Source organism: Hyla sarda, chromosome 9, assembly GCF_029499605.1.
Source record: "Hyla sarda isolate aHylSar1 chromosome 9, aHylSar1.hap1, whole genome shotgun sequence".
NCBI classification, from domain to species: domain Eukaryota; kingdom Metazoa; phylum Chordata; class Amphibia; order Anura; family Hylidae; genus Hyla; species Hyla sarda.
In genome coordinates this window covers 43,104,851-43,249,029 of record NC_079197.1, presented here as the reverse complement: position 1 = coordinate 43,249,029, position 144,179 = coordinate 43,104,851, and the positions used below count along the sequence as shown (strand labels likewise).

Genomic DNA, 144,179 nt, shown 5'->3' with positions numbered 1-144,179 from the left:
AAGGGAAGGAGGGCCTATCTCAGGCTCATGTAAGCAGCCAGGACTGGAAAAGCACAGGAAACACTCATTATAAAATGGGGTGGGGAGTAGTGCTTAGTCTTATTGGCCCACAACTTGAGCTGGGTACCCTATTTACTGAACTAGAAAATATAGGAGAGGAGGGGGGGAGGGAACACAATGTGGGAGGTGAAAAGGTTAGCAGCAGGGGCCGGGGGAAGATATCAGTTAATTCCTGTACACCCCAGTCTGTGGCCCCTTCCTAAGACAGTACAGGGCCCACTAGAGTGAACGCTGCAATCTCACTTCTAGCACTCACAGACAAACTGTACTGGAAGAAAAAAAAACTGATATAGTATGTGGACAGGGCTTCTATGAAGGTGTAGCCTGCACATGGGTGGGCACAATGGGGCCCCATAATCTTCTATTTCCTGGGGGCCCTATGAGTGGTCAGTTCACCCCTGACTGGAACTTATGAATTGATCATCTACATCAGACTTTTTCACACCAGTTTTATGTGACTAATTTGCATGATGAATTTTACTGGATTTATTTAGCATGAATTGCTTTATTTTATATAAATTGCTTTATTCATAGGCAGATGTATTGCATATTTATCTGCTTATGGCTATGTCAATTAATTGATTTCTTTCTTTCTTTACCTTTTAACCCATAGAGGACACAAGGCGTACAGATATGACCTGGACACCTGGTACAGGATCTACCTGTATGCCCTGAGTCCCGCTGCAGTTATGAAGCGAGCGGAGGAGCTGCACTCGTATCATAGATCACGGGTTCCGACTGCTACCAGCAGCCAGGGGCCTGCTGGTAATGGCGGACAACAGTGACCGCGCAGATGTCTGCCATGATGAATACTTATGCCGTGATGAATACAGATGCCGTGATGAATACTTATTATGACATCTGCGATATTTTCTGTGGCTGATCTGATCGCCCATGAAACGGCCGCAGGGTTTCAGATCAGCCAAGATGGTGGCCGGAGGTCTTCTTACCTGCCGTCATCATGAGGTCTTCTTCTCTGGTCTGACTTTAAACAGACTTTTAGTATTTTTCTTTACCTGCTCTGGCCGACCCCCGCAACGGGAGCCGACCAGAGCAGATAATCGCATGTTTTCCTGGGGGCCGCATCGCTATATCGCACTGCTTTTGCGATATTTCGTGCAGCCCGGCCGGGAACTCTGCAATTCTACCCCGAGCGTGACTCGGGGTTACCGATCCTGGCAGGGAAAATTAACCCAGAGTCACGCTCGGGAATACCGCTCAGGAGGTTAAACAAGTCAAAATGAGGCTCAGTAGTGTGTGTGGCCTCCACGTGCCCGTATGACCTCCCTGCAACACGCTGCACAGTCTGTGGTGGATGGAGCGAGACATGATGTCCCAGATGTGCTCAATCGGATTCAGGTCTGGGGAATGGGCGGGCCAGTCCATAGCATCAATCCCTTCCTCTTGCAGGAACTGCTGACACACTCCAGCCACATGAGCTCTAGCATTGTCTTGCATTAGGAGGAACCCAAGGCCAACCGCACCAGCATATGATTTCACAAGGGGTCTGAGGATCTCATCTTGATACCTAAAGGCAGTCAGGCTACCTCTGGCAAGCACATGGAGGGCTATGCGGCCTCCCAAAGAAATGCCACCCCACACCATTACTGACTCACCGCCAAACCGGTCATGCTGAAGGATGTTGCAGGCAGCAGAACCTTCTCCACAGCATCTCCAGACTCTGTCACGGCTGTCACATGTGCTCAGTGAGAACCTGCTTTCATCCTTGAAGAGCACAGGGCACCAGTGGCAAATTTGCCAATCTTGGTGTTCTCTGGCAAATGCCAAACGTCCTGCATCCCTGGATCAACGTTCTGTCCCTATAAATCTAGTATACATAACCAGCAATGTTATTATTCTCCAAAAATGCATCCAGACCCATTTTAAACTCTTTTACAGAGTTCACCATGACCACCTCCTCAGGCAGAGAATTCCACAGTCTCACTGCTCTTACAGTAAAGAATCCCCGTCTGTGCTGGTGTAGAAACCTTCTTTCCTCTAAAGTTAGAGTATTTCCCCTTGTTATAGATACAGTCCTGGGTATAAATAGATCATGGGAGAGATCTCTGTAGTGCCCCTGATATATTTATATATAGTTATTAGGTCTCCCTTAAGCCTTCTTTTTTCTAAACTAAATAACCCTAATTCTGATAATCTTTCTGGGTACTGTAGTCCTCCCATTCCCCGTATTACTCTGGTTGGCCATCTTTGAACCCTCTCCAGCTCCACTATATCTTTCTTGTACACTGGTGCCCAGTACTGTACACAGTATTCCATGTGTGGTCTGACTAGTCATTTGTACAGAGGTAGAATTATTTCCTTGTCGTGGGCATCTATGCCCCTATTGATGCACCTCATGATTTTATTAGCCTTGGCAGCAGCTTCCCGACACTGGTCACTACAGCTAAATTTACTGTTAACTAATACTCCTAAGTCCTATTCCATGTCAGTCGTCCCAAGCGTTCTCCCATTTAATATATAACCCCAGCCCAGATTTTTCCTCCCCATGTGCATTACCTTACATTTATCAGTGTTGAACCTCATTTGCCACTTCCCAGCCCAAACCTCCAACCTATCCAGATCCATTTGTAACAGTGCACTGTCCTCTATAGTGTTTACCGCTTTACAGAGTTTAGTATCATCTGCAAAGATTGTTACTTTACTATTCAACCCCTCTACAAGGTCATTAATAAATATATTAAAAAGAACAGGACCCAAGACGGACCCCTGTGGTCCCCACTAGTAACAGTCATCCAATCAGAATAAGTACCATTAATAACCACCCTCTGTTTCCTATCACTGAGCCAGTTACTTATCCACTTACACACATTGACTCCCAGCCCAATCCTTCTCATTTTATGCACCAACCTTTTATGAGGCACTGTATCACATGCTTTGGAAAAATCCAGATACATGACATCCAGCGATTGCCCCTGGTCCAGTCTGGAGCTCACCTTCTCATAAAAGCTGATCAGGTTCGTTTGACAGGACCGATCCCTCATAAAGCCATGCTGATATGGAGTCATACATGTATTTTTATCAAGATATTCCAAAATAGCATCTCTTAGAAAACCCTCAAACAACTTACATACAACGGAGGTTAAACTAACAGGCCTATAATTCCCTGCCATATTGGAGTCGGGAAGGAATTTTTACCTCTAGTATGAGGGTTTTTTGCCTTCCTCTGGATAAACTCAGTAGGGACTCATTAGGGATATAGGTTGAACTTGATGGACTCTGGTCTTTTTTCAACCTCATGAACTATGTTACTATGTATGTTACTATGCACAGTGTTGGGCTGTAAGCACAACCCCACCTATGGCCTTCGAGCCCTCATACCACCCTCATGGAGTCTGTTTCTGACCATTTGAGTGGACAAATGCCCATTTGTGTCCTGCTGGAGGTCATTTTGCTGGGCTCTGGCAGTGTTCCTCCTGCTCCTCCTTGCACAAAGGCAGAGGTACCGGTGCTGCTGCTGGGTTGTTGCCCTCCTATGGCCTCATCCACGTCTCCTGATGTACTGGCCTGTCTCTTGGTAGTGTCTGGACACTACGCTGACAGACACAGCAAACCTTCTTGCCACAGCTCGCATTGATGTGCCATCCTGGATGAACTGCACTACCTGAGCCACTTGTGTGGATTGTAGACTCCGTCTCATGATACCACTAGAGTGAAAGCACCGCCAGCATTCAAAAGTGACTGAAACATCAGCCAGGAAGCATAGAAACTGAGAAGTGGTCTGTGGTTACCACCTGCAGAACCACTCCTTTATTGGGGTGTCTTGCTAATAGCCTATAATTTCCACCTGTTGTCTGTTCCATTTGCACAACAGCATGTGAAATTGATTGTCAATCAGTGTTCTTCCTGAGTGGACAGTGTGATTTCACAGAAGTGTGATTGACTTGGAGTTACATTGTGTTGTTTAAGTGTTCCCTTCATTTTTTTGAGCAGTGTACATTTTTATTTTTTTTTATTTTGCCCCACAAAGTTTATTTTTTTTTCCGTTTTTTTCTCATTTCCCTGTATATATTGTGGTGAAATGATTTCTGTCATTACAAAAAAAAAAAAAAAAAAAATTGGTGACGCAAAAAACAAGCCCTCATATGGGTCTGAAGGTGGAAAATTGTTTAGATTTTTCGAAGGCGAGGTGGAAAAGACGAAAGTGCAAAAATGAAAAAAAAAAACTGTGGTCCTTCAGGGGTTAAACGGGCACTGTCACTTTAAAAAAAAACATTTGACTTGTTGTAGGGACATTTCAAAAGTTTTGATCTCTAAAACAAGCAGGAGAGGAGTGATCTTGGCGTAACCACTAGAGATGAGTGAATTTACAGTAAATTCAATTCTTCACGAACTTCTCGGCTCGGCAGTTGATGACTTATCCTGCATAAATGAGTTCAACTTTCAGATGCTCCGGTGGGCTGGAAAAGGTGGATACAGTCCTAGGAGACTCTTTCCTAGGAATGTATCCACCTTTTCCAGCCCACGGGAGCATCTGAAAGCTGAACTCATTTATGCAGGATAAGCCATCAACTGCCGAGCCGAGAAGTTTGTGACGAATCGAATTTACTGTAAATTCGCTCATCTCTAGTAACCACTGTACAACCAATATGGCCCCAGTATTGTCCTAAATAGAACACTGATCTAGGGGGAGATTTATGAAAACCTGTCTCCAGGAAAAGTTGCCCAGTTGCCCATATCAACCAATCAGATCGCTTCTTTCATTTTGCAGCGGCCTTAAAAATGAAAGAAGTGAGCTGATTGGTTGCTATGGGCAACTTTTCCTTTGCACAGGTTTTGATAAATCTCCCCCTAGTTGGCCAGTGGTACGGCTGCTGAAGACCAGTGTTTCCCAATCAATATGCCTCCAGTCCAGTGTTTCCCAACCAGTGTGCCTCCAGCTGTTGCAAAACAGCAGCAGGAGGCACACTGGTTGGGAAACACTGCTCCAGTCCATAGCAACTGATCTGTTCTAACTTTGTAAGCAGAAATCTGATGGGTTGCTATAGGCAACTGCTCTACTTTTGCACCACTTTAGATACAGCCCACATAATATAAAAATTCCCATGACACACCTCTGCCTACCACCAAGACTGGCTGTTAGTCATATGGTAGTAATAGCTGTTATCTGATTGGCTGCTGATAAGCAGTAATGAGATTCGTTAATTTCTAACGATAATTTGTTTTCCCTTAGTCCTAGCAGTAGCACAGATAGGGGTATTCCACCCCCCGCGAACTGGTTAGGAAAGATGGAAGTTTTATTGAACTTAATTAAATAATCAGTGAAAACACACCCACAACACCCTGTATAAGTAAGAGGGTCACCCTCTGTCCCATTGTGTAGTAAAAAGAAGAACTAAAAACAAAGAATAGAAAAAAAATAACTTAACTAGGGAGGGAAAGTTGTGCTACTGTTAGGACTAAGGGAAAACAAATTATTGTTAGAAATTAACGATTCCCTTACGTCCTAACCAGTAGCACAGATGGGGAAATGGCAAGCAGAAACCCTATAAGGGAGGGCTCTCATGCCTGACGGCAGATAATACTGTCCGTCCAAATGAGGAGAAATCGGCCAATCTACTGTCAAGTCTGTAGTGGGTGATAAATGTGGAGAGTGAACTCCAGGATGCAGCTTTGCATATATGTTCCAAGGGAACAAGACTCCTTTCCGCAAAGGAGGTAGATACAGACCTGGTGGAATGAGCTTTTACAAACTCAGGAGGCTCCTTACCTTGGGATACCATGGAAATACGAATGGCATCCTTTACCCATCTACTGATGGAGGGCTTTGAAGCTTTAAGACCTCTCTTGGGTCCTGCAAAGAGAATTAGCAGATTTTCATCCTTCCTAAACTCCAAAGATCTTCTTATATAGATCTGGAGGCATCTCGAGATATCTAGGCAATGAAGAGCCCTATCTTCATTAGAGGATGGAGGAGGAGAAAATACTGGCAGGGATATAACTTGATTTATATTTTGGAATGATGGAACCTTAGGTATAAAGGATGGCATAAATCTGAGTAACACTCGGTCTGGCAAAAATGTAGTATATGGTTCAAGTGCCGAGAGCGCTTGAAGTTCCCCAATCCTCTTGGCTGATGTGATTGCCAGTAAAAAAGTTATTTTAATGGTAACAAATTTCATGTCCACCTCCTCCAATGGCTCAAGGGGGGGAGATGCCAACCCCTTGAGCACCACCGATAAGTCCCATGCTGGGACAGGTTGTATAATTGTAGGTTTTAACTTTGAGGATCCCCTCAAGAATGTTTTGACTAGTGGGTCTTGAGACAATGGTTTATTGAGAAAGGCAGAGATGGCTGATACCTGAACTCTTAGTGTGAAAGGGGATAGATTCTTGTCTAATCCATCCTGAAGAAAGTTGAGGATTGTGGCAACGGCTGGATTCTGTCCAGGAAGTTGTTTCTTGGAGCACCAAGACTGAAAGATTGTCCAGATTCTTTTATAGGCTTTGTTAGTGGACTCCGCTCTGGAATGCGAGAGAGTATTCAAGACCGCACTAGAAAGCCCTTCTAGATGTGGAAGGGACTGGTCAACCTCCAGGCTGTCAGGTTGAACATTTGAAGATTTGAGCAGCTGTGAGTGTCCCCCGACACTAGTGCTTGCTCTGGGGGAAGCCTCCAGAATTGTCCCCGACTCATTTGCAAGAGTTGGGTAAACCAAGCTCTCTTGGGCCAAAATGGAATTATGGCTATGACAGAGGCTTGGTCCTGCCTGATTTTCATCAATACCCTTGGGATCAAGGAAATTGGAGGGAAGATGTAGGCCAGCCTGAACCTCCATGGGATTGAGAGAGCATCAATTGCTACTGGGTTGCCTTCCCTGTACAGGGAGCAAAATCTCACCACTTTGGTGTTGAACCTCGTTGCCATAAGATCTATTTCTGGCATACCCCACCTGAGTGTTATTTGTTTGAATATTTTTGGATGGAGAGACCATTCTCCAGTTGAAAGTCCTCTGCTCAGGTGGTCGGCGATCACATTGAGAGATCCCCGAATGTGAACTGCCGACAGATGGGTTAGGTTCCTCTCTGCCCAATCCAAGATCAGACCCACCTCTCTGCTTCCCTGCTTGTTGGTGTACAATACAGCCGTCATGCTGTCAGATTGGATCTTTACTGCTTTCCCTTGAAGAAGAGAAGCAAAATGGAGGAGTGCTAATCTGATGGCTCGAATCTCGAGGAGATTGGAGGTTAACCCTCTCTCCTGTGGACACCAAGATCCACGCACTGTCAGATCCAAGAGATGCGCTCCCCAACCTACAAGGGACGCGTCGGTGGTAAGTATGATCCAAGAGGGTTGGATCATTGACTAGCCGTCCTCGAGGTGAGACCACCATCTGAGAGAGGATCGGACTAGATAAGACAGGGAGTGGCACTTGTTTAGGCCCGAGGGCCTGAGATTCCATGTGGGGAGCACCTCTGATTGAAGAGGGCGTAGATGCCAAAGAGCCCAAGGAACCGCATCCACGGTAGCGGACATAAGTCCCAACATCCGCATGAGAGTGCGAATGGATACTCTCCGGGGTACAGAGAGAAAAAGGGCCGATTCTTGAACCCGAGATTTCCTCTCGGGAGAGAGGTAAAGTGTCATGGAGATTGAGCCGACTATGAAGCCGAGGAACCTCACTGAGGTCGTTGGGAGGAAATTGGATTTGGCCCAATTGACTATCCACCCTAACTGGTGAAGGAAGGATACTGCTAGTTGCAGATGTTGGGACAGGATCGCAGAAGAAGAAGCTCTGAGGAGCCAATCGTCTAGGTAGGGAACAATGCTGAGCCCCTGGAGCCTTAGAGCAGCAACTATCGCTACCACCACTTTGGTAAATGTGTGTGGGGCCGAAGAAATTCCAAACGGGAGGGCTACAAACTGGAGGTGTTTTAGAACTCCCCCTACCTGAACTGCGATCCTTAGATACTTTCTGGATACCGGATGAATAGGAATATGAAGGTAAGCATACTTTAGATCCAGAGTAGCCAGGTAATCCCCTGGCAAGATGAGGTTGACCACAGATTGAATAGTTTCCATACGAAAGCGTTTGTGCTTTACGTACTGATTGAGATATCTCAGATCTATAATCATCCGCCAGTCTCCTGTTACCTTGGGAACTAGGAAGACTGGAGAATAAATTCCTGACCAAGCTCCGCAAGAGGAACTTCCTCTAAGGCAATCTTCTGGATGTATTCCAGAATGTAAGTTTCTAGCGCCACCTGTTTGATTGGTGAAAGAACTCTTGTCTCCACATATTTGGATGGGGGAATTGATTCGAAGTCTATCGAATAACCATCCGAGATTAATCTCAGGACCCAAGGGTCCTGAATGTGGAGGGACCAGGCGCTTAAAAAATGGTGAAGACGACCACCAACCGGAATCTGGGGGGCAGGATGAGAAAGTGGAAAGGTCACCTCGGCAGGGAACCCAGAGCTTCGTAGAAGCCCGTAGTCAGAGCTTTCTGTTGTCTTTGGGGCCATGGGAGCGTTTTCCGCCCCGGCGTTGATTACCCCAGTCTCTCTGAGGCTTAGGCTGGGGGGCTGATCCGCCCCCAGAACGCCGCCCCCGACCACGAAAGGAGGAATAAGGAAGGGATTTGCCTTTCTTGTCCGAAAGTCCCTCCATAATGCGGACCAACTCAGCTCCGAAAAGAATGCCGGGTTCGTAAGGCATAACACATAAGGTGTTCTTGGAAGAGTTGTCGACCTTCCAAGGTTTTAACCACAGAGGACGTCGTCCAACAGAAGCCAGGGCCATGGACTTGGAGGCCAACTTAAGATGCTGGGTGGAAGCATCGCACAAAAAATCAACGGCCAGATTGGCCGTCTTGAATGATGAAAGAATTTCATCCCTAGGAACCCCTTGGTCCAAATCCGACTAGATGTTAGAAAGGCGGGTCTTTAAAAAGTTTGCTACCTCTGAGCAAGCTATCGCCACTGATGCAGACGCAGAAGCAGTGGAGTAGGAGCGCCTCATGGCACAGTCAGCCTTCCGATCCATTGGATCCTGCAAGGAAGACCCATCCTCAGCAGGGACCACTGTACTCTTGGACAGTTTGGCAACTGCCATGTCAACCTTAGGGACAGGGCCCCAGGAAGAAAGCTGAGTTTCCTGTATAGGAAACATGGTCTTAAATCTTTTGGTTAAGACCGGACCCTTTTCTGTTTTTTTCCATTCCGTTCTAAGTACGGACAGAAGGGTATCATCCGCTTTAAAGACCCTAGGTCCCTTAGAGGTCTTGGAGGTAGAGGCTTCCCCGGGATCAACATCCTGGTCCCCCGACCGGATGGATCTCAGAAGACGCTGGGTCTTTTCCAGCGGAAAAAAATAGGAGGCAGCAACCTCCTCATCCGAAGAAGAGGACTTGGAATCTTCTCTCTCTTAATCCACAGACGTCTCCATTCTGGGAGGTGAAGAAGGTCTGGCGCGTTTCTGAGAGACAACGTGTTTCAGCTCCTCAATAGAGGCTTGCATGGCCGACATGTTAGAGGAGACCCACACATACATATCTTGGACTGTAGGCTCAGTCTGGTGGGAAGGTAGAGATTTAGCCCTACAAGGAGGGCACCTGGAAAATTCATAATTATCCTCAAGGGGAATATTGCAGTCATGGCAAGAAAGGTGCTTGCGCTTGGCGGACTTTTTTTCCAAGCCTTCACGATCCCCTGAGCCCTCGGTCGACATATCTAGATAAATATGAGAGAAGGATTAGATAATGTAGCGGCAAGAAAAAAATTGCGGCTAGATAAAATATAATTTTAAATACCCAGGTTTTCAGCAAGAAAACAGGTAAGCAATAGAAATAGGGAAACAGTAGTATTCGCAAGGATGCACTACTAGACTCAAAAGGACAGGACTGTAGAAGTACCAACAGCTCTGCGCTCTAGGAGGCTGAATGACAGCCTAGGGGGAGTTTAAATATCCCCCTAGATGGCGCCAAACCAAGACTCCGCCCCCAAGGCGGGGTTACAGGAGAAATAAAGGAATTCTGCTCAAAGCAGGATTAAAAGGAAGCCTAAGCTAGAGGGCTATAAGAAGAAGCTCCCCGCTCGGTTTCGCCGCATTATGCATAATAAAACGGCGCAAAAACCGAGCCGGGGACTAAAGAGAGAACCAGGAAGTTACATCAGACGCCGCTGACGCACTTCCGGCCGGGGCCGCGGTGGAGTCGCGGCTCCGGGAGTCACAGGCGCAGATAGGCGCAAAGAATGCCCAATGCAAGTAAGAAAGAAACCCCCCCCCCTACTCATATAACAGGAGTAAGAGGGTCACCATCTGTCCCACTGTCCGGGAGGACAGAAAATAACACAATGGGACAGAAGGTGACCCTCTTACTTATACAGGGTGTTGTGGGTGTGTTTTCACTGATTATTTAATTAAGTTTAATAAAACTTCCATCTGTCCTAACCAGTTCGCGGGGGGGGTGGAATACCCCATCTGTGCTACTGGTTAGGACATAAGGGAATGTGGCTGTTAGTCACATGGCAGTAATAGCTGTTATCTGATTGGCTGCTGCTAAGCAGTAATGAGATTGTGGCTGTTAGTCACATGGCAGTAACAGCTGCTATCTGATTGGCTGTTGGTAAGCAGTAATGAGATTGTGTCTGTTTGTCACATGGCAGCTGATTGGCTGCTGCTAAGCAGTAATGTTATCGTGGCTGTTAGTCACATGGCAGTAATAGCTGTTATCCGATTGGCTGCTGATAAGCAGTAATGTGATTGGTAGCGGCGGGCTGTCATCTGATTGGCTGCTCTTGTCTCCGCCTTCCACAGTACAGGACTCCGTTGCCCTGGAGATTGGAAACAGCCCAGAACGGAATAACAATAGTGAAGCCGAGAAGTAACGTGATCCGGGGCCGAGCGCGGTGATGTGACCGGAGGAGGACGGGACACTGCGGAGGCGCAGGCTACAGGTATGACCGGGGGAGACATCCTGTATACCGAGCACGGTGCACATCGCTGACGTTACCAGGCCCGGAGGAGTTGTGTAGTATTCGGGGACGGGGCGGGGCTTGTGTGACGGCTGCTCTGCTCTCCGGTAAGTGTCACCGCGTCAATGACGTCACCATTCATGTAAACACCGACAGTACAAACCCTGAAAGCAGTGCAATAGATAAACAGCGCCCCTACATGAGGCAGTGTGCCCTGACCTGTGGCTTCCTAGCTGTTATAGAACTACAACTCCCATCATGCCTTCTGCTGTCAGGATTTGGAAGCTGGAACTCTGTCGCTATTTTTCTTTTCTTTTGCTTTTTCATTATTTGGTTACATAAAGTGGCCAAAGTCTGTCTGGCCATGCTGGGAGTTGTAGTTCTGCAACAGCTAGAAACACACTGTTTGGAAAACACTGCCCTAAGGGTGGATTAAAGGACAAGTATCATGTAAAAAACATATCCCCTCTCCGAAGGATAAGGTATTAGTTTTAGATCGCGGGGGGTCCAAGCGCTGGGGGCCCCCCTGCAATCTCCTATACAGCGGTGCGTCACGACCCCCGCCTGGAGCAGGGGCCGCCACACTCCCTCCATACAGCTCTATGGGAGAGTCGTTCCCCAATCTTCAGCTTTCCCATAGACCTATATAGAAGGGGCGTGGCAGCCCCCGCTTTGGGCAGGGGTCGTGACGCACCGCTGTATAAGCCCCAGCACTCGGACCCCTTGTCCTTTTACCCCTACAGAGATATTCCAGGAGGAGATTACATCTCCATCGGAGCCATGGCCATGCAGACGTCACCGTTGACAGCAATGCAGTCCGAGTAGGAATTACGCCAAAAGAATAAACACGTTTAGGAATTTCGACGGCAGAAATTTGGCAGCGTTAATGTGTCAGCGGAAAATTCACACCAATTACATATTCTGGGCGGAGATTCTTTGGTGGGAAAGCACCTTTAGGGTCTACTCGCACGGCAGAATTTCCGCATGCGGATTTCCGCCTCAAATCAAAGCCCATAGACTTCTATGGGATTCCGCACTCCCATTCACACTTCTAAATTAGCCCAGACATATCAAAAGTTTTGATTGCATTGGGTCTCACTCCTGAGACCACCTGGGAAAGTGTACGGCATTGAGCTCCACTCCTTTGACGGCAGACAGGTCCGATCCTAGACTTATGCAGAGGATAGGTCGGATTTGATTGACAGATGAGGAGAGAGCCACGCACTGTTGACTGTTGTAAACTTCCTTGGCTTAGGGTGTGTTCACATGGGCGGATTACCTGCTGAATTTCTGCAGAGTTTATGCTGCGGAAAATCTGCAGCGGATTTTGCTACCATTGACTTCAATGGGTCAGCAGAAAATCCACTGCAGAGGCAGATTTGCAGATTTTCCTTCGGACTCATTGAAGCCAATGGTATCAAAATGCACTGCAGATTTTCTGCAGCAGATACACTGCGGAAATTCTGCAGGTAATCCGCCTGTGTGAATGTACCCTTATAACTAGCGATCACAGTAGGTCTCAAGAGTGAGACCCCATGCAATCAAAACTTTTGACAAGTCTGGGCAACATGTTTAGATGTTTTTTTACACACTAGTAACCTTTTACTTATTCATGGCATATTGTTACATTAATACATTAAAGGCCAATTGTTACCAAAAACAACTTATCCCCTATACACAGGATAGGGGATAAGTGTTTGTTTGATCGTGGGGGGGTCCGATAACTGGGACCCCCCGCGATCTCCTGCACAGGGCCATGGCTCTCCCCTGCAGGAAACGTGCCGGCCACAGCATGACATGCGACCGACACGCCTCCTCCATGTAGTTCTATGGGAGAGGCAGCGTTCATGCCTCCCCGCCTCTCCCATAGACCTGTATGGGGAGGGGGCGTACTGTTGACCTCTCTAGGTTGACGCTACTTGCATTACGCTTTCACTGAGTGCTAATGCGGGGGCCCCGTTCAGGAGATCCTGTGGATAGGCGATAAGTGTTCTAATGCTTCAGATGTCCTTTAAAGAAGAATGGGGCAGTTTTCCAGCTATTAAATACAGTGAACACCGTCCATCTGCATCCGAGACCTGAGATAACTCTGATCCCAGTTTCCTAACCATCAAGAGGCCACTTGTAAAGGGATACTCCGGCATTTACCTTTTTTCAATATCATGCCATTTAAAAAAAAAGAAATAATAATAATATAATAATAATAATAAAACAAAATACACTACTTATCTTATGCTGCTTCCCTGTAGCCTCTGGTATTGCTGCCCCAGCCTCCACTAAGATCCTCTTCCTGGTTGCTGAGGGGTCAATGCATCAAACTGCAACTCAGTTAATCACTGGCTGCAGTGGTGGGCTCTGTGCTGGCACATGGCTTGTCAGTTAGCCTGCTGTGTGAGTCAGGGACGTGTCACAGAGCCCTGCTTGTCCTCGGTGCACAGTGTCCTGCTTGTTACTGAAAAATTTACAAACTTTTAACCAATGTATAATACAAATATACATATAATGGTATTACAGTATTTACATTGCATAAAAAGTTATTGCAAACAACAGGTACACTTTAAGGACTCGGCAAGTTTCAGTTTAACATTTTCGTTTATTTCCCTCTGCGCTCATTTTCCCTCTTAAGGATTATTTTGTGTTAAAATAAAACTGAAATTTTGCTACTTTTTAAGGGTTTTGTTTTTATGTAGCGCACTATACAGTAAAACTGGCATGTGCTCTTTATTCTGTAAGTTAGTAGGATTAAAATTCTATTCATCTTTTAAATGCTTTACCACTATAGAACTACTGTTAAAAACATATACTCTGTAAAAAAAAAAAAAAAAAAAAAAATGTACTCACCTGCTGCCAATACCCTGCTGGTGGCATTCTGCCAGTGCCATTCCTGCTGCTCAGCACTTCCTGCTCACTTTTTGCCACATCAGTTATTGGGGACTTCCTATTTGCTGGGGCATAGAACAGAACAGGTAAGTACCCTTTTTTTTTTACGCCTTACATTCTTGTACTGTTAGGGTCTATTCACACGTACAGTATTCTGTGAAGATTTGACGCACAGGATTTGAAACTGTGTTCAGTCATTTAGTTTACATTGAAATCTGCAGCAGAAAATCCTGCGCATCAAATCTGCGCAGAATACTGTACGTGTGAATGGACCATTAAAGGGGTTATCGGGAGGAGAAAAAAAAACGTATCCTTCATTGTCGCTCTATTCACCAGTCCCCCGAGTGCTCGAGCCCCCACCTTCAGAGATGAGCAAGAGTGACAGCCCCTTTAGCCAATTACCAGCTGAGACGGGTCCTCTCCCATCGGTTGGACCACCTGCGACTAGACACTTATTCCCTGTCCTGTCTATAGGGGGCACATTTAACTATATAAATAATGATGTGGACAAACCCTTTGGGGATGTTTACACAGGCAAAAGGCATACTGTTTTTGAAGCTAAAAACATGCAAATCTTCACTTAAAAAACAGCACAAAGGCCGCCATTTATCATTGTAGGTGTAAGTGAAGCATTTTTCTACATCTTTTTTTGTGTGCTGATAATGTGTAGGAGCAACAAATTTATTAAATGGTCACAGAGCATTTGATACATTTTGTGCAGGTCACATTTTCTGAAATTTCTCTCTTCACATACACCAAAAAGCTAAGCTAAGTCTGGGCTGGTGTCGTTTTAGAGACTTTTCAGTAGCTTTGCGCCTTTTTTGAGCCTTTTCACAAAAAGGCTCAGTTCATAAAACCCTTCCATATCATGTGTATTGCCAAAATCAGTGGATTGCAACTCAAAATCAGCAGAAAAGTATAAACCAAAAGGCGCAAATAAACCCTGTTTGGGCCTTTTTTGCACTAAAGACAATGATAAATGTCGCCAATGTCGCCTTGATAAACCCAGCTCCAATTTGACTCAGTGGAAGACAGAAAGATGCTAAATAAAGAAGTGACTTGTCAAATCATAATAATAATTATATTGTGATAATTAGTTCTCATACCGAAGTCTCTGAAAAAAGAAAAAAAAAATATCCTATACCCTATAATATTAAAGAATATTATCAGCCCTCTAGGTAAAATAGAAACAAAAAAATACAACTGTGAAAAAATCCAATTTATTAAAAAATAAAAATATGTAATAAATAAGGCCTCGTTCACAATGCAAGCTCTATTTTTATTTTTTTTTCTCCACTAAATTCCTGTAAAATTACCAGATCAGCGATGGACCCCATGCAAGTGAATGGGTCCGTTGGGTCCCAATAGTAGCCATTTGCATCCGAACCATTTTAGGGTCTGATCGGCTTAACCAAAAAAAAAAAAAGTGCCGATCAGACCCTTAACGGGTCGGATGCGAACTGTAATGTGAACGAGGCCTAGGACAGGAAAAACATTAGCAGAAATAAACCTAACCACTGGCCCCTTGCGGATACAGAAATCTAAGTAATGAATACCTGTTAATGTTAAAAGTACGGATCGACCGATATCGTTTTTTTAGGGCCGATACCGATAATCGGTGGAGGTTAGGGCCGATAACTTATACCGATATTCCGGTATAAGTTATCGGCTATTTATCCCCCCGCGACACCGCTGCAGATCATTGATTTAAAGCGGGCGCTTTAAATCAATGCACTGCAGTGGCTTTTGCGATGCCATAGGCCAAAATCGTGATTATCGGCCATACCGATAATCGGTCGATCCCTAGTTAAAAGTATAGAGTATATAAAATTAGAGAATAAATAAAAAATTATATAAGAGACATTGATCCTAAAGTGAAAAAGGCAGGCACGTCACTGGTAAAAAAATGAGTAAGCGTAAAAGTGAAAAAAACGTGCAATCTTGGTAACGTACGAGAAGTGAGAACATATATGGCTCGAAGTATGTATGTAAAAAGTTCCTGTTACTCTTTAAAGTTTACAGAGTAACAGAAGGCTATTCTTCATGAAAAAAGGATGAAAGCTGTAGAGGTGATGAATCAGGAGGTGGGACGAGAGCTCAGAAAGAGGGAGGAGCTAGGGAACTGCTGAGACAACACCACATTGACAATTAAAGGACTACACAAATTCCTGGCAGGGTATTTCAAGCAAAATAATGGTGAAACCAGTACAATTAGTGATAACACTATATTAGTAAGTTATATATCTAGGGATGATAAAAGTTTTATTTAAATACAATTTTTTGATTTTGGAATACCACTTTAATGTTCTACCCTACTGGTTATTTCAGACATGTACATACTTTGCTTAGTATTAAAATAGACACAAGACCATTTTAGCTTTGGTGTAGTATCATGTATTAGGGAGAGGATACATTTTATATTCAGACATTAGCTCGGGCAGACTTTTCATTCTAGGTTCCATATGTCCAGATCTTACCATAATGTTTCGATTGTAGGTAGGTGTGGACTCATCATGGAGAACTATGAGAAGATTTTGACAATTGGGCGAGGTGCCACAGCTGAAGTGTTCCTAATGAGAAATATGGAGACCAAGAAGACGTATGCTGTGAAGAAGATTAAAGTAGATGCCTCCAAGCGAATGAGGACCAAGGAGTGTGTTTTACAGGAAGCAACTATCTTACGTAAACTTATACACCCAAATGTTGTAGTGTGCCACGAATACTTCTGTGACCCAGAGGATGAACATGTTTTTATTGTCCAGGACTATTGTGATGGAGGGACATTGGATGATCACATCAAACTGAGGAAAGGCGTTTTCTTCTCCGAAGACGTTGTCATGGACTGGTTTATTCAGTTGACTATGGCCATTCAGTACATCCATTCCATGAAAATCCTCCACAGAGATATCAAGACTTCAAATGTCTTCTTAACTAAAAAGGGCATGATTCGACTTGGAGATTTTGGTATATCCAAGGTAATGAACAGCACCTTTGATATGGCAAGTACTTGTGTGGGAACACCGTATTACCTCAGTCCAGAGCTGTGTCAGGATATTCCATACAGCTCCAAATCAGACATTTGGGCCCTGGGGTGTGTGCTGTATGAAATTTGCGCCCTGAAGCCCGCCTTCGATGCAACCAATTTAATAAGTCTGTTTTACAAAATTGTCACAGGGAACCATCAGCCACTGCCAGACTGCTACTCTGCCGATTTACACTTGTTGGTTAAAACTGTTTTAGACAAGTGTCCAGAATCAAGACCTAGTGCAAACAGCATACTCAGCTTAGGTTTTGTTCAGGAACATTTAAAACAGTTTATCAAAAAACATGAATCTCACCTTTACAAACAGAACTTGGAAAAGAAGGATAATAGAGAGGTCTGTCCTAAGGAAAGTCGGAGTAAAACTTCTATGGCTTGTTATGGAATGAACAAAGAGGAGTCTCGCTGTAAATCTGCGCCACCAACGTCCTATAAACCAGATGTTGGCTCTTGTGAATTGTGGGATCCTGATGAATTTTCAAGTACCGGTGATAGATCGGATTACTCTGAGGACTTTGACAAAGACAGTATTTCTTCTATAGAAGAGGATCTTGAGGGAGATACAAGTCTGCTGCACCAGAATGATGACATTCCAGAAGAGATTGGTAAGATGCCAAACAAAGTCAATGTATTATTCCCAATCCAAGCCTTCCATGTGTGATCTGCTTGAAACTACAATTTCTTGCATCCCTGTGGAGAATGATCTCCCTCCCACCCAGCGGTTGCTCCACCCATTAAAGCACAGGCATGCTCTCTTTCAACACCTAACTAGTGATGTTATTTCTCGGTCCACACTGTAACCTGGGAAAAGCCTGAGATACAAAAAATTTACATCATGGCACAGGTACAGACATTATATTATAAACTACACTAACTTTACAGCCCCTGTAGAATAGTCAAATAAAAAACTAAAATACCCCTTTAATACAAAACTAGCTTTGTGATTGTACAAATTGGATGCCCTTTTATATCGTATTTACCAGCTTGTTAAAAGGCCTCCCATATCTAAAGGAATATACTGTGACATACTCATAAGTGTCTATGGGCCAAATGTATGTCAAACAAGTGTTTCTATGGAACTATTTTTTTTTTTTTTTTTTTTTTTTTTTTTTTTTTCTTTTGCTGCATAGAGTAACAAGTCTATAATATAATGTAGGAAATGCTGCAATAAACCATTTATTTTTTATTTATTTACAATGCACATGATTGACAGATTGTGGCATACTGTAGCATAAGTTTTTGCATTCAGTAGAGTATTCATTCTTTCTAGGTAAAAAAAAATAAAAGTATACCTCAACTATATAATTAAATATACTTATTTGAATATGCTACAGGGGCTGAAAATTTTGTGTAGTTCATAATATATTGTCTGTACCTGTGCTTCATGGTGGTTTCGCAATTTCTTCTGTGATTTTTGCTTCAAGATTTATTTTTTACATACAAAATAACTGTCGGTTTTCCCAGTTTGCAGTGTGGCCCGAGACATTACATCACTAGGCAGGTGATCAGAGAGAGCCTCTCTTTGCTTCAATGGGTGGATCGACCGCTGGGTGGGAGAAAGATTATTCGTTTTTTTTACAACAGCTGGAGGCACCCTGGTCAGAAAACAATGGTCTATGGCATTGAAGAGATCACAGGTGTACTTCAATGGGTGGGGTGGCTGCTGTGTGGAAGGGAGAAAAGTGACTTCACACAAACAAGGAATTATGGTATTTGTAGTTTAAGGGAACAAACTCCAAAAGGAAACAGGCAGTTCATAAAAAGATAGCCTTGTCTTTATGGTAATCTCACAACATAGCCATTTAGCCCCAAGACAAGCGTGTATCCTTCCTAAGTATGTCCCTTACTGTCTGGCAGGTATGTACTAAAATTACCCTATGGTGGAAAACCCCTTTAAAGGGGTACTCCACTGGAAAACATTTATTTTATTTTTTTAAATCAGCTGGTGCCAGAAAGATGAACAGATTTGTAAATGACTTCTATTTAAACATCTTAATCCTTCCAGTACTTGTCAGCTGCTGTATGCTCCTGACTAAGTTCTTTTCTTTTTTTATTTCTTTTCGGTCTGACCACATTGCTCTCTGCTGACACCTCTGTCCATTTTAGGAATTTTCCAGAGTAGGCGCAAATCCCCATAGCAAACCTATCCTGCTATGGACAGTTCCTGACACGGACGTGTCAGCAGAGAGCACTGTGCTCAGACAGAAAATAAATTCAAAAATAAAATAAAATTCTGTTGAGCATACAGCAGCTGATAAGTACTGGAAGGATTAAGATTTTTAAATAGAAGTAATTTACAAATCTGTTTAACTTTCTTGCACCAGTTAATTTGAAGAAAAAAAAAATGTTTTCCACTGGAGTACCCTTTTAACCACTTAGGGACCACGGACTTACAGGTACGCCCTCGCTCCCTGGTACTTAAGGACCTAGGGCGTACCTGTACGCCTGTGGGAATTTCGTTCCCCACCGTGTGCCGAGCGGGGACAGAACCGGGATAATATCTATCAGCAGGCATCCTGTGCCAATGCCCAGGGGGGTCTTGAGACCCCCCCATGTCGGCGATCGCCACAAATCGCCGGTGAATTCACACCGGCAATTTGCGGCGATTCCAGGTCATACGAGTCTCCGGTGACCTGGAAAATAAGGGGGATTGGGGTTGTCCAAGGCACTCACGATCCCCCTGAAGGGATAGGAGTGAGGTGACAGGGGTGCCACCCCTCCTATCCCTGCTATTGGTCAGTCAGAAGCGACCGACCAATAGCAGATTGGGGGGGGGGGGGGTTAAAGTTCGGTTCTCCCGTTCTTCTCACCCACAGTAGTCTGACGTAACTAGGGGTATAGTGAGCCTTAACACCCCACAGGTGTTTGACAAATTTTTTTTAAAGTTGGATGGGAAAATGAAAAAAAATTTAAAGGGGTACTCCGGTGCTTTGACATCTTATCCCCTATCCAAAGGTCACGCCCCCTCCAATAGACTTGCATTGAGGGGGGCGGAGTGTGATGTCACACGGGGCGGAGCCTTGACGTCACAATGCTCCTGCCCAGTGATCGACAGCGAAGACGATCCAGGGACTGATTTTAAACGGGGTGCGGCGTGCAAGATCACGGGGTTCCCCAGCAGCGGGACCCCCGGGATCAGGCATCTTATCCCCTATCCTTTGGATAGGAGATAAGATGTCTAAGCGCCGGAGTACCCCATTACAAAAAACATTTTCACTAAAATGCTGGTGCTCCCTAAATTTTTCATTTTCACAAGGGAAAATAGGAAAAAAGCCCCCCCAAAATTTGTAACCCCATTTCTTCTGAGTAAGAACATACCCCAAATGTGGATGTAAAGTGCTCTGCGGGCGAACTTCAATGCTCAGAAGAGAGGAGCGCCATTGGGCTTTCGGAGAGAAAATTTGTCCGGAATTGAAGGACACGTGTGTTTACAAAGCCCCCATAGTGCCAGAACAATGGACCCCCACCCCCCCCCCATGTGACCCCATTTTGGAAAATACACCCATCACAGAATGTAATAGGGGGTGCAGTGAGCATTTATGCCCCACAGGTGTCGGACAGATTTTTGGAACAATGGTCCATGAAAAATGTAATTTTTCATTTGCACAGCCCACTGTTCCAAAGATCTGTCAAACGCCAGTGGAGTGTAAATACTCAATGCACCCCTTATTAAATGTGAGGGGTGTAGTTTCCAAAATGGGGTCACATGTGGGGGTGTCCACTGGTCTGGCACCACGGGCCGCGAGCATCGTACACAGGAGGTCCGCCATTAACCCCTCAGATGCTGTGATCAGTACAGATCACGGCATCTGCGGCAATGCGCATGTTAAAATAGATGATCGGATCGGCAGCAGCGCTGCCGCGGCAATCCGATCGTCTGTAATGACGGACGGAGGTCCCCTCACCTGCCTCCGTCTCCTCGGGTCTTCTGCAGAGCAGAAGATAACCGATAATACTGACTAGTGCTATGCTCTATACATAGCACTGAACAGTATTAGCAATCAACTGACTGCTATAGATAGTCCCCTATAGGGACATAAAGAGTGTAAAAATCCGCTCCCCCCCAAAAAAAATGAAAATTGTCAGTTTTTCCCATTTTACCCCCAAAAAGCGTAAACAATTTTTTTTATAAACATATTTGGTATCGCCACATGCGTAAATGTCCGAACTATCAAAATATAATGTTAATGATCCCGTACGGTGAATGGCGTAAACGTAAAAAATAAAGTCCAAAAATGCAGCTTTTTTGTCACATTTTATTCCCCAAAAAATGATCTAAAAGTTTTATATATGCAAATGTGGTATCAATAAAAAGTACAGATGATGGCACAAAAAATGAGCCCTCATACCGCCCTATATACGGAAAAATGAAAAAGTTATAGGTGGTCAAAATAGGGCGATTTTAGATTACTGATTTTTGTACAAAAAGTTTTAGATTGTTTTTTAAGTGGTACAAAAATATAAAAGTATCTAGCCTTGGGTATTTTAATCGTATTGAGCCACATAATAAAGAACACAGTCATTTTTACCATAAATTGTACAGTGTGAAAACTAAACCCTCCAAAATGTGCAAATTTTCGGTTTTCATTTAAACTTCCTCCCAAAAAAAATATTTTTTTGGGTTCACCGTACATTTATGGTAAAATGAGAGGTTTCATTACAAAGTACAATTGGTCTCGAAAAAAAAACAAGCCCTTATATGGGTCTGTAGATGGAAATATAAAAAAGTTATGGATTTTAGAAGACGAGGAGGAAAAAACGAAAACGCTAAAATAAAATTGGCCTGGTCCTTAAGGTTAAAATGGGCTTGGTCCTTAAGGGGTTAAATCAACTGGTGCCAGAATGTTAAACAAACAGATTAATAGATGACTTCTATTAAAAAATCTTAATCCTTCCAGTACTTATTAGCTGCTGAATACTACAGAGGAAATTCTTTTCTTTGTAGGAACTGTCCAGAGCAGCATATGTTTGCTATGGGGATTTTCTTCTACTCCGGACAGTTCTTCAAATGGACAGAGATGTCAGCAGAGAGCACTGTGGTCGTGATATCAGCAGAGAGCTCTGTGTTCCAAAAAGAAAAGAAATTCCTCTTTTAGTATTCAGCAGCTAATAAGTACTGGAAGGATTAAGATTTTTTTTAATAGAAGTCATTTACAAATCTGTTTAACTTTCTGGCACAGGTTGATTAAAAAAAAAAAAAGTTTTCAACCATCGTACTCCTTTAAGGTAAAAATGGGCTTGGACCTTTAAGGGGTTAAAGTGGGGTGTGAGAGAAACATTACTGCTTAGTTAGGCGCGTGTGTCGTTTTTAGGACATCAATAGGGGGAGATTTATCAGGGTGCAAAGGAAAAGTAGAGTACAGTGCTCCCTCAACTTACAATGGCCTCAACATACAATAGTTTCAACATACAATGATCTTTTCTGGACCATTGTAAGTTGAAACCAGACTCAACATACAATGTACGGACAGTTTAGATCTGCATAACCTGTCAATGGCTGGAAGAACCGACCAATCAGAATGGGCATTCACTGGTAAAACACCTGTATTACTGAAACATGTGCACTGACTGATGTCTGGTAGTGCCCCCTACAGTACAAGGAGGTATTACATGTTCTGTACACTTCACCTGTTCCAGGGTTACCTGCTCCTTTGGACCCCAAGTGAGGGCGGCTCCATGTTACTTTTTTAGGACATTGTGTATACTGTGCCGGACCCTGAAGAAGCTCCTGTCCTCAACATAGACCAGTGTTTCCCAATTAGGGTGCCTCCAGCTGTTGCAAAACTACAACTCCCAGCATGCCCGGACAGCCTTCGGCTGTCCGAGCATGCTGGGAGTTGTAGTTTTGCAACAGCTGGAGGCTCCCTGCTTGGGAAACACTGACATAGACAGTTATTTACAGCTCCCAGCAGATCTTTCTTACTTTTATATGTAAGGATTTGCTTTATCTATATTAGTTATCTACTTATTTTTCTTTCATCCTCACTTTTTCCTATTTTTTTTATGACATTTTGGAGCCTTTAGAACCAATTACCAGGTTTCCATAGAGTTCTGGTCTCAACATACAATGGTTTCAACATACAATGGTTGTCCTGGAACCAATTAATATTGTAACTTGAGGGACCACTGTAACTGCCCAGTCAGGTCACTGCTTTCATCTTTAGATTACAAGTTACTTTGTCCTTTTCTTCCTGATGTGAAGCAAGAGAAGAATAGCGGCTTTTAACAATCCGAAAATTAAAGCAAAATAATGAATAATAGTATTGAAACAAAATGTGGTATATGTCTTATTTTTAAATCTTTTTATTTGCTTGGTTCAGGGTCACCCTAGAACAGTGTTTTCCAACCAGGGTGCTTTTAGCTGTTGCAAAACTACAACTCCCAGCATGCCCGGACAGCCTTTGGCTGTCCGGGCATGCTGGGAATTGTGGTTTTGCAACAGCTGGAGGCTCCCTGGCTGGGAAACCCTGCTCTAGAACCTTAAAAAGATCACCGACTTTTATTAAGTTGGTTATGTACATGTTCCTTATACTCTCTAAGGTTCCGGTGATGAAGAAGCGCCAGATTACCCTGATGATTTTGAGGAGGTGGAAGGAAACACTCTAGAGATGGTTGTCAGTCATGCCAGGTCTGCTATGGATGTCTCTGCCGATAATGAAACCTTCCAAGATGGAGATGCACACTCATTGACAGAAACACTCAAAACACTACGTCAGCAGTACATAGGTACGAAAGAACCTTTTAGCGTCTGACCCTCAGAAAGATGTGTGAGAGCTTTATAAATAAAAATCTGGTTTCATCTAAAATGCTACTTGGTTTTAAAGCGATACTTTTACTTATATATAAAAACTATATGTAGAGACTCACCCCTCCATCTGACTTGTTGCAGGAGACGGGCTCCACAGTCACTCTCAATAGTCAGATAGAGCAGCAAGCTGGGGAGTGAAGTGCTATATCTAATGAGCAGTGGCGCCATGACCCTGACCGATCAGAACTTTTGTTTTAAGTGTCATTTAATGCTTGTTTACACATATATTTTATATATACATACATATATATATATATATATATATATATATATATATATATATATATTAGGGCTGCACGATATGGGGAAAATGTGCAATTGTGATTTTGGGCCTAAATATTGCGATATGCGATGCAATATAATAAAAAAAAAATGGTGAAATCCCCCCATTTCATGTCCAATCGCCTCCATTTCACATCTATCCCCCCATTTTATGCCCACCGCCTATTTCATATCTTCCCCCCCAGTCTCATTCCCCCCCCCCTTATCACATTCCTCCCCCCCCTGTCTCATTCTCCCCCCCCCCTTATCACATTCCTCCCCCCCCCTTATCACATTCCTCCCCCCCTTGTCACATTCCTCCCCCCCTTGTCACATTCTCCTCCCCCTTGTCACATTCTCCTCCCCCTTGTCACATTCTCCTCCCCCTTGTCACATTCTCCTCCCCCTTGTCACATTCCCCCCCCTTGTCACATTCCCCCCCCCCTTGTCACATTCCCCCCCCCCTTGTCACATTTCCCCCCCTTGTCACATTTCCCCCCCCCTTGTCACATTTCCCCCCCCCTTGTCACATTTCCCCCCCCCTTGTCACATTTCCCCCCCCTTGTCACATTCCCCCCCCCCTTGTCACATTCCCCCCCCCCCTTGTCACATTCCCCCCCCCTTGTCACATTCCCCCCCCCTTGTCACATTCCCCCCCCCCCCTTGTCACATTTCCCCCCCCCCCCTTGTCACATTCCCCCCCCCTTGTCACATTTCCCCTACCATGTCACATTCCCCCCCATCTGTCACATTCTCTTCCCCCCCCCCCCCCCCCTCCGGTCACTTTCTTGTACTGCAGCAATACACTTTCCCGGGCGTATTTTAAATCTTCCGCGGGATCCGGGAAACCTGGTGTATTGCTGCAGTACAAGACCTTTCCCCATCAGCCAATCACTGGCTTGACACGTGACACCACTGCGGCCAGTGATTGGCTGAAAAGGGAAAGGTCCTACTGTACTAAGAAGAGAGGAAACTCCGTAACGAACGGAGACGAATCTGCAAGGACTGGGACTAGGTGAGCAGAAGGTTTTTTTATTTTTCTCCCTGCGCCATGTGTATATATGCATATTAATTATTTAACTTTTATTTATTTTTTTTATAATTTTTTTTTTTTTTTAATGTAATTGCCTTGTGTTGTTTTTTGCCTAGGGGACGTTGGGCAGACTCTATACAATGAAATCTCCAACCATTTCCTGAAGGGCTTAACACCAGAAGACCTCCAGCCGCAGTTTGAGCATAGAATCGGCCCAGAAAGACTTGAAACGTGCTATATTCTCTTCAATATGAACCAGGATTCCTCTAAAGAGACATCGGAAAGTTAACCACAGATTCACTGTGAGGATATCAGAACCCAGAAAGCTCCATTCTAAGGAGCCATCATAACGGACCCTGTCTGCTTATTACATTGGGTCTTCAGTTTTCAGTATGCAGAGTCCTTCCTGAAGATTGAGGTTATACATATCCTTGAACACTATATGGTTATTTCATCAATTAACATGTTCTGCATAATTGCCTTAAAGGGGTTATCCAGTAAAAAACTTTTTTTAATATTTCAACTGGCTCCAGAAAGTTAAACAGATTTGTAAATGATTTCTATTAAAAAATCTTAATCCTTTCAGTACTTATGAGCTGCTGAAGTTGAGTTGTTCTTTTCTGTCTAAGTGCTCTCTGATGACACGTGTCTCGGGAACTGTCCAGAGTAGAAGCAAATCCCCATAGCAAACCTCTTCTACTCTGTGCAGTTCCCGAGACAAGCAGAGATGTCAGCAGAGAGCATTGTTGCCAGACAGAAAAGAACAACTCAACTTCAGCAGCTGATAATTATTGGAAGGATTAAGATTTTTTAATAGAAGTCATTTACAAATCTGTATAACTTTCATGAGCCAGTTGATATAAAAAAAAAGCTTTTTCCTGGAATACCCCTTTAGGGTCTATTCACACGTACAGTATTCTGTGCAGATTTGATGCACAGTATTTCAAGCTGTGTTCGGTTTACATTGAAATCTGCAGCAGAAAATCCTGCACATCAAATCTGCACAGAATACTGTACGTGTGAATAGACCATTAAAGGGGATTCCCTCAATCCTGAGCATGGCACATTGTTTTTCCTGGCTAAAATAAAAATAAATGTCAAATACACATAATTTTCAGAAATGAACACTGCTTTTGATTTCCCACACCCCAACTCAAAATTGCCCATGGCTATGCACGCTTGTTCAATATAGAAGCTGCCACTCATCTGCGACAACACTAACGTATTACCCAAACAACCACCGATGAAATTCATATTGTATCAAAAAAGAAATATATATATAATATATATATATATATATATATATGAAAGATATATATATTTTATGTCCATATTTGATAAGACATGTCCCACCTGTAAATAAAATATGTTGAGGTTTATTTCTTCTCTCCGGTTTTTCAGAAGTAGAGTTCAGCGAACTTACAGTAAATTGGCTCGTAGCAAACCTCGCGGCTCGGCTGTTGATTACTTTAGTCTGCATAAATTAGTTCAGCTTTCCAAGGGCTCCAGTTGCCTGGAAAAGGTGTATACGGACCTAGGAGACCTAAGACTGTCAGCCCAGACTTTTCCAGGCAACCAGAGCCCTTGGAAAGCTGAACTAATTTATGCAGACTAAAGTAATCAACAGCCGAGCCGTGAGGTTTGCTACGAGCCAATTTACTGTAAGTTCGCTCAACTCTATTCAGAAGTGAATGAAACGTTTCTTATTTATTTGTAAGTTGTGATTGCTCTTTTTTTTATTATAACCATTTCTTTATCAGAGCTTCTTAATGATATTATATACATGAAGTTCATGTTTCTATGGTACGATACTTCTTCCTGGGATCGCTGCTCCCATTGCCACCAGACAGTACAGTAGCTAACATGGGTGGTGCACAAGGATGGGGCCTGGAGAATAGGCAAGGTGGCTGTAGGAAATTGGATTTCAGCGGATAACCTTCTGTGACACGTGGGTTGGCAAATCCTTACAGGGAACACCCTTACATCATAAAGAGTGTGGTACTACTTCTATTCAGTAGTCACTGAAGGATCGCCCACATCACATTGAGGTGAGAAACACAGTCATGGAGGAACTGGGGCCAGAAAGAATAGGAGGAATTAAAGGGGTACTCCGGCGCTAAGACATCTTATCCCCGATCCAAAGGATAGGGGATAAGATGCCTGATCGCAGTGGTCCCGCCGCTGGGGACCCCCGTGATCTTGCATGCAGCACCCCGTTACAATCAGTCCCCGGAGCATGTTCGCTCTGGGTCTGATTACTGGCGATCACAGGGGCCAGAGCATTGTGACATCACAGCCCCACCCCCGTGTGACGTCACGCTCCGCCCCCTCAATAAAAGGCTATGTGAGGGGGCGTGACGTGACGTCACAATGCTCCGACCCCCGTGATCGTCAGTAATCAGACCCGGAGCGAACATGCTCCGGGGACTGATTCTGATGGGGTGCTGCGTGCACGATCACGGGGGTCCCCAGCGGCGGATAGGGGATAAGATGTCTTAGCGCTGGAGTACCCCTTTAAGCAAGTCTTTGTGCTTGGGTGGGTTAGTTAACCAGTTATGCTATTAGGGTTACAGGGCTTATGAGAAAATTTAGGTTTTGGAACAACCTTTTAAAATGTTTTCCGGTTGTTTAAATGGGTACTCCAACGGCCAGTGTTCCGACTGTGTTCGGAACATTTAGTTCCGAATGCTGTGCACACGCTGCGAGGGTCGGCCATGCACCCTTAATGCAAGTCTATGGGAGGGCGTGGTGGCCACCACGCCCCTCCCATAGACTTGCATTGAGGGGGCGTGGCCGACCCCCGCAGTGCGTGCACAGCATTCAGAAGTAAATTTTGCTTATTTAGTTGGCCAGTGGAGTACCCCTTTAAAGGGGTACTCCGGTGGAAAACTTTATTTATTTATTTTTAAATCAACTGGTGCCAGAAAGTTAAACAGATTTGTAAATTACTTCTATTAAAAAATCTTAATCCTTCCAGTACTTATTAGCGACTGTATACTACAGAGGAAATGCTTTTCTTTTTGGATTTCTCTTCTGTCACGACCACTGTGCCCTCTGCTGTCCATTTTAGGAACTGTCCAGAGCAGGAGAAAATCCCCATAGCAAACATATGCTGATCTGGACAGTTCCTAAAATGGACAGCAGAGAGCACTGTGGTCGTGACAGAAGAGAAATCCAAAAATAAAAGCATTTCCTCTTTAGTATACAGCCGCTAATAAGTACTGGAAGGATTAAGATTTTTTAATTAGTAAGTAATTTACAAATCTGTTTAACAATCTGGCACCAGTTGATTTAAAAAAAATCTAAAAGTACCCCTTTAACGTTGATGCCCTATCCACAGGATAGGCCATCATAGTCTGATCGACATGGTGCCGCCTCTGATCAGCTGTTTGGCCAAGCCACGACTTCAGCACATACACAATGAACTTCCGTTTGAGCTGTGCTGCAGTTTCCTGCCACCACCAGTATGCAATGAATGGAGCCAACTGCTTCTGGCCCTATTCATAGTATACATTTTGGACATGAGTACTAGGTGTGGGCTCCATGCCCAACAGACATTGGTGGCCTATCCTGTGGACAGGACATCAATAAGAAATGATAACCCCTTTAACGCTCACAAAGTGTAATCTGTATATACAACTAGTAGCAGGACTGCTGTTTTTTATATGGGTTTTATTTTATATGGTGGAGGTGTGAAATTTATTGGAGTTTGTATATCAATTGTGATATAAGTTTAATGTGAAGATGTTTTGTTGAAATGTTTTATATTCTGCTAAACATATGAATGTTTGAAGATTTATGTTACTAACATAAAAAAAGTGAAATGTTACCATTTTGTTTTATATTTATACTGTTTGGGATCCTTGCATCCTTTTCTGTTCTTCTCGTACCATTGTAAGCATGGACCCACCTAAAAGATTGCTCTAATGTACAATGAGGTATATTCCAACAAAGCTGAGTAATGTTTTCTTTACCTCTCCACTTTAAAATGAAAGGCCACATTTGTGTGTGTGTATATGGTTTTTGTAGTGGGTCTAAAAACATAATACTTGATTTCATAAAACATCATACAGTTCTATATTCCCATTACGACTATTGTAAAAAATATTTTTTTGTTACAACCTTTTGTATTGAAAAGTGTAGTTAACAGATACCTTATATACTGTATAATTGACAGATACCTTATATACTCGAGTATAAGCTGACCCAAATATAAGCCGAGGCCCCTAATTTCACCCCAAAAACCCAGGAAAAGTTATTGACTTGACTATAAGCCTAGGGTGGGAAATAAATCACCCCCCCCCCTCTCATGATCCAGACCCACGTCATTAACACCCTGTCATCATCACCCCCCCCCCCCCCTTCATCATCACCACCTGTCAATCCCTTCATCAGTGGTCTTCAACCTGCGGACCTCCAGATGTTGCAAAACTACAAGGAGTTGAAGTTTTGAAACATCTGGAGGTCCGCAGGTTTAAGACCACTGTAGCCTTTGTCGTCATCCAGACCCCTCTTTAGTTTTCTACTCATCTCCCCTCGGTGGGAAGGAAGGGTGAGCTGGTCCGGGCCATCTATGCTGCAGGGACCGTCCGGTGGGGAGGGCTAGTCATTCCAGGCTGTCCATCTTCACCGGGAGGCCCTCTTCTCCGCTTCGGGCCGGCCCTGGACTAGTGATGTTGCCCTGATGACGACGCACAGGGACGTTCATGCGCGTAATCATCAAGGCAACGTCACTAGTGTGGGGCCGGCCCGGAGAAGAGGGCCTCCCGGTGAAGATGGACAGCCCGGAACGACTAACCCTCCCCACCGGACGGTCCCTGCAGCCTAGATGGCCCGGACCAGCTCACCCTTCCTTCCCACCGAGGGGAGGAGAGTAGAAAACTAAAGGGGGGGTCTTGATGACGACGAAGGCCGCAGTGGTCTTCAACCTGCGGACCTCCAGATGTTTCAAAACTACAACTCTCAGCATGCCCGGACAGCTGATGGCTGTCCGGGCATGCTGGGAGTTGTAGTTTTGAAACATCTGGAGGTCTGCAGGTTGAAGACCACTGAGAAGGGACTGACAGGCGGAGAGTTCACTCGAGTATAAGCCTCGGGGGGTGTTTTCAGCACGAAAAATCGGGCTGGAAAACTCGGCTTATACTCGAGTATATACGGTATATCCATCATGGAGCTGTTAATAGTGTATGGAGAGACAGCCACTGCTAATAGCCGGCACAGAGTGACCTCCATTGCTGGCTATTAACTGTTTAAATAAGTTATGGGTGACAGAATGAGAGCAGGTAGGCATGGAAATATTCTCTCTGTTTTTTTCTTTCTGCTCTCCTGGTGATGTTCTGAATGTCATCATCTGAAGAAAACAGAAGCAACTGGGCAGATCGAAGTGGTGGCGCTGGACTATACAGAAAAGTATAGTGTATTTTGTTACATTCAACCATAGCAGGCTGTCATTTTTATCTTGTTAAACCCCTTTACACAAGCACAGACCCCTGAGTCCCAGCCCCATTATTCAGCTTTTTCATCTTTTGTAACAAAGCTCCACAATGCTGATGTGAACCCAGCCTTGACAATTACAGCTGTAAAATTAAACTGTCGGAACAAATAGGCGTTTTCCTATTAAACTCAACCTGATTCAATATGGAAAAATTAGCAATTTTGTAGCTGTAAAACAGCTGTTTTTGTGCTCTGTGTGGCCATAAAAACGGTATGAACATAATGTTACAGTGGGTTATGTGTGCAGTAGAAGTCACTTTCTCTATTCATTGGAGTGAAGGCATTAATGTGAAAACGACTTTCAGCAGAAATTAAAGGGGTACTCCACTGCTCAGCGTTTGGAACAAACTGTACCGAGCGCTAGAGATGGCGCCGGGAGCTCATGCCGTCATAGCCCCTCAATGCAAGTCTATGGGAGGGGGCGTGACGGCTGTCATTATAGTGTTATTTGACAGGAACCTGTCACTGGTTTTAGGAAGTGTGGACCACAGGCAAAATAAAAATGATATATGACTCGCTCCATGAGGAATCATCCTTATAACTTTAAAGGGGTACTCCGCTGCTCAGAGTTTGGAACAAAACGTTCCGAACGCTTAGAGCCAGCTCTGGGAGCTCGTGACCTCATAGCCCCGCCCCTCATGACGTCACACCCCGCCCCTCAATGCAAGTCTATGGGAGTGGCCGTGACAGCCGTCACGCTTCCTCCCATAGACTTGCATTCAGGGGGCAGGGCTATGACGTCACGAGCTCCTGGCGCCGGGTCTAAGCATTCGGAACATTTTATTCCAAACGCTAAGCAGCGGAGTACCCCTTTAAGGATAAGTAGGGTTTAAAGTAATCTGGATGGCCCAGGCAGCTTAATTGAGATAGATATCCCTAGTTGCATATAGGGAGGGATCTCTCATTTAACCTCTTCAGGACCCATGACGTATGCATACGTCATCACACCCTGGGTCTTAAGGACCCATGACGTATGCATACGTCATGTCTTTTCCTGGTCTCCGCTGCTCACCCGGCGGAGATCGGAAGCGGATCCCTGCTGAAATCCTTCAGCAGGGATCCAGGGCAAACGCCGCAAATCGCAAGGGAAATCGCCCTTGCGATCTGCGGCGATACCGGGCTGATCGGGTCTCTGGGACCCGACCACCCGGTAATTTTGCATGATCCCGGCTGTCACAGACAGCCAGGACCATGCTGAAGACTAGGAGCGAGGTGGCAAACCTGCCACCTCCTCCTATTCCCTGCGATCTGTCGGTTAGTTAACCGACCAATCGCAGGAGGGGGGGGGGGGGGGGGGGCGGTTACTTCCTCCCGTCCTGCCCGGCCCCTTGAAGTCCGGAGAGGACGGGAGGAAGACCGGAGGACGCGACAGGGGAGTGCTGGGGACCGGCCCCGGTACTTACCTCGTCCCTGAAGACCCGGATCCCGGCGAGGAAGATGGCGGCGGCGACAGGTGAGTAGATCTTCAGCCGCGGTCGGGCCCTTTACAGCAATGCACGTCGCCGTAAAGCGACATGCATTGCTGTATTGGGACCCTATATACTACAACTCCCAGCATGCCCAGACAGCCCTTGGCGTCTGGGCATGCTGGGAGTTGCAGTTTTGCAACATCTGGAGGTCCACAGTTTGGAGACCACTGTGCCCTTCCAGATGTTGCAAAACTACACATTCTCAGCATGCCCTTACTGTCCAGGCATGCTGGGAGTTGTAGTTCTGTAACATCTGGCCCTTCAGATGTTGCAGAACTACAACTCCCAGCATGCCTGGACAGTTTTGGCATACTGGGAGTTGTAGTTTTGCAACATCTGGAAGGGAACAAATTGGGAACCACTGTATTAGTGGTCTGCAAACTAGTCCTCCAGATGTTGCAAACTACAACTCCAAGCATGCTGGGAGTTGTAATTCGGCAACATCTGGCTCTAAAGATGTTGCCGAACTACTACTCCCATCATGCCTGAGAATGTTTGGGAGTTGTGGTTTTGCAACAACAGGAGGCACACTGGTTGGGAAACATTGTCTGTTTCCTAACTCAGTGTTTCCCAACCCGTCTGCCTCCAGCTGTTGCAAAACTATAACTACCAGCATGCACTGATAGACTGTGCATGCTGGGAGTTGTAGTTTTGCAACAGCTGGAGGTCCCCCCTTGTGAATGTACAGGGTACATTCACATGGGCAGGGGGCTTACAGTGAGTATCAGGCTGCAAGTTTGCGATGCAGCAAATTTTGCGCGGCAGCTCAAACTCGCAGCGGGAAAATCGCTGTAACCCCCCACCCGTGTGACTGTACCCTAAAAACACTACACTATACTAATACAAAATAAAATAAAAAGTAAAAAACACTACATATACACATACCCCTACACAGCCCCCCTCCCCTCCCCAATAAAAATTAAAAACGTCTGGTACCCCACTGTTTTCAAAATGGAGCCTCCAGCTGTTGCAAAACAACAACTCCCAGTATTGCCGGACAGCCGTTGACTGTCCAAGCATGCTGGGAGTTTTGCAACAGCTGGAGGCACCCTGTTTGGGAATCACTGGCCTAGAATACCCCTATGTCCACCCCAATGCAAATCCCTAATTCAGGCCTCAAATGCGCATGGCGCTCTCACTTCGGAGCCCTGTCGTATTTCAAGGCAACAGTTTAGGGTCACATATGGGGTATCGCCGTACTCGGGAGAAATTGCCTTACAAATTTTGGGGGGCTTTTTCTCCTTTCACCCCTTATGAAAAGGTGAAATTGGGGTCTACACCAGCATGTTAGTGTAAAAAAATAAATTTTTTACACTAACATGCTGGTGTTGCCCTATACTTTTCATTTTGACAAGAGGTAAAAGGGAAAAAAGCCCCCCAAAATTTGTAATGCAACTTCTCCCGACTACGGAGATACCCCATATGTGGGCGCAAAGTGCTCTGGGGGCGCACAACAAGGCTCAGAAGGGAGAGTGCACCATGTACATTTGTGGTGATTTGCACAGGGGTGGCTGATTGTTACAGCGGTTTTGACAAACGCAAAAAAAAAAAAAAAAACACATGTGACCCCATTTCGGAAACTACACCCCTCACGGAATGTAATGAGGGGTGCAGTGAGAATGTACACCCCACAGGTGTCTGACGGATCTTTGGAACAGTGGGCTGCGCAAATTAAAAATTTTGTACAGCCCACTGTTCCAAAGATCTGACAGACACCAGTGGGGGGTAAATGCTCACTGTACCCCTTGTTACGTTCCTCAAGGGGTCTAGTTTCCAAAATGGTATGCCATGTGGGGGTTATTTTGCTGTTCTGGCACCATTGGGGCTTCCTAAATGCGACAAGCCCTCCGAGCAAAATTTGCTCTCAAAAAGCCAAATATGACTCCTTCTCTTCTGAGCATTGTAGTTCGCCCGTAGTGCGCTTCAGGTCAACTTATGGGGTACCTCCATACTCAGAAGAGATGGGGTTATAAATTTTGGGGGCTATTTTCTGCTATTAACCCTTGCAAAAATGTGAAATTTGGGGGGGGAAACACACATTTTATTGAAATTTTTTTAAATTTTTTTTACATATGCAAAAGTCGTGAAACACCTGTGGGGTATTAAGGCTCACTTTATTCCTTGTTACATTCCTCAAGGGGTCTAGTTTCCAAAATGGTATACCATGTGTTTTTTTTTCCTGTTCTGGCACCATAGGGGCTTCCTAAATGCAACATGCCCCCCAAAAACCATTTCAGAAAAATGTACGCTCCAAAATCCCCTTGTCGCTCCTTCCCTTGTGAGCCCTCTACTGCTCCCGCCGAACACTTTACATAGACATATGAGGTATGTGCTTAGTCGAGAGAAATTGGGCTACAAATAGAATTATACATTTTCTCCTTTTACCCCTTGTAAAAATTCAAAAATTGGGTCTACAAGAACATGCGAGTGTAAAAAATGGAAATTGTGAATTTTCTCCTTCACTTTGCTGCTATTCCTGTGAAACACCTAAAGGGTTAAAATGCTGACTGAATGTCATTTTGAATATTTTGGGGGGGGGGGTGCAGTTTTTATAATGGGGTCATTTGTGGGGTATTTCTAAGATGAAGACCCTTCAAATCCACTTCAAACCTGAACTGGTCCCTGAAAAATTGTGATTTTGGAAATTTTGTGAAAAATTGGAAAATTGCTGCTGAACTTTGAAGCCCTCTGATGTCTTCCAAAAGTAAAAACTCGTCAATTTTATGATGCAAATATAAAGTAGACATATTGTATATGTGAATAAAATAAAATAATATTTGGAATATCCATTTTCATTACAAGCAGAGAGCTTCAAAGTTAGAAAAATGCAAAATTTTCAAATTTTTCATCAAATTTTGGGATTTTTCACCAAGAAAGGATGCAAGTTACCAAAAAATTTTACCACTAAGTTAAAGTAGAATATGTCACGAAAAAACAATCTCGGAATCAGAATGATAACTAAAAGCATTCCAGAGTTATTAATGTTTAAAGTGACAGTGATCACATGTGCAAAAAATGGCCGGGTCCTAAGGTGTAAAATGGCTGGGTCCTTAAGGGGTTAAGGCAGCGGACCCATCACGATGATTTAAATGGGCTCTGTCACTTAAAAAATAATAATTTGATATGTTGTAGAGAGGTGTCAAAAGTTTTGATCAGTGAGAGTGTGAGTGTTCAGACCATGAACTATAGCTAGAGCTAGCTGAGAGAAGAGTGCTCTAGCAAGACTGACATGGGGAGGTTTATCAAAACTGGTGCAGAGGAAATGTTGCCCATGGCAACCAATCAGATCGCTTCTTTCAATTTTAAAACTGTTTCTTAAAAATGAAAGAAGTGATCTGATTGGTTGCTATGGGCAACTGGTCAGCTTTTCCTCTGTACAAGTTTTGATAAATCTCCCTCATAGAATGGAAGTTTATGGGCTTTTCTAGGTCAGCCGTATGCTTCTCTCCCCACCCATTCTAGTGATCGGTCAGGGTCTGACTACTCAGACCCTGACTGGTCAAAAATTTTGTCTTGTCTCTAGTACATGTGAAAAGTCTTTTTTTTAAATGACAGGCACCCATTAAAGCCCATTCCCATGAATTTAATATTACTGTTGTACTGACCATCAGTATAAAGTACATGCCATTGTTACCGCACTGTAGCTAATCTCCCTTGGCGTGGACAGAAGAGAAAAATTGATTAAAGGCGTCAATGCAGGATAGTCCGGATGGTGGATAAGCAGCCCCAAACAAGTTCCAAAGATATTCAAGCTGTCCTGCAGGTTTAGGGAGCATTAGTGTCAGCGTCAACATTTAAATTAAATGAAACGCTATGGCAGGAGACCCAGGAGGACTACACTTGAATTGAACTTGAGTAAGCCAAAATCCTTCTGGGAAAACGTCTTGTGGACAGATGAGACCAAGATAGAGCTTTTTGGTAAAGCACATCATTCTACTGTTTACCAAAAAAACGGAATGAGGGCTACAAAGAAAAGAACACAGTACCTACAGTGAACTATGGTGGAGGTTCAATTATGTTTTGGGGTTGTTTTGCTGCCTCTGGCACTGGGTGCCTTGAATGTGTACGAGGCATCATGAAATCTGAGGATTACCAAAGCATTTTGGGTCGCACTGTACAGCCCAGTGTCAGAAAGCTGGGTCTGCGTCCGAGATTTTGGGTCTTCCAGCAGGACAATGACCCCAAACATACATCAAAAATCCCCCAGAAATGGATGGCAACAAAGCGCTGGAGAGTTCTGAAGTGGCAGCAATGAGTCCAGATCTAAATCCCATTGAACACCTGTGGAGAGATCTTAAAATTGCTGTTGGGAAAAGGCGCCCTTCCAATAAGAGAGACCTGGAGCAGTTTGCAGAGGAAGAGTGGTCCAACATTCCGGCTGAGAGGTGTAAGAAGCTTATTGATGGTTATAAGAAGCGACTGATTTCAGTTATTTTTTCCAAAGGGTGTGCAACCAAATATTAAGTTAAGGGTGCCAATAATTTTGTCCAGCCCATTTTTGGAGTTTGATGTGACATTATGTCCAATTTGCTTTTTTTCCTCCCTTTTTTGGTTTATTTCCAATACACACAAAGGTAATAAACATGTGTATAGCAAAACATGTGTTACTGCAATCCTTTTCTGTGAGAAATTCTTTATTTTCTTGAAAATTTCAGGGGTGCCAACATTTACGGCCATGACTAGATGCCTATAGGGATATTAGGGCCGGAGCCTCAACCAGTCAAATAGAGCACTGTTCAAAATTGCACTATTCCCTATCTCAAATGCATAATGCATGCCATACACTGCAAAAAACTCACCCATCTTTGGATCCTGCCACCACCGCCCCAAAGAACATTTTGTCTGCTTGATAGGACTTTTTCAAGGGACGTCCCTAGCTAGCACCCTATACCTATGATAAGGAGGACACATATAGATATTAAAGTGTGGTGCTCTATATGCTTGTATTTAACCACTTCAAATCTGCAGCTTCAAATCCTGTACAGGATAGAATAGACCCTTAAGGGGTTAATTCACAACTAGCCTCCCTTTCATGCTTTGCAGAGACTGGCATCATCAGAATGAGGATCATTCCCAAGATGAGGTCAGTTGCTGCCCGACCTTCGACTGTCCCCATCCATATGCCCTATTATGTCTCTGATAAGAAAAAATAAAAAACAAAAAAAGACACATTAGAAATTATAAAGCGACGATAAAGGAGTACTCCGAGGAACTGAACTTATCAGACATCGATCCCCCATCAATCTCTTGTACTCAGTGTGCTCCAGCCCCCACTGTCCTGGATGTGGGCAAGTGACGGCCCGCTCAGTCAATCACCTGCCTCAGCCCATGATTGGCTACATGGGCCGTTACTTGCCAAAATCTAGGAAGGTAGGAGCCAGAGTGCGCAAAAGACGGGCGGGTAGGACGTACCCCACACAGGTGATTGCAGGGGTCCCAGCGATCAGACCCTTTCCGATCAGACACTTATCCACTATCCTATGCAAAGGCAGGGGCGTAGCTATAGAGGGGGGCCCCAAAGCACATCTGACCCATAAGAGACCAGTATCATAATTGGCATATGGGGCTCTGTTGCAGATTTTGAATCGGGGCCCAGACGCTAAAAACTGCGCCTCTGTATGTAGCTGATAAGTGTCTGATAAGTTCAGTTCCCTGGAATACCCCTTTAAAGGGGTACTCCTGTGGAAACCTTTTTTTTTTAATCAACTGGTGCCGGAAAGTTAAACAGATTTGTAAATGACTTCTATTAAAAAATATTAATCCTTCCAGTACATTTTATGGGCTATATACTACAGAGGAAATGCTTTTCTTTTTGGGTTTCTCTTATGTCACGACCACAGTGCTCTCTACTCACCTCTGCTGTCCATTTTAGGAACTGTCCAGAGGAGGAGAAAATCCCTATAGTAAACATATGCTGCTCAGGACAGTTCCTAAAATAGACAGCAGAGGGCAGCAGAGAGTACTGTGGTCATGACATAAGAGAAAGCCAAAAAGAAAAACATTTCCTCTGTAGTATACAGCCCCTAAAAAGTACTGGAAGGATCAAGATTTTTTTAATAGAAGTAATTTAAAAATCAGTTTAACTTTCTGGCACCAGTTGATTTAAAAAACGGGAGTACCCCTTTAACATCAAAAACTTGCTACCTTTTGTCCTTTAAATGTTTTGCCAAAGATCACCATATATCTGAAATATCATCGTATAAATGAAAAATAAGCATAATGACAAATACAATTGAAATTCTTCATGTTGCTCCATGTCACTGAAAGGTAACATAAAAAAAAACAAGTGTCAAGTATCTACTACAAATAAAAATGTTAGATAAAGTCCAAATCATCCTAGGTAAAAACAATGCAATTCACAAATAGCTTTTAAAACAGTGTTTTCCAAACAGGGTGCCCCCAGCTCTTGCAAAACTACAGAGAAAATTGTGGAGTTCTTTTCTGTCTGACCACAGTGCTCTCTGCTGACACCTCTGTCCATGTCAGGAACTGTCCACAGTAGAAGCAAATACCTATAGAAAACCTCTCCTGCTGGTTTTCAGCAGGAGAGGTGTCAGCTGAGAGCACTGTGGTCAGACAGAAAAGAACTACCCAATTTTCTCTGTAACATACAGCAGCTGATAAGTACTGGAAGGATTAAGATGTTGAAATAGAAGTCATTTACAAATCTGTTTAAAGGGTACCTCTCATCAAAAAAACTTTTGATATATTATAGATTAATGTATGCAGAATAATTTTACAATTGCATGTTATTAAAAAATATGCTTCTTTCTATTTAATTTTCCACTTTGAAGAAATGACCACTAGGGGTCTCCCTTCCAGTCCTGGCAGCAAGCATTTCAGACTCATGCTGGAGTCCTAAACACTACGAGCTGCCAGTCTGCTTTGTTCACAAAGGAGAACACTCAGAGCGGCCAGCCTGCTTTGTTCACAGCCTGTTTGGCTGTGAACAAAGCAGGCTGGCAGCTCTGAGTGTTTAGGACTCCAGCATGAGTCAGAAATGCTTGCTGACAGGACTGATTGGGAAAAATACAATAGAAAGAAGCATATTTTTCATTAACATGCTATTGGAAAGTTATTCAACATTCATTAATCTAAAATATATCTAAAGTTTATTTGATGAGAGGTACCCTTTAACTTTCTGGCACAAGTTGATTTGAAAACATTTGTTTTCCACTTGTTTCCACCGGAGTTCCCCTCAGTGTGTCTCCAGCTGTTGCAAAACTACAACTCCCAGCATGCCCAGACAGCCAAAGGCTTAAAATATAAATGTTAGATAAAGAAAGTCCAAACCAGCATAGGTAAAACAATGCAAATCACAAATGTCTGTTAAACCAGTGTTTAATAAACAGTGTGCCTCCAGCTGTTGCAAAACTACAACTCCCAGAATGCCTGGACAGCCATAGGCTGTCCAGGCATTCTGGGAGTTGTAGTTTTTGCAACAGCTGGAGGCACACTGTTTGGAGCACAGAAAGGTGCAGAATGAAGACTTTTGTATATAGATTCATTTTAATCCATGTTGTGAGGATCAGTGGTAGAAGAACTCAAGCAGGGAACTCTGAAGGGTTAACCTTGCCTAAACTGTGTGGCACGATGGCTCCTCCCAGCCCGTAGCATGATGGTAGTTGTAGTTTAATTGACGCTCAATGAAACGACATGGATGGAATCCTAACTACAACTACCAGCATGCCCCGGGGTTCCATTCTTTCTCTCGGTGGTTAGCCGAGGCTCCGGTCAGAGGCCGGCTGACACATAAAGGCCCATCTGCAGCAGGTAGGAAAAGGCTGATGTGATGCAGAAGTGTCACCATTTATTGTCAGCGTATGCCGGTGTCCAGTCCAATGATAAACAAGATGTATGCAATAGGCATGTGTCCTCTAGCATGCATTTCATTACATCTATTCTGTGTTATATGATTCTGTGATTTATGACTGTTTTATGGATTTTATAGAGCCAACATATTCTGCGGTGCTGTACAAGGATCTCTCGTATAGGTCCCTCACATTACTCCCTGTCCTCAGTGATGCTCACCGTCTCATTTTCTATTTGTGACACATACAAAGGGGTTAATTCATAGGAAGCCAAATTACAAATGATGGTAGGATAAAACCTTTATCTGTCCGCTATTTGTAGAACGGCATTGACAATGAATCTGATACCTCTTGGAGCATCGATACAACAGGTGTATGGCGACAACATATACTGCAGCGTACTCCCTGCGGGCTATTGCGTTAATAGGAGTTATCCAGGATTAGAAAAACAGCACCACACCTGTCCTCACACTGTATTTAGCAGTGTCCATCGGATATACATGTCGCAGGAAGTCCCCAACGTATACTGGACACTTAGTGTAAATACAGCACCACACCTGTCTCTAGGTTGTGTGTGGCATTGCAGCTCTGTACCGTTAAAGTGAATGGAAACAAGCTGTAATACCACACAAAACCTGAGGACAGGTGTGGTGCTGTTTTTGGAAAGAAATTAAGTTATCTTCTTCTATCCTGGATAATCCATTAAAGTGTACCTGTCGTTTGCAAAAACCTTTTAGATATTGTAGATAATACTGTTATATGTATATTTCTTATATACATTTGTGATAAAATGGGTATATTTTTGGGTTAAAAATGCTGTCCCCTGCAGCTATTGCCTGTGTGTCACAAAATACAGCAGGTGTGGGTGGGATAAGCAGGGCTCTGTGCAGGCTCCTGGCTTGTCAATCATCCTGCTGTGTGAGCCTGGGATGTGTCACAGAGCCTCATTGTACAGAGCCCTGCTTGTCCTCAGTGTACAGAGCCCTGCTTGTCCTCAGTGTACAGAGCCCTGCTTGTCCTCAGTGTACAGAGTCCTGCTTGTCCTCAGTGTACAGAGTCCTGCTACTCCTCAGTGTACAGAGTCCTGCTTGTCCTCAGTGCACAGAGCCCTGCTTATCCTCAGTGCACAGAGTCCTGCTTATCCTCAGTGTACAGAGCCCTGCTTGTCCTCAATGTACAGAGCCCTGCTTGTCCTCAATGTGCAGAGCCCCGCTTGTGCTCATGGTACAGAGCCCGGCTTGTCCTCAGTGTACAGAGCCCTGCTTGTCCTCAGTGTACAGAGCCCTGCTTGTCCTCAGTGTACAGAGCCATGCTTGTCCTCAGTGTACAGAGCCCTGCTTGTCCTCAGTGTACAGAGCCCTGCTTGTCCACCCATACTTCTTGTATTTTGTCTCTGCACATAGATGCAGGGACAAAACAGGATTTTGTCATCCAAACATAAAAACATTTTTAACCAAGGTATATTACAAATGCACATATAATGTTATTATCTACATTATATAAAAAGTTTTGGCAAATAACTTTAAATGGGCACTCTCATTTTTGCTATTGCACTCCTTATGGTAAATAAAAAATATTTCTAATATACTTTTTTTTTTTTTTTAAAGGAAGTTTTCTATGTTTTATTTGTGCTTAAAAAAGTCCAAGAGCATATTTTCCCCCATCTCATACACAGACTTAGGACCGAAGCCCAAACACAGGAAGTGCAGCCTGGAGTGCTGAGGGGGGGGGGGGTGTATCCAACCAATAGCATATGGCAGTTAAGTGTGAGAGAAGCTATGATTGTATGAGGCTGGACACACACCCCTCAGCACTCCAGGCTGCACTTCCTATGTTTGGGCTTCGGTCCTAAGTCTGTGTATGAGTTGAGGGAAAATGTGCTCTTGAACTTTTTTAAGCACAAATGAAACCATAGAAAACTTCATGTTTCTTTTTTAAATAAAGTATATTAGAAATATTTTTTATTTACCATAAGGAGTGCAATAGCAAAAATTAGTTTTAATGAGTGTCATGATTCGGCTAGCTGGTTGTGGATCCTCTGTGTCAGCGAGGGATTGGCGTGGACCGTGTCGGTGGACCGGTTCTAAGATGCTACTGGTATTCACCAGAGCCCGCCGCAAAGCGGGATGGTCTTGCTGCGGCGATAGCAACCAGGTCATATCCACTGGCAACAGCTCAACCTCGCTGACTGCTGAGAAGGCGTGGGACAGAAGGACTAGGCAGAGGCAAGGTCAGACGTAGCAGAAGGTCGGGGCAGGCGGCAAGGTTCGTAGTCAATATGGATAGCAGGAGATCAGGTAACACAGGCTTTGGACAACACTAAACGCTTTCACTGGCACAAGGCAACAAGATCCGGCAAGGAAGTGCAGGGGAAGTGAGGTATTATAGCCAGGGAGCAGGTGGAAGCTAATTAGGCTAATTGGGCCAGGCACCAATCATTGGTGCACTGGCCCTTTAAATCTTAGAGAGCTGGCGCGCGCCCTAAGGAGCGGAGCCGCGCGCGCCAGGACATGACAGCCAGGGGCTGGGACAGGTAAGTGACTTGGGATGCGATTCGCGAGCGGGCGCGTCCCGCTATGCGAATCGCATCCCCGCCGGCAATGTCAGTGCAGCGCTCCCAGTCAGCGGGTCTGACCGGGGCGCTGCAGGGAGAGAGACGCCGTGAGCGCTCCGGGGAGGAGCAGGGACCCGGAGCGCTCGGCGTAACAATGAGAGTTACCCTTTAATGGAATAGAGCACGATTAAATCCAGCAAACCCTGACACATACATCCTGAATGGAAGCTAAAATGACGCGATTAGGCCTCAGTCAGGGTCTATGGATCAGTTTAACCTGGAGCTTATGTTAAATGGAGCCTGAAGGACATTGCTTAACACAATGTTAAGATCTTGTTAGAGGATAGAGGATAAGATGTCTGATCACGGGGGGTCCCACTGCTGGGGCCCCCCTGCGATCTCCAGCATCACCTGGCATTCTAAACAAACGTTGGGTTCCGGTGGCAGTGGTCTTGACCTCAGGCCACGCCCCTTCGTGATGTCATACCAATCATGTCTATGGTAGGGCTGTGATGGCTGACACGCACCCTCCCATAGACATGAATGGAGGGGGTGTGGTGTGACATCACGGGGGCTGTGTCACGATCACAGCCGCCAGCTCCAAGCATTCTGAACAAAATGTTCAGAACGCTGGGGCACAGGAGTACCCCTTTACACACCCTTACACTTGGGGCCTGTTAACAGTACATTTAGCTATCCTGTTGAAATCATATTTTTTCTTCAGACTGATCTGTTAGATTCCTAGGTTTTCAAAGGGGAGTTCATCATAGATAAAAGTATCGATTTGACAAGTTTCCACCAGGATCTGTTTTTTTAAACAGGATAGGCAAATGCAGACTTTTTTTTTTGGTCCTGTTAGGCTGAGTTCACATTGCATTTTTCTCTCGGTTTTACCATTTTCGTTAACTGCGCTATAGTGTACAGAACAAAAAAGTATACAATGTAATCAGTTTTTTATATCATGTAACTTAATTGGAAGAGGATTCTGCTGTGTGACCTATAGCAGCAGCTGTTTTTAGCATATGTGAGCATATATATTTTTACACATTTTTTAAGTTATTTTTATATTTAAGTGTATAAAATATATTTATGGGGGTGGAATTGAAAAGAAAATAGCCACTTTGCTACTTTTGGGGGGTTCTGTTTTTACACAATGCACTTAAAGGAGTGTTGTTTTAAACCTAGTGACCTACAGAACAAAGATAACATGTTAGTTTTACTGTTAAAGGGGTACTCCGCTGCACAGCGTTTGGAACAAACTGTTCTGAACGCTGGAGCCGATGCCGGGAGCTCGTGACATCATAGCCACACCCCCTCCTGATGTCACACCCCGCCCCCTCAATGCAAGTCTATGGGAGGGGTTGTGACGACTGTCACGCCCCCATCCATAGAGTTGCATTGAGGGGGTGGGGCGTGACATCATGAGGGGGCGGGGCTATGATGTCACGAGCTTCCGGCACCGGCTCCAGCGTTCGGAACTGTTTTTTCCAAACGCTGAACAGCAGACTACCCCTTTAACAGTGAAACCGACATGTAATCCGTTCCGTGGGTCACTAGGTTTAAAACAACACCCATCACTTTTGCAAATATATGACTTTTTGAGCCAGGAGGCTGGGATCACGCAATCGTAGCGTATAACAGCTTGTGTTTTCCGTGCGGTTTAGCACGCTTGTGTTCTCCTTGTGGGATATCACGGTTGTGTTTTCCATACGGTATAACAGGCTCACATTTTCCATACAATATTACACACTCACGTCTTTTCATACGGTATTTCACACTCACGTTTTCCATATGGTATTGCACGCTCACATTTTTCCATATGGTATTATACGATTAGGTTTTCCATACAGTATAACACGATTAGGTTTTCCATACAGTATAACACGATTAGGTTTTCCAGACAGTATAACACGATTAGGTTTTCCATACAGTATAACACGATTAGGTTTTCCAGACAGTATAACACGATTAGGTTTTCCATACAGTATAACACGATTAGGTTTTCCATACGGTATAACACGATTAGGTTTTCCATACGGTATAATACGATTTGGTTTTACATACAGTATAACATGATTAGGTTTCCATACGGTATCATACGTTTATGTTTTCGATACGGCAGTAGACACTAGGTTTCCATACGGTATTATAAGCTTAAAGGACATGTCCGGTGCTCGTTTTTCTTATTGTATCCGTAGAAAAGAAAAGTGAGCACCGGACATGTCCTTTAATGCAAATGTGAGCACCGCTCACAACCTCCGCAATTCACTGCAACAGCTGTGCAGAGACGCGCTGGTCCCGCCCTCGGCTAGGCATAAAAACTAGAGGAAAGAAGTTTGAACAGCACTCTAGGTATGCAGATAAAATCAAGTCTTGCTTTATTAAATCTTCGAACAGAAGTCACAAACAGAGAATATGTCTGACGCGTTTCGCACCTAGGTGCTTAATCGTAGACTAACATGAATTACAAACCATACAAGTTAAAATACATGTAAAGGGGTTACATGACCCCTTACGTCACTAATCATAAAACACACACAAAGCAGATATGAAAACCCGGGATGGATGTGTCCGTTGCGTCCTCCAGGATGGCCACAGCTTTATGGGAAAACTTGGTGAATACCTTGTTAGAAACCCACGAAACGGCAATACATTTGTAGACTATTTATTTTTGGACGCCGGTAAAGCAGCAGGTACCCCTTCAAATTTATTTGTATCCCTGTGATTCATTCATCCTTCCATATCTTCTCATTTTGTTGCTATGGACTACCACCTGTAGGACGCAATGCTCTCCTCTTTCTTCACATAAATAACTGCAAATATAAAAAGAATAAAGAAAAACAAAATCATGAACCCAAGAAAACCATATCTTTGATAATGATTACATAAAAAAGTTACGGACATGTTATCATTAAATCCAAACTTTTATTCAGTCCTTTAGGATGTCTCGTTTCCAAGAGAAACATCCAAAATGTTTCCCTGTTATATAGTTTTCTCCTAAGATCTCCTCCTCTCGGACCCAGTTTAACCTTCTCTATCCCAGATACTTTCAGGGATCTAACGTCCCCTGCATGTACGTCCCTGAAGTGCCTGGATAACATAGAGATGCCCACTCCATTATTATTGGCATCAGATACATGTTTCCTAAACCGTGTTTTCAAAGAATTACTTGTACACCCCACGTACTGTAAATTACATGTGACACAGGTGGCCACATCTACCACAAATTTGGAATTACAATGAATGTAATTCCGTATGGTGTGTACGCCACCTGTGTGACATGAAGTCACGCTCTTGGTAATGTCCATGTGGTTACACGTCAAGCATCTTGTGTGCCCACATCTCCAGTAGCCTGTATCATCTAACCAAATACGATGTTGGTCCCTGTTCACATTTCTATCACTTGAAAAAAGACTTGGAGATACCGTGGATCCTATAAAAGGACCTCGCCTAGACACAGTAACTATATCATCAGATACTATTTCTTTCAAGATGGGGTCTGACTCCGACACAGGGGTGTATTTCCTTACGATTTGTTTTATTTGATTAAACTGAACACTATGGGGGAGATTTATCAAAACCTGTGCAGAGGAAGAGTGGTGCAGTTGCCCATAGCAACCAATCAGATTGCTTCTTTCATTTTCCACAGGCCTCTAAAGAGGCCTGTGGAAAATGAAAGAAGCAATCTGATTGGTTGCTATGGGCAACTGCACCACTCTTCCTCTGCACAGGTTTTGATATATCTCCCCCTATATGAGGTGACAAAAAAGGGTCTTTTATTTCTCCCCCGCTATAGTTCTCCCCCTTTGTGATTGAACACTGCCTTTGTGTCTCCTGGAGTACGACATGAGTTCCGTTCTGTCTATACTCTCTTCTATTGCAGGCACTGGTTAGAACTTCCTCTGAGTAACCCCTATTCTTGAACCTATTAATAAGGTCACTAGTTGCTTTTTTCAGATTCTCAGCATTTGTGCAATTCCTTTTTAAACGGCAAATTTCACCAAACGGGATGTTATGTAAAACATGTCTGGGGTGACATGAGGAAGCCAACAAGACAGAATTGGTTGCTGTCTCTTTCCTGAATGGGGCAATCTCAATCTGGGTTCCATTGTTATATAACGTGATGTCCAAACAGTTGACTATAGATCCACCGAAGTGGTATATGGTATTATAAGCTTATGTTGCCTTATAGTATCTCACGTTTATGTTTTCGTATAGTACTGAGCACATGTTCCTATGGCATTGTTACTACACATGTATTACCATAGTGTTTCAACTGCGCATATGTTACGGTGGTTGTTGCTATGCTTGTGTTACAGTAGCTTTTTTACAGCGCATTTGCTGTTATTGCATTGTTACTACGCATATGTTTCTCATGGCATTGGTACTACGCATACGTTACGACACTCCTCTTGTGTAACTGTAGCATTGTTATCGCGCGTAGCGTACTATAGCATTTGATACTATGGCATTATTGCTATAGCGTTGTTACTTCGCATACTTTACCATGGCTTTGTTACTTCACTCTGGTTACTTCAGCATTGTTATTATGCAGGTCCTATACCATTGTTGCTGTGCATTCTTACTACGCATTGTTGCTTTAGTATTTGTTACTATGCATTTCTTAATATTAGTATTTGTTACTATGGCAGGCGTTACTTTGGCGTTATTATGGCATTACTATGGCTGTTTTACTAGAGGGTCATTGCTACGCATATGGGACTATAGTGTTTGGTGCTATAACGTTTGGTGCTATAGCGTTCCTTACTATGTTGTTGTTACTATGGTGCTGTTACTATGACATGTTGTGATAATTGTTTTTTTTATTATAGCGTTTTGATAGTACACATGCTACTATAGCATGACAAGGTTACAGTAGTGAGGTTACATGGCATTATTAACATGCATATGTTAGCATAGTTTTCTTACTGTAGCTTGCGTTACTTTGAGCGTGGTCACTACGTTCACATTCTTGTAGCTTTCTTACTTTAGCTTTCGTCAGAAATATCTGGTGATGCATACTTTATGTTAGCTTTGTTGATATGCATATCTTACTGTAGCAGTTATTCACACATTACAAATTTTAGTGCTGATTTTGCAATTTTTTTACTTGAACATGATTACCTAGTAATTGACCTTAATTTCTATACACACGTTTACGTAGCTTTGTTTATGTGCATGTTAGGTCAAGCGTTATTACTACGCTTAAGTTTTTCGGTTGTGTAATAGCATTGTCCACTACATGTTTTCCACTCACAGGTTACTGCACTTATGTTATTTTAGCGTTGTTACTACATATATGCGATTATTAGTAGCATTATTACATTGTCGTTAATATAGTTTGTTTTTACGCATACCTACATTAGTGTTCTTACCTAGCATAAGTCATTATAGCTTTCATCAGGCGCATACGTTACTAGATTTTATTCTATACATTAGTTGATTAGTGTTGGTACTCTACACACGTTCTGGTGATCAAGCATTTTATTCATTTATATAGTATATATGTTACGCCAAGCGCTCCGGGTCCCTGCTCCTCCCCGGAGCGCTCGCGGCGTCTCTCTCTCTGCAGCACCCCGGTCAGACCCACTGACCAGGAGCGCTGCACCGACACTGCCGGCGGGGATGCGATTCGCATAGCGGGACGCGCCCGCTCGCGAGTCGCATCCCAAGTCACTCACCTGTCCCGGCCCCCGGCTGTCATGTCCTGGCGCGCGCGGCTCCGCTCCTTAGGGCGTGCGCGCGCCAGCTCTCTAAGATTTAAAGGGCCAGTGCACCAATGATTGGTGCCTGGCCCAATCAGCCTAATTAGCTTCCACCTGCTCCCTGTCCATATTACCTCACTTCCCCTGCACTTCCTTGCCGGATCTTGTTGCCTTGTGCCAGTGAAAGCGTTTAGTGTTGTCCAAAGCCTGTGTTCCAGACCTTCTGCTATTCCTATTTGACTACGAACCTTGCCGCCTGCCCCGACCTTCTGCTACGTCTGACCTTGCCTCTGTCTAGTCCTTCTGTCCCACGCCTTCTCAGCAGTCAGGGAGGTTGAGCCGTTGCCGGTGGATACAGCCTGGTTGCTACCGCCGCAGCAAGACCATCCTGCTTTGCGGCGGGCTCTGGTGAATACCAGTAGCAATTTAGAACCGGTCCACCGTCACGGTCCACGCCAATCCCTCGCTGACACAGAGGATCCACATCCAGCCTGCCGAATCGTAACAATATATAGTATAGTATTGACATTAGGTGTCCCTTCTATCTTTTAGCCTACGCAGACTTCACTACCACACACATGGACACACATCAATAATGTTTTATACCATCTGCACATCACCATAGCAGATACCAGATTACTCATACACAGTGTTTGTTCTCGTGGTCTCAGGTCATTTATGGTAAGTTGTTTTTCTGCTTTAAGGTTGTCGTGCTTTAAGCAGTTGCATAGCTTTGCTGTTTGTCTCATGTATGTTTAGCCATTGTTAGCTCACTGTTCCTGGTATTCAGGTCTATCTTGGGAGGGTTGTTCATTCAGTGTTACTGTTCTTTCCCTCGGGTAATATACTTGCGGGACATCCTTATGTCCACCATGGCGTACCTGTCTTACCTGCAACTCATGCAGAGGGTGCTCGAATTATTGTTTCTGACTCGGTTTCAGAGCAATGGTAGCGCGACACGTAGGCAGTTGGATACCTGTTATGCCTGTCATGTTTTTCAGGTGGGATATACTGCTCAGCTATTGTTACACATTTCAGAGCAATAGTATCACAACACATAGGCGGTTATATACCTGTCATGCATGTCACGGTTTCAGGTGGGATACACTGCTGAGTTATTGTTTTGGGACTAACAGGTAAGTTTCAAAGTTACTGTATGTAAGGGTTGAAGCGGAGCGCTGCCACAAAATGATTGTACAGTAATGAACAAAAACATAGCATTATATTTCATGTAACGCGTTTCAGGATCGATCTGACCCTTTCTTCAGACATGATCAAATGACAAACAATAGGCACATTAAATAGGGAAAAAAGGGAAGTGAGGTAACAGGTCAAACGAAAATTACATCACTCAATACAATACAGTGCATAGTGAACTTTTTGACCTTTTGCCACATTTCAGGCTTCAAACATAGAGAAATAAAACTGTAATTTTTTGTGAAGAATTGTGGGACACAATCATGAAGTGGAACTAAATTTATTGGATATTTTAAACTTTTTTAACAAATAAAAAACTGAAAAATTGGGCGTGCAAAATTATTCAGCCCCCTTAAGTTAATAATTTGTAGCGCCACCTTTTGCTGCGATTACAGTCGCTTGGGGTATGTCTCTATGAGTTTTGCACATTGAGAGACTGAAATATTTGCCCATTCCTCCTTGCAAAACAGCTCGAGCTCAGTGAGGTTGGATGGAGAGCATTTGTGAACAACAGTTTTCAGTTCTTTCCACAGATTCTCGATTGGATTCAGGTCTGGACTTTGACTTGGCCATTCTAACACCTGGATATGTTGATTTGTGAACCATTCCATTGTAGATTTTGCTTTATGTTTTGGATCTTATTGGAAGACAAATCTCCGTCCCAGTCTCAGGTCTTTTGCAGAATGGTCCTGTATTTGGCTCCATCCATCTTCCCATCAATTTTAACCATCTTCCCTGTCCCTGCTGAAGAAAAGCAGGCCCAAACCATGATGCTGCCACCACCATGTTTGACAGTCGGGATGGTGTGTTCAGGGTGATGAGCTGTGTTGCTTTTACGCCAAACATAACGTTTTGAATTGTTGCCAAAAAGTTTGATTTTAGTTTCATCTGACCAGAGCACCTTCTTCCACATGTTTGGGGTGTCTCCCAGGTGGCTTGTGGCAAACTTTAAACAACACTTTTTATGGATATCTTTAAGAAATGGCTTTCTTCTTGCCACTCTTCCATAAAGGCCAGATTTGTGCAGTATACGACTGTTGTCCTATGGACAGAGTTTCCCACCTCAGCTGTAGATCTCTGCAGTTCATCCAGAGTGATCCTGGGCCTCTTGGCTGCATTTCTGATCAGTCTTCTCCTTGTATGAGCTGAAAGTTTAGAGGGACAGCCAGGTCTTCGTAGATTTGCAGTGGTCTGATACTCCTTCCATTTCAATATTATCGTTTGCACAGTGCTCCTTGGGATGTTTAAAGCTTGGGAAATCTTTTTGTATCCAAATCCAGCTGTAAACTTCTCCACAACAGTATCTCGGACCTGCCTAGTGTGTTCCTTGTTCTTCATGATGCTCTCTGCACTTTAAACGGACCTCTGAGACTATCACAGTGCAGGTGCATTTATACGGAGACTTGATTACACACAGGTGGATTCTATTTATCATCATTAGTCATTTAGGTCAACATTGGATCATTCAGAGATCCTCACTGAACTTCTGGAGAGAGTTTGCTGCACTGAAAGTAAAGGGGCTGAATAATTTTGCTCGCCCAATTTTTCAGTTTTTTTATTTGTTAAAAAAGTTTGAAATATCCAATACATTTCATCCCACTTCATGATTGTGTCCCACTTGTTGTTGACTCTTCACAAAAAATTACAGTTTTATATCTTTGTGTTTGAAGCCTGAAATGTGGAAAAAGGTCAAAAAGTTCAAGGGGGCCGAATACTTTCACTATGCAATGTACCTGTTATGCCAGTCGAGTTTTCAGGTGAGATACACTGCTCAGTTATTGTTTTTGACACATTTTAGAAGCAATAGTATCACAATACATAGGCGGTGTATACCTGTTATGCCTGTTAGGTTTTCAGGTGGGATACACTGCTTAGCTATTGTTTCTGACACATTCTTCAGAGCAATAGTATTACAACACATAGGCAATTGTATATCTGTCATGCCTGTCACGTTTTTCAGAATCAGTTTCTTTTCAGTATCAGTTTCCTTTCAGTAGGACTGGTTAGTTCTACAGACCCAACGTACTTCTGTAATGTCCTTTTCGTAAGGCTGTTGGATTATTTTATGCTCCAAACTTGTTCCTACGGATATCAGGTTTTGCCCCTTTAATGTTGAAATGGCGTAGGGGGGGTTATGTAATAGTGGGTGTGTACGTTGTCTAGTGGGGAAGGGGACATGTTTTCATCAGTTCTTACGACAGGCTTAATAAGGTGGATGTGCACACATTATTTAGGGAGTAGTAGTGGCTTCTGGTGAGCAAAGGGTTTGGCAGGGGTGACCTCAGTTCCGCTGGTATTGCTCTAAGGGCTGTTGAGTGGGCCATGATCGGTGTGCTACCCCTTTAAGCGCTCAGCAGTCCCATAGAGAATGAATAACACACTGGGCACACATGCACACTGCCACTGAATTGTTGGAATTGTTGGGGATCATTTGGGGGGTCCAAGGGGTCAGACCCTCACAAATCAGCTAGTTATCCTCTAACAATTTTGCATCTTGGGATAACCCTTTAACTGGCATTGTTCAAATTCACAGGTTCCTTGGTGAGTGAACTAAGTATAGTATCTGCAGTGCAAATACGATAAAATATTAACGGAGGTTAGCTTGAGGTGATCATGAAATGAACAACCATAAAAAAAATCCCCAAAATAACATCCTTAAAGGGGTACTCCCGTGGAAACCTTTTTTTTTTAATCAACTGGTGCGTGAAAGTTAAACAGATTTGTAAATCACTTCTATTAAAAATCTTAATCCTTCCAGTACTTTTTAGGGGCTGTATACTAAAGAGAAATCCAAAAAAAGAAATGCATTTCCTCTGATGTAATAACCACAGTGCTCTCTGCTGACCTCTGCTGTTCCTAAAATGGACAGCAGAGGTCAGCAGAGAGCACTGTGGTCATGACATCAGAGAAAATGCATTTCTTTTTTGGATTTCTCTTTATTATACAGCTCCTAAAATGTACCGGAAGGATTAAGATTTTAATAGAAGTGATTTACAAATCTGTTTAACTTTCTGGCACCAGTTGATTTAAAAAAAAAAAAAAAAAAAAAAAAAGTTATCCACGGGAGTACCCCTTTAATCCTCAACATGTTTCCTTATTTTACAATATGGCTCGCTATTACTGAAAGCAGTGTTACAGATTAGATGGGTGTTACGGGCTAATGCATATTACCCAGAATAGAAGCTCATAGTTGCATCCACCCATGCCTTAACTCCTTACGGCCATAACAATCTTTGTATTAATGTGCATTGCATTTGTGCTATTCATAGTATTTATACAGATAAGATTGTTCAGATTACTTTCTGGTTTTTCAAGAATGCCACATTCCTGTTCAAGGCTGGTAATACTAGTAGGTTGGTAAGATGGTGTTAGCTTCATGGCCTCTGATACTGAGATAGGGTGAGACTTCTTGAGGGAAAAATAGCAGAAGTATACTGGTGGATTGGTAAGAGCATGGGGTGCATTTAGGGATTAAATAGGTCTGTAAATTGTTGGGCTTTGGGTTACAACATTGTACCCCCAATAGCCCAAGAAAAGTTTCCATGACCACCAAGCTACGTGGCAGGGCACATTGCTAATGGGTGGTACAAGCAATGCAACTGAAATGTGGGACAGCGTTCTAGCGTAGGCATCCACAGTGTTCAGTCAAAGGATTGGCAGGTGCTGGTTGCATTTTGACTGCCAAAATGTTTTGCCATGAAAATCTGTATGATGCTTTTATTCAAGTAGTTAGGGGTGATTAAGTCTTTAGGGTAGACTTTTCCAACTAGGATCCCTCCGGCTGTTGCAATGCCCAGACAGCCAAGGCTGGAGACACCCTAGTTGAAAAACACTGCTCCAGGGTTTATCAAAAAGAGAGAATATAGTCTGAGGCACATGATAAGTGCCCCTTCAGGAGGGACAACACGGTCTGAGGCACACAATGAATGGAGGGATACAGCAGTGCACTGGGTATACTACGGGTTAACAGTACATATGTGTAGTACCGATGCAACATATGTCCATATCCAATAAACATTTCATGTAAAAGGTTTAAACTAATATATTTTTTTTGTAAAGCAATGAGTAACCTAATTTTCAACCATCTTTGTTAGGTCAAGCAAACCTTAGGACCTGATATTCCATGGACATTTCAAGTCATTCGGAAGTATGGAGGAGCATACATGCCAGGCTGATCCTGACAAGAATTTGTTTACTACATGTTTTCAATCTCATGAATGGGAAAACTCTGCTTTAGATTTATTAAAAAGCCACAGCCAAGATGGGATGTGTAATGCCAAGATGTCCCCACCAGGAGAAAGATATGGGACACCTCATAACAGCAGCACAAATATAGACATTGATAAATACTTAGTTGCTGATGTTCTTCCCGCTAAGTATAAATGCAATACTAAGAAACCAGGTCAAAGAATGTGCAGAACTTGGTCAGGACATAGGCAATATGTGTGTCTGGACTGTGGAAAGAGTTTTACCCATAGTTCAACTCTTGCAACACACCAGAGAACTCACACAGGAGAGAAACCCTATGTATGTACGGAATGTGGCAAAAGCTTTACTCGGAGTTCTACTTTAGCTACTCACCAAAGGATCCATACTGGTGAAAGGCCATATGCATGTTTAGATTGTGGAAAGAATTTTATCCAGAGCTCACATCTTGTATTACACAAAAGGATCCACACTGGACACAAGCCCTACTCCTGCCCAGAGTGTGGCAAATGTTTCAGTGATAGGTCCCACTTTGTCATTCATCAGAGGATTCACACTGGAGAAAAGCCATATGCATGCACCCAGTGTGGGAAAAGCTTCAGTAGCAACTCAAACCTTGTAGCCCACCATAAACTTCATACCGAAAACACAATCTATATCTGTAACCAATGTGGAAAAAGCTTGAGTAACCGGCTGACGTTCGCCAGTCATCAAAAAACCCACTTAGCAGATAAGCCTTTTGTGTGTATTGAATGTGGGAAAGGATTCACTCGAAAGCTGCAGCTGGTGTTACACAAAAGAATACACACAGGAGAGAGGCCATTTGCATGTAATGAGTGCGGGAAGAGGTACACTCGCAAATCCTACCTTATTATACATCAAAAAATTCACACGCGGGAAATCCTATGTGTGTGTAGTGACTGTGGAGAGACCTTCTCTGGACACAGTCATCTTAAAAAACACCAGACGTTGCATACTGAGGGCAATCCTGAGTCCAAACTTACTGCTGAGAAAAAACAGAACGGTTAAATGCAACATGTAGCTGAACACAGAACTAAAGACGATTTATACTTGAAATCTTCAGCTAAATTTATATGAAAGTTTTATGTAATGTCTTATAAGTGGGAAAATGCAGAACATTTGGCATAAATGTTAAAGGGAATCTATTAACTACAATTCATGTTCCAAACTATTGACGCTGTTAGGGCAAGGAGACACATGAAATTATAGAACAATATAAATCATAAATGTGCTCAGGGTGTGCTAAAATATAACCTTTAATGATTAAATCTAAAAGTCACCAAAATTATAGTGTGCCTGTGCACCCCAAAGTCTGACGATCAGACGCCGGCACCTCGCCATACTAGGCGGTAAGAGCCGTAGCTAGCGGCTCCCTGCGCTACATGCAGGTCGGTGCATCGCCCGCTGTCCACGCTACAGAACCGTCCAATGACGGCACTCCTGAAAAATAGAGAACTGGTTACAACACATTAGTATTTGTCATTTGTGCATATTTTTCCTCTACAGGTTGGGGAATTAAATTCCCTTATGCCAAATTACTATCTATGAAGTGTTACCATGCTTTTCTCAACAGGTCGTAGCTAATTAATTATTTTAAACTTATGCCCATGAAGGGCTGTTTATCTATTTGTGGTATAAATTATCATAAATGCAAATAACCCCCCTGATGACGCCTGGCTATACAGTGAGGCAGAAACGCGTTGGTGGTTGTAATCATTTGTTTACTGACCCATAATTTGTCCCTGCTGGGGCAATGGGCCGGTGCTGACAATTGTAAAGACTAGTACCTGTGATAGTTGGGATATATCACTACCCGACTATCTAATGAACTAGTACCTATACCGCAATTTGAATCATTAGTAGTGTTGAGCGGCATAGGCCATATTCGAATTCGCGAATATTCGCGAATATATGGACGAATATTCGTCATATTTTCGCGAATATTCGCATATTCGTTATATCCTCGTTTTATTTTCGCATATGCGAAACTTCGCATACGCGAAAATTAACTTATGTGAAAATTTGCACATACAAAATTAGCATACGCGGAAATTCGCATATGCGAAGATTAGCATATGCTAATTTTCGCATATGCGAATTTCCGCACGGCAGTCTCACACAGTAGTATTACAGCCTTCTTTACACCACACAAGCTGGAAGCAGAGAGGGATGATCACTGTGATGTGTACTGTGAAGAAAAAAAAAAAAAAAAAACGAATATTCGTAATTACGAATATATAGCGCTATATTCGCGAAATTCGCAAATTCGCGAATATGCGATATTCGCGAATAATATTCGAATTGCGAATATTCGCGAGCAACACTAATCATTAGTTCGAATTTTGGGGTGCAAAGGCACACTATAATTTTGGTGACTTTTAGATTTAATCATTAAAGGTTATATTTTAGCACACCCTGAGCACATTTAGGATTTATGTTGTTCTATAATTTGATTTCTCAATGCTGGGTGACTTTGACTGCTTAGCAGGGGTCCATACAGAACGCATCATCTAATGCTGTAAGATTCTAATCAAGGAGACACATGGTAACTTTCATATAGCTGTGTGTGCTCTCATAATGTAGAAAGATACAGTGACCCCCAACGTACGATGGCCCCGACATATGATCATTTCAAGATACGATGGCCTCTCAGAGGCCATTGCATGTTGAAGGCAGCATCAACGGCTATCCGGCAGCGCAGACTGCTTCAGCTGCCACCGCATAGCAGTTTACGGTGCCCCGTGTGGTCCGCTGACGATCACTTACCTGTCCTCGGGGCTCTGGCGCATCCTCTTCGGGATCCCCTGCATCATCGGCGCTCTCCATCATCGTCATCACGTTTCTGCGCACTCCGTCCCGTCATCCAATAGGAGCAGCGTGCGTAGCAACGTAATGGCGCGACAGAGAGCGAGGATGCCGGGGAAGCAGAGGCCTTGCCGGAGCGTCAAGGACACCCCGGGGACACGGTGACAGCGATGGAGGGCGACATCCAGGGCAGCGGTGACGAGCGGTGACGGTCCGGAGCGGCGGGGAGTATAACATCCATTACCAGTGGTCTTCAACCTGCGGACCTCCAGATGTTGCAAAACTACAACTCCCAGCATGCCCGGACAGCCGTTGGCTGTCCGGGCATGCTGGGTGTTGTAGTTTTGCACCATCTGGAGGTCCGCAGGTTGTAGACCACTGTCCTATACTTTACATTGCACGGATCCCTCAACATACGATGGTTTCAACAAATGATGGTCCATTTGGAACGGATTACCACCGTATGTTGAGGGACCACTGTACTTTTATTCTCAGGTGGAAAAGTCGAAGAGGCATTCCCAAGTCTCTGAAGTGCCTGGAATGCCTCCCCTCCCCTCCATCCCTTATTGACAGTCAGCTAGAAGCCGAGCCCTGTTTCCATATCTTACACCTTTGCATAATTTGTATGGACAACAGTTAAAATAATGACCTCAATTACCAATGGGGAAAAACATAACTTTTATTGTGATTATTGAAATTTATGAAAAACTAAAATGAATAAATAGTTGTAAAAAGTTTGGGGGCTTTTTTCCTTTTTTTTTTTATCCCAGTGGGACAGATGTAAACTGTATCGCACTGACAATGTAAATTTGATGTCTGTGTACAGAACTTGTGTCAATCACTGTTACTATCTACTGGTATAAGAGTAAACATATTGCTGATCCAGTGACACAGCTGAATCTGGTTGTCTCATTAATAAAGTCTCTACAGATAATTCGGTACTCTTAGGAAGAAGACATTAGGAGACACATATTAAGGGCCAAATCCATTTTGACTTTAAGGACCAGGCCAATTTTATTTTAGCGTTTTCGTTTTATCCCCCTTCTAAAAATCATAACTCTTTTATATTTTCATCCACAGACTAGTATGAGGGCTTGTTTTTTTTCGCGACAAGTTGTCCATTGTAATGCCATCACTCACTTTACCATAAAATGTATGGCGCAACCAAAATAATACTATTTGTGTGGGGAAATTAAAAAGAAAACCACAATTTTGCTAATTTTTGAAGGTTTTGTTTTCACGCCGTACAATTTACGGTAAAAGTTACATGTTTTCTTTATTCTGCGGGTCAATACGATTAAAATGATACCCATGATTACATAATTTTCTATTATTGTACCGCTTTAAAAAAATCTCAAACTTATTAACCAAATTAGTACGTTTAAATTCCTTCTATTTTGATGACCTATAACTTTTTCAATTTTTCGTCTTAGCAGCGGTATGAGGGCTCATTTTTTGCGCCATGATCTGTACTTTTTATTGATACCATATTTGTGTATATAAAAGTTTTAATAATTTTTTAATAAATATTTTTGAATTTTTGGGAATGTTTTTTTTTACATTCACGCCATTAACCGTATGGTATCATTAACATTATAGCTTAATAGTTCTGACATTTAAGTACGCTGTAATACCAAATATGTTTATTCATTCTTTTTTTTTTTTTTACACTTTTTGGGGGTAAAATGGCGAAAAAGGGACAATTTACATTTTTATTGGGGGAGGGGATTTTTCAAATTTGTTTACTTTTTATTTTTAAATTTTTATAGCAATCACTTGATTGCTAATAATTTTCAGTGCTATGCATAGGGCATAGCACTGATCAGTATTATTGACGATCTTCTGCTCTGGTCTGCTGGAAGGCAGATTAGTGCAGAAGATGGCGGAGGAGGCAGGTGAGGGGACCTCCGTCCGCCATGTTAGCTGGTCTGATCCCCGATCAGCCGGGCAATCAGATCAGCTGAAACTGTAGCCGCACTGCCGCAGATGCCGTGATCTGTATTGATCGTGTCGTTAAGGGGTTAAACTCTATTTGTTTCAGTTTTTCAAAAAATTTTATATTCACAACAAACAAAAGTTACATTTCATTTTTTTGTCACCATTGGTAATTGAGGTAATTGTTTCACCTATTTTATTATGACCATCCAATGGTACTGTATAGATCTCCCTTTAGTAGTTTATAATTTGTATGGACAGTGCAGGAACAAGATTTGGAAACAGGGCTTGGTTTCCAGCTGCCTATCAATCACAGATGGGAGGGAAAGCAAGGAGGCATTCCAGTCCACAGTACTTAAGGGGCTTGGGAATACCTCTTTTGGGATACTATGCACCAGAAAATAAAAGCATTTTTTTACATTATGGAAGCACAGACATATATATGAAAGGTACCCCGTGTCTCTTTGTCCTAACAGTTATCTAACAGTGTCCGCAGTTTACTACGTAATTTCCCTTTAAAGATCCCTATATTTCTAAATAAAACAACCATAAAAGTGTTATTCTTTGTGAAGATTATCTAATATATTGAATACAATCCATTTTATGTGTGGTGAGAGTTTATTGAATTTGGGTCGCCCTTTACTGCTCCAGATACACTCCATGTACCACCATATGGTATCAGAGGCATAGAGGAGCACAATACAGCCCCCTTTCTCCCTGGCTTTTTAAAATATATTTTATTTTACCTCACTTGGCCACGCTCCGGTGCCTGTAAAGCATTGAAAGCATGCCGAGTGACGATCCCTGCCGGCTCCTCTTCTGCGCGGCGTAAGGGATGTCACCGGCGCTACGACCCCTTTCACTCACTGTGGCTGCAGGGAATGACGTCCCTTACACCACACAGAAGAGGAGCTGGCAGGGATAGTCACTCGGCATGCTTTCAATGCTTTACAGGCACCGCAGTCCTAGAAGACACGCATTTAAAAAAGAGCCGTGGAGAAAGGGGGTGAAAAGCCGGGGAGAAAGAGGATGAGCTATGGTCATCCCACACTGCCGCAAAGTGTTTTAATCCCCTACTGTAATATCAAAGTTCCCACCGGGTCCCGTGATAGGCTGTTCGGACCCGGCCAATCACATGACCCTGCGGGAAATGTGAAATTACGGTAGGGGATAGAAAAACTCTGCAGCGCTGTGGTATATTAAAAGGAGCCCGGGTTGGCATCACTCTGCAGCCGCCCCGACTCCGTCATATTTTCTCCCTGCTACCCTCACTTCTAATGATGGGGACACTGCTCTACATGCCCCTACCCCCCCCCCCCCCCCGCTTGTCTCCTTCCTACCCGCCCACGCTGCACATTTCCTGCCTGCTACAAGACTACATCTCCCAGCATGCCCTCACTGTATGGGCATGCTGGGAGTTGTAGTCTTGCAACAGGTAGCAGACAGATGGGATATGTACAGCGTGGGCGGGTGGGAGACAAGGGGGATGTAAAGCCTTCATCATTAGAAGCGAGGGTAGCGGGGAGAAAATATGAAGGAGCCAGCCTGGGCTCCATTGTAGGGTTGTAATATCATATTGGCTGGATGTGATCTCGGCTGCCAGCGGGAAATATAAAAAAATTTTTGCAAGCCAGGTCTGGGCTGGCTTACATTTATGCTGTTTTGGAGGGGTTGTGACTTTTTGTGCAACTTTCGCACTTGATTAATCCCTGACTACTGCAAAGTGAAAAATGAAATTCACTTTTGTAAGCTCTTTTGTAGCTTTCTGCCTACAGCCAAAAGTCGCACAAAAATTTCCCCCATGGTGTTTGAAAGCTATTAAAAATAAAAATAAAATAAAAAAAGCACATTGGCATATCATGGCCTTTCCCCCTTCATTATTCAGGTCTACACTCCGCAATTACACTAGGATCATTTTTTCAATTTCTTTGGTTTTATTGTCATCAGAAAACTGTAGTATACCTTGGTTTTCTGCCTGTAAACAAAGTGTATACTGGGCATGAATGAGCAGAACGGAGTCAACAGTGGAGTTTGAATGGCTCATAGCAATGAATGGCACATGGCCTGTATGTGGTAGCAGTTGTCTTTCAGATTTCCCCCACCATAAACGTCAATCTTATTCATCCCAAAAAAATGTGGATGCACTCTTTCACCTTCAATGAGATTCAGAAGTCCCTTTTACTAAGCACTAAAGGGAGCAGCCCTGACAGGTCACAAATACTGCATAACATGTTGTTAAATCATGAACTGTTGGGAAGTGCATAAACTTCGCATTAAAGGGGTTGGGCGCTGCCCTGATTTTCGGAGCTCCGCTCACAGCGTCCGGAAGTTCATTACTCCGAATGCTGTGTGCGGGCTTGACGTCATGCCCGGCCCCTCGCGATGTCTCACCCGCCCCCTCGTGACGTCTCGCCCGCCCCCTCAACGAAAGTCTATGGGAAGGGGCGTGAATTCCACTGAGGCTTTTTTTCCACCAGCAAAAATTCCTGGCGTTTTTCCTGGTGTGTGGAAATAGCCAGTTTTCTCACTGTCTTTAGGTACCACTCTGTGGGTCGGATGCTGAGTGTAAAGAGATGAGGAGTGATGTATAGCATCTCTACTCACCTCCCCCGGCCGTATAGTATACAGGGGTGCATAGTGTACCGTGTATACTATACAGGAGCCGGGAATCCTGTCACCAGACTGACAGGACTCCCTGCTCCTATAGCCCCTTTGGGCGATATACACTATATACAGCTATGTATAGATAACTGTATATAGTGTATACAGAACACAAGGTCCACTTACCTTCCTCGCTCCCTGTCCCCACTGGGTCCCTGTAGCTCCGCCCCTAGTAATGATGTAATTAGGAGGTGGAGCTACAGACGGGAGACAGGCTAGTAAGTCTGAAGCTCTGTTCACTTTTGCTAAACTAGAACTCCCAACATGCTCAGGGAGGGTCTGTGTAGCTCCACCCCCAGTGATGACATCATTAGGGGGGGGCAGAGCTACAGACGGGAGCCAGACTAGTAAGTCTGAAGCTCTGTTCACATTGTCCGTTTTGTATAATGTAAACAGACCCCTCTGGCAGTGTCAACCGAGACAGGGAGCCTCCAGCTGTTGCTAAACTACAACTCCCAGTATGCCCAGACAGCCGAAGGCTGTCTGGGCATGCCGGGAGTTGTAGTTTTGCACCAATTGGAGGCTTTAAAATACGGGAACCCTATGTGTTTTTTTTATTTATTTATTTTTTTTAAAACGCATAGGTATCCCCGTATTTTCATTCTCAGCCAGATACCAACCAAATAGCAACAGCCTGACGTTACCAGGGTGGGCGAGGACCATTGATACTGGCTCCCCTCAGCCTAAATAACACCAGCCTGTTACCGACTAGGCCCAGGAGCGCCATTTTTGACACTCTGGGCCTGTTGGTACCGGCTCTTCCCGGCACCCCTGTGGTGGTGGGTACAGGGGTAATAATTGGGGGTTAGCGCTAGCTGTTTTGGGGGCTAACGCTAAGCCCTGGCTTAGTAATGGATTCCATCAATAAGACCGGCTTCCACTACTAAGCCTGAAAATTCAATAAAAAAAAAAAACATAACACATTGGAAAAATTATTTGCTTTTAAAAAGCACTCCCCCACAGCCCTCGTTAACCATTTTATTAAAATAAAAAAAAATTTCCATCCTCCATAATCCTCTGCATACACGGATCTGAAATGAGAAGAAAAAAAAAATTGGTTAGTACATTTTTGGCACTGTCCGCTGGGGAGAGCACCCATAATGCAATGTCTTCCCAAACAAAGAGCCTCCAATTGGTGCAATACTACAACTCCCAGCCTTCGGCTGTCTGGGCATACTGGGAGTTGTAGTTTAGCAACAGCTGGAGTCTCCCTGTCTCGGTTGACACTGCCAGAAGGGTCTGTTTACATTATACAAAACGGACAATGTGAACAGAGCTTCAGACTTACTAGTCTGGCTCCCGTCTGTAGCTCTGCCCCCCCCCCCTAATGATGTCATCACTAGGGGCGGAGCTACACAGACTCTCTCGGGACTGGAGGGAGGAAGGGGATTTCTTCATCTTCTGTATACGCTATATACAGCTATCTATAGATAGCTTTATATACTGTATACTAGGGATCGACCGATTATCGGTATGGCTGATATTATCGGCCGATAATAACGATTTTGGGCATTATCGGTATCGGCAATTATCTTGCCGATAAGCCGATAATGCCCCGCCCCCCCACCGCACCGTGACCGCCACCCCCTCGACCCGCCGCACAGCGTCACACCCCCCACCGTGATGCTAGGCGGTATACCGGTATGGATTTTTTTCCATACCGCTATACCGGTCGGGCCCCTCCCCCACCCTCCGAGTCAATAAAAAAATTAAACTTACCCGTAATGGGGTGGTCCGGGCCATCCTCCCTTCCAGTAGTGTCCGGGGGCGTTCCGGGTGAAGAGTGAACCGGTCCGGGCTGTCCTTCTTCTCCCACGGTCTTCTTCTCCACTCCGGGCAGGCTCCGGCCTAGTACGCTGCATAGACGCCGCTACGCCGTGACGTCAGGTGCGTCGCTGCGCACGGGCGTCACTGCGCAGCGGCGTCTATGCAGCGTACTAGGCCGGAGCCTGCCTGGAGTGGAGAAGATGACCGCCGGAGAAGAAGGACAGCCCGGACCGGACCACCCTCCACCCGGAACGCCCCCGGACACTACATGAACGATGGATGGATGGCCTGGACCACCCTGACAGGTAGGGGAGAGAAGCGGGTGGTGGCGGTGGCGGCGGCGGCCTATGGCCCCGCAAAAGCCACTGCAGATCATTGATTTAAAGCGCCCGCTTTAAATCAATGATCTGCAGCGGTGTCGCAGGGGTTAAATAGCCGATAACTTATACCGGAATATCGGTATAAGTTATCGGCTATCGGTCCTAACCTGCACCGATTATCGGTATCGGCCCTAAAAAAACGATATCGGTCGATCCCTACTGTATACCGCCCAAAGGGTTAACCTACACTGTCCAGCAGTGTAAGTTAACTCTTTCCCTGCCGTGCTTGCGCATAACGCACAGCTCAGCAAGGGGTTAAGTGAGCCAGCAATGTGTATACTGTATACAATGTGTATACAGTTCTTGCTGGGCAGTAGATATACGATGTATATCTACTGCTCAGCATCAGCGGTTCTCCCGCCTCTGTAGCTTGGGTACAGCTGATCCCAACATTCACATCAGGAGGATCGCAGCAGGTGTCCGGGAGCTGTGGTACCTCCATTAATAAACAGATCACAGCGAGTGTAACTTCTGACACCTGCTGTGATCCTCCTGTATAATGTATAGATGCGGCTGCTCTTCTATGGTCCCCTGCACTGACATATTTATACACCTATTCATATTTCCTGCAGAGAGTTGTGATTTGCTGGAACCATCTGGCCAATCACAGCTCCCTGCGGGAAATATGAATAGGTGTATAAATATGTCAGTGCAGGGGACCATAGAAGAGCGGCTGGCCACATCTATACATTATACAGGAGGATCGCAAAGGGGCGATCTGTCAATTAATACAGGTACTACTACTCCCATCATGGAACAGTGTGTTCCATGCTGTGAGTAGTAGTACTACCTAAAAATGTAAAAAAAAAATGTAAAAAACACGCACACACTACATTTATATTATTGTCAGCTACATTTTTAGTGCTCTGCCCGTCCACATAAATTGATCCCTGTTTAAAAATGAATAAAAATTTTGTTCTAAAAAAGATAAATTTCGTTAAATACTATTTTTTAATCCCTTAAGGACGGGGCATTTTTCAGTTTTTGCACTTTCGTTTTTTCTTCCTTACCTTTTAAAAATCATAACCCTTTAAATTTTGCACCTAAAAATCCATATTATGGCTTATTTTTTGAGACACCAATTCTACTTTGCAGTGACAGTCATTTTACCCAAAAATCTACAGCGAAACGGAAAAAATAATCACTGTGCGACAAAATGGAAGAAAAAATGCTTTTGGGGGCTTCCGTTTCTACGCAGTACATTTTTCGGTAAAAATTACACCTCTTTATTCTGTCGGTCCTTACGGTTAAAATAATACCCTACTTATATAGGTTTGATTTTGTCGTACTTCTGAAAAAAATCATAACTACATGCAAGAAAATGTATACGTTTAAAATTGTCCTGTTACTGACCCCTATAACTTTTTATTTTTCCACGTACAGGGTGGTATTAGGGCTCATTTTTTGCGCTGTGATCTGAAGTTTTTATCGGTACCACTTTTGTTTTGATCTGAATTTTTTATCTCTTTTTATTCATTTTTTTATGGTATAAAAAGTGACCAAAAATACGCTATTTTGGACTTTAGATTTTTTTTTTTGCGTGTGCGCCATTGACTGTGCGGTTTAATTAACAGCAATAGTTCGGACATTTATGCATGCAGCGATACCACATATGTTTATTTTTATTTACACAGTTTTTTTTATGGGAAAGGGGCGGGTAATTTAAACTTTTATTAGGGAAGGGGTTAAATGATCTTTATTAACTTTTTCTTTTTTTACTTTTTTTTTTGCAATGTTATAGCTCCCATAGGGGACTATAACATGCAGTACATTGATTCAATACACTGATCACTGCCATTGCGTTCAATGGCAGGGATCAGTGTTATCGGCGGTTGATTGCTCAAGCCTAAATTTCAGGCTTGGAGCAATCAATCAACGATCAGACGCGCAGGAGACTGGTGAGGGGACCTCCTGCTGCATCCTAGCTGATCGGGACATCGAAATTTTATCGCAATGGTCCCGATCGGCCCAACTGAGCAGCCGGGATGCTTTTACTTTCACTTTTAGATGCGGCAATCAACTTTGATCGTCGAGTCTAAAGAGTTAATGCCGGACATCAGCCCGATCAGCGATGTCCGGCATTAGCGTGGGGACCGGGGGCGACCGGGGACTGACACCCGGGGCAATATGTCTAATAGTACAGGTACTACTACTCCCATCATGGAACAGTCTGTTCCATGCTGAGAGTAGTAGTACTACCTAAAAAAATTTTACAAATTTGGGAAAAAAGTGAAACACACACACTTTATAAAAAATTAATTACAATTCGATCGTCCATAATATAGCAGAGATGCAGAGCGGCTCTATACAGTGCTTGCATCTCTGCACTATACGCCGGCCAGTGATGTGAATTGAACATCGCTCATTCATGGTGATTGGCCGGATGGTTGCAGCCAATCACAGCTCTCTGAGGGAAACATGTATGAGTGAGTGGCCGTCCGGAGTACAGAGCAGAGATGCGGGTGCAGGAGAAAGCTGCTCCATCTCTGCAATAGACAGGACGATCACATAGGGTGTCAGTAGTGATACCCAGAGGCGTAGCGTGGGGGGTGCAGGGGGGGGCGGCCGCACTGGGCGCAACATCTGGGGGGGCGCGCTCGCACTCGTAGCTCTCTGCCCCTGCCTGGCTCACTCACTCTCTCTGCAGTGCTGGCTGTGCGAATCCGATCCAAGCCGCCGCCCACTGTGAAGGCAGTGGCGGATCCAGGGGGGGGGGGGCAACGGGGCAATTGCACCCCCCCACCCCCTTTCTAACGCCTGTCACCTTGCTATCACACGCCGTGGCAGCTCCATTCCTGCAGTCAGTGAGAGCCAATCACGGAGGGCCGGCGTGATGACATCACATCATCGCGCCGGCGCCCGGAGATCACGTCCCCGCGGCTCTCACTGACTGCAGGAATGGAGCAGCCGCAGCATGAGAGAAAGGTGACGGGCGTGAGAAAGGGGAGGGGGAGCAAATTATAAGTGAGAGGGGCAAATGATGAATAAGGGGCACATGTCAGGGGGGCATTATATGTGGGGGCACATGACAGGACCCCCCCCTGTCATGTGCCCCTCATATATAATGCCTCATGTCCTGTGCCCCTCACATATAATGACCCCCCTGACATGTGCCCTTCACATATAATGCACCCTCAGGGGGCATTATATGTGAGGGTCACATGTCAGGGGGCATTATATGTGAGGGGTACAGGACATGGGGCATTATATGTGAAAGGCACAGGACAGGGGACATTATAAGTCAGGGTCACATGTCAGGGGGGCATTATATGTGGAAGCACATGACAGGGGGGCATTATATGTGGGGGGCACATGTCAGGGGGCAATATATGTGGCGACACATGACAGGGGCCCCCTGTCATGTGCCCATATAATGCACATATAATGCCCCCCTGACATTTGCCGCTTACTTATAATACCCAAAGTCATGTGCCTTGGATCATCTCCAGGGTATGGTTCCATTTTGATGTTTAGTTTTTGTTCTTGATCATTTTTGTCGTTTACGATGGTTGTGAGATGACATATAATAGCTAGTGTTGAGCGGCATAGGCCATATTCGAATTCGCGAATATTCGCGAATATATGGACGAATATTCGTCATATATTCGCGAATATTCGCGATTTATTTTCGCATATGCATAAATTTGCACATGCGAAAATTGACATATGCGTAAATTAGCATATACATTAACACAAGCAAAAATTCACATATGCGAAAATTAACATATGCACCGGTCTCACACAGTAGTATTAGAGCCTTCTTTACACCACACAAGCTGAAAGCAGGAAGGGATGATCACTGTCATGTGAACTGTAAAAAAAAAAATTAAGTATAAAAAAAAAAACAAAAAAAAAAACAAAAACGAATATTCGTAATTACGAATATATAGTGCTATATTCGCGAATATGCGATATTCGCAAATAAAATTCGCATTGCGAATATTCGCGAGCAACACTAATAATAGCATGGCCCATGCTAGGTTACTACATTTGTAGATTTGCATTCATAGACTTGCTGAAAATGTGGAGAATGTGTAATGCATGTTCGCACTCAATAAAGTGTTTAAAGTAAAATGCATCTAAATACAAGTTTATTTTCAATTACATCAGTATTTTCATAACAAACAATACATGTGCTTAGGGGGTAAGAGTTTCTTTAACTAATCTAGTGGAAGAGACTTGAGTGCTAAAATCCACGGGTTAGGGGGCGCAAATTACTTGCCTTGCCCCGGGTGCTGACAACCCACGCTATGCCACTGGTGATACCCGCTGTGATCTGTTCTTACCTGCAGGCACTACTACTCCCAACATGGAGCACACTCTGCTCCATGCTGGGAGCTGTAGTATCTGCATTAATAGACAGATCGCAGCGAGTGTATCTTCTGACACCTGATGCGATCTGTCTATTAATGCAGGTACTACAGCTCCCAGCATTGAGCAGAGTGTGTTCCATGTTGGGAGTAGTAGTACTTGCAGTTAAGGAAAGATCACAGTGGATGTACCTCATGACACCCGCTGCGATCCTTCTGTATAATCTATAGATGCGGGCGGCCGCTCTCCTATGGTCCCCTGCATGGCCGTATATATACACATATTCCTATTTCCCACAGAGAATTGTGATTGGCTGGAACCATCTGGCCAATCACAGCTCTCAGCGGGAAATATGAATATCTGTATATATATGGCAGTGCAGGGGACCATAGAAGAGCGGCCGGCCGCATCTATACATTATACAGGAGGATCGCAACTGGTGATCTGTCTATTAGTACAGGTACTACTACTTCCATCATGAAACAGTGTGTTCCATGCTGGGAGTAGTAGTACTACCTAAAAAATTGTTTAAAATAAATGAAAAAAGTGAAAAACACACTCACACACACTACATTTTTATTATTGTCGGCTACATTTTTAGGTCCCCGCCCGCCCACATAAATTGATCCCTGTTTAAAAATGTATAAAAATTTTGTAATAAAAAAGAAAAATTTCATTAGATACAATTTTCTCCTTCACTACTGTATCTTTTTTATTTCATTTTTTTAATGGTACCCTATGATATTTTATTAAAAAAAGGATTTAAAAAAGAATAAAAACCCAGATATCGTTTTTCTTGGTGTTTTTTCATTCCCATAGACTTCTATGGGAGAAAAATGCCACGATTTTGACAAAAAAAAAAAAAAAAAAAAAAAAAAAAAAAAATCGCCAGTGGGTCAACATGCTGCAATTTTGGAAAACCGCCAAGGAGCTGAAAAATGCCAAAAAAAGAGTGAAAAAACGCCAAAAGGATAAAAAAAAACACTGAAGTGAAAAACGGCAAGTGGAATAAGAATTTTGCGATTTCTCATTGATTTACAGCTAACATCTGGCCGCAGCGTTTTTTTATCGAAAAAACGCCATGCGGCAGAGTTGGCGTTTCCCCCCCCCAAAAAAAAACAAGTAGAAACTTAGCCTTAAAGGGGTATTCCAGGCAAAAACTTTTTTTTATATATCAACTGGCTCCGGAAAGTTAAACAGATTTGTAAATTACTTATATTAAAAAATCTTAATCCTTCCAATAGTTATTAGCTTCTGAAGATTTCTGTCTAACTGCTCAATGATGATGTCACGTCACAGGAGCTGTGCATGATGGGAGAATATAATCAGTTGTCCCTAGGAACCAAACAGATCTTATTTCTTTGTTTACATGCATCAATAAAAAACAAAAACTCATTACTATAAATTAAACAGTAAGAATGCTGAAGCCCAATATCTGTTGTAAACACTCTGGAGGCGCGAATTCATCAAAAACCTGTGCAGGTTAGATTGTTACCAATTGCCCATAGCAAATAGTAAGAGGGCTTCTTTAGTTGATTCTTTCATACATGTAAACAATGAAATAAGATCTGTTTGGTTGCTATGGGCAACTGATCATATTTTCATCTGCACAAGTTTTTATAACTCACCGCCAATTTGAGAGGTAGGTTAGTGCAATCACATGATAGGAAATCAGTAATATTGTTCTGTGCCATAAACTTGTCTCCAAGATATATTGAGCCAGGTATCACCCCCACAGACGGCCAACACACAAATACCTGATGAAATGGCCGCCTGACCCTTTTAACCCCTTAATGACCAAGCCAATTTTGGGATGCAGCCAAATAACTGCTTTCTGATCCTCTTCCTGTGATAGCCCAAGTGAGATTGCCGTGAGCTGCGATCTGTGAGTATTAAATATGTCAGACACTCGCCCCCCCCCCCCAGTAACCAATGGTTGGGGGGTGGTGTGCGAGTGTCAGCCTATAGAATGTGATGGAGGCAGAGCGCTCGAGCAGGGAAAACTGCTGAGTCACTCCATCACAATCTATGGCAAATCACAATCTACGGCACTGCACCGGGAGCTGTCGTTTTACAACAGCTGGAGGCAACACTGCTCTAACACAGTTATTTACAAACATTGCAGCTTCAGTTGTTACTAAACTACAACTCCCAGCATGCTGAAATAGTCAAAGTTTTCTCAGACTCCTGAATAACAAAGAAGTTGATCAGACATTCAGGAGTCTGTGAAAGATGAATGACACACTTAGTGACAGCTATGCTGATTAGCATCCAGCTTTACTAGGAGAAGATAAAACAGATAGAACATGTATTCATAAAAATGCTGTACTTTTATCTAAAAAAATCCTTGCACTAATTTTATAAAGATCTATTCTTATATTTATACATTTTATCCTGTTATGAATTCACCATAATATCTTCAGATTACTGCAGGCAAGCTCCAAGTATCTTCCTCTGACACATGACACAGCATAAAACAAGAGAGGAAAGGGTTACAGAGTAGAGAGTACTGATTGGCTGACTGCCCAGGCTTGATCCTGTGAGGGAGACAGACTGACATGCCCCCTCCAGCCTGCACAATGAAAAAGTAACTCACCAGCAGATAAATGCTTATATCTCTGGATCTATAGGTCCGAGACACATAAAAATGATATGCACATGATCAGGATTGGGTCCTGAGTAACATATCACTTTTTTTCTTTTTCTTTTTTGCACTATGACAGGTACGCTTTAACCCCTTAAGGACATAGGGCGTATCCATACGCCCCCGTTTCCAAGTCCTTAAGGACCGAGGGCGTATGGATACGCCCTGAGCATTTCCGGCCCCCACCGCTAGCCGGAGGGGAGCCGGAGCCGGATGCCTGCTGAAATCATTCAGCAGGCATCCCGGCATATCGCCCAGGGGGGTCATTATGTCCCCCCATGTCGGCGATTGCCGCAGATCGCTGGACAATTCAGTCCAGCGATCTGCGGCGATTCCGGGTTAATCGGGTCTCCAGTGACCCGATGACCCGGAATTACTGGCTGATCGGGGCCGTCAGAGACGGCCCCGAACAGCCATTACCAGCAGGGGTGAGGTGGCACTGGTGCCACCTCACGATCGCCCTGATTCGTCGGCCGGATTACCGGCCGACCAATCAGGGCGCCTGCTGCGGGTGTCACTCCCGCAACCCGCTCCGCCCCTCTTCCGGAGGACGTGAGCGGGTGCGGGAAGACGACCCCCGGTGCTGGGGACCCCGATCCCCGGCGTCCCTGTTGGGATCGGGGCCCCAGGAGCGACGACGGCGGCGGCGGCGGGACTGACCTGTGCGGCGATCAGCAGCAGCAGGAGGTGAGTGACAGCCTCCTGCTGTTGCTTAGCAACAGCTCCCAGCATGCAACAAGGGCATGCTGGGAGCTGTAGTTATGCAACAGCAGGAGGCAGACCACCACAACTCCCAGCATGCCCTTATGGGCATGCTGGGACTTGTAGTTTTGCAACAGCTGAAGGCACATTCTTTCTATGTAAAAGTGTACCTTCAGCTGTTGTGTAACTACAACTCCCAGCTTGCACAATCAGCTAAAGTGCATGCTGGGAGTTGTAGTGGTGCATCTGGTGGTTGCATAACTACAACTCCCAGCATGCCCGTTGGCTGTCGGTGACTGCTGAGAGTTGTAGTTTTGCAACAGCTGAAGGCACACTGAGTTAAGTAGTAAACCAGTGTGTCTCCAGCTGTTGCATAACTACAATCCCCAGCATCCCCAGCCAATGTAGTATGCCTCCGGCTTTTGCATAACTACAAGACCCAGCATGCCCTTCCGCTGTCCGTACATGCTGGGGGTTGTAGCTTTTGCAACAGCTGAAGGCACACTGGTTGCAAAACACTGAGTTTGTTACCAAACTCGGTGTTTCACAACCTGTGTGTCTCCAGCTGTTGCAAAACTACAACTCCCAGCATGCACTGATAGACCGTACATGCTTGGAGTTGTAGTTTTGCAACAGCTGGATGTTTCTCCCCTCCCCCCCCCCCCCCCCCCCCCAATGTGAACGTACAGGGTACACTCACATGGGCGGAGGATTACAGTAAGTATCCGGCTGCAAGTTTGAGCTGCGGCAAATTTTCTGTCGCAGCTCAAACTGCCAGCGAGAAACGACTGTGAACCCCCGCCCGTGCGACTGTACCCTAAAAACACTACACTACACTAACACAAAATATAATAAAAAGTAAAAAACACTACATATACACATACCCCTACACAGCCCCCCTCCCCAATAAAAATGAAAAACGTCTGGTACGTCACTGTTTCCAAAACGGAGCCTCCAGCGGTTGCAAAACTACAACTCCCAGCATGCACTGATAGACCGTACATGCTGGGAGTTGTAGTTTTGCAACAGCTGGATGTTCCCCCCTCCCCAATGTGAACGTACAGGGTACACTCACATGGGCGGAGGATTACAGTAAGTATCCGGCTGCAAGTTTGAGCTGCGTCAAATTTTCTGCCGCAGCTCAAACTGCCAGCGAGAAACTACTGTGAACCCCCCGCCCGTGTGACTGTACCCTAAAAACACTACACTACACTAACACACAATAAAATAAAAAGTAAAAAACACTACATATACACAGCCCCCCTCCCCTCCCCAATAAAAATGAAAAACGTCTGGTACGCCACTGTTTCCAGAACGGAGCCTCCAGCTGTTGCAAAACAATTACTCCCAGTATTGCCAGATAGCCACTGACTGTCCAGGCATGCTGGGAGTTTTACAACAGCTGGAGGCACCCTGTTTGGGAATCACTGGCGTAGAATACCCCTATGTCCACCCCTATGCAATCCCTAATTTAGGCCTCAAATGCGCATGGCGCTCTCACTTTGGAGCCCTGTCGTATTTCAAGGCAACAGTTTAGGGTCACATATAGGGTATCGCCGTACTCGGGAGAAATTGGGCTTCAAATTTTGTGGGGTATTTTCTGCTATTACCCTTTTTAAAAATGTAAAATTTTTGGGAAAACAAGCATTTTAGGTAAAAAAAATAAATTTTTTTTTACATATACAAAAGTCATGAAACACCTGTGGGGTATAAAGGTTCACTCAACCCCTTGTTACGTTCCCCGAGGGGTCTAGTTTCCAAAATGGTATGCCATGTGTTTTTTTTTTGCTGTCCTGGCACCATAGGGGCTTCTGAAATGCGGCATGCCCCCAGAGCAAAATTTGCTTTCAAAAAGCCAAACGTGACTCCTTCTCTTCTGAGACCTGTAGTGCGCCAGCAGAGCACTTTTCACCCCCATATGGGGTGTTTTCTGAATCGGGAGAAATTGGGCTTCAAATTTTGGGGGGTGTTTTCTGCTATTACCCTTTTTAAAAATGTAAAAATTTTGGGAAACCAAGCATTTTAGGTAAAAAAAAATAAAAAATGTTCACATATGCAAAAGTCGTGAAACACCTGTAGGGTATTAAGGTTCACATTATCCCTTGTTACGTTCCCCGAGGGGTCTAGTTTCCAAAATGGTATGCCATGTGTTTTTTTTTTGCTGTTCTGGCACCATAGGGGCTTCCTAAATGTGGCATGCCCCCAGAGCAAAATTTGCTTTCAAAAAGCCAAATGTGACTCCTTCTCTTCTGAGACCTGTAGTGCGCCAGCAGAGCACTTTTCACCCCCATATGGGGTGTTTTCTGAATCGGGAGAAATTGGGCTTCAAATTTTGGGGGGTATTTCCTGCTATTACCCTTTTTAAAAATGTTAAAATTTTGGGAAACCAAGCATATTAGGTAAAAAATAAAAATTTTTTTTTACATATGCAAAAGTCGTGAAACACCTGTAGGGTATTAAGATTCACATTACCCCTTGTTACTTTCCCCGAGGGGTCTAGTTTCCAAAATGGTATGCCATGTGTTTTTTTTTTTGCTGTTCTGGCACCATAGGGGCTTCCTAAATGCGGCATGCCCCCAGAGCAAAATTTGCTTTCAAAAAGCCAAATGTGACTACTTCTCTTCTGAGACCTGTAGTGCGCCAGCAGAGCAATTTTCACCCCCATATGGGGTGTTTTCTGAATCGGGAGAAATTGGGTTTCAAATTTTGGGGGGTATTTTCTGCTATTACACTTTTTAAAAATGTAAAATTTTTGGAAAACCAAGCATTTTAGGTAAAAAAAATAAAAATTTTTTTACATATGCAAAAGTCGTGAAACACCTGTGGGGTATTAAGGTTCACTTTACCCCTTGTTACGTTCCCTGAGGGGTCTAGTTTCCAAAATGGTATGCCATGTGTGTTTTTTTGCTGTTCTGGCACCATAGGGGCTTCCTAAAGGTGACATGCCCCCCAAAAAACATTTGACGCTCCTTCCCTTCTGAGCCCTCTACTGCGCCCGCCGAACAATTAACATAGACATATGAGGTATGTGCTTACTCGAGAGAAATTGGGTTTCAATTACAAGTAAAAATTTTCTCCTTTTTACCCCTTGCAAAAATTCAAAAATTGGGTCTACAAGAACATGCGAGTGTAAAAAATGAAGATTTTGAATTTTCTCCTTCACTTTGCTGCTATTCCTGTGAAACACCTAAAGGGTTAATACACTTACTGAATGTCATTTTGAATACTTTGGGGGGTGTAGTTTTTATAATGGGGTCTTTTATGGGGCATTTCTAATATGAAGGCCCTTCAAATCCACTTCAAACCTGAACTGGTCCATGAAAAATAGCGAGTTTGAAAATTTTGTGAAAAATTTCAAAATTGCTGCTGAACTTTAAAGCCCTCTGGTGTCTTCCAAAAGTAAAAACTCATAAATTTTATGATGCAAACATAAAGTAGACATATTGTATATGTGAACCCAAAAAAAAAATATTTTGAATATCCATTTTCCTTACAAGCAGAGAGCTTCAAAGTTAGAAAAATGCAAAATTTTCATTTTTTTCATCAAATTTTGGGATTTTTCACCAAGAAAGGATGCAAGTTACCATAAAATTTTACCACTAAGTTAAAGAAGAATATGTCACGAAAAAACAATCTCGGAATCAGAATGATAACTAAAAGCATTCCAGAGTTATTAATGTTTAAAGTGACAGTGGTCAGAATTGCAAAAAACGCTCCGGTCCTTAAGGTGAAAAAGGGCTCGGTCCTTAAGGGGTTAAGGACTCAGGGTGTACCTGTACGCCCTGAGCCCGTTGTGAAAAACGGGGTCACGCCGTGACCCCACATCACACCGGGTCGGTCTCGGCTGCTAACGCGGACGCGGCGATCAAAGTTGATCGCCGCGTCTGAAAATGAAAGTAAACGCTTCCCGGCAGCTCAGACAGGCTGATCGGGACATTGCGATAAAATCAGCTGGGACGCAGGCGGAGGTCTCCTTACCTGACTCCGCAGCGTCTGATCGGGGTTTGATTGCTCCAAGCCTGAGCTACAGGCTTGAGCAATCGAGCCCCTATCTCGCTGATCCGTGCAAAGCTATGGCTTTGCAGGGATCAGCATAGGAGATCAGTGTGTGTTGTGTTATAGGTCCCTATGGGAGCTATAACACTGCAATAGAAAAAGTGAAAAAAAAAAAAAGTTAACAAAGCTCATTTAACCCCTTCTTTAATAAAAGTTTGAATCACCCCCCTTTTCCTATAAAAAAAACTGTAAATAAAAATTAACATATGTGGTATCGCCACGTGCGTAAATGTCCGACCTATAAAAATATATAATTAATTAAACCGCACGGTCAATGGCGTACGTGCAAAAAATCCCAAAGTCCAAAATAGCGTATTTTTGGTCACTTTTTATACCATAAAAAAAATGAATAAAAAGCGATCAAAAAGTCTGATCAACACAAAAATGGTACCGATAAAAACTTCAGAACACGGCGCAAAAAATGAGCCCTCAAACCGGCCCATACGTGGAAAAATAAAAAAGTTACAGGGGTCAGAAGATGACAATTTTAAACGTATACATTTTCCTGCATGTAGTTAAGATTTTTTTTCAGAAGCGCAACAAAATCAAACCTATATAAGTAGGGTATCATTTTAACCATATGGACCTACAGAATAAAGATAAGGTGTCATTTTGACCAAAAAATGCACTGCGTAGAAACGGAAGCCCCCAAAAGTTACAAAATGACATTTTTTCACACAATGAATTTTTTTTCCATTTCGCTGTGGATTTTTTGGTTATATGACTAATGTCCCTGCAAAGTAGAATTGGTGGCGCAAAAAATAAGCCATCATATGGAATTTTAGCAAAATTGAAAGAGTTATGATTTTTAGAAGTTGATGAGGAAAAAAATGAAAATGCAAAAACGGAAAAACGCTGAGTCCTTAAGGGGTTAAAAGATATTTGCTTATACATGTGGAAAACACACCGGAAAATGCCTAAAAAAATAAAAAGAAAGCATAAAAACCACGCCAAATATTAATTATTTATAATCCATTTGCTTGTATACCAAGCTTTTCTTTGAGCCTCAAAAATAAACAGTGTGAACAAGGCCCAAAGCATAAGTCTTCGTTTCCATGACAACCCCAAGGGAACACTGCAAATGTCTCTAGGTGAGTGTATTCCAAACAATGTGCCTCCAGCTGTTGCAAAGCTACAACTCCTAGCATGCCCTCCATCTGTTGCAAAACTACAATTCTCAGCATGCCCAGGCAGCCGAAGGCTGCCTGGGCATGCTGGGAGTTGTAGTTTTGCAACAGCTGGAGAGACACCGTTCGGAAAACACTGCTCTACGCACTAGCACTTCTAGGTGGAGCTCAGGCACCAGGCCTCTCCCAGGAGATGTGATGTCATTCGTTTTCCAGGCACGCAGGAAGCTTTCCCTTTAAAAAGATTACACATAACCAGCTGACTTTCCGGCTAAGTCACCCTTTTCCAAAGAAAGCCGCAAGCACGACGCCATTTTGGCGAAGACCAAAACGTTATGACAAATGGGCGGGACCGAGGCTGCGGGAGCACAGAAGGCAGCTCGTCCTCTGGCGAAAAGCACACCCTCTGTGAACTGTCGCGGGGTGGGGGTGACGTAATTATGGGCGGGGCCGTGCAGCCTGACGGAGGGGCAGCCCTCTGGTTGGTGCGGGCTGGTCACGTGTTGTAGTTCCTTCTCTTGCTGAAGAAGGTAAGACCTGGATGTGTAGAATGTGTTATAATGTAGACTTATATATCCGGCCAGCTCCTACGTCATCAGCAGGGGGCAGCCTGGAGTGGAGTGGAGTGGAGTGGGGTGGGGGTCCATGGGGGGAGTCCTCCGTCCAGGGAGGCTGTCTGAGGTTGTGTAATGCTCTGCTGTGGATGTATACATAGTTGTCAGGACGTTGTTAACCCCTTGTAATCCGTGTCTCCCCTTTCTCTCTGTAGGTTGGGGTGTTGCTCCAGTTATGGCCGGTTACTAAGACCCCAGTAGCACAGTGTGGACGGTGTCTTCAGGTAAGTCCCTCACCTCTTCCCTATACATAGGATGTCTCTGGTCACAGGTTCATGTCAAATGTCGTCCATGATCATGTGACCACGGTGTAAGTCTTATCTACCCAAGCCTTGAAGTAGTGTCTCCTATAGACATACATATATATGTTAGGGCATGTGACGCCATGGAACAACATCGCCAATGCAGCGCCCCATGTGACCCATATGTGACAGCCGCCCCCACTTGGGGGATCATATGGTTGGTCATTCTTCCAGCTCAGTGCTTCACAACCTGTGACTCTCCAGGTCAGTGTTTCCCATCCAGGGTACCTCCAGCTGTTGCAAAACTACAACTCCCAGCCTGCCTGGACAGCCTTCGGCTGTCCAGGCAGGCTGGGAGTTGTAGTTTTGCAACAGCTGGAGGCACCCTGGTTGGGAAACACTGCTCCAGGTATTGCCAACATTGTCTGCACATTGTGGGAGATTTATCAAAACCTGTTCAGAGGAAAAGTTGCTGAGTTGCCCATAGTAACCAATCAGATCGCTTCATTTTTAACAAGGCCTCTGCAAAATGAAAGCAGCGATCAGATTGGTTGCTATGGGCAACTGGGCATCTTTTCCTCTGGACAGGTTTTGGTAAATCTCTAGAGGAATAGTTGCCCATAACAACCAATCAGATCGCTTCTTTCATTTTGCAGAGACCTTGTAAAAAATGAAAGAAGAAATCTGACTGGTTGCTATGGGCAACTCAGCAACTTTTCCTCTGGACAGGGTTTGATCAATCTCCCACCACTCTCTCAGTGACCAGTGCCTGTATTCTTTCCTCTGCTCCCACTCTTCATTGAATGCAGATACTGTTCACAGAGAGAGCTGTCATAGTGGCAGTCCGCGAGTTATAACCCCGCCATTGTTCTTTCTATGGTGCCTGTGAATGGAGGGAGTCATAGTAGCCATCCTCACATTGTGACTGTCACCACTCTCTCAGTGACCCTTGCCTGTCTTCTGTGAATGGAGGAAGCAGGAGGACTGTCATCGTAGTCATCCTTACATTGTGACTGTCACCACTCTCTCAGTGACCCTTGCCTGTCTTCTTTGAATGGAGGAAGCAGGAGGACTGTCATAGTAGCCAACCTCACATTGTGACTGTCACCACTCTCTCAGTGACCCTTGCCTGTCTTCTGTGAATGGAGGAAGCAGGAGGACTGTCATAGTAGCCATCCTTACATTGTGACTGTCACCACTCTCTGTGACCCTTGCCTGTCTTCTGTGAATAGAGGAAGCAGGGGGACTGTCATAGTAGCCATCCTCACATTGTGACCCTCGGTCTCTCTTTTTCCTTTTTTACATAATGTAGATCCCATGCACAGAGTCATCGCTATCATAATGACCATCCGCACGTAGTGGCTGACAGCTACTTTCTATGACAAGTGCCTATAATCTATGGATAGAGGGAGCAGAGGGATATCATAATGGCCATCTGCATACTGTGACTATTGTTGTCTGCATTGTACACTATTTTTTTTTTTTTTACTATTGTAGCTAAGTATGCTGATATTTTTACAGTTAAAGGGGTACTCTGGTGGAAAGCATTTTTTTTTCTTTAAATGAACTGGTGCCAGAAAGTTAAACAGATTTGTAAATTACTTCTATTAAGAAATCTTAATCCTTCCAGTACTTTTTAGCAGCTGTATGCTAAAGAGGAAATTCCTTTCTTTCTGAATTTCTTTTTTGTCTTGTCCACAGTGCTCTCTGCTGACACCTGATGGCCGTATCAGGAACTGTCCAGAGCAGGATGAAAATCCCCATCGCAAACTTGTGCTGCTCTGGACAGTTCCTGACACAGACAGAGGTGTCAGCAGAGAGCACTGTGGACAAGACGAAAATAGAAATAAAAAAAAATAATAAATAAAAAAATTTCCTCTGTAGCATACAGCTGCTTAAAAGTACTGGAAGGGTAAATATTTTTTAATAGAAGTAATTTACAAATCTGTTTAACTTTGTGGAACCAGTTGATTTAAATAAATAAATAAATAAATGTACTCCGGTGGAAAACATCTTTTAAATAATTAAATAGCATTCACCCTATGAACTTGGGACTGCTATTTGAATGTAGACTGGCTGGTGCAATTCTTGTGTATATGTTTATACTGACTGTATGGGATATATAATCGCTATTTGTTTTGTAATGTGCACTTTGAAAGTCCAAATAACTGTTAGCATCTACTTTCTTTTAATAAAGTGGATGTAAGAAAACCGGTGGTCCGGGCTGGAAACACTATGTTATATGTGTTGCATTTGATTCTCAATTAAACGGGTATTCAAGGGCTTTTTTTTTTGGGTCAGGGATTGACTGCAGGGTATAAAGGACAGTCATTGTTTTAGGGAAGTAAACAAAGATGGTAGTTATTATTGAAACAAAGGCACTGGGCGCAACAAGAATAAAACAAGTTTTTATTTTTATATTGTTTTACAATAACAGACTTTAAAGGGGTTATCTAGGAAAAAACTTTTTTTTTTTTTTTTAATGTCAACTGGCTCCAGAAAGTTAAACAGATTTGTAAATTTCTTCTAGTAAAAAATCTTAAATGGGCACTGTCAGATACAAAAACTTTTCATATGTTGTAAAGCATGTATAACCAATAGGTTTTGCAATTGTTTTCATTAGAACATTTTCTGTATTTTATACTGAAAAAGCCATTCAAACAACTGCACCCCCCTGCCTGCTTGGACACATACTAGTCCTGCTGTGTCCATGCGTCATCACCTATGTCATGGACACACTTCCTTGATTGACAGCTGTGAGCGCAGGGCTGACAGCTGGAGGAAAAATCTTCCCACTGTCATCTTGTGTCCCGCTACTGTCAGTGAGGACAAGCTGGGAGTTGTAGTTTTGTTAATGCTAGGGGCAGGGCTCAAGTCCTGCAGGAACACGTGGGAACTAAGTTCCTGCACTTTTTCCACAGCAGGAACATCACATTAGCAAGAGTCCTGCAGGACCAGCCCTTGAGTGGAAATCTTGGGTGAGTTTCCACGACTTGACCCCTGGCTATGGGAGATGTGAGCAGACAGCATACTGAGGGAGGGGGCGGAGACCTGCACAGTGAGGCCACGCCCCCTCCCTTTGAGAGGAATTCAGACTAGTGAGCTAAATTTAAAGTGTAATAAAAAAAAGAATAAAGGTGCTAGACACATAAAAATTAGATGTACATGGTCAGGATTAGGTACTGAGTGTTATATTAAAAAAAAAATGTTTTTGTTTTTTTGTTGGATCTAACAGGTACGCTTTAATCCTTCCAATAATTATCAGCTGCTGAAGTTTAGTTGTTCTTTTATGTCTGGTAACAGTGCTCTCTCCTGACATCTCTGTCTGTCTCGGGAACTGCACAGCATAGAAGAGGTTTGCTATGGGGATTTGCTTCTACTCTGGACAGTTCTCGAGACAGGTGTCATCAGAGAGCACTTAGACAGAAAAGAACAACTCAACTTCAGTAGCTCATAAGTACTGAAAGGATTAAGATTTTTCAATAGAAGTAATTTACAAATCTGTTTAACTTTTTGGAGCCAGTTGATATATAAAAAAATTTTTTCCTGGCTAACCGCTTTTTACATTTTTATTTTTGAAGTCTTGAGTTCAGTGCCCCGATAGAGGTCTTATTTTCCTGGTACAAAGTGCTGCTACTGCACACCAATTTCCACATTTGCATATATGTCACAGAGCGAGGAGCAGTACGTATGATTTTCATCAGTGTCATCTGCACCTCAAGCCTTTACCAATAGATTAGATTGATGACACTGATGACAGATTCCCTTTAACATTTTACCACAGTGGATATTGGTGCAGGTTCTGTAAATGAAGGGGGAAAAAAATCTGTGTACTTACAATCTGCAGTTTTGGATCTTCTGTGTTTGGCTCAGAATCTGCAATGTTGGAATTTTTAGCAGATTTTTAAACCTGCACTGTATCCCCATCATACATGGTATACTGCAGTACTGCAGGTCACTTTACATAAGGATTCTGTGTGGAATTTTTTTCCCCTTCAGCTTGTGAAAAATATATTTTTTTTAAATATCCTTTGTCACTACTACAGTGATCCCTCAACTTACAATGGCCTCAACATACAATAGTTTCAACATACAATGGTCTTTTCTGGACCATTGTAACTTGAAACCAGACTCAACATACAATGTACAAACAGTCCAAATCTGTGAAACATGTCAATGGCCGGAAGAACTGACCAATCAGAATGGGCAATTTACTTGTAAAACCCCTGTATTACTGAAGTGCATGCACTGACTGGTGTCTGGTAGCGCCCCCTACATAACAGGGAGGTATTACATGTTCTGTTCTTTACCTGTGCCAGGGTTATCTGCTCCTTTTGGACACCAGGCGAGGGCGGCTCCATGTTACTTTTTTAGGACATCGTGTATTCTGTACAGAACCCTGAAGAAGCTCCTGTCCTCTACATAAACCAGCATTTCCCAACCAAGGTGCCTCCAGCTGTTGCAAAACCACAACTCTCAGCATGCCCGGACAGCCTTTGGCTGTCCGGGCCTGCTGAGAGTTGTAGTTTTGCTACAGCTGGAGGCACCCTGGTTGGGAAACACTGACAGTGATTTACAGCTCCCAGCAGATCTTTCTTACTTTTATATGTACGATCTTGCTTTATCTGTAGTATCTACTTATTTTTCTTTAATCCTCACTTTTTCCTATTTTTGGATGACATTTTGGTAGCTTCAGAACCAATTACCAGGTTTCTATAGAGTTATGGTCTCAACATACAATGGTCGTCCTGGAACCAATTAATATTGTAACTTGAGGAACCACTGTATTGTAATATGCTGCGGATATTATACATGCAGACTATGGGAAATCTGCAGATCATCTGATCAGTGTCACTGTGGATGGAGTCACACCCGGCAGATATGCTGCTGTATTTTAGTTTTGGAATCCACACTGAAATTGTATAACAGAGGATAATAATAATAATAATAATAATAATAATAATAATTAATTTTATTTATGTAGCACCTACAGATTCCGCTATACATTGTATATGGATGGGGACTTAATAAACCTCACTCCCAGAAGAATACAGTCCATTGTGGGATCCAGGCACGCTGTCTTCACCACAGATTCCATTCATTGCAATGCATGGCTCAATCTGAAGCAAAATCAAAAATGAAATCCTCATGTAAAGCAGGAGGATTTTATTACCAGTGATTGATAGGCCGGATGTTCTCCTTTGTGTGTAAATACTATAAGGGTTTTTTCCATGAATAGTGTTTGTAGGTGACTGCAATAGTGATCACTCCTAAGAGTTTACTCCATAGATACCTATGTCATATCATTTATGTCATGTGTAGGTGTGAACTGTAACCATGGTCCTTGAGATCTGCTGGGACTGGTTTCCTTTTAAGTTATATATAATGTAAAGGGGAAAAAATACTTACAGATATCAGATTGCTGGTTATGACAGATATATAAAATCATTCTTTATTTTAAACAAGCTTCATAAAGCTGTATTATGTTCATGTACACTGCTCAAGAAAATGAAGGGAACACTAAGATAACACATCCTAGATCTGAATGAACTAATGGTATGAAATACTTTTGTCTTTACCTCTGACAAGCACATGGAGGGCTGTGCGGCCCCCCAAAGAAATGTCACCCCACACCATTACTGACCCACCGCCAAACCGGTCATGCTGGAGAGGATGTTGAAGGCAGCAGAACGTTCTCCACAGCTTCTCCAGACTCTGTCACATCTGCTCATTGTGAACCTGCTTTCATCTGTGAAGAGCACAGCTCCCACCTGTGGACGTCGGGCCCTCATACTACCCTCATGGAGTCTGCTTCTGACCATTTGAGTGGACACATGCACATTTGTGGCCTGCTGGAGGTCATTTTGCAGGGCTCTGGCAGTGCTCCTCCTGCTACTCCTTGCACAAAGGCGGAGGTAGAGGTCCTGCTGCTGGGTTGTTGCCTCCTCCACCTCTCCTGATGTCCTGGCCTGTCTCCTGGTAGCGCCTCCATGCTCTGGACACTATGCTGACAGACTCAGCAAACCTTCTTGCCACAGCTCGTATTGATGTGCCATCCTGGATGAGCTGCTCTACCTGAGCCACTTGTGTGCGTTGTAGACTCCGCCTCATGCTACCACTAGAGTGAAAGCACTGCCAGCATTCAAACGTGACCAAAACATCAGCCATGAAGCATAGTAACTGAGAAGTTGTCTGTGGTCACCACCTTTACAACCACTCCTTTGTTGGGGGTGTCTTGCTAATTGCCCATAATTTCCACCTGTTGTCTGTTCCATTTGCACAACAGCATGTGAAATTGATTGTCAATCAGTGTTGCTTCCTGAGTGGACAGTGTGATTTCACAGAAGTGTCATTGACTTGGAGTTACATTGTGTTGTTTAAGTGTTCCCTTTATTTTTTTGATCAGTGTATATCTGAAGAAAGCTGCTCCCAGGATTCACTCACTGCTTGATACATGAAACAAAATGCTCAAAAACTGTGATCCAAGTTATTACATGTGGTTATCGGCTGAAAAGGCCAATATGGCCCTGTGTAATATACACTGACTTCCAAGCAAAAGCTTGTTTATCGTCTGATCACATGGTTTTGACATGTTAAAGAAAAATCCATGTTCATTGGCCACACCTCATGCTGTGAATGTGTATGTGTAGCCGATCCATGATGGAACTAAAGATCCTCACGAACATCATAGTCGAGCTGTGTAATAGGCTCCTTTTTATTTCTTGTTTAGTGCATGTGTTGGCCATGTCTGATGTGAGCGTCACTGCCAGGGGTCAGAGATAATTGAGCACAGATTTCTTTTTTTTTTTTTTCTTTTTTTTTTTTCCACCCATCAATAATTTTGCTTTACATTAAATAATAAAATGAAAGGTGCCATTAAAAAGTACAACTTGTCCTGCAAAACATAGTAAGCCTTACAACATCTTTGTACAGAAAAATAAAAATAAATCTTTGAAGTCTGGAAAAATGTCTAATGGAAAAGCAAAATTTCCTATGACAGCAGGGGGTTAAATGGATGTATAGACTGATCCAACTAAATATGCATTCGTGTATGTAACACAATCGATCATACCAGTGTAGAACTGCAGAGACAAGTCTAAGGATGGGGGGGTTATATAAATATATATTAATAAATGTGTATGTATGAAATATAGATTAATAGCTAAAAGGGTTAAGGTTTCTCCTTAGGGAGGAGCACCGCTTCTGGTGTGGAATGGAGATTCAAAAAGGCCATTAGGACTCCGTGGGCTTTCTGGGTAAGGAATATTCAAAGCAGCTCATCACACCACCTTCTCAGGTAGCATTCCTTAAGATCAGCTCTGGCTCCTGTTACAAAGTCTCAGAAGCTGATTGGGATTTATGCCAAGCCAGAATTCTCCCCAGAAGGGAAGAAGACCCATCTGCAGACAGCTGTTTCGGGGGGTGCTTGCCCCTCGTCAGTACAGAGCAGGGTGTTCTGGCTTGGCTGTGGTGAGAGGACTGTGACTAGCTACTCTGTACTGACGAGGGGCAAGCACCCCCCCGAAACAGCTGTCTGCAGATGGGTCTTCTTCCCTTCTGGGGAGATTTCTGGCCTGGCATAAATCACAATCAGCTTCTGAGACTTTGTAATTGGAGCCAGAGCTGATCTTAGGGTATGCTACCTGAGAAGGGGGTGTGATGAGCTGCTTTGCATATAATAAATATATGTGTATGTGTGTGTGTGTATATGTAAAATATAACAAGCTTATGGCAAGGATGGGGAAAAAAAAATCCTACCAAAAATTACTGCAGCAGGATGGGGTTAATAAGCCCTTACCCCTCCCCCCCTTTGACCTCCCATATTTTCAGTGATCTCAGGCAGCAGGAGTACAGGATGGGTCCATTAAGTGTTCATGACGGGAGTGGGAAGGCCCGAGACCCCGGCACTGACTTAGTAGGGTAAAAACTTGAGTCAGATTGACACAACGTTGGAGATGTGGCCTCCCTAGCGATCTGCGGAGGCTCTCCTTTCTTGTGAATCATGTATCAGCATTTTAAGACTAAGCAGGAAGCAGCTTTTCCTTCCTTTTGAACTTGGTCAGTGCTGTGTGGTTTCTGTGCATTAAGTATGGTTTTCATTTATTTTGCCTTGGAATCTTGCTGCTTCCTCTGTAATAAAGAGTCGGCTTGTGACTCCAGAGTTTACATTCTCCTATAAAGCTAGAGATAAGGCCAGGCTGCACCTTTACATTGTGTGAATATAACAGGACTTTGCTCCTCACACAGCTATGTCTACACCGTGGATTAGGTTGCAGGTATTTTACTCTCTGGTATGTTGAGTTTTGTGGGGTTTTTGTTTGCTTGTTATGACCAATGTAAATCTGTTTTAGGTCACCCCTGAGATGGACAACAAGGGATTCCGCCGCCCCAGCCTCAGCAGTTTTCAAGGCAGCACAAGCGATGAAGATATGGTTGAGATTACGGACGCCACCTTGGACTTCACCATGTCTGATGATGTTCCACCTATTGACCGAGAGATTGCAGAAGGTAAGGCTGGTGGAGTGCTGCACTGATGTAGGGCCACATACTCCTCATCTTTACTCATTGGGCTTAAACTCTTTCCGTGGGACAATGTCTAAAGCAGCCGTCTTGTGGCTTTTATTTGTCTCACAAGTCATGTGCACCTGCAGCTCAAGGCGTATGACTATATGGATTGTGACACTTGGACTACTGTACATTATATTACCGGTATATATAGTCATCAGTTCAGCTGGAATGTCAGTGCACAGACCCTCAGTATATCCTAAGCCTGGGGCCAGGGTTAGACTCAAGGTTTCTTACAACTTGTCCGCACGTATTTTGCCTCACATGCAGGTAAGATCACATTGTATAAGTCTTAACGTCTGTGTACACACAAAGACTATTGTTACAAATTCATTGAAGCAGTCATAGCACACATCATCCATCATATAAGCTGAAACTAATAAGTATTGTTGAAGAAAATATATATATATATATATATATATATATATATATATATATATATAATTTTTCTTAATTATACTTAGAAATTATTATTGGTATAACTGTAGGATATATGATGTCTTCTGACTTGTTTTTTAGCTCTGTATTGGACCTGCACTCAATTCTGTGTAATGTTCACTAATGCATTAGTTTTAATGATCATCTAATGCTCGCAACAACTTTATTTACAAGGCTGAGTTTTGTTATGGTACCTTAAAGTGAGTCTGTCAGCTGTGTAAGAGCTGCTGACACCATTGGATATCTGAGGGTATAAAAGCAAAGTGGACCTTTCCTGGAGCTGATGGTGGTTGCCAAAAATATAAAAAATGATAAAAGCCAAAAGCGATGTACAGAGCTCTGTTTTATCAGGCTGTGGCACTTAAGCATCTTGGGCCCCACCAAGATTCTATAAGTTTGGCAGTCGCCATCAACTCGGGGAAAGGTACAGTTTGCTTTTGTAACCCAATAGCCATACAACAGTATCTGCAGCTCCTGTGGATCTACAAAGGTAAAAGCTGTAATGGAAAGACTTTACATATCTTGTCTACATGCGGCGGAGCTGACCTAATAATAATAATAATAATGATTTATATAGTGTACTCAGATTCCGCAGTGCTGTATATTCAAATTCACTGGGGCTCACAATCTAAATTCACTATCGGTATTCTTTGTAGTGTTGGAGAAAACCGGAGTACATGGAGGAAACCCATGCAAACACGGGGAGAACATACAGACTCGTTGTAGATGTTGTCCTTCCATTCTAGATTTTAATAGCCTTAGATTAATAATTGCTGTTGCAGATTTTAAAGGGAACTGGTCATCAGATTCCACCCTACAAAACACATGGCAATGTGTTATCTATGGTAAAATCTTCTTCCTCTCCATTCCTGGAAGGTTTTCCTGCCAGGGGCGATGGTGAGTATATGCACTTTGAAAGGTTTTTCCCCTGTTGGCCTGTAAGTAGGCCCCCTGTGCAGGAGCCATTCTCTTCTAGTTCTGTTGTTCGGGCAGTAAACACACCTACTCATCATGATTGATATCCCAGGCACAGCCCACAGGATCACTCTGCTGTGCCTACTAAGGGAGCAGAGCATTGTTGTGGGCTGTTAATCAGTCTGCATAGGCATGATTATAGCCACACAGAAGGGACTAGCGGAGCATGGTTCCTGCTTGGGGAACTACTTACAGGGCCGGCTGGGGAACCCTTTTTAAACTGCATATCCTCACCATCACTGCGGGATTCGCAGGAATGTCTTCTGTGCATTGTGAGAAAGAGGATCACACTGTATATAATGTAAATGATACATCATCATGATAAATATTAGATGGTTAACAATCCAATGCTGTTTCCCATCTCCTATGAATATGCAGAAGGTTGGTTGAGCATGCATGTTTATTCAGTAGAAATGTGGGGGTTAGATCTGCCTTCAGAAAACAGTCAGATGACCCCATCCAGATTTCTGCTGACAGCCTACTAAAGTAGACAGCGGTATTCCACAAATGTGAAGAAAGCTTATTGTATTCCCATGTATAATCGGACCATGTTACATTTTCTATGAAGGATACAGCTTTGTATTTGACATAGACATGTTGATCTCCAGACCAACAAGGCAAATGACAATGGTGATCTTGTTCTTTGTCTATATACACTAATAGCGGGTGAACTAAACTAGCAGAATCTGAGCTCAGTGGGTTTTCTGCCCAGCTCGGCCAGTTCTAACCTATTCAGTATGGTGGCATTCATCGCACATTTGCCTTAGGCATGGAACATTCTGAGGCTATTTCACGACTGCATTTGTATAACAAATATTTGGTAAAAGATTAAGAGCGAAAACAAGAACATTCTGGAGTCTGTGCGAGGCCATTATGTTTGTGACTTGTTGGATAGAGAAAAGAAAAGGATCAACATGTTGGGTTTCTACTGCCCAGTCCTTTTGTTGGCAGTGGCTTACCTTCTTTCTTCATTCAGAACACGTGAATGCTTGACGGAACATATGTGTGTTTGGTGGTGTCATGAGAGCTGATGGCCAACAGTGACTGTATGTACAGTCATGTCTGTAAATGTTGGCACCCCTGAAAGTTTTCAAGAAAATGAAGTATTTCTCACAGAAAAGGATTGCAGTAGCACATGTTTTGCTATACACATGTTTATTCCCTTTGTGTGTATTGAATCTTAACCAAAAAAGGGAGGGGAAAAAAAGCAAATTGGACATAATGTCACACCAAACTCCAAAAATGGGCTGGACAAAATTATTGGCACTGTTAACTTAATATTTGGTTTCACACCCTTTGGAAAAAAATAATTGAAATCAGTCGCTTCCTATAAGCTTCTTACACCTCTCAGCCGGAATGTTGGACCACTCTTCCTTGGCAAACTGCTCCAGGTCTCTCTTATTGGAAGGGCGCCTTTTCCCAAAAGCAATTTTAAGATCTCTCCACATGTGTTCAATGGGATTTAGATCTGGACTCATTGCTGCCACTTCAGAACTCTCCAGCGCTTTGTTGCCATCCATTCTGGATGCTTTTTGATGTATGTTTGGGGTCATTGTCCTGCTGGAAGACCCAAGATCTTGAATGCAATCCCAGCTTTCTGACACTGGGCTGTACAGTGCGACCCAAAATCCATCGGTAATCCTCAGATTTCATGATGCCTTGCACACATTCAAGGCACCCAGTGCCAGAGGGAGCAAAACAACCCCAAAACATCATTGAACCTCCACCATATTTCACTGTGTGTGTGTGTTTTTTTTTTTCTTTGTAGGCCTCATTCTGTTTTCGGTAAACAGTGGAATGATGTGCTTTACCAAAAAGCTCTATCTTGGTCTCCTCATCTGTCCTCAAGACTTTTTCCCAGAAGGATTTTCTTTTTACTCAAGTTCATTTTGGCAAAATGTAGTCTTGCTTATTTATGTCTCTTTGTCATCAGTGGGGTCCTTCTGGGTCTCCTGCCATAGTGTTTCATTTCATTTAAATGTCGACGAACAGTTTGTGCTGACACTGATGCTCCTTGAGCCTGCAGGACAGCTTGAATATGTTTGGAACTTGTTTGGGGCTGCTTATTCACCCTTCGGACTATCCTGTGTTGACACCTTTCATCAATTTGCTACAGTACCAGGAAGATTAGATACAGTACCATGGCTTGCAAACTTCTTGATAATGTTGAGCACTGTGGATAAAGGCAAATCTTGATCTCTGGAGATTGACTTGTAACCTTGAGATTGTTGATATTTTTCCACAATGTTTATTCTCAAGTCCTCAGACAGTTCTCTTCTCCTCTTTCTGTTGTCCATGCTTAGACACACAATGCAAAGACTAAGTGAACTTCTCTCCTTTTTATCTGCTTTCAGGTGTGATTTTTATATTGCCCACACCTATTACTTGCCCCAGGTGAGTTTAAAGGAGCATCACATGCTTGAAACAATTTTATTTATCCACAATTTTGAAAGGGTGACAATAATTTTGTCCAGCCCATTTTTGGAGTTTGGTGACATTATGTCCAATTTGCTTTTTTTTCCTCCCTTTTTTGGTTTAGTTCCAATAAACATGGGAATAAACAAAGGGAATAAACATGTGTATAGCAAAACATGTGTTCCTGCAATCCTTTTCTGTGAGAAATACTTCCTTTTCTTGAAAAATTTCAGGAGTGCCAACATTTACAGCCATGACTGTATATAGCAGCTAGTACGGAGGTTGTACTTACGTATTAGCCTGCAGCTGGTGTAAAAACTTAAGGGGTTGTAGCATTCACATTTGGCTCCTTCAAACAGTGGATCAGTGAGGATGGTGGGTTTTTGGACCTAACCTGCATTAGGATAGGCCATCAGTTTTGAAAGGCTTAAAGGATACCTTTCATCAAAATTTTTTTTTTGATATATTATAGATTAATGTATGCAGAATAACTTTCCAATAGCATGTTATTAAAAAATATGCTTCGTTCTGTTTAATTTTCCACTTTGAAAAATGACCACTAGGGGTCTCCCTACCAGTCCTTTTTCATAGATTTCAGACTCATGCAGGAGTCCTAAATCTCCTTTTTTTTCAAAGTGGAAAATTAAATAGAAAGAAGCATATTTTTCAATAACATGCTATTGGAAAGTTATTCTGCATACATTAATCTATAATATATCAAAAGTTTTTATGATGAAAGGTACCCTTTATGCCCCCTTTTTAGGTTAGGGGAGTACACAATGAGAGATACATGATATGTGTTGTGTTTGAGGTCTGTGTTACTGTCTCCTGGTGCCTGCCAATAAGGGGAACAAGGAGTCAGCATGATGGAGCTCGAACTTGCTTGAATCTCTGTTCCCCTGGGCCATAATTCCAATCATGACTAATGTGAGAGTCTGGGGAGAGAACATTTAGTGAAGCGAGTAAAAATCTGTGAACACCTGCCTTGTGTGTATGGTCACCTAAAGGAAATCTGTCTGCTGTATTTGCTGCTTAGAGCTGCTAACACCGCGTCCTATCCTCCCAGCCCAGCCAACACTGATGTACAGGGCTCTTTATGTCAATCAAGATAGGGTTTAGAGCAGTGTTTCCCAACCAGGGTGCCTCCAGCTGTTGCAAATGCCAAAGGCTGTCCGGGCATGCTGGGAGTTGTAGTTTTGTAACAGCTGGAGGCGCCCTGGTTGGGAAACACTGGTTTAGAGGGTAAGCAAAGAGTCATGCCAGGATGTGGTACTTCAAGTGGTACTCCGGTGGATTATTATTATTTTTTTAAATCAACTGGTGCCAGAAAGTTACAGATTTGTAAATGACTTCTATTAAAAAATCTTAATCCTTCCAGTACTTATTAGCTGCTGAATACTACAGAGGAAATTATTTTCTTTTTGGAACACAGAGCTCTCTGCTGACATCACGAGCACAGTGCTCTCTGCTGACATCTCTGTCCATTTAAGAACTGTCCAGAGTAGGAGAAAATCCCCATAGCAAACATATGCTGCTCTGGACAGTTCCTAAAATGGATAGAGATGTCAGCAGAGAGTGCTGTGGTCATGATGTCAACAGAGAGCACTGTGTTCCAAAAAGAAAATAATTTCCTCTGTAGTATTCAGCAGCTAATAAGTACTGGAAGGATTAATATTTTTTAATAGAAGTCATTTACAAATCTGTTTAACTTTCTGGCACCAGTTGATTTAAAAAAAATAAATAAAAATAAAAAAAAAAGTTTTCCACCAGAGTACCCCTTTAAGCAGCTCTGTCCCCACCTCCTTGACACTTGGCTAAGAAATAAAAAGGAGATTTTGTAAGCTTGGCAACCACCATCAGCTGCAGGAGATCTACAGTTTGCTTTTATACCCTGAGGGCCTATACACTGTACATAATCTCTTGTAGCAGGCCCTGACAAAACAAGCCGGCACTAGGACCGCTCAGAAATGTGCTGTCTCACTAGCCAGAGATATATTTCAGAGAAAATTCCAATGACAGAAAAAGCATGTTCATTCTTTCATCTGAGTCTGGAATCCGGAATTTCAACGGCTGAACATCCGCGGCGGAAATTGTACAGTGTGAAAAGTCTAACAGAATCCCATTAAAACAGTGGGAGGCTGCTGTACCGTATTTTCCATGCAGAATTCTGACAGTGTCTGCAGCTCTATACAGCAAATACAGCTGACAGATTCCCTTTACAACTTACTTTATAACTTTTTTCACTGTATTTTTTGGGGCTGTTTCCCCCCCCCCCCCCCCAAAATAGTTTATAGATGTGTTTTTTTTTTTCTATGCAGTGTTCTTTCCCCTGTGTTTTTTATTTGATTCTTTGATCGTGTGATTTAAGGATTTTGATTGAAGAATGTGAGGTTTACACGTGTGTATTGTAGTATATATAACTGATTGTAGGGCAAAGTAATAAAATACCTATAAAAATACAGATTTAAGTTTTTTTATTTTTTTTTTATTTTGTTTGGTAATTAAAACAAAGATACATTTAAAATATAACCTAAAAAAAAGAGCAACAGCAAAAAGACAAAAAACACATAGGCATATTGGTGAGGTAATGGGAAAAAATACATATATATAAATACTATGCTCCAATTATCATGGAAAAAAGTGTATGGGAGGGAAAAAAAAGCCACAAACTGGGTAAAAACCATCATTGCCAAAGCATGCTGTGTTTTCAAATCTATAAGAAAAGAAAGAGCAAAATGCCACAAATAAACATCATGTTATAAAACTTCATACTTTCTTTTTGACTCCCAGCTAACATCTGGCTGCAGTGTGTGTGTGTGTGTGTGTGTGTTTTTTATTTTTTTGTTTTTTTTTGGCAATGTCGCCAATGACGACTTGTGGAATAAAATGCTATGCTTGAGGCCTCACCATGGATGTTACTGAAAATGCTGTTCAATGTCTTCAGCATTTTCAGTAACTGTAATGCAGATACGTTTTTCCAAACCTCATCTATACATTGCGCCAAAAAAAAAAAAAAGCGGATATCTGACCACCTGTGGATTTCTTGCAGGATTTATTTTCCTCATTGACATCAATGGGTAAGTTTAAAGGGATACTCCGCCCCTAGACATGTCTGTTCGTGGGGGTCCTGCCGCTGGGGACCCCCACGATCTCGGCCGGCGGCACCCCTAAGCTCCGGATGACTGGCGGTGCTGGGCAGAGGCTCGTGACGTCACGGCCATGCCCCCTCAATGCAAGTCTATGGGAGGGGGCGTGACGACCGTCACGCCCCCTCCCATAGACTAGCATTGACGGGGTGCGGCCGTGACGTCACGAGTAGAGATGAGCGAATTTACAGTAAATTCGATTCATCACGAACTTCTCGGCTCGGCAGTTGACTTATCCTGCATAAATGAGTTCAGCTTTCAGGTGCTCCGGTGGGCTGGAAAAGGTGCATACAGTCCTAGGAAAGAGTCTCCTAGGACTGTATCCACCTTTTCCAGCCCATCGGAGCACCTGAAAGCTGATCTCATTTATGCAGGATAAGTCATCAACTGCCGAGCCGAGAAGTTTGTGACAAATCGAATTTACTGTAAATTCGCTCATCTCTAGTCACGAGCCTCTGGCGATGCACCCGATGCTCTAAATGAAAGCCTGGTTCCGTAGGGAGATTGCGGGGGGTCCCCATCGGCGGGACCTCCACAATCAGACACCCTATCCTTTTGAATAGTGGATAAGATGTCTAGGGGCCGGAGTATCCCTTTAAATCTGCAAAAGACCCACATGTTGTGGATTTAGCTGCAGATCTGAAGTAAAATTTTCAACTTTGGATTTGAATTACACAGATTTTACGATCTTTCATATATGATTTGGAAAATCTGCAGCATGTGACCATAATCCATGATGGAGAATGAAGTGAAACGCAGTGAGAAGGGAAAGGTAACAGTGTTAAATAATACTGTTCTAAAGGTCAGGGAGGTTGGCCATGTAGGTAGGTTATTGGCGAGAAGCAGAATGTAGAATTACTGTGAGAGTAGTCGTTAGAACGTCTCCAGTCTGGAGACATTTCTAGAAGAGAACGTCAGAAAATAAATTATTAGTAAAAAGAGGAGGAGAGTAAAATACTAACCTTTAGTCAGACGGGAAGTGCGGCAGTCCGGACCATGGATACTCTAAACCCAGGTAAGCTTAGCCTTGTAATGGATCTATAGATCAGTATATATAGGAAAGACTGCATATCTATGGAATCAAATGGAGTATAGCAGCAGCCCTGGCTGACAGCAACCTAGTGTATAATCTCTGTCTCCTATAGTCAGCATTTGCCTTGTAACCTGCTTCTGCCAAAAAGTTACAGCATAGAAGTCCTCAGAATATAGGATCAGTATTGATCTACACTCTATTCCAGTATTACAGATCCCTCCTGACTCCTGTAATAGGGAATTGCTCACACTACTGTTCTCAATTACTATTCTCTAGGTTTCCAAACTGTGGCCCTCCAGTTGTTGCAAAACTACAACTCCCAGCATGCCCGGACAGCCAACGGCTGTCCGGGCATGCTGGGAGTTGTAGTTTTGCAACAACTGAAGGTCCTCAGTTGAAACGAAGCTAGTGGGAGCTACTGGAGTTCAAGGTTCAGGCTAGAGATGAGCGAACTTACAGTAAATTCGATTCGTCACAAACTTCTCGGCTCGGCGGTTGCTGACTTTTCCTGCATAAATGAGTTCAGCTTTCAGGTGCTCCCGTGGGCTGGAAAAGGTGGATACAGTCCTAGGAGACTCTTTCCTAGGACTGTATCCACCTTTTCCAGCTCACCGGAGCACCGGAAAGCTGAACTAATTTATGCAGGAAAAGTCAGCAACCGCTGAGCCGAGAAGTTCGTGACGAATCGAATTTACTGTAAGTTCGCTCACCTCTAGTTCAGGCCATAAAGGAGAATGTGCTGTATTGTAATCCGCACTAAGGCTAAGTTTCCACTTTGTTTTCTTTTTTGTTTTTTCGGGCAGTTTTTTGAGATCTGCCACTGCAGTTTTTGAGCCAAAGCCAGAAATGTATTCAAAAGGAATAGGACATATAAAGGAAGGACTTACACTTCTCCTCCCTTATGGATCCACTTCTGACTTTGGCTCAAAAACTGCAGTGGCAGTATTCCAAAAACTGCCAGAGAGAAAAAAAAAACAAGTGGAAACTTAGCTTGCGAGGGATCATGTGACCTGCTTCAAATTGCTTGAAGGTTTTGTATGATATAATGCAGCATGTTTTATATAGCATTTTGATGTTCCTGTGACCACTTCAGTGACTGTACATGTTCTTTGGGGAGAAGGTCAAGTGGTTGTTACTAGGGCTGAAACTAATGCTTGTTTAACCCATTATAAAATGTATTCGAGTTAATGGGAAAAGAGAGAGGGCAGCACCTGAAAGGTTACCCCCTATGCCCTATGAGAGAAGGAGCAGTTCACAGACCTTAGGCATAGCCTTCCTCCCTGCTCCAGGAAGTTCTGTCGCTGTATGGAGGATTGAGAGCGGAGCTTATTGCCGAACGGGGGCAGGGGGGCAGCTCCCGCAATGTCAGGACTGTAGGCGTCTTGTCACTGGGGCTGCTGAGAACATAGAAGCGGCGCCAGCTGCTTCCGGACTACTCTCCATGCTGCTCTCTCAGCTGAAGGTAGGCCGCAGATAGTGCAGGACAGCAGCATCTTAAAAAAGGCACATGGGGGGGGGGGGGGTAAAGGGAGACAGAGGGGAAATTTAGGGGCAGATTGAGGTGCTAAAAGGCAGGGAAAGTAGTAACAATAGTAGGTATACTATGTTATTAGACCCCCCCCCCCCCCCGACAACCGATTAATAGACATCATCGACACCGATTTCCATTTTCGCTTTTTATGGATAATATCAGTTAACCGTTGCAGCCCCAGTTGTTAAGTGACCTTAGCTCGCACAACCTGCACAATACATTGAACCCACCAACTTCCAATCTCCCGATCCATCTGAGGCTTGCAAGGTAACAGTAGAACACCTGTAAAGTACATGGATCCTTTGAAATTTTGGGGCTGTTCATGTTCACGCTAAAAGCCAAACATGAACACTCGGAAATGACTCATTGTACATACGAACATTTCTTATGGCAGATGGAGGCACAGAATGTCCTTTTTGGGAGGTGTCTTGGTGGTATACATTAGCATAATGCAAAAAAGAATGGCGTGTAATAGACTATGTCCAACAATAATAAAAAAAAAAGTTTGTCTAATGGATGCCATTATAGCCTCTGTGTGACAGGTAGTATTGCATGGCATCCATCGCTGGTCTCCATGGAACATATGTGTTGGAAAGCCTCACGGATATCACTGTCCTTCCTGCAGCCATGTGACCTGATCATCTCTCATCATAGTCAACATTGGTGGAGCTACTACTGGAGGTGGCCAGGGAGGGGAAAGCTTCATTGCAGGTGTTGTCCAGTGGCCAGTGGTGGGGCAGCTACCACTTCTGCTCCATCGCCACCCCCCACCCCACCCCCGCCCCGTAGTGACAGAGCTACTTCTCTCCCTGAAAATACTTCTGGATTCACTTAACCCCAAAGTACTGTCTGGGGCAGTGTTTCCCAACCAGGGTGCCTCCAGATCTTGCAAAACTCCAACTCCCAGTATGCCTGGACAGCCTTTGGCTGTCCAGGCATTCTGGGAGTTGTAGTTTTGCAACACCTGGAGGCCCCCTGGTTGGGAAACACTGGTCTAGAGTCTCCAGCTGCCTGGTGGCATATCTGTCCATAAAATACAATTTTATAACTGGAGCTCTGAAATCAAAGAGGGGACTGTATGGGCAACAAATGAACGTACGGTGGAATACCTGAGATATATGTGTGGATCTGCTATACTACTAAGCTTCATTGTATATACATGTATAGAGCTTGCAGTAGTAAATAGAGAGGACCTAGGGTGAGGAGGGAGTTAGAGAGGACCTTTTTATGAGCTATGGGGCTTTTTATTTTAGATGCTTATGTAGATATCTATGTAAACAGTCAATTCCTTCCAGCTGCAAGCACAGATGTGGCCGCAAACAGCTCTCTGTCCTGTTGGGCCTCCTTCCCCACCTCCCTTTTCTTCATAGTCCGTCTCTGGTATAGACGTGGTTTTTTTTGCAACTTTTGTGCTTTTTTGTGCCCTGGAAACCACTCCTGACATGAATGTGAATAAAACATAACATTGTTTACTATGCTTCTAGGTTTTACTGCATACAATGGGAATGGCTTACATGGCTCAAGCAATGTGATGGACTTCCTGGAGGTGCCTGGAGTTGGGACATACGAAGACTTTAACACTATTGACTGGGTGCGGGAGAAGTCCAGAGACAGGGATCGGCACCGAGAGGTAAAAATACACATTTACATGATGATTGAGTATTAGTGTAAACTAAAAAGAAACAAGTGGGTCACACCCCTACCCTTCAATTCCCTGGTTGAACTTGATGGACGTATGTCTTTTTTCAACCGTACTATGTAACTATACCATAATGCAGTCTACTGACCACACCACAGATAAATGACATGGGGTAGAGAAGGGGTATTTATAATTTACCTGCCCTGTTAATAGAGCAAGGGCCGTGGACAGCTATTCTAAGTCTCCTAGATTCTCTGCAGTCTGAATCTGGGGAAACTTGCAATGACCTTAAACAACTTGTTGGACTGAAGATCTTGTGTATCATGGGGCTGCAGTTTTTGCTTTTACACACTCCCATACAACCAGATTTTTTTTTTAAATAGCGGGAATGGTGCAAATAGAACTCTGTAACAGGCTGGAATTCTTCTCTTCTCTCTAAATACATGGCACTGTTTACAGCAGTCTCCATGGCACAGTACTGGTATACACCGGGGAAACCTTTCATGCATTTGCGGCTTCCATACTTTAGCGCTTTGGCACTTATATAGTTGTATTTTATTGTTACATCTGTGCCTAGATTGTATTGAGACTTTTGCCCTCATCTCCGATCACTTCCTATGAATGCTTCAGAATTCTTATGGTTGTTAGTGGTAGACACCATTGTAGTGAATATATATATATATATATATATATATATATATATATATATATATATTATATATATTTATTATATATATTTATTATATATATTATATATATTTATTATATATATTATATTATATATATTATATTATAAAAATAGCCTAGCATTTACCATTATCCAAGAAGAGTGCACGTGGAATTAAAGGGCTTGACTGCTGTGGATTATCCCATTTTTATTGGAAGGGTCCAGCAGAAGTCTCCTGTGACCTTTTGTTTCTATCAGCACTAAGGGTAGGTTAGCATGACTACAGTGACCCCCTGACCTACGATGGCCCTGACATACGATCATTTCAACATAACATGGCCTCTCAGAGGCCATCGCATGTTGAAGGCAGCATCAACATACGATACTTTTGTATGTCGGGGCCATCGCATAAACGGCTATCCGGCAGCGCAGACTGCTTCAGCTGCCACCGGATATCCGTTTACGGTGCCCTGTGTGCTCCGCTGACTATCACTTACCTGTCCTCGGGGCTCCGGCGCATCCTCTTCGGGATCCCCTGCATAGTCGGCACTCTCCATCGTCGTCATCACGTCGCTGCGCACGCCGTTCCGTCATCCAATAGGACCGTGATGGCGGCGACGCAGAGCGAGGATGCCGGGGAAGCAGCGACAGCGATGGAAGGCGACATCCAGGGCAGCGGTGAAGGTCCGGAGCGGCGGGGACACGTGAGTATAACCTCCAATACCAGTGGTCTACAACCTGCGGACCTCCAGATGTGGCAAAACTACAACTCCCAGCAACTCCCCTGTCCTATACTTTACATTGCACGGATCCCTCAACATACAATGGTTTCAACAAACGATGGTCCATTTGGAACGGATTACCATCATATGTTGAGGGACCACTGTATTTTCATAGGAACCCATATCAGAGGGGAAACATGAGTTAAGATGACAGACAACCCATGCCATATTAACTAGAATGGGTATACGCTTGACATACATATTGGGTTCAGCATAATTGTGTCCCATTGCACAAAGCAAGAGCCTTGAAAATAGGGTTTGATGTGGAGAAATGTAAGCAGTCTGCATTAACTCCATTGAACACCTTTGGGATGAAATAGATTGGAGATAGCGAGCCAGGCCCTCTCCTCCAACATCAGCATCTGACCTCACAAATGCTGTTCTGGATGAATGGGCAAAAATTTTAAGACTCAATCCAAAATCTTGAAAAAAGTCTTTCTAGAAGAGTGGTAGCTGTTATAACTGCAAAGGGGAATCGACTCCATGTTAAAGGGAAACTGAGAAGCTGGTTCACAATCACTAACCCCAATATACAGGGTTATAGTGCTGCTGAACGAGATAAAAATAACTCTCCCTGATGTACACCGCCAGTATAGAGATACAGGGTGTATTAGCCTCTGTTGCTAATATGTAAATATCGTCCTTTACGCAATGGAGGTGGGACCCGACATATCTAGGATCTCTTCCTCTGTCCTTTCTTCTAAATGCCTGCTCACCTCATGAATATTCATGGCCCCCTTCCTTTGTTACATATACTTTTGGATAAATAGTGTAGATCCAGCTGTAAGTGATGGTAGGGCTGGGCGGTATACCGGTTCATAACGTATACCGAATTTTATGGGCTGCACGATATGAATTTTCCCCCATACCGCAATACCGGTTGGGCCACTCCCCCTCGATAATGTATTATCAGCCTAGCGCTGCGCTGTCATATGTTACCTGCCAGCACTTTTCTGCCCCCCCCCCCCCCAATTATCAGCCCAGTGGGGTACTACTCACATATGTCACCCGCAAGCACTGCCCTCCTCCTCTTTGTTGGGGGCCGCCGGGCGCTGGAACTCTATACTGTACGCCAGTGGTCTCCAACCTGCAGACCTCCAGATGTTGCAAAACTACAACTCCCAGCCGTTGGCTGTACGGGCATGCTGGGAGTTGTAGTTTTGCAACAGCTGGAGGTCCGCAGGTTTGAGACCACTGCTGTGCACTGTATCCTTATGCCCGGGCTGCAGACGGTAAAGAAAATAAACGTTAACTTACCTACGTCGGCCACACGCTGGGGACGGGATGTCGGACAGCCGTCAGCCTATCAATGGCCGCAGCGATGTCCCGCCCCGGCCATTGATAGGCTGAGCCCACTGTCATGTAAGGAGCTCTGGCCGGCTTCTTACATGACAGTGCGCTCAGCCTTTCACTGGCCGGGGCGGGACATCGCTGCGGCCATTGATAGGCTGACGGCTGTCCGACATCCCGTCCCTAGCGTGTGGCCGATGTAGGCGAGTTACAGTTTATTTTCTTTATCTTTTGCAGCCCGGGCATAGGTATACAGCGTACAGCAGTGGTCTCCAACCTGCGGACCTCCAGCTGTTGCAAAACTACAACTCCCAGCATGCCCGGACAGCCATTGGCTGTCCGGGCATGCTGGGAGTTGTAGTTTTGCAACAACTGTAGGTCCGCAGGTTGGTGACCACTGGCGTACAGTGAGTTCCAGCGCCGGCGGCCCCCAACAAAGAGGAGGAGGGCAGTGCTTGAAGGTAACATATGTGAGTAGTACCCCGCTGGGCTGGTCATTAATTGGGGGGAGCAGAACAGTGCTGGCGGGTAACATGATTTCGGAGGAAGCCGAACACTGCGTGCGGGTCACATGATTGGAGCGGGGGGGGGGGGGGGCAGGGGGCAGAACAGCGCTGGCGGGTCACATGATTTGGGGGGGGGGGTGAAAATACCGTTATATACCATGGAACCGCCATAAGTAAAAAAAAAAAATACTGTGATACACACATTTGGTCATACCGCCCAGCCCTAAGTGATGATATTTGACCACAAATAAAGTGCATTGAAAGCTTTACATTTTTTTGTCCTTCTTATTTGTCAGAGAAAACATTATGTTGCTGTTTTCGCTCAGTGTTTCCACCAATCCTTCTGGCTTTCAGATTTGTGTTGTGGTTATACTGTAACTCCCTAAACTTGTAATATCAGCAACTTCTGTTTTTCAGATCCTGAGTAAAAGTAAAGAGTCAACGTGGGCTCTCCTGCACAGTGTCGTTGATGCATTTTCTGGGTGGTTATTGATGTTGCTGATCGGCCTTTCTGCAGGTAATGTTTTATTTTTTTTAAACTAAACCTATAGTTACAGATATAGCAGAGCTGAATGTATCATACAATGGTAGAATTGTACTTGGTAACAATGACACTACTCCAAAGGCGTATACCTTTTAATAGTTGGGAGTACCATGCTAAATATATCGATTTGCCACAGTATTGTATATGGTACATGTTTGTGTATATACACATAAGTTTAGAATCCTAAATATGCCATACATGTGCATGATACACTACCTATATAACTATTCTCATCCAGTGGTTCCTGCACCTTGCCCTATGTATGATTCTGAAGTTAGTACTTCCTACTTTCTAGAGTAGTAGTAGATTGTAATTTATCAAACTATTTTGACTGCTTTTTTCATCTAAATTTTCCTCTGACCTTTCATTTAGGATACGTTCACATGTACAGGATCTGCTGCATATTTTGTGCAGCTGTTTTTAATACATATTGACTTCAAAGGGTAGAAAAATCAGCTGCACAAAATATGCAGCAGATCCTGTACGTGTGAACGTATCCTTAGACTGTTTCATTTTTATGACTACAAAGTGATCTGATTTAGATCATTTTGTGCAGTGGTCACTGATTTATCATGTGCGACAAGTCACACGGGACAGATTTAGAACTTATCACAGGGCAATTTAACCCTGCCCTGTATGTCTCTGACAATTGTATTAAGGTCCTTGTGACTTTTAAATGAGCACTTTTTATATGTTGTACATCTTGTAATACATTAACCTTTCTAATATACTTCATAAGAAAATGTTATTTCCTTTTTATAGAAATTATGGCTTATAAAATCATGGCTTTGTCCAAGCTGAAGCACAGGCATGGACAAAGTCCAGTAAGTGAGGGTGGGCTAGCTCTGATAGGACAGGAGAGAGCACAGAGGAGTGCTATCAGACAGGAGAGAGCACAGAGGAGTCCTATCAGACAGGAGAGAGCACAGAGGATTCCTATCGGACAGGAGGGAGCACAGAGGATTCCTATCGGACAGGAGGGAGCACAGAGGAGTGCTATCGGACAGGAGGGAGCACAGAGGAGTGCTATCGGACAGGAGGGAGCACAGAGGAGTGCTATCGGACAGGAGGGAGCACAGAGGAGTCCTATCAGACAGGAGAGAGCACAGCGGAGTCCTATCAGACAGGAGAGAGCACAGCGGAGTCCTATCAGACAGGAGAGAGCACAGCGGAGTGCTATCAGACAGGAGAGAGCACAGCGGAGTGCTATCAGACAGGAGAGAGCACAGCGGAGTGCTATCAGACAGGAGAGAGCACAGAGGAGTGCTATCAGACAGGAGAGAGCACAGAGGAGTGCTATCAGACAGGAGAGAGCACAGAGGAGTGCTATCAGACAGGAGAGAGCACAGAGGAGTGCTATCTGACAGGAGGGAGCACAGAGGAGTGCTAGCCCACCTTCACTTACTGGACTTTTTTTTTCATGACTGTTCTTCAGCTTGGACAAAGCCATAATTTTATAAGCCATGCTTTCTATAAAAAAAGAAATAAAACATTTTTATGAAGTATATTAGAAAGGTTGATGTTTTGCCAAGATGTACAACATATAAAAAGTTTTTGAATCTGACAGTGCCCATTTAATAAGAGTTTGAGAACCAGGCCCTCTCCTCCAACATCAGTGTCTGACCTCACAAATACTCTTCTGGATGAATATGCAAGAATTCCCACAGACTTCTCCAAAATCTTTCTGAAAGTCTCTCGAGAAGAAAGGAAGCTGCTATTATAAGGAGGGGAGCAACTCTGTATTAATTCTTATGGATTTAGAATGGAATGCCCTAAAATGTCCTGTAGGTGTCCCAATACTTTTGCCCATATAGTGTATCTTTTGGCTTGTTCATCTGATGGATGGTTATCTGAAATGTGTTTTTTTTTTTTTGTTTTTAACCTAGACAGAATTTATGACCATAAGTTTAGCCAAATAGAGCCTAATTATTTCAATATGATGTTTCGGATAGGTGCCTATGTAATATCCTTTTTTTGTGCCATATAACTCCCAACAAATGCGGATGTGTTAGTTGCTCCAGCACCTGACCTGATGCAGAAACAAGACTTCTGCATCGCACAGAGCTACATACCCATAGGCTGGTAAGAGTGATGAACCCTTAAATCAGTGTTTCCCAACCAGGGTGCATCTAGCTGTTGCAAAACTACAATTCCCAGCATGCCCCGACAGCCAAAGGCTGTCTGGGCATGCTGGGAGTTGTAGTTTTGCAACAGCTGGAGGCATCCTGGTTGGGGAACAATGCCTTAAAGGGGTACTCCGGTGGAAACATTTTTGTTAAAATCAAGTGGTGGCAGAAAGTTAAACAGATGTGTAAATTACTTCTATTTAAAAATCTTAATACTTCCAGTACTTATCAGCTGCTGTATAATACAGAGGAAGGTCATTTCTTTTTGAATTTATTTTCTGCCTTACCACAGTGCTCTCTGCTGACACCTCTGTCCATTTCAGGAACTGTCAAGAGCAGGAGAAAATCCCCATAGCAAACCTCTCCTGCTCTGGACAGTTCCTGAAATGGACAGAGGTGTCAGCAGAGAGCACTGGGACAGAAAATAAATTCAAAAAGGAAAGAACTTTCTCTGTACTATACAGCAGCTGATAAGTACTGGAAGGATTAAGATTTTTAAATAGAAGTAATTTACACATCTGTTTAACTTTCTGGCACCAGTTGATTTAAAAAGAAAAAAAAAATTCCACTGGAGTACCCCTTTAAATCATTGGTATATGCCCCATTGAACCAAGGTTCTTCACAATATATTGTACAAGTTGGTAACAGAAATTTTGTTTAAAACAAAAAAGACAATTTTTTTTTCTGTAGTTGACAGAGCGGTATTTCTTGTTCTATAGGGTCCTTAGCCGGTCTCATTGACATATCCTCTCACTGGATGACGGATCTAAAGGATGGCATTTGTGTAAAGTGGTTTTGGTTTAACCATGAGCAGTGCTGTTGGACGTCCACTGAAGTGACCTATGAGGACAGAAATAACTGTCCAGAGTGGAGGACCTGGTCTCAGCTCATCATTGGCCAGTCTGAGGTAAGGCATTAGACACTTTCCAGGTCAGTGTTTATTCACTACAAACTGGCCTCCTGGTGTTCTTTCTTTACAAGTCTAAGGCTACTTTCACGCTGCCGCTGGCATCCGGCACAAGCGGCCATTAAGGCTCTCTTTTTTTTTTATTTTTTTGCATTTAACGGCCAATAGTGTGACGGAGCCCAACCGGAGGCATAACTGGCACAGAGGATCATATTCACTTGAATGGGATTCTCTGACATCCGTAATTGCGGCCATTATTCCGCCAGTAGATAGTGGGAGAAAGACGTCCCAAGCACAGATTTTTCTCCCGTTATGTTCTAACTGCCATCACACTGCCGGGCACTAACGGCAGTGTGAAAGTAGCCTAAGTGATGTCAGTATGTTCTTTAAAGGGGCCCTCCACTGGCCAGCATTCAGAAGTAAATGTTCCGAACGCTGTTTTTGAGCTGCGGCGGTCGGCCACGCCCCTCGTGACTTCAAAGCCACGCACCCTCAATGCAAGTCTATGGGAGGGGCATGACAGCTGTCACGCCCTCTCCCATAGACTTGCATTGAGAGTGTGTGGCCATGACGTAACAAAGGCGTGGCCGACTCCAAACAGCGTTCGGAACATTTACTTCCAAACGCTGGCCAGTGGAGGACCCCTTTAAGTGCTCCTTCCCTCTCCCAGTAGTTTGGAATGAATGTATTTTCTACTTCATATTGGGTAGAAGCTAGACATGTACAGAGGCCTCACTATGCCAGAATGGCTGACCACACCAAGAAATGTAGGAAATCTAGTGCTTTGTTGATAGGATGTAGTAGAAAGATCCCAGCAGGGCTGTACTTGGCCCTTTCCTTTTAAATCATCTTGCGAGATAAACAAAAAACACAATTTGGACACAAAACCTATTACATTCCTCTTGTGCTCTCAGACCACTGGAATTCGGTTTTGAAGAGAACAATAATAATCTTTGTAATATACCTGTCCGCTCGCTCATTTTCTGCTTCAGTCCTCAGCTTTATTGCTAGAAACAAATAGTTATAGACTTCGGCTGAAACCTCTTGGATGTTACTTTAATGATCTGTTCACACAGTGTGTTTTTCCCAAGGGGAATATGCTGTATAATGCATGGCAGAAGGGTAGACTCAGGTTTCTGCCACGTATTTTATTTACTGTCATAGACTCATTGTACTGATTTCTGAGTTTGCTCAGGATAAGGCACATATGACTTATTCTCGTGTATTTCTAATGCCCACTCAAACAAATAATTATAAATCAATAATAAAATATGCCACAATTCACACTCTGAACTGTGCCACTTATTTCTATGGAAAACATGTTAAATATGGGCTTATGAGTGCCAGAAAACTTGTGAGCCTGGCCTTAAATGGGCACTGTCAGATCCAAAAACTTTTTATATGCTGTTACTGATGTTAATTAAGGACCTTTTGGAATATTTAATAAAGAAAACAGTCCCTGAATATCTCACTGCTAGGGGTCCCTATACCTGCTGGGACACTAACCAGTCCTGCATGGAAAAGGCTGCATGAGCAGACACACCAAGGAAAGGACACTCCCCCCTCCCTTGAGAGGATTTCGAACACCATGAGTTAATAAAAAGAGGTATTTTTAGAATATATATAAATAGGTGATAAAGGCATACAAAATGGATATTTTCTTTTTCTGTTTTTTTTTTTTTTTTTTTTTTCTTTTTCTTTTATGGGATCTGACAGGTATGCTTTAAAGAAAACTGCCTTTGAAAATTTCTCCAATAGGGGGTCCCCAAACCTCCTTGGACACTGACGAATCCCACAGCAGCATCAGCTTGTCCCTGAGTCATGGACAAGAGATGGCTGATGGACAAGGCTGCAGTAGGGACATAGCTTGCAGCAACACTGCCGTAACACAGAGTTTTACAGCTGTTGCAAAACTACAATTTCAACTTAGCATGCATAGACAGTCAAAGAATGACACACATAAATGATAAAGGGACATATAGAACAGAGAAAATATATGCATAAAAAACTTCTAGCACTAAACCTTTGCACTAATTTAGAAAGATCTATTTATATTTTTACACTTTTTACCAAGCTATACTCACCACATTGTCTTTAGTAGAATGCAGACAATCTCCAATAATCGTTCCTCCTCTCTGTACATGTACAGCATAAAACCAGACTCGCTCTGAGACCAGAGTCAGAGCAGAGTGAGGGAGAAAACGAAGTCATTCAAAATGCAGGCAATAGAAGGACACTCCCCCTCCACAAGAGAGGATTGAAAACACAGTGAGCAGTGTTAATAGGCTATTTTTTTTTTGTAAAATATTGATGAGAAACATAAAAATTATGGGGGAGAATTATCAAAACCTGTCCAGAGGAAAAGTGGCTGAGTTGCCCATAGCAACCAATCAGATCAGAAGCGATCTGATTGGTGGCTATGAGTAACTCAGCAACTTTTTCTCTGGGTGGGTTTTGATAAATGATAAAAACCCTGTTGATTTGGAAGTGGTTGGAAAATGCAGCTTAAAATAGAAAAAAATCATCTGCTTTGAGCTCCTATGTGAGGCCCCTTGGGATGTTAGCTTGAGCAATGGTACCAGTCGTACAAAGGGTTAGATACATGCAGCAACCAATGTATCTCTTCTAATTCATGCACTGAGCCAACTGTGCAAGGAGTGTCACTGCTCGGTGTTGCCCCTAGTGGTAGCTGGCAGTAGCTTCTCCCTCACTGCACATGAGGGAGAGCACAGGGCATGTTGTGGCCCTCAGTCACTGTGCGCTCTCGCCTACATGGCGATCTCTGCTCATCAGGAGGTGAGGGACACAGTCCAGAGGTGGCCAGAGGAGCATTCCCTGCACTGCTGCACCAATCAGGTGGGTGCTGGGTGCTCTGCTGTGTGGGGGTACGGCCCCTACCGTGCTGCCTACTCCTGCCAAGGTGGCACATCGCAATAACTCTGGTGCCACTGCAGTCCTCCAGCCCCTTGCTGTACCTCCTGTCACCTTTTTGCCTGCTGCACCTCTTGTCACTGCTATCACACACCCTCCTGCTGCACCTCTTGTCACTGCTATCACACACCCTCCTGCTGCACCTCTTGTCATTGCTATCACACACCCTCCTGCTGCACCTCTTGTCACGGCTATCACCATCCCTCCTCCTGCACCTCCTGTCACTGCTATCACACATCCTCCTGCTGCACCTCCTGTCACTATCACCATCCCTCCCTGCTGCCTTTCCGGTCACTCTTGCTCCTGCTACACCTCCTGTCACTGCTGGTCCCCGTAATTAAGAATCATGGTGTGAATGCACCCTGATCTGTACTGGGACATCCTTATTGTTGTGCTCTCCCCTGTAAGAGGATGTGGGACAGTGAAACGAACAATCTTTCTTTTCATTCTTTTTGTGTTTAGATATGTTACCTAAAATGTTAATATGTGCAAGTCTGGTTTTAGGGTCCATTTACACATACTGACAATTTGTTCCTTCAGACTTCATGCTGTTAAATTGATACAAATAAATAGTTTAACCCCACACCAAATCTGCTGCAGATACAAAACATTTAATCCCCAGCGAATACAGTATATAGGAATGTACGCTATGGGACCGATTCTGATGTATCTTATTTTCTGTCTTATGTATCTGACTCCTAGCATTTTCTATTTGCAGGGAGCTTTTCCCTACATATTGGATTACCTCATGTATACTCTGTGGGCTCTTTTTTTCTCTCTGCTCGCGGTTTTGTTGGTTCGCAACTTTGCTCCATATGCCTGTGGCTCTGGTATCCCTGAGGTAAGAACTTATGTTACATTTATTGTTTGAGAGCAATAGAAGCAGCCAATCCTGGTGTGATCCTAATCCTGCTTCTCACCCTGTATTATTAGATTATGTAGTGCAATATGTTTGATGTAGGAATAAAAAGTACTCAGCAGAAGGAACTGCCTGTAGAGTTGCGAAAGGATTGTGTGGAGGCACAAATCGGGGAGAAAGATACAATAATAATTCTGCTGCACTTAAAGGGGTACTCCACCACTAGACATCTTATCCCCTATCCTAAGGATAGGGGATAAGATGTCTGATCGCGGAGGTCCCGCCGCTGGGGACCCCTGCAATATTGCATGCGGCACCCACCTGTTTGTTGTCCGGAAGCGCCGGAGAGTCTGGGTCGCGACCACGGGAACGGAAGTCCATGATGCCAGGACTCCGCCCCCCGTGTGACGTCACACCCCATCCCCTCAATACAAGTCTATGGGAGGGGGCGTGACAGCATCACGCCCCCTCCCATAGACTTGAATTGAGGGGACGGGGCGTGACATCACAAGGGGGCGGAGTTGTGACGTCACGGACTTCCATTCCTGTGGTTGGGACCCAGGCCCTCTAGCGCTTCTGGAGCAGAAACAGGTGGGTGCCGCATGCTATATTGCGGGGATCCCCAGTGGCGGGACCTCCGCGATCAGACATCTTATCCCCTATCCTTTGGATAGGGGATCAGACATCTTATCCCCTATCCTTTGGATAGGGGATAATATGTCTAGGGGTGGAGTACCCCTTTAAGGTGCTCAAGAACCCATTGGCCTCTATGATGCTTAAAGGGCTATTCTGGCCATAGACAACTTATCACCTATCCAAGGCATAGGGGATTAGATGTCTGATTTCGGGGGCCCGCCACTGTTGCTCCTGTCTCCGAAACCTCTGTGTTACCAGGACTGGAGACGTGACATCACAGCATGCCCCCTCCATTCATGTCTATTCTGATGTATTCTTACTTAGACTCCGTACACTCAGTGCCAAATGTCGTGCCATGGCCTGGGAGACGCAGTTGATGTGAACCATTTCTGCTACCGTGCATTTGCACTTTTGTCATGAAAGACGGAAAGAATCATGAATAAAGCAAACAGGTTTATCAAAAATGTTTCTACTGATCGGGAGTAAATATTCACCTCATGTTTGCAATTATTGGATAGCCCATAGTGTTTATACTAAAGATGTTCCCCTTTGTGCCTACGCAGTAATAGGGTTTCATTGTGCCTTCCTCAAAGTAATAGTGCTGTGACACACAAAAAAAGTGCCACCTCAGTGTCCTTCTCAAATTTAATGTGCTCTCTTAGTGCTCTCTTCACAGTAATATAGTGCCCTTACTGTTCCTTCACAGTAATAGTGTGTGTCAGGCACATATGTCTGGTTGGTATATGCACTAGTAGCACACTTTTTTTTAAAATTATAATTATTTTTTTTAATTGAGATGTATAGCAAAGGTTAAGTTCAGCAGACTGTGCTCTCCTATACAGTGGCTGGAGATATTTCATTGGGGCTTGGTACATGTTACTTATATGTCAACTAAAAATATAGTAGTGTTAAATCAACCCTAACCCACCCTATTATGCAAGGGTGAAGGGTTTTGTATGAAGTCAATGGGACTTTCATCTCCTAATCATGTTACTCTTGAGCTGCAGAGATTGCCCGGGACTTTTAAATATTCTGCCAACTGTCCAGCAGGCAAGTGCAGCAAATAGTAAGTGTGTGGGATTTACTAAAGTTTCCTTACATTTTGCAGCTTTCCCTACATTTTTCTTTTTTTTTTTTTTTACACATGTTCTGATCTGTCGGGTTTTCCTCAGCTCAAATCTACATTTACTGTGGAAACCTTAGTAAATATGTTGGGTTTGCCCCTTTTTCTGTGACCACGCCCCTTTTCCCCACGGCTACGGCCCTTTTTCAGGTTTTCTCAGTAAAATGGAGAGTTACTTGGGTTTTTCTCAAAAAGGGGTACTCCGCCCCTAGACATCTTATCCCCTATCTAAAGGATAGGGGATAAGATGTCAGGTCGCCGCGGTCCCGCTTCTGGGGACCCCCGGGATTGCCGCTGCGTCACCCCGCTGTCATTACTGCACAGATTGAACTCGCTCTGTGCGTAATGACGGGCGATACAGGGGACGGAGCAGCGTGACGTCGTAGCTCCGCACCTCGTGACATCACGGCCCGCCCCCTTAATACAAGTCTATTGCAGGGACGTGACGACCGCCACGCCCCCTCCCATAGACTCGTATTGAGGGGGGCGGGGATAAGATGCCCTTTGGATAGGGGATAAGATGTCTAGAGGCGGAGTACCCCTTTAAGTATTCAGTTACAACCGCATCCTGAGGATATGGATGTAGTTAAAATGGGTGCAAGTAGGGGTGTTTTTCAAATGTAACCTACTGCCCTTGTACACAGTGAGTTAGCCCAGGGTCACTGCTTCCCCCCACTAGCTACATTATGTGACAGATCTGTTTGTATGTTTTTTTTTTTTTTTTTTTTCCTAGAATGGGAGCACAGATGTAAGCATGCCTCTTATTAGTGCAGTTAATTGAATTGCACTGCTCTTTTTGGTTATTTTTGGGGTATGTTCACACGGGTGGAATGTCCACGCGGAATATTCCGCTGTAACAGATTCCCATTGATTTTTTAATGGGATACTGCTGCGCTGTTCACATGGCAGAATTTCCGTGCCATATGTTTCTGCCGCAAGAAATTCTGATTCCAACACAAGTCCAACAAATCTATTCTTTCTGTGGAGTCCGTAAAGACGTGCACTGCTGTCTATGAGACTGTGCATTTCTGTGCGGTCCTAGCGCCTGACTGATTTTTCTAATCTGTCTGCTGGACATTCCACACATTTTATGCCCGTGTAAACCTAACTTTAGAGTCACTAGGACCACTTTAACATTTCTCAGAAGGGTTGTCCACTTTCTTATTGGCAAAAGTACCGTATTTTTGTAGTAGTTTATTCCCTGCTTTAACATTACCTTATTTCCAGATTGCAGGACTATCAGAGGTCTGGAGAAGAGCGCTTCCTGGGGGCATATTAGTTGTTACCCAGACAGATTGAGAAGGGACTTTATATTTGCAGCAGGTTTTTTTTGATTTTAGGGCTGCAGTGCTGTGCGATGGCAGAGAGCTATAGGAGAGCAGGCATAATGGACATGCGTCAAGGCACAGTGTGCTTGTAGGCATTACTTATAAGGTTTTAACGAAGCGATTCCATTTGTATAAAGCAGCTTCATCTACATAAGAATGTACGGATTGTTTCACTAAATGTGATTTATTATTCCATTATGACCTGTCTCCTATTCTTCTTCTAAAGATTAAAACTATCCTGAGCGGCTTTATTATTCGTGGATACCTGGGAAAGTGGACGCTGATGATCAAGACTATAACGCTGGTACTGGCGGTCTCTTCTGGTCTCAGTTTGGGAAAGGAAGGACCCTTGATTCACGTGGCATGCTGTTGTGGTAACATTTTGTGCCATCGTTTCACCAAGTATCGTAAAAATGAAGCTAAGAGAAGAGAGGTAAGGATATATGTTAATGGGAGTGTATGGTTGGTGCCCCCTCCTTTTCCTATAAGGCAGTGTGCCTCCAGCTGTTGCAAAACTGCAACTCCCAGCATGCCCGGACAGCCAAAGGCTGTCCGGGCATGTTGGGAGTTGTAGTTTTGCAACAGCTGGAGGCACACTGTTTGGAAAATAAGAGTATGTTCACACTTTTTAAAGGGGTTATCCAGGAAAAAACTTTTTTTTTTTTATATATCAACTGGCTCCAGAAAGTTAAACAGATTTGTAAATGAATTCTGTTAAAAAAAATCTTAATCCTTTCTGTACTTATGAGCTGCTGAAGTGGAGTTGTTCTTTTCTGTCTAAGTGCTCTCTGATGAAACCTGTCTCGGGAACTGTCCAGAGTGGAAGCAAATCCCCCTAGCAAATCTCTTCTACTCTGAGATGTCAGCAGAGAGCACTGTTGCCAGACAGAAAAGAACAACTCAACTTCAGCAGCTGATAATTATTGGAGGGATTAAGATTTTTTAATAGAAGTTCTTTACAAATCTGTTGAACTTTCTGGAGCCAGTTGATATTAACATTTTTTTTTTCCTGGAATACCCCTTTAAGTTCGCTATATTCTGAACACTTTGATTCAGTGAACAAGTAGCTAAATTTGTTCTGTTTATGAACACACGGGGGGGATTTTATTAGTTGCCTAGCACCTGAAAAAGGTTGCACCAAAATTATATTCTCATTTTGTTCTATTTTTATGTAGTCGTGCTTTCTTTGTAAGTTTTCTCTAGCTGCGTGCATGCAGGGGGTGTGGCTTGTAGATGCACTGGTTGATGCGCTGAATTTATCACTTGCGCAAAAATGATTACCGTATTTATCGGCGTATAACACGCACTTTTTAGGCTAAAATTTTTTGCCTAAAGTCTCTGTGCGTGTTATACGCCGATACACCCCCAGGAAAGGCAGGGGGAGAGAGGCCGTCGCTGCCTGCTTCTCTCCCCCTGCCTTTCCTGGGGTCTAGAGCGCTGCTGTCGGCCCTTCTCACCCCCTGGCTATGCGCTGAACGTCGCGGCGCATGACGTCAGTGCGCTGCGCCGTGCATAGCAACGACGCAGGGGACGCACGCCGGAGGCCTGCAGCAGCGCGGACCCGACTCAGGTAATTATGCCACCGGGGATGGAGGGAGGCAACGGGGCAGCGGCGCCGGCAATGGGTGCCGCTGCCCCTTCTCTCCCCCTGGCTGTCGGCGCCGCTTCTCTCCCCCTTGCTATCGGCGCCGGCACCGATAGTCAGGGGGACAGAACGGGCAGCGGCGCCGATAGCCAGGGGGTGAGAAGGGCCGACAGCAGCGCTCTAGACCCCAGGAATGGCAGGGGGAGAGAAGCGGGCAGCGACGGCCTCTCTCCCCATGCCTTTCCTGGGGGTATATCGGGGTATACACGCGCACACACGCACCCTCATTTTACCATGGATATTTGGGTAAAAAACTTTTTTTACCCAAATATCCTTGGTAAAATGAGGGTGCGTGTTATAGGCCGGTGCGTGGTATACCCCGATAAATACGGTATATGCGTTTTAGCAACCAGCTGGCTTATGAATGTGTTTTTTTTTTTTTTTTTTTTTTTTTTTTTTTTAAAACCTTCCTGTCCTAAATTTATGAAGTGACGTGCACCACATAATACATTTGGCACAGCAACTGAGAAATCCACACATTGCGCAAAAATCATAGCTACTGATAGACCTCCTCACCCCCCCCAAATACTGTTATTTTAAAGAACTTTGACTTTTGAGTAAACTACATATGGCCTATTGTACAAAGTGGCCCTAAGGTGGATATTCTCTGATAGACGTTGTCATAGGGGTGTCCTGATGTATAAGTAGAACTAAACTAGTATGACCCTGATACTAAATTGAGTAGAGATGGAATTTGCCACAGAGGCAGGTGTGAACAGGGCATTAGTTACACTACTTTGCCACGAATAGCCTTACAAAGTGGTGCAGCTACAGACACTGGTGGTAAACTATTTTTTTCATTTCATCTTGCTCCAGAAAGTTAAACAGAATAGTAAATCATTTCTATTAAAAAAAATCTTAATCCTTCCAGTACTTATCAGTTGCTGTATACTACAGAGGAAGTTGTGTAGTTCTTTTCTGTCTGACCATAGTGCTCTCTGCTGACACCTCTGTCCATATCAGGAACTGTCCAGAATAGGAGGAAATCCCCAAAGAAAATCTCCCCTGCTCCGGACAGTTCCTGACATGGACGGATTTGTCAGCAGAGAGCACTGTGGTCAGACAGAAAAGAACTACACCACTTCCCCTAGAGCATACAGCAGCTGATAAATACTGGAAGGATTAAGATTTTTTTAATAGAAGTAATTTACAAATCTGCATAATTTTCTGGAGCCAGTTGATGTGATCAAAATTGTTTTCCACCGGAGTACCCCCTTTGAAGGGAACCTGTCCTTAGATTTTACCAAATGTAATGCATGGCAATGTGTTATATATAGTAAAATCTTTTTCCTTACCATCCCCGGGAGATGTTCTTGCCCACAGGGATAGTTAGTATATCTCCCAAGCCAGCCACTTAAGTAGTCCCCTGGGCGGAGAGCTATACTCCCCAATTCCTGTTATCTCTGCCTGTGATCAAGCCCGCAAAGCATGATTGATAGTTCGGGCACAGCCCGCATCATTGCATTCAGTCTGCTTAGGGAGCAGAATGGTGACTCGGGCTGTCAATCACGCTGAGGGGGTGTGATTATAGGCATAGAAGACAGGACTAGGTAAGTATAGCTTCCTGCCCAGGGTACTACAAACATGGCTGGTGGGGAAAATTTTTTAACTTCACTTCCTCACCATCCCTGCGGGCAGAATGTCTCCTGGAGATGGTGAGAATATCGAGTTTTAACCATATAGATTGATATAGGTATGTATATATGTGTATAATATATATAATATGGCATTGCCACGCTTTACATACGGTAAAATCTCATGGCAGGTTCCCTTTAAAGTAAAACATTGCCTCTTAATGTGTTAGACATTTATTGGAGTTTCCTAATCTTCTTTCCTACAAAGAATAATGTAGCTAACAGCTGAGGACAGTAGTGGAAATCACCCTCTTTGTCCTCACAGAAGGGCTGACTGTATTCATCCATATGTACTGATGGCCTTCGTGGCGACCTTTATATTGTCCTCTCTGAAATAATATGACTGCAACAGTATTCAACAGAGAATACTTGTGTAATAATGGGGTACTCCACCCCTAGACATCTTATTCCCTATCTAAAGGGGATCCCCCACGATCTCCTGGCTGGCACCCCGGCGTTCTGGACATTTATGTGATGTCACGCCACGCCCCCTCCATTAGTCATGAATGGCGTTTTGAGGTGCAAACTTGCTTCTGCTCCTCCCCTCAGCTCTCCGAAGATTTCCGAAGCTAGAGCTGGGGGAGGGCACAGGGAAGACAGAGCAGGGGGAGAGAGGACATACACACCTCCCTCATCTCCCCTCCCTATGCTTGGCCTGCCTTCGGAGAATGCAGGTTTGCACGGGCAGAGCTGAGGCAGAGCAGGGGGAGATAGGAGGTACGTATGACTCCCTCCTCATCTCCCCTTCTCCGAACGCGGGTTGGGGAAATGAGGCTGGCATGTACGTCCTCTCTCCCCCTGCTCTATCTTCGCTCTGCCCTCCCCCCAGCTCTAGCTTCGGAAATCTTCGGAGAGCTGAGTGGAGGAGCAGAAGCAAGTTTGCACGGGGTGCAAGTTTGCACCTCACTACGTGACTGCTGTGGAGAATAAGTACACAGCTGCCACGCCTCCTCCCATATACATGAATAGAGGGGGTGTGGCATGACGTCACGTACACGTAAGCCCTAAGCCGGTGTTCTGAACATACATGTTCAGAGTGTCGGGGTGCCGGCCTGGTGATTGTGGAGGGTCCTAGCAGCCGGACCCCCTACAATCAGACATCTTATCCCCTATCCTTTAGATAAGGAACAAGATGTTGGGGAATGTCTAAAGATACAATGGATATAGTAAATGGGATTGTATGAGATGGCCCTGAGCTGCTGTATTGGGCACTGGATGGGAACTAGGTATCAACGGTGTCAGAAAGGTAGTTTTATAGCTCTATATTTAGCCTTTATTGGATGACCATCATCTGTTCTTCTGAGGGCAATAAACCTACTGAAGAGACTTGGACATGGTGGTGACTGTATGTTCTTATTATGTAGGTGCTGTCTGCAGCAGCGGCTGCCGGAGTGTCTGTGGCTTTTGGTGCCCCCATCGGAGGAGTCCTTTTCAGCTTGGAGGAGGTAACTATAACAATTAGACTTTTTTCTTTAATAAATTGTGTCTCCTCTTGTTTATTATGTCACCAGTAAATGCATATGCATAATGTCCTTGTTATAAAAGCAGTAAATCTGAAGTTGTTAGTGCAGTGTATAGTAAGCCACTGAGATTCGAAAATATGTTGATAAAGCAGCGGTCATAACCTTGTGAGGCAAATGCATTACAGGCTTTTGTTGTCATTACAGTGGATGTTTATATAAGGGAGATTTATCAAAACCACTGTAGAGGAAAAGTTGACCAGTTGCCCATAGCACCCAATCAGCTCACTTCTTTTGTTTTTAAAAGGGCCTCTAAAAAAAAATAAAAAAGCAATGTGGTTGTTATGGGCAACTGTTAAACTTTTTCTCTGCACAGTTTTTAATAAATCTCCCCCATAGACTTAAAGGGGTACTGCGGGGATCTAAAACCATAGCCCATCCTTTCTCTCACCTACCTATTTATTTGTCTAAATATCATTCATTAACTATATAGAGCAGTTTCCCTCTTTCAGCTGTCACTTACATGCAAGGAGTGAGAGAAAGACGTCATTATCAGATCCTGCATGTCTCTTTGCAAACCCCTCAATGAGAGAAGCCCCCACCCTCCTGGAAGACAAACGCTACATGATTTCTGTCTGGCTTCACAGCCACACTCCCCCTCCCCTCTCTGTGTGAGGATCTTGCCAGCGTCTTCTGTGAAGATTCTCAAGTCACAACTCTGCACATAACGCTGCTCTTTGCCTGCTGTAGATCTAATTACTGACTGCTGCCATTCAGAACATAGCATGATTTATTGCTGGGGGGGGGGGTAGTTTTAAAGAAAAAAGACCTGTACGGTGTGTGCTGCTGAAAACAACACAGCATGCACACAGACAGTAAGAGCAATTGGCTGGCAGCCATTACACAGAGCCGCACTGACTCTTGGGAGCTGTAGTCTGGGCTGCAAGCAAGGAAAAAATAATATTTAGGAGACAATAGGGGCCACAGTAGCTGGCAAAATCATATGGATAACTACAGGGGACACAGAACAGGTATTGTGATGGCTTTGGGGCTTTTTAATTTTTCTTAACTTCCCCGGAGCACCCCTTTAAGGTGATAAGCCTTTTTAATACTTTTAGCTTATGTTATAATGACTTCAGAACATTTTTGTTCACAATGTCATCCAACATACATATAATGGCTGTGCTGTATGCAGTACTTCTTATTGCTGTATGAACCAAACCTGATTATAAATAAAAAATAATAAAGTATAGCTGAATATACATATCGCAAAAAACAAAACTGTAGATGCTAAAAGTCTGTACGTGACCTAAATTCTTCCCCTCTGTGTATGCATAGGGCATTGTGAACTTTGCATTTATTGCACTGTGCTCTTCTCCACAAATGATCAGATATATGGCTAAGACTCAATGCAACAGTTTTTCCTAGCTTGTAACTACAGCTATTTTGTCATGATCACATATATATATATATATATATATATATATATATATATATATGTGTGTGTGGTAGCCCTTGGGGGGTGTATGGTAGTGGTGGTGGTATGGTATAGGTATATAAGGGGTTAATGTTAACCCTAGAAGAGTTTGTGACGCCAGGCTGAGGGCTGGTATGCTGAATCAGTGTTCCGGCCTATCGCCGCCCTTCCCAGTAACGATAGGTGCATAAAATAACTGAAGGTCCACAAGGAGATTTGAACTTGAATAACGTTTACTGAAGTGCTTGCAATATTCACGGCACAGTAACAGTCTCGTACAAACAGTCCTTTGGTTATTAGCGACTGGCAGTAGTTGCGGACCTTGAGCTAGACAATAAGTCTCTTAATTTAGGAAGAGATTTGCAGATCCGTCCAGATTTAGGGGAGGTATTAGGTCCGGAGATGCTGCAGAGTGTTTGGGAGGTGATACACTCTATAATTAAAATTGTTCAGCCTTTGCCGCAAGGCTCGGGCCTAACTCACTGCGATTACTGCTGTACAGGTCTTGCTTGCTTGACAGCCCACGAGGTAAGAGAGAGAAACATGGCCACCGCTCCCTTATGGGCAGGGGGCGTGGCGAATCTGATTGGTCCGAACGTCTGCCATTCACCTTACATGGTGTGATGGGATCGCTTACGTCACAGGGCCTCCTAAGGTCCTTAAGCCAAATACCATAGAGTTCACCTTGTCACATGACCCGCAGGTCCTGCAACGCAAATGGAAACAAGTAATTAACCATTTATTTACATATACTATGCTATTTACATTAACCTCTGCATAAATCACTGACTATACATTAGAATAGAGGCGACTTGGGGTAGACTAGATTACAGGGATCCCTAGGTCCTAGGGACTCTGGCTATGGGGACCCATAAATAAACAAGTACCGTATAGAACGGGACCCCACATATAGATCAGTGTTTCCCAATCTACAACTCCCAGCATGTCTGGATAGCCAACGTGTAATATATCAGCGTTTCCCAACCAGGGGGGTTTCAGCTGTTGCAAAACCACAACTCCCAGCATACCTGGACAGCCAACGACTGTCCAGGCATGCTGGGAGTTGTAGTTTTGCAACAGCTGAAGCCACCCTGGTTGGGAAACGCTGATAGATATTATATTATATACATATATATTATATTATACACATACACACACATAATATTTATGTTCCGGTATAACTTCTGTACGGCTGGAGATATTTCGATAATACTTGGTACACATGCTACGTATATTTCACATAAAACTATAGGATAGTTTCATTAATTCTAACCTACCCCTTTATGTGAAGGATGGGGTTTTTGTTTCACGTCCCATGCAAGCATATGGGACTTCCAGTACCTTACACCACAAGCTACACTCTGCATCCCCTGTTGAGTGCGTCAGTCCGGCTGGCAAGCCACACCCTCCCCACATGGCACTCCCCATGTCGCAAAGCCATCCCCACCCTTTAAGCCACACTTCTTTTATCTTTTACCCTTTTTGTGCATCGGTCTGGCTTGCAAATCATGCCCACTCCCACAAAGGCACACCACCTGAAGATGGGCTATGAGGACAAGATTTGGGGACAGGATATGAAGAAGAGATATGAGGACATGATATGAGATCGTGATATGAGGACAGCATATGAGGATGAGATATGGGGACAGGATTGGAGGTCAGCATATGAAGATGAGATATGAGGTTGAGATATGAGAATGGCATATTAGGATGGGATATGAGGTCAGCATATGAGGTCGAGATAGGAGTACAGGATATGAGGTTGGGATATAAGGACGGCATAAATGGTCGGGATATGAGGACAGGATATGAGGTTGGGATATGAGGACAAGATATGAGGTTGGGATATAAGGATGGGATAAATGGTCGGGATATGAGGACAGGATATAAAGTTGGGATATGGGGTCAGGATGTAAGGACAGGATATGAGGACAAAAGCTTCCTCCTTTTTGTTGCTTCCCCCCCACAAGGATTAGGTAGGAAAATCATGGCAGCGCTGGGTTCTATATATATTTGTAAGATATTTTTATCACATGTATGACATCCTTTAGTAAGTGACCTGCTTTGTCTCTGTCCCATGTGATCCAACCTACATTCCTAGTATAACGGGATGAGCGCTAACATAAGTGTTGTAATAAGTAATGAACATTGCTAAAGAATTACCTCTTTGCTGTCTGTTTCCTGCAGGTGAGTTATTATTTCCCACTGAAGACTCTTTGGAGGTCGTTCTTTGCTGCGTTGGTAGCAGCTTTTACATTACGTTCCATTAACCCTTTTGGAAATAGCCGCTTAGTCCTCTTTTATGTCGAGTTTCACACTCCTTGGCATCTTCTAGAGCTCATCCCATTCATTCTTCTGGGAATATTTGGAGGCTTGTGGGGTGCTTTCTTCATTCGAGGAAATATTGCCTGGTGCCGCAGAAGAAAGACCACTAAACTGGGTCGCTATCCTGTGGCGGAGGTCCTCATTGTCACAGCCATCACTGCCATTATAGCGTTCCCTAATGAGTACACGCGGACAAGTTCTAGTGAACTGATATCGGAGCTCTTCAATGACTGTGGATTACTGGATTCATCGAAACTTTGTGACTACAACAACGACTTCAACAGCACAAATGTGGGCAACCTGCCAGATCGTTCAGCCCGTAGTGGAGTCTACACAGCATTGTGGCAGCTGTCCTTAGCTTTGATCTTTAAAGCTGTTATCACCATCTTCACGTTTGGCATGAAGGTAAGATAGTGAATGGCGTTTATTGCCTCCATTTATTCATTGTCTGTGGATGATATATATTTGTTTTTGTGTTTTTGTTCTGCTTTACAGAATAATTACATCCCCATATGCCAACACCTAAAGCACTAGAAAGTACCTGGCAAATCCCTAGCTGTGTTTAAATTGTTTATATAGTTTTACAGAGATCAGTACAAGTTGGACGCTGATTCTCAGTCATAACTCTGTGATTCCTGCAGCAAATCTATTCTAAGTTACCCTCCCTCCATCCATCTGTTTAGGTTTTGTTCTACACAGTAGTAGCAGTGTTAAAGGGGTACTTTGCTGCTAGACATCTTATCCCCTATCCAAAGGATAAGGGATAAGATGTCTGATCGCGGGGGTCCTGCTGCTGGGGACCCCCGTGATCTCCTGCAGCACCCAGCTTTCTAAACAAACGCTGGGTTCCGGCAGCAGTGGTCGTGATGTCACGACCACACCCTCTTGTGATGTAATGCCACACCTCCTTCATTAATGTCTATATGGGATGGGGCGTGCTATTTATGAATGGGGGGGCATGGCATCATGAGAAGGTGTGGCCGTGACATCACAATCACGGCCTCTGGCTCCGAGCACCAGAGTACCCCTTTAACCCCTTAAGGACTCAGCCCATTTTGGACTCACTCCCAATTTTATTTTATTTTTTTACATTTTCGTTTTTCCTCCTCGCCTTCAAAAAAACATAACTTTTATATTTTCATCCACAGACTAGTATGATTGCTTGTTTTTTTGCGTGAGCAGTTGTCCGTTGTAATGCCATCACTCACTTTACCATAAAATGTATGGCGCAACCAAAAAAATACTATTTGTGTGGGAGATTGAAAAGAAATACACAATTTTGCAAATTTTGGAAGGTTTAGTTTTCATGCTGTACAATTTACGGTAAAAATTACATGTGTACTTTATTCTTTGGGTCAATACGATTAAAATGATACCCATGATAAAAAAATTGCAAACTTTTTTTTTAACCAAATTAGTACGTTTAAAATGGTGGTATGAGGGCTCATTTTTTGCGCCGTGATCTGTACTTTTTATTGATACCATATTTACTTATATTAACCTTTTAATACTTTTTTTTTAATCAAATTTTTTTGAATAAAATGTTATAGAAAAGCAGCAATTTTGGCCTTTTTTTTTTAAAATTTTTTTTACGTTCGCCGTTCACCGTATGGTATCATTAACATTATATTTTAATAGTTTGGATATTTACGCACGTGGCGACACCAAATATGTATATAAAAATGTTAGTTTTTTTTACACTTTTTGGGGGTGAAATAGGGAAAATGGGACAATTTACGTTTTTATTGGGGGAGCGGTTTTTCAAATTTTTAAAAACTTTTTATCTAATTTTTTTTTACTTGTTACACTTTAATAGTCCCCATAGGGGACTATTTATAGCAATCATTTGATTGCTAATAGTGTTCAGTGCTATGCATGGGACATAGCCCTGATCAGTGTTATCGGTCATCTTCTGCTCTGGTCTGCTCGATCGCAGATCAGAGCAGAAGGCAGCGGAGGCAGGTGAGGGGACCTCCGTCTGCCGTTCTGGATGATCGGATCGCCGCGGCAGCGATGTGGGTGATCCAATCATTCATTTTAGTGACCGCAATGCTGCAGATGCCGTGATCTGCATTGATCACGGCATCTGAGGGGTTGATGGCGGACATCCGTGCTATTAGCAGCCGGGACCTGCCGTGCATGATCCAGGCATCTCTCCAATGCTCGCGGTTATGTATAGGACGTAAATGTACATCCTGGTGCGTTAAGTACCACCTCGCCAGGACGTACATTTACATCCTGCGTCGTTAAGGGGTTAAATGTAGGTGGGATTGGGGTAATGTTCTAACCCCGACATCAGTAGACCACAATTTCTAGAAGCTTGGCGGCTATAGTAATTGTTCACCCCAATACAGTGAGCCATGTGGAACAAACCTGTGCCATACAAGGGGCAGTACCTTAAAATGGGGATAGAGCAGTGCAGTATATAAAAAGAAATACTCCCTTACACAAAGATACATACCGTATTTATCGGCGTATAACACGCATTTTTTAGGCAACATTTTTTAGCCTAAAGTCTATCTGCGCGTTATACGCCGATAAGCCGCTGCAGTTCAATGATTTAAAGCGGGCACTTTTAAATCAATGAACTGCAGCGGCTTTTGCAGGTCCAGAGACCTTCCGTCGCTGACGGCTTCTCTGCCCCTGCCTGTCCTGGGGTCCAGAGACTGCCGGCGCCGCTGCCCCATTGCCTCCCCCCATCCCCGGTTTTATAATTACCTGTTGCCGGGGTCGGGTCCGCGCTGCTTCTGGCTCCGGTGTGGCGTCTCCTGCATCGTTGCTATGCGCTGCGAGGCGCAATGACGAGTGATGTCGCATTGAAGACGTCACTCGTCATTGCGCCTCGCAGCACATAGCAACGACGCAGGAGACCGACACCGGAGCCGGGGGATGGGGGGCGGCAATGGGACAGCGGTGTCGGTAATGGGGCACCGGCGCCGATAGCCAGGGGGAGAGATGCGGCGGCAGCAGGGCTCTAGACCACAGGAAAGGCAGGGGGAGAGAAACGGGCAGCGACGGCCTCTCTCCCCCTGCCTTTCCTGGGGGCTTCTGCGGGGTCAGAAACAGTGTATCGGGGTATACACATGCGCACACACACGCACCCTCATTTTACCAAGGATATTTGGGTAAAAAACTTTTTTTACCCAAATATCCTTGGTAAAATGAGGGTGCGTGTTATAGGCCGGTGATGCCTGGCTGGCACAGATAATTTATAATACAGGAGGAGAGATACACTGCAATTTTAACTCCTTTTTTGTTGGTGTTTTGGAATTAATAAAGATTATACCTTTCAACAAATATATGGGAAATATAGGGAATTAGTGGATCACTTCGGTGATCTTTTGGTGAATTGGTTTAAATAACCCTCCATATATTGGTCCGCAGTTGGATCATATAGGCCGGTGTGTGGTATACCCCGATAAATACGGTAGATTCATATGGTAAGGATTTACAAACAGCTCCCAAGCATAATATTGGCCCGTGTATTCGCTTTCTTCGCATATACAGAATAGGGAGCTAGTGTGCAACAGGTGTAAATGATGCTTTGCCCACACACACACACACACACACACACACACACACACACACCATAAAATATGTAAAAAGGTCCAAAGAGAATAAATGTTATGTCTTCATACAGGTGATGAGTTTTGTGTGGACAGAGCTTACTAATGAGTATGCAGGAACTACTCAATACCTTTTAGGCTTCTAATGCTGTATTTTCCTATAGGTACCTTCTGGACTTTTCATTCCAAGCATGGCTGTGGGTGCTATAATGGGAAGACTCATGGGAGTGTGTATGGAGCAGCTGGCATTCTATCATCATGACTGGGCTATCTTCAAGGGATGGTGTAGTCAGGGAGCAGACTGCATTACTCCAGGTCTTTATGCTATGGTAGGAGCTGCTGCTTGTCTAGGTAAGTAGAATACTTGTTAAGCATTGTTCTACACCAGTGTTTCCCAACCAGGGTGCCTCCAGCTGTTGCAAAACTACAACTCGCGGACAGCCTTTGGTCTCCGCCGCGATCCTCTTCCTGGTTGCCGGTGGTTGGCGAGTCATACTGCACTCAGCCAATCACCGGCTGCAGCGAAGTACCGACTCGGCCGGCGATAGGCTGAGCGGCAGTGTGACGTTTTCGGCCCCGGCAGCAGGTGCCGGGGCCAAAAAACGTCACACTGCCGCTTGGTTCGTTTTAGGGACTAGGCCCATTTTGACCTTTAGGACCAGGCCAATTTTATTTTTTCATTTTCGTTTTTTCCTCATCACCCTCTAAAAATCATAACTTTTTTTTATATTTTCATCCACAGATGATTGAGGGCTTGTTTTTTGCGCGACCAGTTGTCCTTTGTATTGACATCACTCATTTTACCATAAAATGTATGGCCCAACCAAAAAAATATTATTTGTGTGGGAAAATTGAAAAGAAAACCACAGTTTTTAAACTTTTGGAAGGTTTTGTTTTCACGCTGTACAATTTACCTTAAAAATGACATGTTCTCTTTATTTTGTGGGTCAATACAATTAAAATGATACCCATGATTACATACTTTTCTATTATTGTGCGGCTTTAAAAAAATCTCAATCTTTTTAACCAAATTAGTTCCTTTAAGATCCCTCTATTTTGACCACCTATAACTTTTTTCATTTTTCGTATAAGCGGCGGTATGAGGGTCCTGTAGGGGACTATTTATAGCAATCATTTGATTGCAGATACTGTTCAGTGCTCATAGCACTGATCAGTATTATCTGTGATCTTCTGCTCTGGTCTACTCGATCTCGGACCAGAGCAGAAGACCCCTGGAGATGGACGGAGGCAGGTGAGGGGACCGCCGTCCGCTATGCTGGATGATCGGATCCCCGTGGCAGCGCTGTGGGTCATCCGATCATCCATTTTTAGTACCGCAATGCCGCGATCTGTATTGATCACAGCACCTGAGGGGTTAATGGCAGACATCGGCGCGATCACTGATGTCCGCCATTACAAGTGGGTCCCTGGCTGCTAATAGCAGCCGGGACCTGCTGCGCATGACCGATCCGGTGCTCGCGGTCATGTCCATGACGTAAATGTACGTCCTGGTGCGTTAAGTACCACGTTATGTCCATTGTCGTTAAGCGGTTAATTTTATAGTGTACTGGGGTTCACCTTTCATCCGTACTACCTATAGTTTCACCTATGGATGCAGTTTAGGTTGCAGAATTGGCCTTTACATAGTGGAAATGGTTTGTTTTTCTTTAGCTTTTAAGATAATTAAAATTAAAACATTATTTTACGTGTTGAACTCATGTTTTTAGTCTGCTGGATTCTTTTGCAACGATAATTCATGAATATATAGAGCATGTCATCTACTTCTATATTTCCAGGTGGAGCCACCCGCATGACTGTCTCACTAGTAGTCATCATGTTTGAATTGACCGGCGGACTGGAGTACATTGTGCCTTTAATGGCTGCGGCTATGACCAGCAAGTGGGTGGCAGATGCTTTAGGAAGGGAGAGTATCTATGATGCCCATATCCGCTTGAATGGTTACCCTTTTCTGGAGGCCAAAGAAGAGTTCAGCCATAAAACTCTTGCAATGGATGTAATGCGCCCACGACGTAATGACCCAACATTGACCGTTCTCACTCAAGATAATATGGCTGTGGCTGACATCGAGGCAGCAATTACTGAAACAACATATAGTGGCTTCCCTGTCGTGGTTTCTCAGGAGTCTCAGAGGCTTGTGGGTTTTGTGTTGAGACGAGACGTTATCATCTCCATTGGTAAGAATTTTTTTTATCTAGAAAGTAATTTCAAGTTATGATGCAAATTCTCATAGTTCAATTGATTGCTGCCCCTTAAGGGGGAACTCCGCCTTAAGACATCTTAAACCATATCCAAAGGATACAGGGTAGGATGTCTGATCGCGGGGGTCCCGCCGCCGTAGACCCCCGCCATCTCTGCTGTGGCACCCAACACATCCGGTGCACGGAACGAACTTCGCTTCGTGCTGGATGACTGGCGATGCGGGGTGTAGGCTCGTGACGTCATCTCCACGCCCCCCTCAATGTAACACCCCCTGTGTGTGACACCCCCTCCCATAGACTTACATTGAGGGGGCGTGGCCGTGATGGAACGAGCGGGATTTGGCCGTGACGGCACGAGTCTCCAGCGCTGCACCCAACGCTCTAAAAAACCGCCGGGTGCAGCAGGGAGATTGTTAAGGCGCGGAGGGATAACAGTAGGGATAACATGTTAAGGGTAGGTAGTACCTCTTTTAATTCCTAAAATGTAGCTCTTCATTCTAGTGACTACTCAGTCTGGGGCCTGGGCTGACTTTCTAACACTTAAGCAGTTCTGTTCCGGTCCCCCAGCCTTCTGTTATAAATGCATCAGGGTGTTGTCCATAGTGACATCATGTTATATGTCTGCCATTTATTGCAAACAGGGGAGCAGAGAATTAAAATGTCCCTGTCTTTTAGAAAACATTTGACATGTCACGTGTCTAAATTTTTGATCGGTCGGGGTCTGAGTGTTCAGACTCCCCTCCAATAATTAGAACACTCCTGAAGAAGCATGTAGTTATGCGCTTCATTCCCGGGCTTGCTGCCTTTTTCATCTCTATGTATGAGACAAGGGCCATATATTTATATCTGAGCTTATCTCGTGCAGAGAGAGAGACAAAGATCGCAATGAGCTGGGGAGTGAAGTGCATATCCGCACTTCTCCTGGCCCTTTCTAATGCCTGATATACTGGTTTTTCTAATGATCCTGACTGATCAAAACTTTTGTCATGTCCAAAAAAATGTTTTAAACGACACGGTGTATGTGTGTGTGTATATATATATGTATGTATGTATGTATGTGTGTATATATATATATATATATAAAATGTATTTATTTTTTCAGTTCTTTTCTATTTTTAGTCATGAAGCAGGTAGTTTTCTACATACCTGCTAGGAGTAGAGATGTCATTTTGGAGGGAAAAAGTTCCTCTTTGGTTGTTCGCATCTGAAAAGTTTGTGCTTTCTGTTTTTTGTTGTCTTATGACTTGTTTTCTTTCTACAGATAGTGCAAGGAAGAAACAAGATGGCATAGTGAGTGCTTCCAGGATTTACTTCACAGAACATACTCCACCGCAGCCCCCTACTGCGCCGCCCAGCTTAAATCTCCGCAGTATTATGGACCTCAGTCCTTTCACAATCACAGACCAGACACCGATGGAGATTGTGATTGACATTTTCCGCAAGCTCGGACTCCGCCAGTGCCTGGTAACACATAATGGGTGAGATATTTTATGTAACACCAAGTGACATCCAGCCATCTGCATTGACATTGGAGCAAATATCAGCACGTTGCACTTTACCATAATTGAATTTTGCATTTAAGTAGCTTTACAGCAATGGGATGTATGCAATTTTTCAGAAATACAGCGTAGCAGAGTATTGCATTAGGAAAACACATCTGATACTATGGATCCATTTCTAATGCCAGACATCACCAATCGCGGTGATGCCCGACATTAACCCCTTAGACGTTGCAACCAAAATAGAAATAAAACAATTCCGGCAGCCTAGCAGAGCTGATCAAGGACTACCGCGGTAAAACTGCTGTGTCCCAAGCAGCTGAGAGGGCGGTGGGAGGGCCTTTACCTGCCTCCTCGCCGTCCGATCATTGCCTCGATGCTCCAGAAAGCCATGGTAGGCTGGAGCAATCAAGCACATATAACACTGATCAATGCTATACTATGGCATAGCATTGAACAGTGTATGCAATCCAAGCATTGCATGTATTAGTCCCCTATAGGAACTATAAAATGGTGTCAAATAAAGTAAAAAAAAATAAAAAAATTAATAAAAAGTTAATGAATGTGAATTATCTCCTTCCCTAATAATTGTGAATCACCTCCCTTTTCCATAAAAAATAAATAAAAATAGACATAAACATATGTGGTACCGCTGCGTGAGTAAATGTATGAACTAAAAAAAATAAAAAATGTTAACTAAACAGCACAGTCAATGGCGTATACATAAAAAATTACCAAAGTCCATTGTGTATACCCTAAAAAAAATATATAAAAAGCGATCAAAAAGTCCCATCAAAACAGAAAAGGTACCGATAAAAACTACAGATCACGTCGCAAAAAAAGAGCCCTCACAAATCCCCGTATACGGAAAAATAAAAAAGTTATAGTGGTCATAGGAGGACATTTAAATGTACTAATTTTTATGCACAAAGTTATAATTTTTTAACAGAAGTAAAACAAAATTAAATCTATATAATTTGGGTATCATTTGGACCTACAGAATAAAGATTTCTTTTTACTGAAAAATGCACTGCGTAGAAACAAAAGCCAATAAAAATTTCAAAATGGCGTCAATTTATTAAATTTTTTTTTTTTGGGTTTCGCTGTAGATTGTGTGGTGAAATCATTGATGTCATTACAAAGTAAATTGGTAGTGCATAAAACAAGCCCCATATAGGTCTGTTGGTGGAAAACTGAAAGCGTTATGATTTTTAGAAGGTGAGGATGAAAAAATGAAAGTGCAAAAATGGAAAAATCCTGAGTCCTTAAGCGGTTACATGGACAGAATGTAGTTTACCAGTGACCCCAACTGATAGGGTGAAAAAGGCAGTGTCTCACCAATGGTTAGGAACAATATAGAGCAGAAGATCACCCCCAAAAAAGCGTAAAAAAAGAAACTAATAAACCTATTCGGTATCGTTCGTAAATGTCTGAACTATAAAAATAGATTGTTTATTATCCCATATGGTGAACGGCGTAAACGTAAAAAAAAAAAAATATTAAGTCCAAAATTGCTGCTTTTTTGTCACATTTTGTTCCAAAATAAAATAATTTTATTTTTTATAAAAAGTTAAACCTAAGCAAAAGTACCGATAAAAACTACAGATCATGGCGCAAAAATTATACCCTCATACCACCTCTTATACAGAAAAATGAGAAAGTTATAGGTGGTCAAAATAGGGCAATTTCAAACATACTAATTTTGTTAAATTAGTTGGAGATTTCTTTAACACCTTAACGACCACTGACGTAAATGTACGTCCTGGTTTGGCGGTACTTCCCGCACCAGGGCGTACATTTACGTCCTGTGTATGACCGCGAGCATCAGAACGGTGCTTGCGTCCTACATGGCAGCTTCTGGCTGCTAGCAGCAGCCGGGGACCCGCCGGTAATGGCCTACATCCGCGATCGCGCGGATGTCAGCCATTAACCCCTCAGATGCCGTGAGCAATACAGATCACGGTATCTGCGGCAGTGCGGTTCTTTGAAAGGATGATCGGATCGCCCGCAGCGCTGCCGTGGCGATCCGATCATTCAGCATGGCGGCCGGAGGTCCCCTCACCTTGCTCCGGCCGTCTCCCGGGGTCTTCTGCTCTGGTCTGAGATCGAGCAGACTGGCAGAAGATCACCGATAATACTGATAGGTGCTATGTCCTATGCATAGCACTGAACATTAATAGCAATCAAATGATTGCAATAGATAGTCCCTATGGGGACATAAAAAGTGTAAATAAAAGAAAAAGTAGAAAAATGTAAAAATAAAAAAGTGAAAAATCCCCTCCCCCAATAAAAATAAAAATTGGCAGTTTTTCCCATATTATCCCCAAAAAGCGTAAAACATTTTTTTTTATAAACATATTTGGTATCAGTGCATGCGTAAATGTCCGAACTATCAAAATATAATGTTAATGATCCCGTACGGTGAATGCTTTTTTTTTGTCACATTTTATTTAAAAAAAAAAATTATAAAAAATTATCTAAAAGTTTTATATATGCAAATGTGGTATCGATAAAAAGTACAGATGACGGCACTGAAGCCTACTGGGGGACCACTTCCGCCCTAACATGGTGGCACCACTGTGATGAATAGAAGACCTCAGGCTCTGTGCATGTTTCAGTCTGTGCTGATTTCAGTGAGGCTCTCCTTCACCTGTCAGTCTGTGTGGCTTTCTGTGAGAATCTGTGGAGCTTTTACTTTCTGTGCAGCTGTCAATCAAGCTCAGTGCAAAGAAACACTTCCTGGGTTCGGACTCCTGCCAGGCCGGAAGGAGACCGAACTCACTGTATTAATTGTGGCAGGGAACAGAACAGAGCCACCTAGTGGCCATTTTTTCTCTTACATTTTAAACATATTTATGTTGATAATTTTAAAAGCAAGTGAATGGGAAAGTTTCTGCTTATTACACAAGGAACACTATATTAAAAGTTTTATTCTCGATCGGCTCCATTGGGGGATACTGAAACCGTGGGTATATGCTGCTGCTACTAGGAGGCTTGACACTAGGCAAGAAGAAAAGTCGGCCTTTCCCAGCAGGAAATATCCACCAACAGGCACCTGAGCTAATCAATTTTAGCATAGTGTCAGTAGGAGGCAGGCACAGGTCTGGAGCTCTCGAGACCTGGTCTTCTTTTCGATTTAATAGTTAGGGCCTGTTTTAGGTTCTTTTCTCCTTTTTCTTTCCCTGTTTTTAGGTCCCCCACGGCGCTACCTGTTCCCCCATATGCGGCTAAGGGGCACGAAGCATAAAGTATGCATTGTTAACCCCTTACCGCCAACAGCCATTGCCTGGGGTTGCACCTTGGGTCCAGGTCCCCCTATCTTCCCTGCTCGTTCCAGTGTCTCAGTCTGATGTGATGCAGGTGGCTGAAGACCTCTTAGGTGAGTATGGCTGATTACAGGGTGAGTATATCCCTCCCTCCTCTCTACTTTCCCACCACTGCTTTCAATCTATTATGCCTGGGTCCTTGCTTGGGGAGCCCCTTATACTTGGGGCCTCCTGGGTGGGAATTTTCGCCTCTTTTATCTGGATTCTCAACCTCTGTAGCCCCCTCGTTTTGGGCCCACTCCTCTTTATTCTGATGGAGGGGACATAATCAGTGGTGTAGGCTTTGTTTCACATTATTCATTTTTACAGCCCTACTGGTCCAGTGCTGTGACCAGCATTTTACTTTCGCTTCGGCCGCCTCCACGTGGAAGGTGACCGGAAAGCCGGGGATTCCGTTAGCTGTCGGCTGCGCTGCCTGCGCACGGCCTGCAGCTTTTTCTCTCCCCTGGACGCACTTAAGTTGAAGTTGCCGAAGCACAGGGGCTTTCATAATGGCCGCTGTCCTCTCACAGCACTTAGCTCTGCCCACTCCCCGCCAGCCAGCATTTCGGCGGGGATCCTTGCAATGGCTCTTCACCGCGCGCACTGGGGGGTCAGGTCACTGCAGCCCTGGTCACTTGTTATGCTTGTGTGGGTTGCAAAACTAAAATGCCTGGTGGTTCTGCGGAACCCACCTGTCCTGCCTTCACCACTGCGCGCCCCGGCCCCCCCTGGTCCTTCTTCCCAGGATGTTTTGCCAGAACTTGCGGGCTCTGCTCTCCCCCAGAATGGCTTTCCTCCCTCTATGTCGTTTTCCGAACTGGCGCTGGTTTCCCGGTCTGTGATGACTGCATTGGAGAGGTGTTCTTTACTGCAAACTTCCCATTCTCCATATCATACGTTTTGGGCGATCTCTAAAGTGGTGTTCTCCTTGGTTTCCTCTCCGGAACTTGGGACAGGCGCTCTCCTCATGGTTTTCCGGAAGTGCACCTGATCTCAGAGTCGCTCTCCTGGTCACTGCCCTAGGTCTCCAGTTCTGCGTACCACGTCCGTTTCGCCTTCATCCAAGGCTGCCTCCACCCGCTCCCACTCTCCTGGGGAACTGGAAGATAAGGTGTCAGGTTCTGCCTCTGACTCAGAGGACCAAACTGGCATGTCTGACGTGGTAGACAACTTAGTCTCAGCCATCAGGGACACCTTTAACCTAGAGGGCCCAGGAACTTTGGACCCAGCTCCAGAAGTTTTCATTTCACTGCTCCTGTTCCCCTCCTAAGGTTTTCAGCTCTCCTGCTGAATTTGACCTCTTAATGGAAACAGCATGGAAGCATCCAGACAAGCGCTTTCAAAGGACTAAGAAGGTTTCCTTTTGCCCAGGACCTCATTGCAAGATGGACATCTCCCACCAACCGTGGATCCTCCGGTTTCCCGCATGTTAAAGGCGACTATTCTGCCTTTGGCGGATGCAGCATCTTTTAAAGACCCGGCGGACTAGAGGATTGAAAATCTGGCAAAATTCGCCTTTGAAGCAGCAGGTTCATCTTCATTTCCTACCTTCGCTTCTGCTTGGGTGTCAAAAGCCCTTTCTGTCTGTGCTTCTCAACTCCGCTAGGGCATTTTGTCCGGGGCCCCTTCGGAAGACTTAGCTGATCTTGCTCTTCAACTCTGCAATGCTGGAGACTACTTGTGCTCTGCTTCCTTGCAGTCTGCCCGTTGTACGGCTTTTGCCACAGGTAATCTAGTGGCACTTTATCGTTCCATGTGGCTCAAGGCCTTGGACGCTGATGCCGCTTCCAAGAAATCTCTCACGGAGCTTCCTTTTACTGGGTTTCGACTTTTTGGAAAACATCTAGATGAGATTATCTCAGAGGTGTACTGGAGGTAAGAGCTCCTTATTACCACAGAATAAGTCTCGCCGTACCAACTCCCAAAGGAAGTCAACCTCCTTCAAGTCCTTTTGGTCCTATGGCTCAAGTAGGGTGACCAGACCGGCACCCTCACAGGATAAGAAGGCTCCTTCTTTCAAGACCCGTTCTTCCTGGAAATCAGATAACCGTTCCGGACGTTTCCCGGCCAAGTCGGGCATCCGTAAGCCTCCCTCTGCCTGAAGGGACGCCCCCACCTGAAGATTATTCTTGGGTGGGAGAGTATTTGTCCCTTTTCCGGGACATTTGGTCTGCCAACGTGCAGGACTCTTGGGTCCGAGATGTTGTTTCCATCGGCTATCTGATCGAGTTTACTACTTTTCCAAGGGATCGCTTTTTTCATTACCGCCCCCCACCCCGTTCCACTTCCTTGGCAGTGGCCTTTCTAGTCACACCTCGAACCCTTCTCGCTCAGGTAGTGATTGTCCCAGTTCTTCCCAAGGAGCGTTTTTCGGGCTTCTATTCGAACCTGTTTGTGGTTCCCAAGAAAGGGGGTTCCGTCCGCCCGATCTTGGATCTTAAACTCCTCAACTGTCACCTTCTCCTCCATCATATTCGTATGGAGTCTCCCGTTCTGTAGTGGCATCCATGGATCAAGGGGAGTTTCTGTCCTCCTGTGGATATCCGAGACTCCTACCTCCACATCCCCATTTTTCCAGCGATCTCTTCTCTTCGCAGTTCAAGAGGGCCATTTTCAGCTTGTGGCCTTTTCCATTTGGTCTAGCCATGGCTCCAAGGGTCTTCACCAAGGTCCTGGCGGCAGTGATTGCCATCCTGCGGGTTCGGGGTGTGTTCGTAATTCCCTAATCTTCCTCGGATTCCAGTACGACACGGTGATCGCCTGGATTCCACTTCCGCTGGAAAAGCGCCTGGATCTATTATCAGGAGTTTGGATTCTCCGGTGTCCTGTTCCGGTTCCCATTCGGTTCTGCATAGAAGTCCTGGGTCGGATGGTGGTGGACATGGAAGCCGTTCCTTTCGCCCAGTTTCATTATCGCCCTCTTCAAATTTCTCTTCTGTCCCAGTGGGACAAGTCTCCTCTATCCCTCGATCACAGGATAATTCTTCCTTCTAGGACTTGCCAGTCCCTCTTGTGGTGGCTTCGGTCCCTTCTTCTTCATCAGGGGTGATCCTTTCTGCCCCTTCACTGGCAAGTCATCTTGATGCCAGTCTCAGCGGTTGGGGAGGAGTCTTTAGGGACCGGACGGTCCAGGCCCCCCCCCCGCCATTGGGAGCACCTTCTCCAAGACCGTTCTGTTAGTCTCCAGTCGGACAGCTCCACAACTGTGGCGTATGCCAATCGCTAGGGTGGCACTTGCAGCTCAGCAGCGATGGCCGAGGTCTCCCAAGATCCTTCTCTGGGCGGAGCTCAGCGTTCCCTCAATCTCGGCGATTCACATGCCAGGGGTGAAAAATTGGGAGGCAGACTTTCTCAGCTGTTCATCAGCCGACCCCGGTGAGTGGTCTCTTCATCCAGAAGTGTTTGCAGAAATCTGAAACCTCTGGGGCTCCCCGGATGTGGACCTGTTTGCGTCCCGCCACAATCAGAAAGTTCCTCGCTTTGTGGCAAAGTCCCAGGATCCCTTGGCCCTAGCCGTGGACGCCCTGGTGCTTCCCTGGTCTCACCTCGCCCTCCCCTTTCGCTTCCTTCCGCTTTCTCTCCTTCCCAGGGTCCTGAGGATGCTCAAAGCGGAGGGCGTTCCCGCCATTCTCCTTGCTCTGGACTGGCCTAGGCGGGCATGGTACGCTGATGTGGTTCGTCTAGTGGACGACGTGCCACTGCACCTCCCAGTTTGTCTCGACCTGCTCTCTCAGGGTTCCCTTTGCCAACCCAATTTACAGTCACTGCATTTGATGGCATGGCGGTTGAGACCGCGGTTCTAAGAACCAGGAGGTTCTCTCCCCAAGTAGTTTGCACTATGATCAAGGCGCGCAAACCTTCCTCTGTGAGGATTTACCACCGTACTTGGCGGTGTTATTTTTGTGAATCTCGCTCCTTTTCTCCTGTTACGTTCTCTCTCCCACAATATCTTTCCTTTTTACGGTGGGTGCAGGAACAATGCTTGACTTTTAGTTCCCTTAAGGGACAAGTTTCGGCTCTCTCCACCCTCTTTCAGTGTTGCCTGACGTCCGACCCTCACATCTGGACTTTTCTGCAGGGTGTTGCTCGTGCGGCTCTGCCTTACAGATCCCCTACTCCACCTTGGGATCTAAATTTGGTTCTCCATGCCCTACAGGGTACTCCCTTCGAACCTCTACGGGATGTTCCTCTTCGTATCCTTTCCTGGAAGGGGGCCTTCCTCATTGTGGTAACTTCCATGAGGAGAGTTTCGGAGCTGGCAGCTCTCTCCTGCCGTTCTCCCTACCTGTTCTTGCACCAGGGCAAGGTTGTTTTTCGTCCGGTCCCATACTTTTTGCCTAAAGTGGTCTCCGCCTTTCACCTAACTGAGGACCTTGTTCTTCCATCCTTTTGTCCTGCTCCATCTCATTACAGGGAATGTTTGCTATATGGTCTTGGTATGGTACAGGCTGTTCAGATTTACCTTCCAGTCACTTCTTCATTTTGCCAGAGTGACTCCTTTTTTGTGCTTACAGAGGGTCATCGTAAGGGGCTTCCTGCTTCGAAGGCGACCTTTTCACGGCGGATCCGTTCTGCCATTTGGGAAGCTTACCGCTGCAAGGGGAAGACTCCTCCTTTCAGGGTCTCTGCTCATTCCACTAGTTCTGTCGGGGTCTCCTGGGCTCTCAACAACAGGGCTTCGGCCTTGCAAATTTGTAAGGTGGCCACCTGGTCGTCCTTACACACGTTTACAAAGTTTTACCAGGTACATACCTTTGCATCTGCTAATGCTGGTCTTGGCCGCAAGGTGTTGCAGGCGGCTCTGGTCAAGCCTTCCACCTAAGTTTCCTAAAAAAAAAAAATTCCCACCCCGGGGACTGCTTTGGTGTCCCCCAATGGAGCCGATCGAGAAAAGTAGATTTTTATGCTTACCGTAAAATCTTTCTTGGAGGATCCATTGGGGGACACAGCACCCACCCATTTGTTCTGGTTTCCTGGTTTGGTTACCTGTCCGAGGGTGGTTTCAGATCATTTTTACTCTGTGGTTTCCTCAGACAGTTACTGTTTTTTCTTTACCTGTCGGTCCTCTCTTACTGCTCTGGGACTAAACTGATTAGCTCAGGTGCCTGTGGGTGGGTATATCCTGCTGGGAGGAGCCGAGAAGCAGGGCATGTGGTGTTCCGGAACCTTAAAACCACACTGGCGTCACTAACACTAGGGGTTAACAACATCTTGCCCCCGGGGTTAGTACCATCTGATACCACCACTACAACCGTGGTCCCGCCATACACCCGTGGGTCACCACAGACTGGAATGGAGGGGGCATGGCATGGCGTGACGTCACAAACACTGGAGCTCCACGCTCCAGTGTTCTGGATGCCGCTGTTGCCAGCCCGGAGAACACGGGGGTCCCCAGCGACTGGACCCCTGCAATCTAACATCTTATCCCCTATCCTTTTAATAGGGGATAAGATGTTTGGAGTACCCCTTTAACTCAGGAGTACAAGTTAAGTAAATCATCATATTTACAAAGTTACTCAACTTTATCTGTATTATGGTAAAATGGTTTTTCTACTGGAGTGTGCTACACATTACATGATAGAATAGTATTTGTCATATTTTAATGGGTGTTTCCTTTTCTTTCTAGGAGATTATTGGGCATTATAACAAAGAAGGATGTTCTCAAGCACATAGCACAAATGGCCAATCAAGATCCAGACTCTATTCTGTTCAACTGAACCTGTATTCATGTAACCCTGGATCCTGGGAAGCCATATCTCTTGTACTTTATGGTGTAATTTACACCTTTGGACTGTGAAGAGAGAGGTGTCTTGCTTCAAGCATTGGAGCTACCGGCACTTTATTTTGGATTGTTTCATTATGACAGCAAATTGCCTTCCGTGCAGGTCTCTGTGGATGCTGTCGCCTGCCCTTGTCTGCATTGAGTTGGCCCCATGGGGCTTAGCTGCGGCTCTTTGTGTGCTGTCTGTTTATTGGATGCACCTAGCTGAAAACTAAGGAAAAAAGGACAGAAGCTGAAATGGTAAAAGGAGAACTTGAGCAGACTATGCACCCTCTGTTATGTTCTATATTTATTCATCTTTGTCTGTAAAGGTCAATTAATATCACTGTATGCAACAATGAAGGAGGACTTCATACAAGTATTCTGTGCCAAGAAATATGTGACGATAATACCACTTACCCAGCCTTATTCTACTGGTATACCTGCGGGTACAGCTGACTGTATTCATTTCTATGTATAACGTGTTCTCATTTCTACTTACTCTATGTAAACTTCTGTCTCAGAGAAGCTCACATTATCTCTACTGAATCTGGTCGCTCTCCATTGCTGTTTCATCATGTGACGCTGTGTATTTTCTAGCAGATTTCAACTTAACTTAACTTGTCTTTTCTAATGAAACTAGATCCTTAAATTATAGAATGAGCATATATTCTCAACCAGACAGAAAAATTATGAAGAAAGATTGCTTTTTCTTTATTAGCCACTTGATCAACCGGCAATCTCCCATCTGACAATACTGTCGATAAATCTTTTGTAAGCCACACTAATAAAACTAAAAAAAAGAATTATGCTGAAACTGTCCTGTGTGATCCTGGACTAATGTTTGGTCAAATTTTAGAGAGTGGTACTTCGTGAAATGCTCACTGGCATAATGCGCTTTAGTTTTCCAGGTTCACATAAAGCAAATTTTTTGTGGGTTTTCATCTGCATTTTTGTAGAGTGAAAAGGTAACTCATTCCCCAGGTAATGCAAGTGGTAAAAAAAAGATATGTTGCAGGTAAGTGGTAATTAATTTTTTTTAACAGATTTGTAGGCTTTTAAAAAGACATTACACCAAATGACATTACACCAACATAGTTTATCCTCCCCCCTTCATATTACTAGGATTTCTTCTAGAACTGTTTCTTTAAGTGTTTTGATACAATTTCTACAATGAAGTGTGTGTGTGTGTGTGTTTTAGTTAAGGGGTATTCCCACAGGATAAGGGATACAGCGGGTGAGCTGATTTAAGTATTAAATACGTATACCAAATTGTGAATGGGTACAGCAAAATGTCAATGAGAAAGGGGGTGCAATAGACTGCTATAATGGAAACAATAAATGTAAAGGCAGAAAAAGCCAGCAGTCATGAATTATTGCACACAACCCAAATGTATAGAAAGATATAAACAGTTTTTATTAGACACAAGAAGGCACAATACATTTAAAAATAGTGGAGGCCTGAAATATGAAGGCTACTACACTCAACACACCATAAAAACACACCATAATAGGCCAAAAGTCCCTAAAATAACACTAATATTATATATATATATATATATATATATATATATATATATATATATATATATATATATATATAATGACTACATAATATTAATCCACATATATATCAAATTGTATAATGAGTACAAAATAAACGTAGCCTCTATAAAGGATGTACCAACATAAAAGACCACACTAGCCAGAAAATCCAACAGATCATTCAATAATGCATACTGTATATCCTAATATGGATGGAACATAGTAGTTACCAAAGACTAGTGGGAAGCAAAGATAACAGTAATAAATTGCACAAAAGAAAAAGAGAGCCACATACAACATCATGGGATAAGATCATTGGGGCAACGGCACAACCACCCATAGGGGGGAAAGAAGCATCCCACGCGTTCACCACCTAACAAAGCAGCTTCCTCAGGGTTGATTGGGAGTGTGCCATATATACATCATGAATAGATAATACAATGATAATCACCTGTGTGCATCAATCAACCTTGCATCCATACCAGCATGGGAGGCTTCGCCGGAAATGACATGTCAGATCATCATGTCAAAGTGGGGCATGTGCAGTCATTTGAAAAATCACATGACAGTACTTAGACTGACCACTATATGTCGTTATCAGTCAGAACAAAGGCATTGTGGCAAATAAAATACACTGCTCAAAGAAAATTAAGGGAACACTTAACACAATGTAACTCCAAGTCAATCATACTTCTGTGAAATCACACTGTCCACTCAGGAAGCAATTGATTGACAATCAATTTCACATGCTGTTGTGCAAATGGAACAGACAACAGGTGGAAATTATAGGCAATTAGCAAGACACTCCCAATAAAGGGGTGGTTCTGCAGGTGCTGACCACAGACCACTTCTCAGTTCCTATGCTTCCTGGCTGATGTTTTGGTCACTTTTGAATGCTGGCGGTGCTTTCACTCTTGTGGTAGCATGAGACTGAGTCTACAACCCACACTAGTGGCTCAGGTAGTTCAGCTCATCCAGGATGGCACATCAATGCGAGCTGTGGCAAGAAGGTTTTCTGTGTCTATCAGTGTAGTGTCCAGAGCATGGAGGTGCCATCAGGAGATGTGGAGGAGGGCAACAACCCAGCAGCAGGACCGCTACCTCCGCCTTTGTGCAAGGAGGAGCACTGCCAGAGCCCTGCAAAATGAGCATGTGTTCTCTGAAAAGGTCAGAAACAGACTCAATGAGGGTGGTATGAGGGCCAGACATCCACAGGTGAGGGTTGTGCTTACGGCCCAACACCGTGCAGGATGTTTGGTATTTGGCTGAGAATACCAAGATTGGAAAATTCGCCACTGAAGCCCTGTGCTCTTCACAGATGAAAGCAGGTTAACACTGAGCACGTGACAGAGTCTGGAAATGCCGTGGAGAATGTTCTGCTGCCTGCAACATCCTCCAGCATGACCGGTTTGGCAGTGGGTCAGTAATAGTGTGGGGTGGCGGTTCTTTGGGGGGGCCGCACAGCACTCCATGTGCTTGCCAGAGGTAGCCTGACTGCAAAGATCCTCAGACCCCTTGTGAGACCATATGCTGGTGCAGTTGGCCCACGGGTTCCTCCTAATGCAAGACAATGCTAGACCTTGTGGCTGGCGTGTGTCAGCAGTTCCTGCAAGAGGAAGGCATTGATGCTATGGACTGGCCCGCCCGTTCCCCAGACCTGTATCCGATTGAGCACATCTGGGACATCATGTCTCGCTCCATTCACCAACGCTACGTTGCACCACAGACTTTCCAGGAGTATGCCCAGGCGTTGTAGGGAGGTCATATGGGCACGTGGAGGCCAAAGTTGGTTCAGCCTTAAGTGTGGTTTTCCACTTAGATTTTGAGTGTGACTCCATATCCAGACCTACATGGGTTGATAAATTTGATTTCCATTGATAATTTGTGTGATTTTGTTGTCAGCACATTCAACATGTAAAGACAAAAGTATTTCATACGATTAGTTAATTCATTCAGATCTAGGATGTGTTATCTTAGTGTTCCGTTTATTTTTTTGAGCAGTGTATTTATTACTTGTGCTGCTGTTTTTTCTCTGTCCCCACTACCTCCGGTATCAGAGTCAGCAGTCTGCGCGCTCCGTCCTCCATCTTGTGGTACGCAGCGTTTTGTTCTCACTTCTCGCGTGAATTGGCCAGTTGGTGATCAGCTGTGCCGCACCCGCCTCCCGCTCTGACAGATGCAGCTTTCATCCTGTCAGAGCGGTCCTGTTGCTTGTCAGCTCCCTGTCACAACTCTGTCTCGGCTCCTTGCCTAAGTCACTGATTCTTTTTGTATTTTCCTGCCATAGAATGGCAACTAGTGTACTCAAGACACTAATATATATAATATTTTGAGAATTGAAATATATTTTACCTCAGTACCCTATTATAATACATAGAGTAATTAGGGATAATAATACTAATATTTTCTACTAAATTATATCCTATTAATTATAATTATTAGATAAATATCTATATATTCTATAACTAATTGCTATAAATACTATTCATATATATATATATATATATATATATATATATATATATATATATATATTACAGATATATACATATATATATTTACATTATCTTACCAATATGTCTTCTGAACAGACACAAGGTGTTTTCTTAGCTGGACACCAAATCCAAGAACTGGTAGACCAGTCTGTCTCTAGATCTGTACAATTCACAATAAATAGTGCTATGACTACTATGCACGAATCTATGGCTAAATCTGTCGCATGACGGTTTCTCAAATGGTCGCTGAAAAAACACATCAATCCTCCATAAAGAGCCTCTCTAAAAAGAGTCCTATCAGCAATGACGACCTTCCTTATGTAAAACAAAAAAGACTCTTTTTATAGTGATGAAGGTCAGGAAAATAATGACTGCTTGCTTCCTACTGGCAGCCATGACTCAGATGCCTATATGTTGCATCCAGGACCCTCTACCTGTGAGGAGCAAATTGATGTTACGGATTAAGAAAGCCTCTTGCCATCATAAACAACCTATTCATACAGAGGACAGAGGTTACATTGATACTGATAATTCTGAAAATTCCGATTTTGATGACCCCTCTTATTTTCCAGAGGAAACTGAGGGAGATGATACAAATTTTGATGACTCTTCTGTTTTGGAGTCCAGCATTCTAGATAGCCAGGGTGTCCCTTTTTTTTTTTTTTTTTTTTTTTTTTTTTTTTTTTTTTTTTTTTTACCTCTGCCATATCAACCATCCTCGATCTGGAGAGTGGGCACCCAACCCTCAAGTTGAACGATCTATACGTTTTTGCATAAAGAAGAGTCCTAGATAATAAATCCCGAAATAAATTAAGAGCTGAATGCCCAAGGCCTACTTTATCTTTAAATGCTGCTCAAGCACCCGAGCTTGACCCTAGTTTGATAAAATACCTCCAAAAATCGGGTAAAAATCCCAAAAAAGAGCATAGATCGCAGCTTTAAGCTATGTCAAGATAAAATCTTAGACTTCCTAGGCCCTATCCCTAAAATTTTAGACTTGTCTGAGGAAGCCATTAATTCCGGCAACCCTATTAACATTCCCACACTCGGGTTGGGCACAAAGGGCCATGTGTATCTTCTGGAATATAAGTCAAGCCTTTTGCAAAGAAAGAAGGAGAGCGGTGCTCATGAAACTAGATCCCCAATTAGCCCACCTGGCCTCTTCTGAACCAATTCATTAAAGAGATTTCAGAATATGTAGATTTGAACATGTTGTCTGCACTCTTCCCCACCCCCTCAGCCCAACCCTATATAAGTAGTAGTTAGCTACACATGGGCCTTTTCTTTCCTGGCAGCCTCCCAGTCTGACTGGGAGAGCATGGTAAGTGAACTGTAGCATCTTGTTCACACTGGTGTGGTGCTGTGCGGCGTCTGTTGCTGCCGTGGCGCCGTGTCTGCGGGGAGGTGCGACCCATGGACTGGTTTGAGTGGCATTGGGGTCGCTCTGCCAGTGGGTCGTTCCCCCTGTGGGCACTGGTGTCGCGGCGGTGGTGGTCGCCGCCCAGTGCTACGCCATTTTATGCTAGGGACGTTAGTAAGTAGTAGATAAAAATTTCCGGGTGATCGGCGCAATCCGCATGACATACAAAATACAAAGTATGCTGGTAAGAATCCAAAGGTTCTTTTATTTGCTTGCGTCAGACGCGTTTTGAGGTTTCATACCTCTTTTTCAATGACTACAGCAGTGATACACATTACATTACATGTAACTATTCTGATGTCATAGATGTGCGCTGCGGTAGCGCTGTTTGCTGACGTGTGTCATTTGTAGTCACGTGTATCAACAGTTTGAATTTACAAACTGTTTTTTATGAATGAATTTACAAACTGTTGAAACACGTGACTACAACTGACACACATCAGCAAACAGCGCTACCGCAGCGCACATCTATGACATCAGAATAGTTACATACCGGCCACTAATTTCGGCGCCTTTTTGCCACCTATATATAACACCATGTAATGTAATGTGTATCACTGCTGTAGTCATTGAAAAAGACGTATGAAACCTTGAAACGCGTCTGACGCAAGCAAATAAAAGAACCTTTGGATTCTTACCAGCATACTTTGTATTTTGTACATCATGCAGATTGCGCCGATCACCCGTAAATTTTTATCTACTACATACTGAATCTACTATCGAGTGAGGATACACTCGAAATACCCGGACGGCTGCTCTGCCACCCTGCTAACTCTGAATACATCAAAAGGCTCTCAAGGTTGTTGTGTGCCAAACACAACCTTACAAGGTGAGTGATCCGCCTATGCGACACACCTGTAGTGCCAACCATACAAAACATATTGCCCAATGAGAAGCTCTGTCTTGTGTTTTATCCTACCATAGTATCAATGCTAGGGACGTTAGGGACCAACTCTAAATAGGTGGCCTTGACGTGGCGAGTGGGCTTTGTACTTTTTGATCAAAACGTATATACTAACAACCTGTTAGTTTTTGAAATTATGCTGAGAAGCAATTAGATCATTGTGCAAGATTGGAGATGTGCACCATGTCTGTTTTCTACCTGAATTCAAAATATGTAGGGTTGTTCTCCACACCAGCCAAGCCCCTCAGTATAGAACCCAACATCGAGGATCCTATCTTCAAGACAGATCCTCCTATTCTGTACTCACTACCCAGGCCCCTCCCTTCTTCCCTTATCGGGGACGCCCTTTGAGGGTGAGAGGAAAAAGAGGTTGCACTTGCTCCAGACCCGCAGGAAAGTCTTCCAATTTTAAATTTTTCCCATATTTCAGTGGGTGGACGTCTCCTTAATTTTCCCCAAAATTGGGAGATGATTTCATCTGCCCATTGGATTTGAAATACTTTCAAAGGTTACCAAATTGAATTCCTTTCTTTCCCTTATCAGGAACGTCTTCCTCATCCCATTTAGTTTTCAAAGGAATATCGTATTCTAGTGAATTCAGAAATAGGGGAACTGTGTTCCAAAAATGCTATATCCCAAGTCCCTTTAAATTCAACAGGCTTCATCAGCAACCTCTTTTTAGTGAAAAAGAAGGTCGGAGGCTTCAGTCCAGTTATAAACCTGAAAACTCTGAACAACTTTGTCCGTTACCAGTATTTCAAGATGGAATGCATCCATCTTTTAGGAGATCTATTATTATCAGACGACTGGCTTATAACTAAAAGATGCTTACTTAACAGTCCCTATCCACCCTTCTTCACAACCTTTTCTACAATTTGTTTGGAACAACAAGAAATGGCAATTCAATTACCTTCCGTTCACCCTTTCCTCAGCCCCCTGGTGTTTTCCCAAATTAATGAAACCAGTGGTTGCTATTCTACACTCTCGAGGAGTTTTGTCTGCTAATTTATCTAGACGATATTTTCATTATGGTCAGATCCCAACATTTGGCTTATTCTCACATGAACAGGACCTTTTCGCTTTTGACCAGTCTTTTCTGATCAATTGCAACAAGTCCATTCTTACTCCCTCCAAAGAACTGGAATTTCTTGGATTCCTCGTCAATACTCATACCACACTCTTAATCCTTCCCCCTAAGAAATTAAAAACCATCAGGAAGGAAATTCGGTCCTTACTCAACAAGGACTTTATCTCATTAGGATCCATAGCTCGTATTGTAGACCTTATATCAGCCTCAATACAAGCCATTTTTTCCTGCCCCATTAGGATTGCTTATCGCTACTCCTAAGGTGTTGCCCTGATACTGCTTCTCCACCAACTCACCTCCCTCCCCCACCCTCAGTACCCTGACTAACAGCGGAATCCCTTGAAGTCCACTTTGTGCTCCTAGCAGACCCCATGACCCCGGACTGCTGCTTATCGGAACTTTGGCACTTATGCATATGTCCATTCTCAACCCCATCCCCCCCCCCATCCCCCCCCCCACACCCAGCCTCAAGAGTTGGACTGGAAGCTATTGATCTTGTAAATGTCTTTGAATATTTCTACTCCGTATTACTCCATGTACATTGTTCCCCCTCCCCCCCTTCTCCTCTCCCCCCTCCCCCCCCTTCTCCAACCCCCCTCCCCTTTCCTCACACTCCACCCCCTCCCCTGGATTCTGAAGCAATGCGATGTTTAGTATACTATTACTTTCGCAGCAAGTTGTCCTTTTAATGGAATGCTTACTTTTGACTGATGTTTCCCAATGTTTAGTACTTCAGTAACTGCTAATTATATTACCTTGTCATTGGAATCCTTTCCTTTGATTGTTTCTTCTATGACTCTCCCTACTTCTCCCTACTCTGGACTCTTCCTCTGGTGTGTCTCAGATCTCTCAGAAACTGCTTGCTAGACTCCTAAATAAATTGCACGATTTGTCCCTATTAGACTCCTGGAGAACTCGAAGCCCTTCCGTCAGAGACTACTCCTACTACTCAGCTACCCACAGGACATATCAACGCCTGGATTATCTGCTCATCCACGCCTCCCTCCTGCCGTCTGTTACAGCCACAGGTATTGACACGATCACGATATCAGACCATGCTCCTGTCTTTCTAACTATCTCTTTCACTAACAACCCTTCTTCTACCTCTACCTGGAGATTGAATGAGAAAATCCTCGAACACACGTTAGCTTTTCCAGATATTGAACAACATTTGCAGCTATATTTTGATGTGAACGCTACTTCTGGCCCTCCTCTGCTTATGGTGTGGGAGGCCCATAAGGCCTATATTCGAGGCATTCTCATTTCATGGGGCTCTAAACTAAACAAAGAATACAGGAAGTGGGTGGACCAACTATTGCGGGACATTTCCGCACTAGAAAGAGCCCATAAGTGCTCCCAACTAGAAGCCACCTTACATGAACTCAAATCACTTAGGGAAGCATTGCTTAAACACCTACATGAACGCTTCTCTAAAGCGTACCTCCGCCACAGGCATAAATTATATGCCCATGGAGACAAAGGAGGCCGTTTGATGTCCACGCTCATAAAGAAAGCTAGGGCTAAGCAACATATACAGGAAATAAGAGACTGGAGAGGACAATCACATACTTCCACACCTGATATAGCAAGGGCCTTTAACCGCTTCTACGACTCCCTGTACAATCTTAGCTCTGCTCAGGAGGGGGATTCAGATCTCTCCCTATCTGACGCACAGA

The 144,179-nt window shown here is 43.9% G+C and overlaps 2 protein-coding genes across 6 annotated transcripts; both read left to right on the top strand.

Moving 5' to 3' along the window:
- Positions 1-10,726: 10,726 nt before the first annotated feature.
- LOC130291146 (serine/threonine-protein kinase Nek1-like) lies at positions 10,727-25,562 on the top strand. 2 transcript variants are annotated; one of them, XM_056539604.1, is made up of 4 exons: positions 10,727-10,977; positions 16,372-17,520; positions 23,456-23,641; positions 25,134-25,562. In XM_056539604.1, exons 2-4 carry the CDS (start codon positions 16,389-16,391, stop codon positions 25,304-25,306), a joined length of 1,491 nt encoding a protein of 496 aa, XP_056395579.1. In that variant the 5' UTR covers positions 10,727-10,977; positions 16,372-16,388; the 3' UTR covers positions 25,307-25,562. The 2 variants fall into 2 exon arrangements, with proteins under 2 accessions (XP_056395579.1, XP_056395580.1); XM_056539605.1 differs by having other exon boundaries at positions 10,972-11,102.
- Positions 25,563-39,671: 14,109 nt separating this feature from the next.
- On the top strand, positions 39,672-135,858 carry CLCN5 (chloride voltage-gated channel 5). Of its 4 annotated transcripts, XM_056538272.1 has the most exons (15): positions 39,672-39,752; positions 53,341-53,773; positions 76,631-76,699; positions 85,069-85,225; positions 96,305-96,450; positions 100,122-100,221; positions 103,094-103,281; positions 106,931-107,053; positions 110,385-110,591; positions 114,802-114,882; positions 118,562-119,104; positions 122,430-122,616; positions 124,062-124,460; positions 125,746-125,962; positions 134,918-135,858. In XM_056538272.1, the coding sequence occupies exons 2-15, from the start codon at positions 53,396-53,398 to the stop codon at positions 135,006-135,008; spliced, it is 2,886 nt and encodes a 961-aa protein (XP_056394247.1). In that variant the 5' UTR covers positions 39,672-39,752; positions 53,341-53,395; the 3' UTR covers positions 135,009-135,858. The 4 variants fall into 4 exon arrangements, with proteins under 4 accessions (XP_056394247.1, XP_056394248.1, XP_056394250.1 ...); XM_056538273.1 differs by lacking the exon at positions 39,672-39,752 and having other exon boundaries at positions 53,479-53,648; XM_056538275.1 differs by lacking the exons at positions 39,672-39,752; positions 53,341-53,773 and adding an exon at positions 76,308-76,391.
- The last annotated feature ends 8,321 nt before the right edge of the window (positions 135,859-144,179 follow it).

Excerpts from the sequence above, each read along its gene's own strand:
- LOC130291146 (XM_056539604.1), top strand. The coding sequence starts at position 16,389 with ATGGAGAACTATGAGAAGATTTTGACAATTGGGCGAGGTGCCACAGCT. Across the intron at positions 17,521-23,455 it reads TGACATTCCAGAAGAGATTG|GTTCCGGTGATGAAGAAGCG; the intron begins GTAAGATGCCAA and ends ATACTCTCTAAG. Across the intron at positions 23,642-25,133 it reads ACTACGTCAGCAGTACATAG|GGGACGTTGGGCAGACTCTA; the intron begins GTACGAAAGAAC and ends TTTTTTGCCTAG.
- CLCN5 (XM_056538272.1), top strand. The coding sequence starts at position 53,396 with ATGGAGGAGCATACATGCCAGGCTGATCCTGACAAGAATTTGTTTACT. Across the intron at positions 53,774-76,630 it reads ACACAGGAGAGAAACCCTAT|GTTGGGGTGTTGCTCCAGTT; the intron begins GTATGTACGGAA and ends TTCTCTCTGTAG. Across the intron at positions 122,617-124,061 it reads AGGAGCTGCTGCTTGTCTAG|GTGGAGCCACCCGCATGACT; the intron begins GTAAGTAGAATA and ends CTATATTTCCAG.